The sequence below is a fragment of the Bufo bufo genome, chromosome 1, assembly GCF_905171765.1.
Source record: "Bufo bufo chromosome 1, aBufBuf1.1, whole genome shotgun sequence".
NCBI classification, from domain to species: Eukaryota; Metazoa; Chordata; class Amphibia; order Anura; family Bufonidae; genus Bufo; species Bufo bufo.
This window is the reverse complement of record NC_053389.1, coordinates 791894506-792035778: the sequence shown is the minus strand read 5'-3', so window position 1 is coordinate 792035778 and position 141273 is coordinate 791894506. Positions and strand designations below refer to the sequence as shown.

At 44.7% G+C, this 141273-nt stretch overlaps 1 protein-coding gene across 1 annotated transcript; it reads left to right on the top strand.

Moving 5' to 3' along the window:
• Positions 1-73113: 73113 nt before the first annotated feature.
• On the top strand, positions 73114-129184 carry LYL1 (LYL1 basic helix-loop-helix family member). The gene is made up of 4 exons (XM_040415017.1): positions 73114-73273; positions 107777-108129; positions 121996-122087; positions 126696-129184. Exons 2-4 carry the CDS (start codon positions 107792-107794, stop codon positions 127175-127177), a joined length of 912 nt encoding a protein of 303 aa, XP_040270951.1. The 5' UTR covers positions 73114-73273; positions 107777-107791; the 3' UTR covers positions 127178-129184.
• Positions 129185-141273: the final 12089 nt, after the last annotated feature.

Sequence of the window (141273 nt, the reverse complement as noted above, 5' to 3'; positions counted from 1 at the left end):
CCGTGAACCGTTGTCCGTCAAAAAAATAGGACAGGTCATATTTTTTTGACGGACAGGAAACACGGATCACCCCCGCGGATGAACAACGGTGCATTTTCCGAGTTTTCAATGGACCGATTGAAAGTCAATGGGTCCGCAGAAAATCACGGAAAATGGAACAATGGCCACGGATGCACACAACGGTCGTGTGCATGAGGCCTAATGGTAAGGTCTGTACTTGTCGAAGGGATTTACATTAGAAAAAAAATATTTCAGCAAAGTGCACAGCATCTCAAGTCTCCATGGAATTGATTCTTTAAAGTAGGCAAGACAACTATCTTTTTAGATTTGCAGGCCACTTTATTCTGGTTTCTTAAAAGAGTTATCCAAGACTTTAGGACTGAGACCTATCCTCAGGATAGGTCATCGGTATCTGATCGGTGGGTGTATGACTTCCGCCGATCAGCTGCTTGAGAAGGCATCGGCACTCCTGTGATCGCCACGGCCTTCTCCGTGCTCACCAAGCACAGCGCCGTACATTGTATAGTGGCTGTGCTTGGTATCGCGCTCGGCCCCATTGACTTCTATGGGAATGAACTGCTCCTAGGCCACGTGACTGATGAACGCGTCATCACTCGGTCTAGGACAAGTTGAGAGAAGGACGTGGCGCTACTGTAAACGCCGCTGCCTTCTCGAACAGCTGATCGTCGGGGGCCCAGGGTGTCAGACCAAACCGATCAGATACTGATGACCTATACAGAGGATAGGTCATCAATTCTAAAGTCCCTTTAAGGATTTATAGGCTTTTTATGACGTTGCACTGCCTCCATGGTCAGCAGGGTGACGCCCTTTAAGACCAAACAATCAAAACAACCTATTGTGAAATGTCAGTTCAGCAAATGTCCTTGATGAACTCTATAGAAGTTATGTGTGTATGAAGGTAATAGGTCAGGAGGACATTACTCACATTACATTTGTTTGCTTACTCTGTATGGGTTAGATAAGGAGATGAGGGGTAGACGTGACTTGTGACTGCTTCATATCAACCACCAGGTCTAAAGAACCGCCAAATCATAGTTATCATTTTTAATCATTTTTCATAAGTAATATTTAAAGTGTCACGTATGTGTTGTTGGGTCTTTTACTGCTGGGAAATGCCAGCTAGATACCATATAACATTGCACTAATGGCGCATTCACATGACCATAGTGTTTTGCAGATCCGCAAAACACGAATACCGGCTGTGTGCATTCCGCATTTTGCGGAGAGTAAAATATCCTGTGTGCGCGGCCTGTACATAGCTGTCTAATTGTGAGGAAATAATGCAGACAGCCTGGGATGGCGTGTCACCTCTATGGGGAAGTCGTATACCTTGGGCCGGATGTGAGAGACAGTAGGACAATCTTGTGGCCACTTGTGTTATTGCTGTTGGAGATTATGCCACTAGTTGCACAAGAACTTTTTTTTACTCATGTGACTTAATATTTCAAGTTCTTAGGGCTCATGCACACGACCGTTGTTGTTTTGCGGTCCGTGTTTCACAGATCCGTTGTTTCGTATCTGAGGTTATTTTTTCTCTGATTTAAGTCCTCTTCCGTTCCGTTATTCCACAAAACATATCCATATGGTTTCCGTATGCGATCCGTTTTTTGCAGATCGGAAACAGTAACTTATAAAATCACCAAACACATGAGCAATATGGGCTGGGCATAGCATTTCTATAGTATGGATCCTCAAAATACGGATAACATATGGATGTGTTCCGTGTGCGTTCCGTATTTTTTGAGAACCCATTGACTTGAATGGGGCCTTGGACCGTGATTTGCGGACAATAATGGGACATGCACTAATTTTTTGCGGAATGGAAATACAGAAACAGAATGCACACCGTTGTTTTTGCGGACCCATTGAAGTGAATGGTTCCGCACACGGTTCACAAAAAAAATGGAGCGGAAGCGGAAAGAAAATACATTCGTGTGCAGGAGCCCTTAAGCTGTGGTGAGAGCCCATTGCTGAGACAAGATACATAAAAGTGCAGGAGCCAAAGGAGTGCCTGATTGTCACCTGGAAGAAGCTGCAACTAGTGGTGGAAGTGACACTAGCCATATAGGTGCCCCATCTGCACACCTCCTTAGATATCCCTCTTTTTGATCTGAAAGTATAGATTTGCATTATTACATCCACAATATTGACTCAGAAAGTGTTTGGTTCCTCTTTGTATATTCAAGCCCGTCTTAAAAATTATTTCTAGGGATGAGCGAATCGACTTCGGATAAAACATCCGAAGTCGATTTGCATAAAACTTTGTTTGAATACTAGACGAAGCAGGAGCTCCATACAGTATTAGTATGTATTGTCTCAGATGAGCTGAAGTTATTACTTCGCGGGAGACTTCGTGTAATAACTTCAAAAATTAATTTCTACTGTTAAAAACCTTTTCCCGAACTTTGGTTCGGTTCCTATTGGTACCTTGTAACCAAACCCGAATTCGGTACCAAGGTTTTTTACGGTAATAATTAATTCCCGAAGTTATCACACGAAGTCTTGCGCGACTTCGTGAAGTAATAACTTCGGCTCATCGGAGCCAATATATTCTAATACTGTACAGAGCGGGAACTCCGTAGAGTATTACAACAAGGTTTTTTGCGAATCGACTTCGGATGTAACATCCCAAGTTGATTCGCTCATCCCTAATTATATTATATGAACAAGTAGATGCAGTCCCTGATCGTACCACGTAAGAGGTCTGTATTATGGGGAACTGAAATATGCAAAAACAGATATAATTATCCAAAAACAACTGAATGTCACATAAGAGGAAAAAATAAGAACAAGAGGTCATACTATTTTCAATAAGTCACACTCTGCATTATTTCATGGTGATCAGTGTCAGTCCAGAATACATTTCACCAAGGAAAATATTAGGGATACCTAAATGTGATATCTGCTACACCTAGACGTTTTCTACATGATTGAGTTATTGACAGCTGCAGTCCATAGTTGCTTGCAACTTAAAGGGAACCTGTCCCCAGGAAATACGTTGGTAAGTCAGGCATTATACAGTTGTGTTCCAAATTATTCAACCCCCAATGCTGTAAAGGGTTTTAGGGAATTTAGTGTACATTTGTAATTGTGTTCAGAATGAAATCTTACAAGGACTTTTTAAAGAACCAAATGCAACTAAAATGACATCAATTGTTTTTGTAATACAGTATTTTTTTTGTGATTTCTTCATTGACACAATTATTCAACCCCTTAAAGACTACCACTCTTAAGAACAGAGGTTCATTCAAGTGTTTTCAATCAGGTATTAGGCGCACACTGCGTAATGAAGGCCTCCATGCCAGAACTCCCAGGCGCACCCCCTTGCTGTCTCCAAAGAATAAGAAGAGTCGACTGCAGTATGCCAAAAGTCATGTGGACAAACCACAAAAGTGTTCTGTGGACTGATGAAACAAAATTAGAACTGTTTGGGCCCATGGATCAACGCTATGTTTGGAGGAGGAAGAACAAGGCCTATGAAGAAAAGAACACCTTGCCTACTGTGAAGCATGGCGGGGGGTCAATCATGCTTTGGGGCTGTTTTGCTCCTACAGGTACAGGGAAGCTTCAGCGTGTGCAAGGTACCATGAATTCTCTTCAGTACCAGGAGATATTGGATGAAAATGTGATGCAGTCCGTCACAAACCTGAGGCTTGGGAGACGTTGGACCTTTCAACAGGACAATGATCCCAAGCATACCTCCAAGTCCACTAGAACATGGTTGCAGATTAAAGGCTGGAACATTTTGAAGTGGCCATCGCAGTCACCAGACTTAAATCCGATTGAGAACCTCTGGTGGGACTTAAAGAAAGCAGTTGCAGCGCGCAAGCCTAAGAATGTGACTGAACTGGAGGCTTTTGCCCATGAAGAATGGGCGAAGATACCCGTAGATCGCTGCAAGACACTTGTGTCAAGCTATGCTTCACGTTTAAAAGCTGTTATAACTGGAAAAGGATGTTGTACTAAGTACTAAGATTGAATGTCACTTGGGGGTTGAATAAAACTGATAATGATGTGAGCACAGAAAAGACATTTGTGGTTATTTCATTATAAATGTTATGTTATATTTGTCTAACTTACAAGTGCCTCTTTGATTTAATTGTAAACAAGATGACTGAAATGATCGAAATCAATGTCAAACTGGCCAAAACATTCAATTTCAGTGGCGGTTGAATAATTTTGAAAACAACTGTACCTTGTAAGGCTACCTAAGGCTAGTTTCACACTAGCGGCAGGGGAGTCCGACAGGCTGTTCTGGCAGGTGAATAGCCTGTCAGATCCGTCCTGCCGCTAGTTCACGTGTGCCTGCGGACTGCCGCTCCGTCCCCATTGACTATAAGCACGGCGAGAGGCAGCCGGACTAAAAGTACTGCATGTCGTAGTTTTAGTCCGGCTATCTCTCGCCGTGCGCTGCCGTGCTGAACTCCGCCCCACCCCCATTATAGTCAACAGGGGCAGAGCGGCAGTCCGGGGGCACACGTGAACTAGCGGCAGGACGGATCCGACAGGCTATTTACCCGCCGGACTCTCCTGCCACTAATTTGAAAGTACCCTTAAGCTGAATGTAATGATACCTTTAACTGTTGCTTTTTTCTTCCTTTCTTTATGCAAATGAGCCACTAAGTGCACTGAAGGCGGGCCCAAGATTCTCTGTGCACCCTGGCTACTCCTGCTTCTTCTGCAAGCATCTCCCTTACCCTATTGATTGACAGGGCCAGATGAGCTGACTATGCAGGAACCTGGTCATGTCAATCAAGAGGGAGAGGGTCTGGCAGAGGAAGCAGGAGGATGACGTTTTTTTTCCAAAATAGCACAGGCTATTAATAAAGCATAATCTTTAGGCGCATGTGTATGACCTGTTTTAGCTTTGGCGCCATTTTGGGGGCTGTCTGCCACCTTGATTCTTTCTTCCTGTCTGATGTTGTTTATCTAATGCAGCCTTCCCAGAATTTCCCATCTTGCCTCTGTCTTTGGAGACAAATAATGTCTAATAGGTTTTAAATGGAAGAAACAGACCCTAGTGGCAAGTGATTATCTCCAAAGGCAGACCCAAATGAGTTTTTCACCTAGACCTTTAGGACCCACTATCGCATCACAGGCTGAGCCCACCGGAGGATCCTTTGATATACTGGTGGGCCAGTCCAACCCTGAGTGTTTCCTATGTGATCCAGCTTCAGTCTACCTTCCCTGCCTTCTGCTTGTGATAGGTTGCACCCTGTTAGCTTATACAATCAGGAGTCAGGGGGAAGCATGGGGAAATTATACCTTCAAAATGTATGAATGCAGTTGTGCTGGAATCAAACAAATTACACTGCTATCATATTGTTTTGAGCAAGCATTATATATACAGGCTCGGACTGGCCCACAGGGGTACAGGGGAATCCCCGGGTGGGCCCCTAGACTCCCACCCGCTGCACAAGTGGCACATAATACAGTAGACCTACTGTACTACATACATATATTCAATATACAGCACCTTAACCAGCCTATGTTCATATAAATAACTTGTTAAATTCATTATTATATTTGGATGTATTTGTATGCTGGGCCCCCAAAATAAGTTTTACTGGTGGGTCCTAGGTACCCCAGTCCGACACTGTGTGTGTATATATATATATATATATATATATATATATATATATAATTTGAAAAAATGAGGAGGCAGCACACTGTGTAAACGCGGGGTGCACGTCCGGCGAATGTGGACTGGCACCTAGGTCCAATAAGCTAGAGAAAAAAATAGCCAGCAGCACTCCAGGAGATAAAGGCAAACGGTGGTTTATTGACCCAAAGTCAGACAAGCTTGACGTTTCGACAGCTTATTGCTGTCTTTGTCAAGCATAGTGCACATGTGACTCCAACAAAATATAAATAGGAGTGTCAATCCAAAAACTTATTAACATCAATCATAATTGTTATGGTATCAAAAGACATCTTACATTCTGAAGATGATTACACAATATACATGTATTGAAGTGCCAATATCCGGCAGACATAGTGCATACATAAAAATAAAATACAACTGTAATGTGTCCTGTAAAAAGTGAAGGAGAACATAATTAGTGCAGGTGGCAGTGTTGATTAAGTAAATTAAAAAACTCACTGTCCGGTGGGGAGCTGTATTGTGCATGGATCGTATGCAGTGGCGTCCCGATTCTCGAAATGCGCATGCGCGAGAGCGATAAATCTCGCGATAGCCGCGGTGGTCAAAGGCCGGGAGACAGCCTTTTCCAAAATGGCCACAGCGGTCTCGTATGGATGTGCGCATATCCGGTGTATGTTTGCTACCACCCAGGTAAATGCTGGGTACCACCCAGCAATCTCATAAAGATAAATAGCAAATGAATGATAAACGCTAACAGGGAATAAAGCGAACAGAGAAAGGAATCGGCGATACTGTCCAGAGGTCCACCAAAAAAAGTCAGTGTGATCACTGGGCAGATGCCGACCCATAATGCGTTCGCAAAAGATAGAGAGAATGTGTCCTCAAATAATGATGGATCATGGTGGGGGCCATCAGTATAGGGGAGAGAGATGAACGTCACTGGGTGATACCCACGGACTGTCATCTAACCCTCCTCAAGGGGCGCTATAATCTCTCAACAAAAAATATGATAAATATCACAAAAGTGAAAGATATAAATGTATTAACTGGGTGGATAGACTTCCAATACTCAATGTAAAACAATATGTCTAGGTGCTGTATAGAAAATAGATTACATTATATATAACAAAAAGTAGGCGGAACAGGGATGATCCATTGCACTGACGATACATGACGTGTCATACAGAACCCCAATCACGGCAGTGTAGTTAAAATGAACCTAAAAACAAAAAGAGAATATTTTAATATATATCTCATAGAGAAAAACTTGATTAAACATATGTATTAATATATACATGTGCATTAGACCCACAGTAGGAAAAAGGATTACAGCAATCTCAAGACGGAGACATTAATTGTGAACAGTGAAAAACCTGTCACACCTTAAAGTCCACATTAAGCCCATTGGGTCTCAACGTATTTAACGTATAAATCCAATATAATTCTCGTTTTTTAAGAAGGGCCTGTCGGTCTCCCCCCCGTCTCCCTAATTCAATTTGCTCCAAAATGCGGAACCTCAAATCATTCTGGGTATGTCCCGCTTCCTTAAAATGTTTGGACACGGGTAGATCTAATTTTTCTTTCCTAATGGAATAACGGTGTTGGTTTAGCCGTGTTTTTACATCCCACGTGGTCTCACCAACATACCACTTACCACAGGGGCAGGCAAGCTGGTAGACCACGTAGGATGAATCACAGGTCAAAAATTGCGTGATTTTCATCATCCTGTTAGAAGCCGGATTAAAAAATGTATCGCCCTTAAGCATCAATTTACAATTTATACAATGGTAACAAGGGTAGCAACCAGTTCGAGTGGAGCCACACATTGTCCTCACACTGGCCCTGGTGCTACCCACATCAGCCTTCACCAACCTATCCTTCAAATTCTTCCCTCTCCTGTAGGAAAATAAAGGGGGAGTCTGAAATTCAGCGACAGAGGGAAAACTATTCCCAATCAATTTCCAGTGTCTCCGAATGACGCCCGCTATTTGTGAGCTGTCAGTTGAAAAGCTGGAAATGAAAGGGATGCGAGGAGTTGGAGGCTCACTCTGGGGTTTATTGAGGGTAGATTGAGTTTCAACTTTTTTAATGCTGTCCCTAATCAGTTTCTTAGGGTATCCACGTATGGCAAATTTATTGCCCATTTCCTCAAATCTGGTGTGTCTCACCTGCTTGTCCTTCACTATCCGTTGTACTCGCAGGAATTGGCTGAATGGTAGAGACCGGATCATGGAACGAGGATGATGGCTGTCATACCGTAGTAAAGTATTCCTATCGGTAGGTTTCACAAATAAATCTGTGCTTAAACCTCGTCCCATGATCCGGACCTCCGTATCAAGGAACTGCAATTTATCATTGGACTGGACCATGGTGAATTTCACAGTGGGGTCAATCTGATTAAGAAATGCGTGGAACGCGACGAGGTCCAACGTGTCGCCCGTCCACACCAAGAAGATGTCATCAATATAGCGCCACCACCCCAGAACTTGTCTGAAGTGGTGGCTGCCATAGATGAATGACTCCTCAAGGTGGGCCATATAGATGTTTGCATAAGTGGGCGCCACGTTGGACCCCATCGCGGTTCCACGCATCTGAACAAAAAAATCATCCTGAAAAAGGAAATAGTTCTTAGTTAGAACAAATCTTAATAGTGCAAGAAGAAAAGTACGGCATCCCAGGGAGTATTCTGAGCTGGCAAGGCATTCCCCGACAGCTTGTAGACCGCGCTCGTGGTCGATCGACGTGTACAAACTGCACACGTCGAACGAAACCAGGATCGCGCCCCCAGGGATTTCAAGATTATCTATCTTGGATAAAAAATCCCCCGTATCTCTGATGAACGATTTAGTGGAAGAAGCAAAACGACTCAACATTTTGTCCAAAAATATAGCAACGTTGTAAAAGCTTGTCTGACTTTGGGTCAATAAACCACCGTTTGCCTTTATCTCCTGGAGTGCTGCTGGCTATTTTTTTCTCTATATATATATATATATATATATATAAAATGATGGAGTGCTTCTTAAGTAACTATGGTATATATTGAATTTTTAGCTCCATAATTTTTTCCCCCAGGGCGTCTTATGGAGTGAACACTCCACAGTCCTACTAGTATACAGTAGGGCCAGGGAGTGGTGAATACAGTGCTCCTGGTGTTGGTTGTGCTTACCACTCCCTGATCTTCTGCGGGAACCTCGCTGCACTGTCCTGACTGCATACAGTGTCAGGACATAATGCACGCACTTGACCTGAGGCTGTGCAATGTCAAGTCACAGTGCAGCGAAGCGTCTGGAGAAGACCAGGGAGCAGTAAGTGCAGGAAGAGCCACTGGATCTAGAGAGTGGCAGCGCTGTCCGGAGCAGAAGAGGTAAGTTCTTTTATTTATTTTATGTCTGATGGGGGTCTGATATGAAATCTTATGAGAAATGGGGTATGATCTGAGGTATAATGAGGAATGGGGGGTCTGATCTGATTTTTTTTTCTTATTTTCTTCCTCTAAATCCTAGGTGCGTCTTATGGAGCAGAAAATACAGTAGATATTGTGAGGATCAGCATTAGGAGAGGTAAGCAAAGTGGGTTTTACAATCGTAACACAGTGGAAAAAAAGCCCAATCATGGCTTGCCTGTATTTTTAATGCCCAGAGGCAACCAACACACAGCCTTTTACATTTCAGGCAATAACAAACAGAAAACAAAACCTGCTAGTCTGAACACTAACTCAGGACGTACAGTCTTGTACTATACCAGGTGCCTTCCTACCAGGCACTGGTGTTTTACTTACAGACAGCATGCAATGTCCACGGCTTAGATGTCAAACCAATGCATGTGTGCTCCATGTGCACTCTTTCTTGTGCACATGCAGCAAGTGCAGACCAGTCCTAATGGCAGATATGGACTATTGGAAGCCCACCCTACTTTTCCCAAGGCCCTTTTCTCGGTTTTTCATCTTTTATAGTTGATTTATTAAATGAAGGACTTGTTGCATATTTAATTTAATAAAAAATTTGGAAAGTTTGAACATTTTAATCATACAGATATATGATATGTTCTATTAAGCTAAGCCCCCTATTTATAAAAAATAAATAAAAAAATCGGGATAATTAGATCAGATTTCACGTCATCGATGAAGGAGGATTTTACTGAGGCTAGTTTCACACTAGTGCTTTTAGGTCCGGCAGTCCGCTACACCTGGGAACAGCCTGACGGATCTCTGCATTCTGGCATTGCCAGAAGCTACCGCATCGCCATCCGTCTCCATTCACTATAATAGGAACCGGCAGAGATCCGGCTGCAACCCGGCAAATATGGAGCAGTGGTTTTTATCCAATCAATTCTAAGCATGTTTGCTGGTTTGTGGCTGGATCGCCGCCGGTCCCCATTATAATCAATAGGAACAGCTTGCCGGAGATGTCTAACGCTAGTGTGAAACTATTTCTGAGAACGATTTAAAGCCTATTTGCAACTATTACGTGCATGATAGTATTTTTATTCAGGCTCTTTGCCATTGTTCCTAATGTTGTGCATATCTTGTTTATTAAAGTGATACACTCATTAATAAAAGAATCTGGCACCAAGAAGGAGTTGATGGAATAAAACTTGATATGTGCGAACGTAATGATGATATACGGAAGTGATTACAGTATTAGAGCAAAAGGAGACCTTTATTGGGAGAAAACTGTACAATTAAAGGGACCCTAGGACCCTGTTGTGCTGCCTCTAGACTGGATAAAAGATGGCATACGGCCTCTAGCCTGGATAGAAGATGAGATACGACCTCTAGTCTGGATAGAAGATGAGATACGACCTCTAGCCTGGATAGAAGATGAGATACGACCTCTAGCCTGGATAGAAGATGAAAAACGACCTCTATCCGGGAAGCAAGGTGAGATTTGGCATCTAGCCTCGATACAAGATGAGATACAGCCTCTAGCCTGGATACAAGATAGGATATGACCTCTAGCCTGGATACAAGATGATAGGGCCGTAGCTATAGGACAAGCGACTGCTTTGGGGCCCAAACTCTGAAGGGGCCCACGCAGAAGGAGGACTGAAAGATATTTTTGTCAGGGCCCCCTCAACAATATTATAAAATTACATTATATACAGAGACACTATAGGAAACCGAAGGAGCAGCTGCCGGGCCTCGTCTGAGAGAGCGATCTTGACTAGCCACAGAAGTGGGGTTTGCACGAGAGGAGCAGGTTGGGAATAAGTTACTAGGGGGTCCCTGTTCAAAAATTTGCTGTGAGGCCTAGTTATTTCTAGTTACGCCACTGCAAGATGAGATATGTCCTCTAGCATGGATATAAGATGAGATACGGCCTCTAGCCTGAATACAAGAGGAGATATGTTCTCTCGTTTGGATCCAAGATGAGATAGGGCCTCTAGCCTGGATACAAGATGAAATACGGCCTCTAGCCTGAATGCAAGATGAGATACTGCCTCAGGCCTGGAAACAAGATGAGATACGGCCTCTAGTCTGTATACAAGATGAGATACAGTCTATAGCCTGGATACAAGATGTGATACGTCCTCTAGTCTGGAAATAAGATGAGATACGGCATCTAGCCTGGATACTAGATGAAATACGGCCTCTACCCTGGATACAAATTGAAATACAGTCTCGAGCCTGGATACAAGATGAGCTATGGCCTGGAAACAAGATGAGATAAGGCCTCTAGCATGGATACACGATGAGATATGGTCAGTAGCCTGGATACAAGATGAAATACAGCCTCTAGCCTGGATACAAGATGAGATATGGCCTCTAGCCTGGATACAAGATGAGACACAGTTGGGCATGGAGGCATACAGGTTCAGTTTAGTATCTTGCAGCACATTTACCCACAGATGTTACAGCTGGGCCTGTAGATCCTGGACACTCGTAGGTTGCTGAAGCTGGCATTTGAGCTGGTCCCATAAATGCTTGATTGGTGATAAATCTGGTGACTGGGCAGGAGACATTCCTGGGAAACCCTTGGTGTGTGTGGGAAAGCATTATCCTGCTGAAAAATACCAATTGGAAGCTCAGCCATGAGAGGAGCATATGGGTCCACAGGATGTTCTGCAGTAGCAGTCCAGGCTTCTTGTTCATGACACCGCTGCAAATGAAGGTGACGGCAGCTGGCTGTCAATAGCAGGACACAGAATGCTCCCCATGACACCAAATCTTCTTCTGCTAAGTTCCTGGAAACAGTCTGGGCAGAGACTGCAGTGAGTAATGAAGGTGCCACCTGTATCTGGATGGTGGACAACAAAACTGTGGGAGCTACTCGTTCTTATCAGTGGATCAAACCATCATCTCTGTTGGTGTTCTGTGTGGGCGGTCCAGAACCTGTTCGCTGTGTAGAGAGGTACACTCCCCAAAAGTAGCCTCTGAGAGCCTTTTTATAGGGATGTGGGGGAAGCACCTTTACGCCCTCTTGTGGCAAGACCCAGTGTCTACTCAGACCACAGTTGCAATCATTAAAATATCTGCACGAGACATAACTGCATGCTGAGTTTCGCAGCAATCTAAATGTATTAATGTGCAAGAGACCTAGTAATTTTCAGATATAACAGATATAACTTACTCCAATTCCTGGCGTAAATCATAGGAAACCTTTTGGGTTCTGGGAGGTTGGACCAATCCTGATAAGCCCCGCCCATTTAAAAAAAATTGCCAGGAGTGTAAAAAGTTGCAAATTATTGTACAAATATGACATGCCTCCAAACTTTTTTTTACACTATTGTGGAGTAAAAGCTTGAATTAATGTGCCCTGTCATGTTTCTGTATACATGTTGCTTGCTATGCCTCCGTATCATGATTGCATAGTGCATTGTATATTTATAATCTGTAAAAGTTTTTTGTTCAGAAACTATATTCTAATAAATATATTTTATATTCTATAAAGTAGCTTCTTTACATGATGCTGATGGAAAGCCTGATGCAACCATTTTACTACAGTAAATCTGTTACTAATCATTATACAGTTACTAATCATTATACACCAGCCATTTATGTTGGAGTCAAAGCCTGGGGGGGGAGGAACAGGAATCAGTATCTGACTTCTTGACTCCACAACCCTGGTTATGTGTGGACTCTCTTTTCTCTGCTGACATCATCCTTTCCCTTGTCTAACTGTATTGGTTGTGTGCGTGCAAGAAAGGCTACCGTTGATGAGTTATTTTTAAAGGGCTAGGAGGTGTCAGCTTTTTTAGAAGAAGTTTGACCTGTTTTAACCGGACTATTCCAAGATAAACAGCAAACAGATAACAGTGAACTGAAGGCGGCGTGGTTAAATTACATCAATAGATGACTACATCACTTTGTTGACTACATACAGGAGTGAAACATTAAGCTCCTGGGCCTACTACAAAGTCTACTTTGTGTCATTTGTAATGTGGTCTTCTCTTATGTAGCAAAGGGCCTTCGGGCCCCTCTCAAGCACTAGGGCAGGCATGGCAGACCAGCTGTTGTAAAACTACAACTCCCACCATGCCCTGCTGTAGGCTGATAGCTAATAGACTGTCCGGGCATGATGGGAGTTGTAGTTTTGCAACAGCTGGAGAGCCTCAGGTTGGCCATCCCTGCACTAGGGCCTAGGTTCAACTGCTACCTCTACACCTCTGGTAGCTACGTCGGAAACTGTTCCAACAAAGCTAATTAGAAAACCTGCCGAACGCCACTCCTGCGGCCAAGGACCTGCGCTCCATTGCCCTTGACAAAAAGTGCCATAACCGCAGGAACCCGAAGCGTCCGTATAAAGCTCCAACGTTAGCAATGGGCGCCTCAATCCACACCGAACGGCCATTAAATTCCTGTAGAAAACAATCCCACATTTCCAAATCCACCCGCACTTCAGCCGACAGTCTAAAAAAATGTAATGGGGACTCCACCCCTGCTGTCGCCATGGCCAACCGATGACAAAAAACACGCCCTATTGGCAAAATGCGGTAAGCAAAATTTAACTTACCTAACACTGACTGCACTCGCCGTAGCTGCACCTTCTTAACCTTGAGCAAAAATGCCACCTCAGCACGCAAATCTGCTACCTTCTCCTCTGGCAATCTACATTTCATGGCAACACTGTCTATCACTATCCCCAAAAATTTAACCGACGTTGCCGGCCCCTAGGTCTTCTCCAAGGCCAAAGGAACCCCGAAGTTGGCCGCCACCCATTCCATCATATGCAGCAAAACTGAACATACTCGAGACCCCGCTGGCCCCAGAAACAAGAAATCATCAAGATAATGCAACACCGAATTCCAACAGGCCTCCTGTTTCACTACCCATTCAATAAAGGAGCTAAACGTCTCAAACAGCAAACACGAAATCGCACACCCCATTGGCTAACAACAATCTACATAAAACCGACCATCCCATTTAAAACCCAACAAATGGAAACTGGATGAATTGGCAATAAATGAAAAGCCGTTTCGATATCTGTTTTTGCCAACAGAGTTCCGTATCCAAAACGACGCACCCACCTAACCGCCACATCATGTATATGACACAGAACATAAATCCCTATCAATGCCCTCATTAACTAAACTCCCTACCGGAAACGAAAGGTGATGAATGAGCCGAAATTTATTCTGCTCCTTCTTCAGCACTAGCCCCAAACGGCGAAACCCTCAAACCCGGCAACGGACACTCCCCAAACGGGCCCACAACACGTCCCGCCTGTACTTCTTTAAAAATCTTCTACGAAACGACCTTTGGCCTCTGTAATGCAGAAATCAAAATGCGACCAACATCCCCAGAGCCTTCCGAGTTACAAGGAATCTTAAACCCGTCCCTAAAACCCACCAACAATAGCTCCGCTGCCTCCCTACTCCGATACCTCCTTAAAAATGGCTCCATCTCGTCCACCCTTACCTTGGTCACCCCAGTTCTGTGAAATCTCATGTCCCCTCCCTTTTCCCCGCTTAAAACAATGTGACAAGCTGTGGGCGCCACCACAGCCTGAGCACTCATGTTTGTATTGGCAATCTGAAAGGAACTTACAGTACCCTTCATTAAATTGCGAACAACAGCCCTTCCTGCTCCCACTACCTGATTCTGTTGCCGAGGGACCCCCGGCCGCCCCACAAAAGTACTTAGCCCCCCCTCTTGGTGCCGCCATCAAACGCATCCACAAACTGATGTCTTTGTGATCCCACCTAATATTAGGGCTAACCGCCTTTCTTTGCCAAAACTGTTTATCATATCTAAGCCAGGCAACACCCCCATATACCCGATAAGGCTCCCTGATGGCGTCCATATAACAAAATAAAGCCGCTCTTTTTCACCGACCACATGTGCTAAAATAGCAAACGCCTGCAACCAATTCATAAACGTACACGGAATAAGCCTATACTGCCGCTTCTCCTCTTCCATCTTTTTCTCTCATCCGGCTTAACCCTATCCAGATGGAACTTCTCTAACAGAAGCAATGATAATATCTCCATATATTCGTCCCTCCAAATCTTCTCCTTGACCTCCGGCTTCAAGTGCGCTCCTAAAGGGCCCTCAGAGCAAACATACACTTCTCCCCTTGCCACGTCAACAAGCCTGTCCTCTTCCCCGGCTGACCCTTTTCCCGCCACCACTAGCCGGCACCCCCACGACCGATGAACTCTGTACCTCAACGGCGCCCGCCATGGACGCACTTACCAGACCCAGCGAGTTAACCCGCTCCCCAGCCTTCGCCGCCATATTAGGGGCCCAAACAGCCGCTGGGGACCCTGCCGCACTCGATCCTAAAACGCAACAACAGTGTCAACATGCCAGTTAATTCCCGTGCCAAGACCACCTACCCACTAACGCCCCTCTGACCGCCAGAACTCCCTCCCCCCACAACAACCGCCTTGACTTGATGTCCTCTCACCTGGCTTTCCGTGGGATGTACTCCCAGCAGCCGCAGACCGCCGTAAAGATCCTCCTGGCAACATCCCAGCTGGTGTTCCTGTTGAAGGACAGACTTTGGTTGCATCCAAGCAGTATGCTCTGTCCGCCGCACTCCAAGACTCCTGGCTTAACTTCCACCAACTGGACCGCTGGCGACCCACCTCTAGGCTCCCAAGGAGTGGGGTGACTCCGTGAAGCTGAAGTAGACGCCTGACCACAGTAAGATTGCCACTGACCTCCTGATCCGCTTTCATTTTCAGGTGTGTCCATCCCAAGGCCCTCCAACTCCCTGACACCACTGTCAGGAGCTGTCACACCACAACTTCCTGCATCAATTGTCGGTAACTGACCAGTGGGCGTGACTAAACCTGTGTTAATCTCACTGGCAAGCTGCCGACCTCCTGAATGAGGTCGCAGCGCTACATTATTTATTCCTGCCTGCAAGGCCCCCTCCAGCCACTAGAGGGGCTGCTTCTACACCAAGATGCATGGCTTCCGTCTTGCAGTGGTCATCCTGCAAGGAGAACGCCGTCCTCCTACTCCCAAGTCATGCCCAGATGCATACCGCCCAACCGTCCCGGATTGCAGTGGCTGTCTTGCTGTCCCGGTATGGGGGAGGTATGTCCCGCTTTCTGGCAGCTGTCTCTGCTTCATCATCCCAACCCCCTGCCGGCTCTCCACTCCTCTGGTCTGTACAGGGGGTGGGGACGGCCGGCAGTCAGCTTCGGCCCCGCCTCCTTTACAGACTAGAGCAGCCCATGTCCTGCTGCTGCTAGGAACAAGGTAAGTATGTGGTGTTTATTTTTTTTACATTCTGTGAGGGGCACAATGTGGGCATATTACTAGGGGGCACAATGTGAGCATATTATTGGGGGGCACAATGTGGGCATATTACTGGGGGGCACAATGTGGGCATATTACTGGGGAAACACACAGTTGGGCCCTTGCTGGGACCCTCAGGGTAAATACTTACAAAATAACTAGCGGTCAAATGACTAAAAAATTCCTTTGGGGGTCCTAACTTTTATATATATATACAGTACAGACCAAAAGTTTGGACACACCTTCTCATTCAAAGAGTTTTCTTTATTTTCATGACTATGAAGGCATCAAAACTATGAATTAACACATGTGGAATTATATACATAACAAACAAGTGTGAAACAACTGAAAATATGTCATATTCTAGGTTCTTCAAAGTAGCCACCTTTTGCTTGGATTACTGCTTTGCACACTCTTGGCATTCTCTTGATGAGCTTCAAGAGGTAGTCCACTGAAATGGTTTTCCAACAGTCTTGAAGGAGTTCCCAGAGATGCTTAGCACTTGTTGGCCCTTTTGCCTTCACTCTGCGGTCCAGCTCACCCCAAACCATCTCGATTGGGTTCAGGTCTGGTGACTGTGGAGGCCAGGTCATCTGGCGCAGCACACCATCACGCTCCTTCATGGTCAAATAGCCCTTACTTTCAAAGTTTTTCCAATTTTTCGGCTGACTGACTGACCTTCATTTCTTAAAGTAATGATGGCCACTAGTTTTTCTTTACTTAGCTGCTTTTTTCTTGCCATAATACAAATTCTAACAGTCTATTCAGTAGGACTATCAGCTGTGTATCCACCTGACTTCTCCTCAACGCAACTGATGGTCCCAACTCCATTTATAAGGCAAGAAATCCCACTTATTAAACCTGACAGGGCACACCTGTGAAGTGAAAACCATTTCAGGGGACTACCTCTTGAAGCTCATCAAGAGAATGCCAAGAGTGTGCAAAGCAGTAATCAAAGCAAAGGTGGCTACTTTGAAGAACCCTGTTAATTCATAGTTTTGATGCCTTCATAGTCATGAAAATAAAGAAAACTCTTTGAATGAGAAGGTGTGTCCAAACTTTTGGTCTGTACTGTGTGTATATATATATATATATATACACAGTACAGACCAAAAGTTTGGACACACCTTCTCATTCAAAGAGTTTTCTTTATTTTCATGACTATGAAAATTGTAGATTCACACTGAAGGCATCAAAACTATGAATTAACACATGTGGAATTATATACATAACAAACAAGTGTCAAACAACTGAAAATATGTCATATTCTAGGTTCTTCAAAGTAGCCACCTTTTGCTTTGATTACTGCTTTGCACACTGTAGGCATTCTCTTGATGAGCTTCAAGAGGTAGTCCCCTGAAATGGTTTTCACTTCACAGGTGTGCCCTGTCAGGTTTAATAAGTGGGATTTCTTGACTTATAAATGGGGTTGGGACCATCAGTGGCGTTGAGAAGAAGTCAGGTGGATACACAGCTGATAGTCCTACTGAATAGACTGTTAGAATTTGTATTATGGCAAGAAAAAAGCAGCTAAGTAAAGAAAAACTAGTGGCCATCATTACTTTAAGAAATGAATGTCAGTCAGTCAGCCGAAAAATTGGGAAAACTTTGAAAGTAAGGGCTATTTGACCATGAAGGAGAGTGATGGGGTGCTGCGCCAGATGACCTCGCCTCCACAGTCACCGGACCTGAACCCAATCGAGATGATTTTGGGTGAGCTGGACCGCAGAGTGAAGGCAAAAGGGCCAACAAGTGCTAAGCATCTCTGGGAACTCCTTCAAGACTGTTGGAAGACCATTTCAGGGGACTACCTCTTGAAGCTCATCAAGAGAATGCCAAGAGTGTGCAAAGCAGTAATTAAAGCAAAAGGTGGCTACTTTGAAGAACCTAGAATATGACATATTTTCAGTTGTTTCACACTTGTTTGTTATGTATATAATTCCACATGTGTTAATTCATAGTTTTGATGCCTTCATAGTCATGAAAATAAAGAAAACTCTTTGAATGAGAAGGTGTGTCCAAACATTTGGTCTGTACTGTATATATATATATATATATATATAAAACTACATCTTTTATTGTATTCTATTTAAAACATAGAACATAGAACAGAAAAAAGTGTGTGATTAAAACTATCAGGACTTAACAGGGGACATTTATTGTTTTACTAATAATGGCAGCAATCAGATCAGTGCTTTATATTGTAGAGCTGTGTTGTTAATAAACGCTGCTTTTTTAAATGAGCTGTGTGTTGTTATTGTAATATATCAATGCCTCCAGTATTGACACCTTTTTGTAATATATTTGCTTTTGAGCACCATTTGATCTTACAATATGTAATATATTTTTATTGCTACTATCAGCAGCATTATACTATGAAGGCGAGAGCAGATAATCTAGTCCTACTTCACCGCTTTGTATACTATACTCTACTCGTCTTGATACACTATAGAAGGCTACGTGAATTGATACATCAACTTCTATAGTGTATCAAGACGAGTGGTAAAGTGGGGAGCAGGCGGCTTCAGGACTGCCCTGCCAGATTTGGGACGGTTGGGCGGTATATCATATGTATTATTCTATATAATATATATACTGTATATATATATATATAAATTAAATACCAACTATAACCTAAAATGTGCTGGGAGCAACACAAAAAAACTAGAGCATTATACGGCTATGACCGACCATGGGCAATAAATTAAAAAAAATGATGAGTTTCACACTACAATGAGACAATGTGCAATGAAGTGATTAAAGGAAAATTCCATGAAACCATGCACATTTATATCTCTGCCAATTACCCCTGGGCCTTGCAAAACCTATTCTAAAGGAGCTATGCAAGGTGAGGATACCTGGAATATGCTGAGCACAGGTGGCCTGCTCACTACTGGGTCCTGTCTGTGACAACTCATTGCTGGATGATGGCACCATAGATGATGCTCTAGTATTTTCTGTATTACCGGTATATTGTAATTTGTGGTCTGTATCTCCCTCTACTGGAGACATAGAGAATTACTAAGGACAGTATACTGGTTATTGAAGATTTATTTTGCTCTCCACGGTTTCATTTTTGTATATTTCATATTGATTATTTACAGAACATTTCTGTGTGAATCCAGTAAAATTTTGAATAAATTAATTCAAGTCAATGGGAAGTCAACTCTGCTCTGCCGCTATTAAATAATGGTGTGCAGTCAGACGTAACCAACAAATAGCTGATCACTGAGGGTGCTGAGAGTTGGACCACCACATCCAGATTTGATTAGAAAATCCTCATCAAACCCATTCACAATCCGGCTTCAAGTGAATGGGCCTTTTGTTACCCTGTTCATATGCAGCTGTGAAAATCAGTTCAGATTGTTGGCCACAGAGGAAAAAACATCATGTTCATTATTTCTGCATATTCCACAGCGCAAGCACATACACAGCAGAAAGCATGTCAGCCTTATGATACATCTGTAGTGTCCCACTAGGTAAAGGTGGGCACTACAAAAGGGATAATATGACCATTGTAATGTATATGATGTTTGGTGTGCATTTTCCTGTTTATCTGTGTATCAGGCCTGTTAGGGTGTAGTTCCTCCTCCTAGACCAGGGGTCTGCAACCTTTAAGACATAAAGAGCCACTTGGACCTGTTTCCGAAGGGGAAAAAAAACTGGGAGCCGCAAAACCATTGCGACATTTAAAACAAATATAACACTGCATATATTGTTTCTTACCTTAATGCTATATACAGGATCGTGTAGTCAGCTGTCAAACTGAAGAAAAAAAGGACTTTTTCACTTAACAATGTAAAATATATTTTTGCAAATTAATAACTAATTAAAATATTTAATTTACCTTTACCAGGCCCCCCCAATCATGTGCCAGTAATACCAGACCCCCCCAATCATGTGCCAGTAATACCAGACCCCCCCAATCATGTGCCAGTAATACCAGACCCCCCTCCAATCATGTGCCAGTAATACCAGACCCCCCTCCAATCATGTGCCAGTAATACCAGACCCCCCTCCAATCATGTGCCAGTAATACCAGACCCCCCAATCATGTGCCAGTAGTAATACCAGCCCCCCCAATCATGTGCCAGTAGTAATACCAGACCCCCCAACCATGTGCCAGTAGTAATACCAGACCCCCAATCATGTGCCAGTAGTAATATCAGACCCCCCCACAATCATGTGCCAGTAGTAATACAAGACCCCCCCAATCATGTGCCAGTAGTAATACCAGACCCCCCCAATCATGTGCCAGTAGTAATACCAGACCCCCCCCCAATCATGTGCCAGTAGTAATACCAGACCCCCCCCCAATCATGTGCTAGTAATTCCAGGGCCCCCCCAAATTCCCCAATCATGTGCCAGTATAATACCAGGACCCCCCCATTATGTGCCAGTTAAAAAAATAAAATAATTAACACTTATACTTACCTCTTTGGAGCGATGCGATGCAGGCCTCTTCCGGTCTGTGTCCCGACACCAGCGCTGTACGCGCAGCCTACGCCAGCCTCTGATAGGCTGCCGGCCTAGTAGTGCCGGCAGCCTATCAGAGGAACAGGAAAGGGACACACCTCCCTGCCCTGCTCCTCCGCACAGCCTTCTGTTTGTATCACTGTCCTGAGGACGGCGATACAAACAGATCACTATGGAGATGAGCGCTTCGCTTCCACAATGGAAGCGCTCATCTCAGTGCCTGCCCAGCCGCCGCCGCACAGTGCCTGCCCCGCCGCCGGAGCCGCGGCAAATGTTCAAAAGAGCCGCATGCGGCTCCGGAGCCGCGGGTTACTGACACCTGTCCTAGACAGTAGAGGGAGCTAGGGAACCCCTAATATATATAGGTAGGCTCAGGCAGGAAAAGAGTAGTGTAGTCCAGGAGGCTAGTGAGTGCAGTCTAGCCTGCCTGAGGTTCTTGAGCCAGAGTTAGCTCAGAAGTTGTTACCAGGGGAAGAGTTACCTCCTGAGAATCCTGCAGTTCCTACCAAGTACAGTACAGAGCAGAAGTGTTTCCAGCCAGACAAGTGAGCTGAAGGGCAGAAGGATCTATCTAATGCAAGGAGACATATACCTGAGGAAGTTTCTTTACCAAGGATAAAGCCACCAATAGGGCATACGGGCCTTGGGATCCAGACAGACAGGAGTTCTGAGGAATAGTGCACAGGATTTCTGAGGAAAAGGTGCAGCCTGATCTGTGAGTGTATTTAACCCTCTGAGTATCTTGCAAGAACATTGTTGCCTGCCATTATTGAAAAAGCCTGCTTGAAAGTGCTTCTGTCACATGGAACTGAACCTAAAGAACTGTATATAGTTAACTGTTCCAGTAAAGAAAGTTTTGGTTCAATAAAAACTGTGTTCCTCACTTATTACTGCTATCAATCGGTGTGCCACCGTTACAGGCACTGGCGTCACGAATATTAAAGGGATATTGCCACAGGCACATTAAACCTGCAACACCCGGGGCACCTCACCTACCACCGGCCTGGTCCCTATATACAGAGAGTGCCCCAGAGGACTACTGTGCCAGCCTCTCCATCACTGCTGTACGCCTGGCCAGGGTCATCCTAAAAACTGTGATAAACCCAGAGCAACCCTCGTTTGCCTAGTAACCGTAACCTCACTATCGCAATACCCTGCAGGGTTGCGTACTGCACATCCATCACATGAGAATATACTGTTGCCTACCCTCCAAGAATGTCTAGGAAACTTTAAGAAAAAGGAGTAGGGGGGCTCCTGGAGGTCTGGTTCTGGTACGTTTTCTCACTTTGTAGCATGGGCAGTCAGAGAAGGCAATCAGCCAAAGATTGTACTGCTAAGCCATGAGTGACCAGGGTCTGCTGAAGTCTAGTTTATCGGGGTCAGTTGATGTCTGGGTTCTAGGGCCTGGTGAAGTCTAGACTCTCTTTGAGGTCTAATAAAGTTTTCGTACTGGGGTCTGCTGAAGGGTCTGTGTTTTGGTCTGGTGAAGTGCAGTTTCTCAGGGTCTGGGGAAATTTTTGGGTGCTGAAGTCTAGTTTAAAGGGGACTAGTGATGTCTGTGTCCTACGATTGATTCTTGAAATCTGGTACAGTCATAGTACTGGGGTCTGGTGAAGCCTATGCTGAAGTGTGGTAAAGTCTAGTTTCCCATCTAGTGAAGTCTCTCTGGATCTTGTAAAGGCTGGATGCATGGGTTTCTTGGTGGGATGGTGAAGTCTGGCTAAAGGCTTGGTGCTTAGGTCTGTGGAGGTCTGTGTATATTATAATAAAATCTAGTTTCCTGTGGTCTCTTAAAGTCTGGGTGCTGGTGAACTCTAGTTTCCCAGAGTCTGGTGAAGTCTAGTTTTCCGGTGTCAGTCAGAGTCTCTGAGCTCTGGTTTCATGATGTCTACTTTCCCAGAGCCTGATGAAGTCTGGTTTTCCAGCTTCTGGTGAAGCCTGGGTGCTGGAGACTAGTAAAGTCTTCTTTCCTGGATTATGGTGAAGTCTGGGTGCTGAGGTTTGGTGAGATCTAGTTTCCCAGATTCTGGAAAAGCCTGGGTGCTGGGATCTGGTCTAGTCTACTTTCCTGGGTTCTGGTGAAGTCTAGGTCCTGGGGGTCTGTGAAGTCTAGTTTAGTTTTGCAGGGCATGTTAAAGTGCTGAGGTCTGGTGAAGTCCAGTTTTCCAGAGTGTGGTGAAGTGTGAGTTCTGGTGGTCTAGTTTTCCAGGGTCTGTAAGAGTCTGGGTGCTGGGGTCTGGTGTATTGTCCCAGACCCAGAGGAAACACTTCAAAGGGTTAATTTAAAGGGATTATCCAACCCCTGAACTGCTCCCCCATATGCCTGGGCCCCTCACACTGATTATACTTACCTGGCTCCCCGGCACCCCCGTTGCTTCTGAAGCCTGCACGACCACCACTGCTTCTCCCTGTGCGCGGATGGGGGGGAAGCCAATAGCAGGTGGTGACGGGGACGAGCCTCCGTTACATCACCCGCGTTACTAGGGAGGCTCGTCCCCGTCACTGCCTGCCATTGGCTGCTCCCCCCGAAAACAGATGTTTTTATCCGCAAATGGGGACAAGCAGTGATGTCCGTGCGGGCTTCAGAAGTGACGCAGGTGCCAGGGAGCCAGGTAAGTACGTTGTGTGCGAGGGGCCCAGGCATATGGGGGAGCATTTCAGGGGTTGGATAACCCCTTTAACATTATTGAGTTAAATGTTGTGATTTACTGTTAAAACATGTATTTCTTTGTGCACTTAATGGCACGGGTGCGCCCTCCATTCATTATGCATGACCCAGGGAGCGCCAAAGGGAAGATTGCAACCATGAACATTGAGTACTACTATCACCATGATAGCCACCACCACTAGTTTAGTTCTCCAGAGTCATGGTGAAGTGTGGGAGCTGGGATCTGGTGAAGTGTAGGTTCTTGGTCTGGCTGAAAACATGAGTCTGCTGAAGTGTAGCTTCTTAGAGAGTGTTGAATTTTGGGTACTGGGATCTGCTAAAGGGTTGGTTCTGTAGCATGTTGAAGTAAAGTTTCTGTGTCTAATGAAGGATGGAGGTTTAGGTCCAGAGAGGTCTGGAGACACATAGTTTTTAGAGAAATGTGGATGCTGGGGTTTAGTGAAGTCTAGTTTCCCAGGGTATGGTATACTCTGAGTTTAGTTTTCAGGATCTAATATCGTAGGTTTTGTGCCATGTATAACTACAGCATCTTTCCATACATTTCATGTGGACTATTCATGCATGATGGTTGGAATGGTGGTGTCACACTCTTGTGTGGGAGGAAAACACCACACCGAGCATAGGAGGGAAAAGAGGACACCAGAATAAGGCCTGGAAACTAGGGAAGGAAAATGGACACCTCCTAGAGAAAACCCTAACTCCAGTAGACAATCACAGTCTGCTTAAACTAATAACACACAAAGAATTAAATGTTACCATGTTTTTATTGAACACACCATGTAAACATTCACAGTGCAGGTGGAAAAAGTATGCGAACCCTTGGATTTAATAACTGGTTGAACCTCCTTTGGCAGCAACGGTCAGGAGTAATTCTTGACCATTCCTCTTTACAGAACTGTTTCAGTTCAACAATATTCTTGGGATGTCTGGTGTGAATCGCTTTCTTGAGGTCATGCCACAGCATCTCAATCGGGTTGAGGTCAGGACTCTGACTGGGCCACTCCAGAAGGCGTATTTTCTTCTGTTTAAGCCATTCTGTTGTTAATTTACTTCTATGCTTTGCAGGGCCGTAGATAATTTTTTTTCCTGGAGGGAGTTCAGCTTTCTTAAATTATAAGAGTCATCATCCACATCCACAGATCTCCCCCCCCCCCCCCCCATAACAGTGTCCCTGACAGTGTCCCTATTGTAAGACGGACCCGCCGTTCCTTATGTAAGTGACTAAGTGAGCTACTTGTTCAAAGTATATGTACTACTACTATCTAATAATCTATCACTAACTTATTGGGACTGGGACTGTCAGGACTCCATATAGTATTCACAATTACATCAGTTTTTCTTTTTCATAGACAGTGCACAAAAGACATCACATCACCTCCATTCACTGCCTGGGAATGGGCAGTTGGGCTGCTTGGGCACTGGGCGAGTGGGCGGGCAGGTAGGCTGGCTCCCGCTCCTCAAACACTAAAACTAGGCGGCCGGCGGCAGCGTAACGTGACGTCACTCACTACGTCACGCCGCAGGCGCATGCTCCTCCCACTTTATTAATGAAGGCGGAGCAGGCGCGTGACGTCGGAGTGAGTGACGTTACGTGGCCGGCCGCCGGGAGACGGAGTCACGGAGGTGGAGCACAGGAGCAGTGGGGGTCAGTGGCGTCTCTAGCTTTCAAATTTTGGGGGGGCACACTGGGGGCCAGGACAAAAGTAGGGGGGGCAGCTATAACAACGATACATTTACACAAGTACGCTTAGAAATGCTGCAATACTTTACCCAATACCTAAAACCGCAACAGGGAAGAAAAGTCCTGCTGTCTGTGGATGACACTTTTATAGAGAGGGGGATCTGTGGATGACACTGCTATGGGGGAAATCTGTGGATGCCACATACCGTATATAGCATCTTATGCTATATGTGTCATCCACAGATCCACCCCATAACAGTGTCATCCACAGATCTCCCTCCCCGCCTCTCACAGGAGTGTACATATATAAAATAAACATATTTCACATGAACACTTACAGTTACTTGGCTTGGCCCTTGGGGATCTCGGACGCCACTTCAACACTTTGGCCGGGGGCTCGGCGGAGCTGATGTTGTGTTTTATCCTAATGAGAAAGATTTCATAATAAGGATTTGGAGAAGGGGCAGAGGTATAGCAGAGCAGGGAGAGGCTGGTGCTGCTACTAGGGGGTCATTCCATGGGGGAGTAATAAAACCCACCATAATGCCCCCCAGTAGAAATAATTCTCCTTATAATGTGCAAAACATACCCCCTTATGCCCCCAGTTGAGCTAATGTCCCTCATAATGTGCCAGTATAAAATACCCCTATATAGTGCCCCAGTAAATGCCTCCATAGTGCTCCTCTCCCCCCTCCCTGCTAGTGCCCCCATAATGTACCAGTATAAAATGCCCCATATATCATGCCCCAGTAGATGCCCTCAGTGTCCCCCATAATTTGCAAGTATAAAATACCCCTTCTTAGTGCCCCCCGTAGATGACTCCATAGTACTCCTGTCTCCCCTTCTCCATAGTACCCACCATAATGTGTCCCAGTATAAAATGCTACTGTACAGTGCCCCCCATATAAAACACCCCTTCTTTGTGGCCTCAGTAGATGCCCCTATAGTGCCCACCAATAATGTGCCAGTAATAAGTGCCCTCAATAACGTGCCACTGCCAGTAACAAGAGCCCCCTAATGTGCCAGTAATAAGCCCCCATCAAGTGCCAGTAACAAGAGCTCCCATCACGTGCCAGTAATAAGCCCCCTATCACGTGCCAGTAATAAGCCCCCCATCACGTGCCAGTAACAAGAGCCCCCATCACGTGCCAGTAATAAGCCCCCCATCACGTGCCAGTAATTAGCCCCCCATCACGTTCCAGTAATAAGCCCCCCCATCACGTGCCAGTAATAAGCCCCCCATCACGTGCCAGTAATAAGCCCCCCCATCACGTGCCAGTAATAAGCCCCCCCATTACGTGCTAGTAATAAGCCCCCCCATTACATGCCAGTAATAAGCCCCCCCATTACGTGCCAGTATTAAGCCCCCCCATTACGTGCCAGTATTAAGCCCCCCCATCATGTGCCAGGATTAAGCCCCCCATGTTCCAGTATTAAGCCCCCCCATCATGTGCCAGTATTAAGCCCCCATTGTGCCAGTTATAAGCCCCCCATCATGTGCCAGTATTAAGCTCCCCATCATGTGCCAGTATTAAGTCCCCCCCATCATGTGCCAGTATTAAGTCCCCCCATCATCATGTGCCAGTATTAAGTCCCCCCCATCATGTGCCAGTATTAAGTCCCCCCCATCATGTGCCAGTATTAAGTCCCCCCATCATCATGTGCCAGTATTAAGTCCCCCCATCATCATGTGCCAGTATTAAGTCCCCCCCATCATCATGTGCCAGTATTAAGTCCCCCCCATCATGTGCCAGTATTAAATCCCCCCCATCATCATGTGCCAGTATTAAGTCCCCCCATCATCATGTGCCAGTATTAAGTCCCCCCCATCATCATGTGCCAGTATTAAGTCCCCCCATCATCATGTGCCAGTATTAAGTCCCCCCCATCATCATGTGCCAGTTTTAAGTCGTCCCCCCATCATGTGCCAGTTTTAAGTCGTCCCCATTGTAATAAGCCCCCCAATGTGCCAGTAACACTATTGTAAAAACAAAAACAAAAAAAAAACACTTATACTTACCTCAGCGTCAGCGATGCGATGCAGACTCTTCCTGTGTCCCGCGCTGTAAGGCTCAGGCGGCGCGATGACGTCATCGCTCCGCCTGCGCCGGCCTCTGATAGGCTGCCGGCCTAGTGCCTGCAGCCTATCAGAGGAAGGGGAAGGGACACGCCTCTCCCTCCCCTGCACCTCCGCTGGCACAGGCAAGTTACAATAGAGATGAGCGCAATGGAAGCGCTCATCTCCCGGTGCCTGGCGGCGGCGGCTCACTTAGGGGGGGGGGCATTTTAGTTGGGGGGCATATGGGGGGGCACAGCATGATGTAGGGGGGGCCGTGGCCCCCTCTGGCCCCCCCTGGCGACGCCACTGGTGGGGGTGGACTGAATACACTGTCTACAGTATGTGTCTTTGTGTCATAGTTACCATCTGTGCGGTCGCCGGTCGGACACTAGTGCGGGGCTGGCAGGCGGCAGTGCAGGAGGCGGAGCACAGGGGTGTGATTATGGTGTGCCCAGGCCTACCCGGCACACCCTGTGCGCACGCCTATGCTGCCCGCACTGCAGCCTCCATCACCTCTCTGTGTGCCGCACTGCCCGCGCTGCTATTGCAGGCAGCGGCATGCCCGGGCCGTTCTCTGGCAGGTTAGGAGGACAGACACTCTGGGGGGGGGGGGGTTTGAACCCCTCTATCCCCCCCCTTATCTACGCCCCTGATGCTTTGGGTCGTTGTCCTGTTGCAACACCCATCTTCTGTTGAGCTTCAGCTGGTGGACAGATGGCCTTAAGTTCTCCTGCAAAATGTCTTGATAAACCTGGGAATTCATTTTTCCTTCGATGATATCCGTCCAGGCCCTGACGCAGCAAAGCAGCCCCAAACCATGATGCCCCCACCACCATACTTCACAGTTGGGATGAGGTTTTGATGGTGTGCTGTGCCTCTTTTTCTCCACACATAGTGTTGTGTGTTTTTTTCCAAGCAACTCAACTTTGGTTTCATCTGTCCACAGAATATTTTGCCATTACTGCTGTGGAATATCCAGGTGCTCTTGTGCAAACTGTAAACGTGCAGCAATGTTTTTTTTGGACAGCAGTGGCTTTCTCTGTGGTATCCTCCCATGAAATCCATTCTTGTTTAGTGTTTTACGTATTGTAGATTCGCTAACAGGGATTTTAGCATATGCCAGAGACTTTTGTAAGTCTTTAGCTGACACTCTAGGATTCTTGTTCACCTCATTGAGCAGTCTGCGCTGTGCTGTTGCAGTCATCTTTACAGGACGGCCACTCCTAGGGAGAGTAGCAGCAGTGCTGAACTTTCTCTATTTATAGACAATTTGTCTTACCGTGGACTGATGAACAGCAAGGCTTTTGGAGATACTTTTATAACCCTTTCCAGCTTTATGCAAGTCAACAATTCTTAATCGTAGGTCTTCTGAGAGCTCTTTTGTGCGAGGCATCATTCACATCAGTCAATGCTTCTTGTGAAAAGCAAACCCAGAACTGGTGTGTGTTTTTTATAGGGCAGGGCAGCTATAACCAACACCTCCAATCTCATCTCATTGATTGGACTCCAGTTGGCTGACACCTCACTCCAATTAGCTCTTGGAGATGTCATCAGTCTAGGGGTTCACATACTTTTTCCACCTGCACTGTGAATGTTCACATGGTGTGTTCAATAAAAACATGGTAACATTTAATTCTTTGTGTGTTATTAGTTTAAGCAGACTGTGATTGTCTATTGTTGTGATTTAGATCAAGATCAGATCTAATTTTATGACCAATTTGTGCAGAAATCCATATCATTCCAAAGGGTTCACATACTTTTTCTTGCAACTGTATAAACAAAATACAAAAGGGAAAGGAAACACTTATCTTCAATTAAGCTTCGGTAACACGAGGAACTCTGCCGAGAACCAAACACAGGCTGACCACAAGTCCAATAGAAGCTATAAACCGCAAAGCATAGTGGGAGAAACAACAATAAATAGAGAAGTTAAAATGACCACAATAGCCACACCTGGGGAAAGAAGGTGTGGCAAGCACCAGAAACAACACAGATGTCATTTGATCCAAAAGGAAAACATGTCAGATCAAACCACGTGTTGCCAGTCTCACAGAACTCTTGCCACCTGTCGCAGGAAAATCTGTATGTCTCGGTATGTCCGTGACAGTACCCCCCTTTCTATGGGTGACCTCCGGGCACCCAGGACCAACCTTATCCGGATGAGACCTGTGAAAGGCTTTCACCAAAAGACTGGCATTCACGTTAGATGCCGGTATCCACATCCTCTCCTCTGGTCCATAACCCGTCCAGTGAACAAGATACTGCAGAGATCTACGAAGAACTCGAGAGTCAATAATCTTGGCGATCTGGAATTCCAAACTGCCGTCCACCATGACAGGAGCGGGTGGCAAGGGGGACGACTCCAAAGGTTCAACATATCTCTTCAACAAAGATTTGTGAAATACATTATGAATTTTTAGAGCCTGGGGAAGTTTAAGACGAAAAGCTACAGGTTTAATATTGGCAGTGATCTTATATTTACCAATAAACCTGGGACCCAACTTCCAAGAAGGAATCTTCAACTTAATGTTTCTTGTGGACAGCCACACAAAATTACCCACACTTAGGTCCGGACCATTCATACGTCTCCTGTCAACCACACGTTTATACTTGTTGCCCATATTCATCAAGTTATTTTGAATTTTCCGCCATATAGAAGACAATGATGACGAAAAACGTTAATCCTCAGGGATACCGGAAGTATCCAAACCAGAGAATTTGCCAAATTGCTGGTGAAATCCATATGCCCCAAAAAATGGCCACTTACCAGTGGACTCCTGTCTTAGATTGTTCATGGCAAACTCTGCCAAAGACAAATACGAGGACCACTCCTCCTGGTTCTCAGAGACAAAACATCTTAAGTAAGTCTCTAGACTCTGATTATTGCGCTTCGTCTGTCCATTCGTCTGAGGATGAAAAGCAGAAGAAAAAGACAGTTGTACCCCAGCCGAGTACAGAACGCCTTCCAGAACCTGGACACAAACTAAGTCCCACGATCCGAGACCACGTCAGAGGGAATGCCATGAAGTTTCACAATGTTGTCAACAAACACTTGCGCAAGTATTTTAGCATTAGGTAGGCCACGCAATGCTATAAAGTGCACCATTTTACTAAAACGATCAACTACCACCAGAATAACTGGATTTCCAGACGAATTAGGCGTGAATCTACGAGAGATGAGGTCGGCAGTGGATCATCTCCCACGGTGTCCCATAAGAACCGCACAGTGATGTTCCTCAAACACCTTATGACACAATTCTGATGGAACAAACAATTTCCCAGAGGGGCAAGACACCAGTGCGTCTCCCTGAGCCTGTAACACCTTCACCTCTAGGTCAGGGTATAGAGCAGATATCACCACTCTCTCCGACAGTATCGAACTCTGATTTTCAAAATCACCATCTCCAGGAAAACTACGTGACAAGGCATCTGCCTTGATGTTCTTAACCCCAGGTCGATAAGTGACAATGAAATTGAATCTGGTGAAAAACAAAGACCATCTGGCCTGCCTCGGGTTCAGTCATTTAGCCGACTCCAGGTAAGCCAGATTTTTGTGATCTGTGAACACCGTGATCAGATGAATCGCCCCTTCCAACCAATGATGCAACTCCTCAAAAGCCAACTTAATGGCCAGCAACTCTCTGTTACCCACATTGTAATTTCTCTCTGCGGCAGAGTTTTTTTTAGAGAAAAAGGCACATGGGGGCCAGGTGATGGGCCCTGCGATAAAACTGCTCCTACCCCCACCTCGGATGCGTCAACTTCCACAATGAAAGGTTGTGATACATCACGCTCCACTAATATAGGGACAGAAGAGAAGCACTCCTTAACCACAGAAAAGGCTCGCTATGCCAAATTAGACCACATTGAGACATCCATCCCTTTCCTATTCATGTCAGTTAAGGCTTTCACCACTGTTGCATAGTTCTGAATACATTTTCGGTAATAGTTAGTGAACCCCAAAAACCACATAAGAGCCTTCAGATTTTAGGGTCGATCCCAGTCTCTTAGGATCTGTAACACCTGTCTAACGTGATCCTGATGGGACTCCACATCTGGAGAATAAATTAGTATGTCATCCAAATACACGGCAACAAACCTCCCCATATGGGTCATAAAGAATGTTATTCACAAAATGCTGGAAAAGCGCAGGAGCATTGGTCAACCTAAAAGGCATGACCAGGTTCTCAAAGTGCCCATCAGGAGTATTAAAAGCCATGTTCCATTCATCCCCTTCCTTGATCCTGACCAGATTATATGTCCCCCTTAAGTCCAACTTGGAGAACACCTTGGCATCAACAATCTGGTTAAACAAATCAGGAATCAAAGGAAGGGGGTAAGGATCACAGACAGTAATCCGATTGAGCTCACGGAAATCCAGACATGGCCTAAGAGTTCCGTCCTTTTTTTTAACAAAGAAAAACCCTGCTGCCACTGGAGATTTGGAAGGTCTTATGTGTCCTTTAGACAAACTCTCGGTAATATACTCTCTCATGGCCGTTCTTTCAGATCCAGAAAGGTTATACAACCTAGATTTGGGAAATTTAGCTCTGGGAATAAGGTTGATAGGACAATTATATTCCCGATGCGGGGGTAAATCCTGGCATCCACTTTCAGAAAATACATCAGCAAAATCAGATATAAAAGAGGGTTTTAGTGGTTAAAGCAGAAAAATATTTATTCAGACAGTTGTCAACGCAATAATCGCCCCAATCCAGAATCTGTCTAGCTTGCCAATAGATGGTTGGATTGTGCCTGCTTAACTATGGTAAACCCAGAACCAACGGAGCAGGGAGACCCTCCAACAAAAATCACGAGATGAATTCCTAATGAAAGTCTCCCACTCTTAATTGGATGTCATGCACCATCTGAGATGAACACTTCTGAGTTAGAGGGGGAGAATCAATAGCAAAAATGGAAATGTTTTTCTCTAATGCACTTGGAGACAACCCGTGCATACAGACGAACTGAGCATCAATCAGGTTCACCCCTACCCCACTGTCGATAAATACCTCAATCCCAACAGTCTTGGACTCTAGCACCACCTCAGCAGTCAGGAGAAATCGGGTACTACCAGGCAAAGACAAATGCACATTTTCTGACTCTCCTCCCACCCCTCCAAGAGTCAGATTTTTTTTTTTCTTTTTGAGTCTGAATGCATGGACATACATCAATAAAATGTTCTTTCTGTCCGCAGAAAAAACACACTCCATTCCTACGACCAAAATGCTTAAAAGTGGATCCGGGAGTAGCTCCCCCTAACTGCATGGGTTCGTCCCCAGATATAAACCCAGGAGTATCATCACCCAAAGTCTCAGAAGAAGATGATACGTTATGTGATAGTACGTCCTGAGAGTGGGGGCCCCTAGATCTCTCTTTCAGGCGTCTATCAATGCATACTGCAAGAGACATAGCGGCTTCCAGAGACTCAGGATTCCCATGAAAGGCCAAGGCGTCCTTCAGCCTCTCTGATAATACCTGAAAAAACTGACTATGGAGAGTCGGATCGTTCCACTCAGTATCCGTAGCCCACCTCCTAAACTCAGAGCAATAGATCTCAGCAGAACGCTCTCTCTGACGAAGGCCACATAGCTTGGTCTCGGCCAGGGAGGTCTAATCCGGGTCATCATAGATGAGACCCAGAGCTTTGAAAAATTCATCCACCGACTAAAGATAATGTGATCTGGTCGGCAGAGAAAAAGCCCATGACTAAGCATCCCCCTTAAGCAACAAAATAACCATACCAACTCTCTGATTCTCATCCCCAGATGAGTGTGGACGTAGCCTAAAATACAATTTGCACGCCTCCCTTAACAAAATGAAATTTTCACTTCCCCCAGAGAATCTGTCCGGGAGGGCAACTTTAGGCTTGAAACAGGCCTGGTAACCACCACCACTAGGACCAGCAGCCTGTGGTCTCTGGATCTGCGAGATGGTCGTGCGGACGTCAGCTACCTCCAAAGACAGCCCCTGCAGCTGTCCGGCCAGTGCAGCAATAGGATCCATGGCTGTACTGAAACAAGCAAAAATCACGGTTTTGGCTGATTATAATGTCACGCTCATGTGTGGGAAGAAAACACCACACTGAGCATAGGATAGAAAAGGGGACACCAGAATAAGGCCTGGAAACTAGGGAAGGAAAATGGACACCTCCTAGAGAAAACCTTAACTCCAGTCCTGACAGACTACTAGTATGAACAGGCCCCAAAGGTAGGCAAGTTCATACACCGGATACCTAGAATCCTATCTCGCCATTAGGACCCTGGAACTAATGTCAGGACGGAGTCTACCTATTCCTCGAAAGGGAAGAACGAACAGGAGTCTCCCTCAGGCATAATGAAAAACAACAGGGAAATGCAACACACATACAGTATATAGTAACATACATAGTATATAAGGCCGAAAAAAGACATTTGTCCATCTAGTTTGGTCTGTTATCCTGCCAGTTGATCCAGAGGAAGGCAAAAAAAAAACTGTGAGGTAGAAGCCAATTTTCCCCACTTAAGGGGAAAAAAATTCCTTCCTGACTCCAATCAGGCAATCAGAATAACTTCCTGGATCAACGACCCATCTCTAGTAGCTATAGCCTGTAATATTATTACACTCCAGAAATACATTGAGGCCCCTCTTGAACTCTTTTAGTGAACTCACCATCACCACCTCCTCAGGCAGAGAGTTCCATAGTCTCACTGCTCTTACCATAAAGAATCTACTTCTATGTTTGTGTGCAAACCTTCTTTCCTCTAGACATCCTCTTGTCACAGTCACAGTCCTGGGGATAAATAGATGATGGGAGAGATCTCTGTACTGACCCCTGATATATTTATACATAGTAATTAGATCTCCCCTCAGTCGTCTTTTTTCTAAAGTGAATAACCCTAATGTTGATAATCTTTCAGGGTATTGTAGTCACCCCATTCCAGTTATTACTTTAGTTGCCCTCCTCTGTACCCTCTCCAGCTCTGCTATGTCTGCCTTGTTCACAGGAGCCCAGAACTGTACACAGTACTCCATGTGTGGTCTGACTAGTGATTTGTAAAGTGGTAGGACTATGTTCTCATCACGAGCATCTATGCCCCTTTTGATGCAACCCATTATCTTATTGGCCTTGGCAGCAGCTGCCTGACACTGGTTTTTACAGCTTAGTTTGCTGTTCACTAAAATTCCTAGATCCTTTTCCATGTCAGTGTTACCCAGTGTTTTACCATTTAGTATGTACGGTTGACTTGCAATATTCCTTCCCATGTGCATAATCTTACATAACCTCATCTGCCACTTAGCTGCCCAAGCCTCCAATCTATCCAGATCCATGTGTAGCAGTATACTGTCCTCTTCTGTGTCAATTACTTTACACAGTTTAGTGTCATCTGCAAAAATTTATATTTTACTGTGCAAGCCTTCTACAAGATCATTAATAAATATATTGAAGAGAATAGGGCCCAGTACTGACCCCTGAGGTACTCCACTAGTGACCGTGACCCAATCTGAGTGTGTACCATTAATAACCACCCTCTGTTTTCTATCACTGAGCCAGTTACTTACCCACATACAGACATTTTCTCCCAGTCCAAGCATTCTCATTTTATATACTAACCTTTTATGCGGTACAGTGCTTTGGAGAAGTCCAGATATACGACATCCATTGATTTGCCGCTGTCAAGTCTAGAACTTACCTCCTCATAGATTAAATTAGTTTGACATGACCGATCCCTCATAAAGCCATGCTGATATGGCGTTATTTGCTTATTTTCCTTGAGGTACTCCAAGATAGCATTTCTTAGAAAACCTTCAAACAGTTTACCTACGACAGATGTTAAACTTACCGGCTTTTTTTGGACCCTTTTTGAATATTGGCACTACATTTGCTATGCGCCAATCCTGTGAAACACTCCCTGTCAGTAAAGAGTCCTTAAATATCAGAAATAAGGGTATGGCTATGATATTACTTAATTCTCTTAGGATACGGAGGTGTATGCCATCTGGTCCTGGCGATTCATCTATTTTAATCTTTTTAAGGCGCCACTGTACTTCTTCCTGGGTCAGACAGGGCACTTTTAATGGGGAATTATCTTTTACATTCTGCATTTCATCTGCCAGTTTATTTTCTTCAGTGAATACAGTGGAGAAAAAAATATGTAACAGCTTTGCTTTCTCCTCATCGCTCTCTGCAACTCCCCCCTCATTACTCTGTAGAGGGCCGACACCTTCAGATTTATACTTTTTACCATTTATATAATTGAAAAACATTTTAGGGTTAGTTTTGCTCTCTTTGGCAATTATTCTCTCAGTCTCTAGTTTGGCTGCTTTTATTAGTTTTTTTCCTTATAGTTTTCAGTCTTCCTCGCTACTCTCCTGTTTTAGTGATTTAAATGCTTTCTATAAATAAAATACAAAAGGGAAAGGAAACACTTACCTTCAATGAAGTTTTGGTAGCACCAGGAACTCAGCCGAGAACCAAACACAGGCTAACCACGAGTCCAACAGAAGCTATAAACCGCAAAGCATAGTGGAGAAACAACAATAAATAGAGAAAGTAACATGACCACAATAGCCACACCTAGGGAAAGAAGGTGTGGCAAGCACCAGAAACAACAGACGTTATTTGATCCAAAAGGAAAACATGTCAGATCAAACCACATGTTGCCAGTCTCACAGCTCTCTTGCCACCTGTCCCGGGAATGTCCGTATGTCTTGGTACGCCTGTGACAGGTGGTTAGGGAAATTTTGGGGCATTTGGGATTCTCACTGAAGACATTTATAGTTTTACTTTAAGGATATCATATATTTCCAGGTCATCCAGTTAACCCTAACCATAAAAAAGTAGAAAACGTGCTCAAGTAAATGCAAGCGCACACTGAAAGCAGCACAATGCTTCCTGCAATATATTGCTTAGTGCTGAATAAAGAAAATAGTAAAGGAAGAGGAAGTTTGAATTAAAGCGGACCTGTCAGGAGGAGGGATTGATAATTAATAGCTGATTTCCCAACAGCAGTATATCACAGTTATTCACCACACTAATATCTTATGTTTGTCACAATATAGGGAGTAGTAAAAACTTAGATGATTTCAGCAACTCTGTGGTGGTCAGCATATTGTATTCTGTTCTATCTTTCTTGTAAAAAATAGAAGAAAAAAAATAGACTGCTTGTAAGTCAGTGAGATGCATCAGGATTTATTAGAAGGCGTTACAATGGATCCATTATAATCACCATGGCTCCTGTAATAACTGAAGCCATGACACCAGTGTGATCTGCATCGTTTTTGGTGCAGAATAATTGAAATATCGCAAAGCAGAAATGTGTCATATGCCAGCATGCCCCACATCTATTTTATGAAAACCTTTTACAGTGTATGGGAGGTCTTTTGGCAGGCCAACATTATTTGGAGTAGGCAATTGGTACAAGCCCTATAAGTGAGCCTCGTGTCTTTACCATTTCCAATTTATATACAGTACATATGGCTCAATTTTTTACACTTTTACTCCAAACTATTGGCTGCACCAGTTTGTAGTTAATTCCCACAATGTATACATTCATATACCGAGTGGAACTTAACAGCTATGGACACCTTTGGGGGCTTTTATTTATTTATTATCGTGTTTTTTATTTTGGTCTTTATTAAACATTTGCAGCAGTTTTTCTTCCACGGCTTTCAGTTTCAGAGCATTTTCAGACTAGCGGGCTCTCTGTTTCATACTGAATCCATCAGAGAGCCGCTCTGTTGGCTGAGCTGCAGTCCTTATCTGTAATTTCCAAGCAGCTCATAAACACTCATTCCGTTCACTCCCGAAATTTGGCCGAAGAATTTTGGCACAGACTGTGTGACAGCACCAAGAAGAAACATGACCCTTCTTGGCGCGGTGTCAGGACGGATGCCACTTCAAGCCACACCATGTAAAGTGAACAACTGTGGCGGTTTCCGCTGTGAAGTACGTGGTGGATTTTGACTGCATCAAAATCCGCTGTGTGAACATACCCTTCTGACAGAGCATTTCTCTGCTGAATAGAAAGTGAAGCAAAGAGCCTGCTAGTCTGCAAGTACACTGAAACTGCAAGTTGTAGAAGAAACACTGTTGAAAACTTTTAATAAAGATCAATTGAATATATGATTTTAGCACAAAATGAGTAGAATGCATTAAAAAACAATTGCCTCCAGCGGTGTCTATAGCATGGAACTACAGGATTAATTTATGAAAGGCCATATGCCAGGTTTGTTTTTTTAACTTTTTGTGTGACTCTCAGCACCCTTTTGCAAAGTGGTTGGGGCTTGGTGGAGGGGCATGGCCTCCAACGACCCATAAGGTTTACTGATATTTACAATAGAAACTGGCATAAATTATAATATATTTTCCTTTTTGGTGTACAGACTGCTAGAAGGAGCGCCTGCACCTTTTATATAAATTTGGTGCTTCTTACTCCAGTGTATTTCTGATTAAACAGGCGAATGACATGCCAGTCTTAATAGATTCCCAATATTTTTGTATTTTTCAGCTCTTTTGGCTCATTAGGGTCATCCCCATGGAGCAGATGTAAGCACTGCAGGGGGCTAAGCCTTTGAGTATTTAAAAATGGGGCACGCTTTTCTGTGTGTCTCCCTTTCTGTCTTTTTCTGCCTTCCTTTTACTTATAGGATACACCTGGCCCCAGTAATAGTAGTGAAAGCTGCTACATCTGTTTCCTCCTTGTCTTCCTGCATACGGCAAACAGGAAGCATAGAACTGGGCAGGTGGTGTGGACAGATCAGTCCATGACATTTCAGGATCCATGCAAAAATAGCAGTAACATAGCCGAGTGGAGAGGAGAATCAGCGGGACTGTAAGAGAAGTGGGGATGGATGGAGAGGGTCAGTGTAAGGACGAGCTCTCACAGCGCGCTATTGCATTTTATAGGGAAGCGGGAAGAAGTCTAAACAGAGGAGTAAGATGACATTTTCCTTTACCCTTTTCCTCTTGGAGAGCTCAATTGGCTTAATTCCCTACAAAAAAAAAAAAAAAGATCAAATGAGTGATTTCAACCTAAGGACTCCAGGGAAAGAATGTGTGCAATCCATGTCGGAAAGCAGTGACACTGCAGAGCGGAACGATGTGTAATATAAGTATGAGAAAGATCAAAATGGAATTTACTGTCATGTAGGTTTTGTAAAATGAACCAGGTCAACAGAGATATCAGAAGGTTAAAGTGAATATCCATCCTTAAACACCATGTCATCTAAATAGGCCCAAAACGGTGTGCTTATGTATTCCTTAATATATCTTTAAAGAGGTCAGTGCTCACTTTTACTGACACAGAAACCAAAATCCCCTTAGACCTAATCATGCAATTCTGCCAACCTGAGGTCAGCACTAGAGGGAGCTCCCTGCATACTTTCAATACATACAACAGTGTGGAGTAAGCTCTTATGCACCCTCTAGTGGTGGCATCAGACACAGAATTTTATAATAAAGGGATTTATCATAAATAAAACGGCCCTGATCACGGCCCTGATAATGGCGAATCGGCCGTTTTGATACTTTTTTCTGTTATGCCATTCACCGTATTGGAAAAATATTTATATATTTTCATAGTACGGGCATTTTTGGATGCGGTGATGTCTATAATGTTTATATTTTTATTATGTATGTACTTATTTTTTATTCTAAGGAAAGGGGGGATTTATATGTTCATATTTTTTAACATTTTTTTTAACATTTTTTAAAAAAAACACCTTTAGGAGGCTGCAATGTCCACTACTTTGTTATTTAGAGAATACTACTGTACTCCCATAAGGAGTATAGTAATTCTCTAATTGCTGATCTCCTATGTTGGCCTGCCACCTGCTGGCCAACATAGGAACTGCAGCTCTAATACACCTGGTCTCTTCAGAGAGAACCAGCCTATTAGAAATAATAATGGCATCCCCGATCGCTGCACAGTGTTGCCGGTCTTAACTTGGAAGCGCGTGCTTCCGGGTTTTTCACCCTTTAGATGCCGTGATCACACTGCATCCAAAGGCTGTAATATCTGCAATCGGCATTATTGCCAGTCGCGGACATTAGCCATGGGCCTCTGCTGTTTCAAATAGCAGAGACCCGTCGGCTATGGCGCCTGTTGCACGTGCGAGAGGGCGCCATGTTTAAAGACCCCATCCGCACTGTACATGTACGGCAGTGGTAGAGAAGGTTTTCCGGGATTCTGATGGTTTTAAACAGATATGCTCATGTAGTTGCTGGCCAAATGTACATCTTCCCCATATTTTTTATTTTTCAGTATGGACTCTGCTGACCCATTTTCACCATGTGGCTAGCGTCGGCACGTCCCGCAGAGACATGCCCCTGCACACCGTTCCCCTAGCTTGTGGTAAACTAGACTGACTCTAACTGGTTCTCACCCCGGAGAGGGGGGGGGGGGGTTAGAATGGAATGGAAAGCTCCATTCTACCTAAGTACAGCTCTGCCATGTTTTCTGCCATCTGCTGGTGAACCAGCAGGTGAAGGAATAATTGAGTCCAGACTTGTAGTAATGTTGAACACAGTTTTACTTGGCATATACGGTAATCCAAACAGTTTCCAACCTTTATCTTGGTCATCAGCAGGTATTAGCTTAACTTCTGGCAGGCAAACACTTATCTGCAATAATCTCAGCTCTGCTATGCTTGGCTGGGTAAATAGGAACTTCTCCTCTTCTGCTGGAACTTAGGTTAGCTGTAGTCTCTTTATCTTTAATCCTAGGAACTTCTTGTCCTGGCTTTGAGTACCTTAAGCTCTAGCTTCAGCTTGGATGAAGGCAATTTAAGCCCGGTAGGGGACAAGTAACCATGTAGGCTTCAGAGGCAGGGCCTCTGGGCGCAGCAGAGCAGGTAGAGCTCTGCTGGCCTGACACACAACCTCTCCCTGAGGAGGGTAGGCTAGTTTGCTCACTAACTAAACTCCTCCCTCTCTAAAGAGGGCTGGAATGGAACTAGAAGTTCCTCTCCAGAGAAACTAACTCTCTGCCAATGCTGCTGCCACCTGCTGGTGAACCAGGCACATTACATGTTAACATTGTTTTACAAGGAAATGAATACATTGCAAGAAATGGCGATAAATATCTGAGATGACACAGGATCGCACAATGCAGATAGTGGGGGGTACAAAAGGAGGTGGTAATGCCACTCTGGGGTTTTACATTCGGCAATGGGCACCACGGACAGTTCATAGTATATACCCATAGAAATGGCCATTTTATATGCACTGATCGCAATCATTCTCATGTCAGGCTGCTACTTTTTTATTACTGCGGGAAACATGAAATAACTGCAGCCTAAGATGATTATCATAGATCATGACTTCAAGGAAGTCTCAATGGCTAATTTCCTCTTTGTGTCTCTGTGTCACGTTGCTTCCCGTACCAGCACAGTAACAGCCCCCACCCCATCTGCAGACTAGACATCAAGGAATCACCAATGACAAAAGACTCAGCTTGTATCCAAAACTTTAAGAACATTTTGCAAAAATGATTTTCTTCTCAGTAATTTTTATTTTTGTAGGCTTTAGGCCCCATGCACATGACCGTTGTTTTGGTTCGCATTCGAGCCGCCGTATTTGCGGCTTGAATGCGGACCCATTCACTTCAATGGGGCCGCAAAAGATGCGGACAGCACTCTGTGTGCTGTCCGCATCCGTTGCTCCATTTCGTGGTCCGCAAAAAAAATATAACTTGTCCTATTCTTGTCCATTTTGCGGGCAAGAATAGGCAGTTATATTAATGGCTGTTCACGCCGTTCCGCAAATTGCGGAACGTACACGGATGCCATCCGTGTTTTGCAGATCCGCAATTTGCGGACCTCAAAACACACAACGGTCGTGTGCATGAGGCCTTACATTGTTGATTTACCGTATGGAGATATCAGATCTGTCAGAAGAACAGAAAAATAACAAAAGAAAATCCTTTATTTTCAGCATCCGTCGTACTAATTTTTTCTGTTTTGGGAGAAAAGGTCCTCCACAAGTCAGAAATAGAAGAGATGAGTTGCACTCATGGGCAGGGAAAGGTGCTTGATGAAGGGTTAAAAACCCATGTATAGACATAGAAGGAAACACAGCACTCTCCAATATCAATCAAAAATCAATGTTGATTATTGTGGCGGTCAATATATACATTGTCTTAGAGCTGTATTATTGCCAATTATACACTGCTCAAAAAAATAAAGGGAACACTTAAACAACACAATGTAACTCCAAGTCAATCTCACTTCTGTGAAATCAAACTGTCCACTTAGGAAGCAACACTGAGTGACAATCAATTTCACATGCTGTTGTGCAAATGGGATAGACAACAGGTGGAAATTATAGGCAATTAGCAAGACACCCCCAATAAAGGAGTGGTTCTGCAGGTGGTGACCACAGACCACTTCTCAGTTCCTATGCTTCCTGGCTGATGTTTTGGTCACTTTTGAATGCTGGCGGTGCTTTCACTCTAGTGGTAGCATGAGATGGAGTCTACAACCCACACAAGTGGCTCAGGTAGTGCAGCTTATCCAGGATGGCACATCAATGCGAGCTGTGGCAAGAAGGTTTGCTGTGTCTGTAAGCGTAGTGTCCAGAGCATGGAGGCGCTACCAGGAGACAGGCCAGTACATCAGGAGACGTGGAGGAGGCCATAGGAGGGCAACAACCCAGCAACAGGACTGCTACCTCCGCCTTTGTGCAAGGAGGAACAGAAGGAGCACTGCCAGAGCCCTGCAAAATGACCTCCAGCAGGCCACAAATGTGCATGTGTCTGCTCAAACGGTCAGAAACAGACTCCATGAGGGTGATATGAGGGCCCGACGTCCACAGGTGGGGGTTGTGCTTACAGCCCAACACTGTGCAGGACGTTTGGCATTTGCCAGAGAACACCAAGATTGGCAAATTCGCCACTGGCGCCCTGTGCTCTTCACAGATGAAAGCAGGTTCACACTGAGCACATGTGACATATGTGACAGTCTGGAGACGCCGTGGAGAACGTTCTGCTGCCTGCAACATCCTCCAGCATGATCGGTTTGGCATTGGGTCAGTAATGGTGTGGGGTGGCATTTCTTTGGAGGGCCGCACAGCCCTCCATGTGCTCGCCAGAGGTAGCCTGACTGCCATTAGGTACCGAGATGAGATCCTCAGACCCCTTGTGAGACCATATGCTGGTGCGGTTGGCCCTGGGTTCCTCCTAATGCAAGACAATGCTAGACCTCATGTGGCTGGAGTGTGTCAGCAGTTCCTGCAAGACGAAGGCATTGATGCTATGGACTGGCCCGCCCGTTCCCCAGACCTGAATCCAATTGAGCACATCTGGGACATCATGTCTCGCTCTATCCACCAACGTCACGTTGCACCACAGACTGTCCAGGAGTTGGCAGATGCTTTAGTCCAGGTCTGGGCGGAGATCCCTCAGGAGACCGTCCGCCACCTCATCAGGAGCATGCACAGGCGTTGTAGGGAGGTTCTACAGGCACGTGGAGGCCACACACACTACTGAGCCTCATTTTGACTTGTTTTAAGGACATTACATCAAAGTTGGATCAGCCTGTAGTGTGTTTTTCCACTTTAATTTTGAGGGTGACTCCAAATCCAGACCTCCATGGGTTGAAAAATTTGATTTACATTTTTTAATTTTTGTGTGATTTTGTTATCAGCACATTCAACTATATAAAGAACAAAGTATTTCAGAAAAATATTTAATTAATTCAGATCTAGGATGTGTTATTTTTGTGTTCCCTTTATTTTTTTGAGCAGTGTAGGTGAAGAAATTATGTAGATTTCCTAGAACAGAAGTGCCGCTGATCTCTTTATTTGACATTTCTGTCCATCCCGGAACCCCGTGCGACTCTGTTTACTCTGGTGGTTTTCTTCCCGATATTTGTGGTTCATAAACATGTCCTCACAAGTGAATGGAGCGGGAAATGACATAAGCACTTTATCACATTCAGAGAGGGGACTCAGGAGACCCTCATTAACAGACTTGCTGGGGGTCCGAGTGTTTGGACCCCCACCATGATCCAGTACTTACCACCTGTCCTGTGGAAAGATCCCTCTTCAAAGGATAACCACTTTAATCAAGAGTTAGAAAAATCATTACTACTTAGGGCTCATGCACACAACCGTATGTATTTTGTGGTCCGCAAAACACAGCCCTGCAAAAAATACGGATGACGTCCGTGTGCATTCTGTATTTTGCGGAACGGAACAGCTGGCCCCTAATAGAACAGTCCTATTCTTGTCCATTATGTTCTATTTTTTGCTAAACTGCCATGTGCACATACGCAGGCTCGGACTGGCCCACCGGGAAGGCGGGGGATTCCTCTGGAGGCCCCCAGTCTCCGGCGCCCGGAGATAAGACGAAGGAGTAATTATTTCTCTTGTTTCTCAGGAGAGATAATTATTGTAGCCACTAGGTGGCAGAATCGCACAGTGATGCAGCCTCCTACTGGTGTAAATTGTATTGGAGGCCCCACAGTATCTTCAAAACTTCCCGGGCTGCTGGCAATGAAGGAGGAGAGAACATGTCTGGCCATCCTCCTGCCCTCCCTGCTGTCAGAAAACTGTGGTTGCTGCAGAGAAGGACTCCTCTGCGGTGCTGGGCTGATTTCTCAGATGTGGGAAAATAGTGAGCCGTAGGAGACTGTAAGGGGGAAATAGGGGATTTGTTTATAGTAGACTCAGATCTGTGTATGTGTGCTGCTCTCTTCAGAGTTCAGAGTGGCATTGAGGGACTCTGCCCTAGGTCCCCCCAATGCCTCTGCTTTAGGTGCACCCCCATAAGTACCCCAGCTCCAGAGGCCCACACTCTAAATGCACCACTAATATTGCCTCTTCTCCAGTTACCCGTGCTCCAGGATCCCCACTATTACCCTGCCTCAGGTGACTCTATTGCCTCTGCTTCAGTTATGACCCTTTGTTTGTGCCCTTTGCTCACGTTGCTTCTCTAGCACCTTTGCTTGGGCTTTGTTAAAGGTCATGACCTGCAAAGGGGGTTGGACTTATGACTGAAAAATTCTGCACGGTGCGTCACATGGCGGCAGTGAGGATATTCTGTATTTACAGGCATTACTGTTGCCCAGCGTCTGACTGGGGTACCTAGGGCCCACCAGTAAAATGTATTTTGGGGGCCCACCGTATGGATACATTCAAATATAATAAATAAAGTTTTGGATACATTCAAATATAATATATAAAGTTTTTTATATGAACATAGGTGTCACGGATGGTGTACAGGAAACAAGACAATACCATATAAACAATGTCTCTCTGGATCCACAACTAAGGAACAAAGGGAGACCCCTGCAATAGACCTGCCGCTCTCCCTCACTGCTCAGCCTATGCGAACACCCCAAAGGTGGATGGCCGCATATCCACGTTCCTCGGCTATCTATTACCTGAAGACCCTACAATAGTGAAGGGACACGACCACCGGCTCCCTACACTGACACGGAGGGAGTCAGGGTCACCTGGATCCAGAAAAGACAAAATCATAAATACATAAACAGCACTATCTTGCAGACGACTGACGACTGAGGACTGGGAACTGGGAACTGGGAACAGCATGCACACACACTCCAGGAAGTTGTATCAGCCGCACACTACTGCATTATGGGGAGGAACTTAAAGGGTAGCAATCAGTCCAACTGCATGACAGCTGAGATGGACTAACGAGATGAGAAACTAAACCAAAACAAAGAAATTCAAGGAGGAGGATCTGAGAAGCTCCTGTGAGCGCTTCTCAGCTGTCTGGCTGTGACAATAGGCTGGTTGAGGTGCTGTACATTGAATATATGTATGCAGTGCAGTAAGTCTACTGTGTTATCTGCCACTTGTGCAGGGGGTGGGAGACTAGGGGCCCACCTTGCTCAGGGGCCCACCGGGGGATTCCCCTGTACCCCTGTGGGCCAGTCCGAGCCTGCTGTTGCCATGTAAAGAGATACTGGTGGTGGAGGATTTAAAGGGGTTGTCCAGGTTTTCAAGTTATCCTCTCCATATTATAGGGCATAACTATATAATTAGTGGGGTCCGATTCTGCGACCCCCACTGATCTCAGGAATAGGTCCTGTTGCCCCTTTTTGATGGTGTGGCAGGCCACACATATGCCCTGCTGCTCCAATCATTCTCTTTGGGACCACTGGAAATACCTAGCGCTGTACTCCGCCATCACCTAAATCTTTGGTGTCTAGCGAATCCAAAGTTTTATCAGGGAAGATAAAGGAGGATCAGATGACCCCATTGTGGCAGACTTGCCCATATACCTTGCAGTCAACCTCAGCTGTGATGCCAGCGGACGTGTCATAGGCACCATATAAGATCCCAGCCAGGACCTGCTTGTGTTTTCTAGGCTTATATATTAGAGAGACATGACCTCTGTTAAATGGAGGAAAGAGATCTTAAAACACAGACTACAGCTAGTTTAATGTCAGAGACTTTCTTTCACAGTGAGAAGACAATATCTAGTTAGATTTACAATTATTTCACAGAGAGGTTTTAGAGATAAGAGTCAAATTGTGTAACTTATTCAGGTGGCATCAGGGAGGCTGATAGTGGCAGCTGTTTTAGACTGCTTGTGTGCAGTATTTAAAGCTATGAAACTCAATTGACTATTATTGACATCATTCACAATCACAATAATTCTTTCAAATATTAAAGGGGTTAAAATCATACATCTGTTAGTATAACTCACAAGAGATGTGTACTAGGCATGAGATGTTTGTTTTAATGCCATCTTAGATACTCATTAGCTGTTCACATACCAGCTGAGACAAGGAAAGACTTCGAGAAAGGGGGGGACCTGAGAGGCAGTAGGTTGAGGGAATATTTTCCCATCCATCACACGTGTCCACCAACGCATTGAAATATTATAGATTATTACAATGATGGCTACGATTAAGGTATGCTCCTTTAATGTATGTGATATGAACGCATCTGCTAAGAGGAGTCAAATATGCAATATGCTAAACAAACAGAAGGTGGACATCTTGTTCCTACAGGAGACCCACTTTCGGGCAAAACACGTTCCACGTCTGGGTCATCTTATCAAATCCAGACTCAGCATCAAAAGGTGTTAGCATTGCGATTCATAGAAAGCTCCCTTGGACAGTGCATTCAACACTTGTGGATGAGTAAGGCAGATATATTTTCATCAAAGGGACTGTGGGAACCCAAATATACACATTTAGCAATATATACACGCCTAACTCTTCGCAAGCAACATTAGATGCATTCCACAGATTTGCAGAAGGATTAACTGTACTGTCAGGAAACCTAAACGTAGCACTTTTCCCTGACATCGACGGTCACCTCCTCCCAACCACAAACTGCACTTAGACATATCCGTAATAGTATCGCTGGAGCTGGCTTAGTGGACAGTTGGAGAACACTACACCCAGGCGAGAAAGACTTCACTTTTTACTCACCAGCACATTCCTCGTATCAGGGATTATATCTTCGTGTCCCCCTCACTCTTACCACATTGTAGAAAAGCGTCAATTGGATCAATGATACTATCAGACCATGCCCCGTTTACCTACAATTCTCTCTAGCGACTGTCCCCAAAAGGGAAATGGTATGGACTGGAGACTAAATGAGATACTCCTACACAATCCTGAAAATGTAAAGCATATAGAGAAATTAATAGAAGAATATTTCGCAATTAATGAATCTCATAGCATTTCTCCAAATGTGGTATGGGAGGCACATAAAGCAGTAGTAAGGGAACATTTCATATCACTAGGAGAATATAACAAAAAGAGAAGAGAAGCAGAAGTCTTAAATCTGCGAACCCAGATACAAAGGCTGGAATCTATACACAAAAGACAACTCACGCCAGTAATATTAAGTCAGTTAGACCTCCTTAGATCCCAGTTAAAAAACATACTCAACGAAAAAACAGCTAAATTCCACTACTACGCGCATGGTGACAGAGATTCCAAATTTATGCTCTCACAACTGAAAAAGAGAAAGGTCCATTCATATATACATAATATTCAATCATCCACAGCGCAACCACTCCTTCATACTGAACAAATAGCCAGTAGGTTCGCTGAATATTACTCACAACATTAGGCTCTCGCCAAACGAGCAAGAGAAGAAGGTTAGAATAACGAAAATAGACACATGGCTAAACTCCCTTAACCTACCAAAATTATGCAAAGAACAATCAGAGATACTGACTAGACCATTCATGCTAGCAGAATTTAAAAAGGCATTTAAATCAACACCATTACATAAGAGCCCAGGCCCAGATGGTCTATCTATGAAATACTACGATACCTTTCAAAATTGACTATTGCCCAAGTTATTACAAATATGTAACATAATCAGAGAAGGGAAACCACTACAAAGCGGCTCAAATCACTATCATACCAAAAGAGGGCAAGGACCAGTCCTTATGCTCCAATTATCGGCCAATTTCATTACTTAATAATGATTTTAAACTGTTAGCAAAAGTACTAGTCCTGAGGATACAACCTCTCCTTCCCAGGCTGATAAATGCAGAGCAGGTAGGATTCATAAGTGGTCGGGAGGGTAGGATGAACACGAGTAGGATTATTAAGAGACGTTTTTCTCAGGCTTTGAGCTGAGCGCTGCGATTGACTAGCGCTACAGCCTGGCAGAAGAAGACGTCGGCAGGCTACACCCAGTTGAGCCGAACATATGAAGATACCGGAGCATATACCTGGAGAACGGAGCGGCGCCCAGGGATAATAGTAAGTGCAGGGAGATCCCTAGGCGAATCTCTCCATGTCTGTATACTTAGTTTACATTTTTTATTTTAGTGAAAGGTCCTCTTTAAGCAATAAAAAAAATAAACATCATGGGCATCGCCGCATGCAAAAATGCCCATACTATTAAAATATAACTATATTAATGGCATACTGGAAATGGTGTAGCGGGTAAAAAAATAAAAACAGCCAATTTGCCATTTTTTGTCACTTCAGCTACCCAATAATTTTTTTATAAAAAGTGATCAAAAAGTCACGCACACTTAAAATTGGTATCACTGAAAAGAACAGATCTTGACCTGGAGAATGAAGATAACAGGTCAATTTTACCACATAGTGTACAGTGTAAAAAAATAAAAATAAAAACCTTTATCAGAATTGCATTTTTTTTCCCAATTCTACCCCATTTGGAATTTTTTTCCCGCTCCCTACTACATGGTATGCAATTAGAAAGTACAACTTATCCCGCAAAAAATAAGCCCTCATAAGGCTATGTAAATGGAAAAATAAAAAAGTTAGGACTATGAGAAGGCGAGGAGTGAAAAACGAAGACGCAAAATTGGAAAATCCCAGGGTCTTTAAGGGGTTAAGTATACAATAATAGAATTCAGACCTGACTAGTCTACATTCCTCTTATACTCAACTGAAGAAATAGTTACTGCTAAATTGTTTAGTAACATTCACTGAAGCAAATACTCAAGAAAGTTTGATACAAAAATAGCAAATTGCTGTATTTAATTGTACAACACAGAATTGAAACGTATGTCAACATATATGTCACAAACATGTAATGTATGACCAATTTCTGTCTCTAGACGATATAAGCTCTGTTACTGTATAACTGTGAATTTTTATTTATTTTGTGCTGTCAATCTGGGAAAATCAATAAAATATTTTTAAAAATAAAATAAATATTAAAGGGGTTGTTACATGAAAACTTATCCCCTATCCACAGGGGGTGCGACCACTGGGCCCTCTCCAATCACTAGAATGGGGGCCTAAGTTTCTCATTTGAATGGAGCGCCTCTGTGTCCACTTCTCCATTCAACTCTTTGGAGCAGCCAAAAAGAGTCAAGCACTTTGTACTAGACTATCTCCGGCTTGGGAAAACCCGTTTAATCATGGTGTTGATAGTCTGCTGCCTGATGTGCATCAGAGTTACTGACTGTAAATTGTAGTTGACTCTAGAAAAATATCTCAAGGTTCATTAAAAAATTCAATTGATCATAGACTAGTGTACCTGTACATCTCCTTCTTTGTCCATCATGTTCCATATGGTGCTGCTGCAGCTACTACTAACCCCGCAAAGCCGCACATCTCCTGCCTTGTCCATCACGTTCCATACTGTGCTGCTGCCGCTACCACTATCCCTAACCCTAGACAGCAGCACATAGTCTGCCTTGTCCATCAGGTTCCATTCTGTGCTTCTGCTCTACCACTACCCCAACACAGATGCACATCTCATGCTTTGTCCATTATGTTCCATACTGTGCTGCTACCACTACCCCTACACAGCCACACGTCTCATGCCTTGTCCATTATGTTCCACAATGTACTGCTCCTACCACTACACAACCACACATCTCATACCTTGTCCATTATGTTCCACACTGTACTGCTCCTACCACTACCCCTACACAACCACACATCTCATGCTTTGTCCATTATGTTCCACAATGTACTGCTCCTACCACTACACAACCACACATCTCATACCTTGTCCATTATGTTCCACACTGTACTGCTCCTACCACTACCCCTACACAACCACACATCTCATGCTTTGTCCATTATGTTCCACACTGTACTGCTCCTACCACTACCCCTACACAGCCACACATCTCATGCTTTGTACATTATATTCCATACTGTACTGCTCCTACCACTACCCCTACACAACCCCACATCTCATGCTTTGTCCATTATGGTCCGCACTGTACTGCTCCTACCACTACTCCTACACAACCCCACATCTCATGCTTTGTCCATTATGTTCCACACTGTACTGCTCCTACCACTACCCCTACACAACCCCACATCTCATGCTTTGTCCATTATGTTCCGCAATGTACTGCTCCTACCACTACTCCTACACAACCCCACATCTCATGCTTTGTCCATTATATTCCATACTGTACTGCTCCTACCACTACCCCTACACAGCCGCACATCTCATGCTTTGTCCATTATGTTCCGCAATGTACTGCTCCTACCACTACTCCTACACAACCCCACATCTCATGCTTTGTCCATTATGTTCCGCACTGTACTGCTCCTACCACTACTCCTACACAACCCCACATCTCATGCTTTGTCCATTATGTTCCACACTGGACTGCTCCTTCCAATATCCCTACACAGCCACACATCTCATGCCTTGTCCATTCCATTCCATACTGTGCTGCTCCTACCACTACCCCTACACAGCCACACATTTCATGCCTTATCCATTATATTCCATACTGTGCTGCTCCTACCACTACCCCTACACAGCCACACATCTCATGCTTTGTCCATTATATTCCATACTGTACTGCTCCTACCACTACCACTACACAGCCGCACATCTCATGCTTTGTCCATTATATTCCATACTGTACTGCTCCTACCACTACCCCTACACAGCCACACATCTCATGCTTTGTCCATTATGTTCCGCAATGTACTGCTCCTACCACTACTCCTACACAACCCCACATCTCATGCTTTGTCCATTATATTCCATACTGTACTGCTCCTACCACTACCCCTACACAGCCACACATCTCATGCTTTGTCCATTATGTTCCGCAATGTACTGCTCCTACCACTACTCCTACACAACCCCACATCTCATGCTTTGTCCATTATGTTCCGCACTGTACTGCTCCTACCACTACCCCTACACAACCACACATCTCATGCCTTATCCATTATATTCCATACTGTGCTGCTCCTACCACTACCACTACACAGCCGCACATCTCATGCCTTGTCCATTCCATTCCATACTGTGCTGCTCCTACCACTACCCCTACACAGCCACACAGGGCCGCTGATAGAAATCATGGGGCCCCGTACAGCATACATGACGGGGCCCCCTTCAGCTCCACCCCCTGATCCCTCCTTCAGCCACACCCCTGGCCCCGCCCTTGGCCCCTCCCCAGACGCCGCCTTCTGTAAGCCCTGTAAGGCTTCATTCAGACGTCCGGATGCGTTTTGCGGATCCGATCCATCTATCAGTGGATCCGTAAAAATCATGCGGACGTCTGAATGGAGCTTTACAGGGGGTTGATCAATGACAGGGGGGTAATCAATGACAGGGGGGTGATCAGGGAGTCTATATGGGGTGATCACCACAGTCATTGATCACGCCCCTGTAAGGCTTCATTCAGACGTCCGGATGCGTTTTGCGGATCCGATCCATCTATCAGTGGATCCGTAAAAATCATGCGGACATCTGAATGGAGCTTTACAGGGGGGTGATCAATGACAGGGGGGTAATCAATGACAGGGGGGTGATCAGGGAGTCTATATGGGGTGATCAGGGGTGATCAGGGGCTAATAAGGGGTTAATAAGTGACGGGGGGGGGGGGGGGGTGTAGTGTAGTGTAGTGGTGCTTGGTGCTACTTTACAGAGCTACCTGTGTCCTCTGGTGGTCGATCCAAACAAAGGGGACCACCAGAGGACCAGGTAGCAGGTATATTAGACGCTGTTATCAAAACAGCGTCTAATATACCTGTTAGGGGTTAAAAAAAACACATCTCCAGCCTGCCAGCGAACGATCGCCGCTGGCAGGCTGGAGATCAACTCTCTTACCTTCCGTTCCTGTGAGTGCGCGCGCCTGTGTGCGCGCGTTCACAGGAAATCCCGGCTCACGCGAGATGACGCGTATATGCGCCGCTGAGCGCAGGGCTGCCACCTCCGGAACGCGAATCTGCGTACAGCGGTCCGGAGGTGGTTTGGTTATGTCGAGGCTGCCCGGGCCCCCCTGCCAGCCGGGCCCGGTACAACTGGGCCAGCTGTACTGGCCTATCAGCGGCCCTGCAGCCACACATCTCATGCTTTGTCCATTATATTCCATACTGTACTGCTCCTACCACTACCCCTACACAGCCGCACATCTCATGCTTTGTCCATTATGTTCCACACTGTACTGCTCCTACCACTACCCCTACACAGCCGCACATCTCATGCTTTGTCCATTATATTCCATACTGTACTGCTCCTACCACTACCCCTACACAGCCACACATCTCATGCTTTGTCCATTATATTCCATACTGTACTGCTCCTACCACTACACAGCCGCACATCTCATGCCTTGTCCATTCCATTCCATACTGTGCTGCTCCTACCACTACCCCTACACAGCCACACATCTCATGCTTTGTCCATTATATTCCATACTGTACTGCTCCTACCACTACCCCTACACAACCGCACATCTCATGCTTTGTCCATTATATTCCATACTGTACTGCTCCTACCACTACCCCTACACAGCCACACATCTCATGCTTTGTCCATTATGTTCCACACTGTACTGCTCCTACCACTACTCCTACACAACCCCACATCTCATGCTTTGTCCATTATGTTCCGCAATGTACTGCTCCTACCACTACTCCTACACAACCCCACATCTCATGCTTTGTCCATTATATTCCATACTGTACTGCTCCTACCACTACCCCTACACAGCCACACATCTCATGCTTTGTCCATTATGTTCCGCAATGTACTGCTCCTACCACTACTCCTACACAACCCCACATCTCATGCTTTGTCCATTATGTTCCGCACTGTACTGCTCCTACCACTACCCCTACACAACCACACATCTCATGCCTTATCCATTATATTCCATACTGTACTGCTCCTACCACTACCCCTACACAGCCACACATCTCATGCTTTGTCCATTATGTTCCACACTGTACTGCTCCTACCACTACTCCTACACAACCACACATCTCATGCTTTGTCCATTATATTCCACACTGTACTGCTCCTACCACTACCACTACACAGCCGCACATCTCATGCTTTGTCCATTATATTCCATACTGTACTGCTCCTACCACTACCACTACACAGCCACACATCTCATGCTTTGTCCATTATGTTCCACACTGTACTGCTCCTACCACTACTCCTACACAACCCCACATCTCATGCTTTGTCCATTATGTTCCGCAATGTACTGCTCCTACCACTACTCCTACACAACCCCACATCTCATGCTTTGTCCATTATGTTCCGCACTGTACTGCTCCTACCACTACCCCTACACAACCACACATCTCATGCCTTATCCATTATATTCCATACTGTACTGCTCCTACCACTACCCCTACACAGCCACACATCTCATGCTTTGTCCATTATGTTCCACACTGTACTGCTCCTACCACTACTCCTACACAACCACACATCTCATGCTTTGTCCATTATATTCCACACTGTACTGCTCCTACCACTACCACTACACAGCCGCACATCTCATGCTTTGTCCATTATATTCCATACTGTACTGCTCCTACCACTACCACTACACAGCCACACATCTCATGCTTTGTCCATTATGTTCCACACTGTACTGCTCCTACCACTACTCCTACACAACCCCACATCTCATGCTTTGTCCATTATGTTCCGCAATGTACTGCTCCTACCACTACTCCTACACAACCCCACATCTCATGCTTTGTCCATTATATTCCATACTGTACTGCTCCTACCACTACCCCTACACAGCCACACATCTCATGCTTTGTCCATTATGTTCCGCAATGTACTGCTCCTACCACTACTCCTACACAACCCCACATCTCATGCCTTATCCATTATATTCCATACTGTACTGCTCCTACCACTACCCCTACACAACCATACATCTCATGCTTTGTCCATTATATTCCATACTGTGCTGCTCCTACCACTACCACTACACAGCCGCACATCTCATGCCTTGTCCATTCCATTCCATACTGTGCTGCTCCTACCACTACCCCTACACAGCCACACATTTCATGCCTTATCCATTATATTCCATACTGTGCTGCTCCTACCACTACCCCTACACAGCCACACATCTCATGCTTTGTCCATTATATTCCATACTGTACTGCTCCTACCACTACCCCTACACAACCCCACATCTCATGCTTTGTCCATTATGTTCCGCAATGTACTGCTCCTACCACTACCCCTACACAACCCCACATCTCATGCTTTGTCCATTATATTCCATACTGTACTGCTCCTACCACTACCCCTACACAACCCCACATCTCATGCTTTGTCCATTATATTCCATACTGTACTGCTCCTACCACTACCCCTACACAACCGCACATCTCATGCTTTGTCCATTATGTTCCGCAATGTACTGCTCCTTCCAATATCCCTACACAGCCACACATCTCATGCTTTGTCCATTATATTCCATACTGTACTGCTCCTACCACTACCCCTACACAGCCGCACATCTCATGCTTTGTCCATTATATTCCATACTGTACTGCTCCTACCACTACACAGCCACACATCTCATGCTTTGTCTATTATATTCCATACTGTGCTGCTCCTACCACTACCCCTACACAACCACACATCTCATGCTTTGTCCATTATATTCCATACTGTGCTGCTCCTACCACTACTCCTACACAACCATACATCTCATGCTTTGTCCATTATATTCCATACTGTACTGCTCCTACCACTACCACTACACAGCCCCACATCTCATGCTTTGTCCATTATATTCCATACTGTACTGCTCCTACCACTACCCCTACACAGCCGCACATCTCATGCTTTGTCCATTATGTTCCACACTGTACTGCTCCTACCACTACCCCTACACAACCACACATCTCATGCTTTGTCCATTATATTCCATACTGTGCTGCTCCTACCACTACCCCTACACAGCCGCACATCTCATGCTTTGTCCATTATGTTCCACACTGTACTGCTCCTACCACTACCCCTACACAACCCCACATCTCATGCTTTGTCCATTATATTCCATACTGTACTGCTCCTACCACTACCCCTACACAGCCGCACATCTCATGCCTTGTCCATTCCATTCCATACTGTGCTGCTCCTACCACTACCCCTACACAGCCACACATTTCATGCCTTATCCATTATATTCCATACTGTGCTGCTCCTACCACTACCCCTACACAGCCACACATCTCATGCTTTGTCCATTATATTCCATACTGTACTGCTCCTACCACTACCCCTACACAACCCCACATCTCATGCTTTGTCCATTATGTTCCGCACTGTACTGCTCCTACCACTACTCCTACACAACCCCACATCTCATGCTTTGTCCATTATGTTCCGCACTGTACTGCTCCTACCACTACTCCTACACAACCCCACATCTCATGCTTTGTCCATTATGTTCCGCACTGTACTGCTCCTACCACTACCCCTACACAACCATACATCTCATGCTTTGTCCATTATATTCCATACTGTACTGCTGCTGCCGCTATCACTACCCATGCACAGCCACACATCTCATGCCTTGTCTATCATGTTTCATGCAGTACTAAAGCTGCTAGGAATCCTACCCTGCACAATATAACAAAGCTGAAACTGCTCCCAAAAAAGGCATCATTTTTGGACGGTTTTTGTAAAAAGCAATTGCTTCTTCACTTTCAGACAATATGTATTTTCTTGAAAATAACACCAAACTTGTTATTACTTTCCAAAAATGGCTCTTTGTAAGTGTAATTACAGCTTCCTCTCCCATTCACGTGAATGGATAAAAACATTTGTTTAATTCTTACCAACTTTGGCTACTGTTGGAGTGACATTTTACAGTCTGTTCATGCTTTGGACTGGAATACATAGTGGAATATTTTGGCACAATGGGCAGTTTTACATCATGGTAGGAAATCTTGTGATTATGTGTTCCCTGCAACAGGAAAGGAAGGATTGGACCCTAGCTGATTTTGTGGCAACATCAGTTCTGGTGGGGTCTGATAGCTGTTGAGATTCTAAAAGTTGTAAAAAGATACTACCATAAAAAATATATTTTTTAAAACTACATATTTACAGCCTACATGCGAATATCATATATAATATTTTTTTTTAAACAGCAGGTAAATGGTTTCCTGGATATAATTTTTTGAGATAACTCTATGTATTCTACTTGCTGTCCTGGCTCTTTAATGTCCCCTTTGTTTGGACTTTTCGCAGGGCCACTGACGGATGCAGACAGTGCTGTTTCATGCAATAAAGGTATACAAATGTGTACCAAGAGCATTTTTTAGCATCTTATTGGTTAAATGGTTGGTTTAAAATGCACACTGGGAGCTTCCCTGGCACATATGGCAAGAGAAAACTGCAAAATGCAGTGTGAAATCACTCTAAGCTATTCATTTTGTGTTCCATTCTTCTCCATCCCACAGTTTCCGCGGCAAGAAATTGCTATGTGACAGATATGTCAGCCATATTGGGTCGCATGGGGCTGATTTTTCTGTTAACTCGTCATGCAGAAGATCCTCTACCTCACCTCCATTCAGTCACAAACTAAATATTTCACATTTTGACTCATCGGTCCAGTGGTCCAGAATTGCTGCCAAAAAGCCATTCCTTTGATGCGGTAACAAGGCCAAGAAACTTAGGCTTGTAACACATTTGCGGTAAGCAGATCTGGCAGGCTGTTCTGGCCGGGAACCACCTGCCAGATCCGTGAATACCATTCTGAGATACTGTCCGGCCCCATTCACTATAATGGGAACTGGCGGAGATCCGGTTGCAACCTGGCAAATATGCAGAGGAGTGGCCCGAACAAATACCGCTTGCGGCCAGATCTCCGCCAGTCCCCATTATAGTGAATGGGGCCAGACGTTATCTCAGCAGTGCATGGCAGCGCCCATTATTCACAGATTCGGCAGGCTGTTCCCGGCCAGAACCACAAATGTGAAACAGGCCTTAACTATGCACGAAAACTGGGATGTAGAAAAACGACAGTATATGCTCTGGATTGATGGTACAAAACATGAAATTTCTGGCTGTAACAGAAGGCAGTTTGGTCACTAAAGGGCTGGAGAGCTGGAGTGTCTGCAGAAATTTGGAGGTTCCTTGCAAGTTTGAGGCTGCATTTTAGGAAATGGAGTTGGGGAATGGTGTCCTGAGAAAGACAGGCAGATACTTATCCATTATGCAGCAGGACAACAACCCACAAACATACAGCCAATGTCATTAAGAACTATCTTCAGGGTAAAGAAGAACCAGGAGTCCTGGAACATTCACATGGCAATCTTTACACTGATGCTCCTTAGGGCCAGGACAGTGATTGGAGGGTGCACTGTTTTTTCCCTTGGGGCACACCCTAATGTTGGGGCTCCTGTCTGACGGTGGTTTGGGTGCCCTTGGTGTTATGAGTGTTGCATGGGTGCAGGGCCGCTGATAGGCCAGTACAGCTGGCCCAGTTGTACCGGGCCCGGCTGGCAGGGGGGCCCGGGCAGCCTCGACATAACCAAACCACCTCCGGACCGCTGTACGCAGATTCGCGTTCCGGAGGTGGCAGCCCTGCGCTCAGCGACGCATATACGCGTCATCTCGCGTGAGCCGGGATTTCCTGTGAACGCGCGCACACAGGCGCGCGCGCTCACAGGAACGGAAGGTAAGAGAGTTGATCTCCAGCCTGCCAGCGGCGATCGTTCGCTGGCAGGCTGGAGATGTGTTTTTTTTAACCCCTAACAGGTATATTAGACGCTGTTTTGATAACAGCGTCTAATATACCTGCTACCTGGTCCTCTGGTGGTCCCCTTTGTTTGGATCGACCACCAGAGGACACAGGTAGCTCAGTAAAGTAGCACCAAGCACCACTACACTACACTACACCCCCCCCGTCACTTATTAACCCCTTATTAGCCCCTGATCACCCCTGATCACCCCATATAGACTCCCTGATCACCCCCCTGTCATTGATTACCCCCCTGTCATTGATCAACCCCCTGTAAAGCTCCATTCAGATGTCCGCATGATTTTTACGGATCCACTGATAGATGGATCGGATCCGCAAAACGCATCCGGACGTCTGAATGAAGCCTTACAGGGGCGTGATCAATGACTGTGGTGATCACCCCATATAGACTCCCTGATCACCCCCCTGTCATTGATTACCCCCCTGTCATTGATCAACCCCCTGTAAAGCTCCATTCAGACGTCCGCATGATTTTTACGGATCCACTGATAGATGGATCGGATCCGCAAAACGCATCCGGACGTCTGAATGAAGCCTTACAGGGGCGTGATCAATGACTGTGGTGATCACCCCATATAGACTCCCTGATCACCCCCCTGTCATTGATTACCCCCCTGTCATTGATCAACCCCCTGTAAAGCTCCATTCAGACGTCCGCATGATTTTTACGGATCCACTGATAGATGGATCGGATCCGCAAAACGCATCCGGACGTCTGAATGAAGCCTTACAGGGGCGTGATCAATGACTGTGGTGATCACCCCATATAGACTCCCTGATCACCCCCCTGTCATTGATTACCCCCCTGTCATTGATCAACCCCCTGTAAAGCTCCATTCAGACGTCCGCATGATTTTTACGGATCCACTGATAGATGGATCGGATCCGCAAAACGCATCCGGACGTCTGAATGAAGCCTTACAGGGGCGTGATCAATGACTGTGGTGATCACCCCATATAGACTCCCTGATCACCCCCCTGTCATTGATTACCCCCCTGTCATTGATCAACCCCCTGTAAAGCTCCATTCAGACGTCCGCATGATTTTTACGGATCCACTGATAGATGGATCGGATCCGCAAAACGCATCCGGACGTCTGAATGAAGCCTTACAGGGCTTACAGAAGGCGGCGTCTGGGGAGGGGCCAAGGGCGGGGCCAGGGGTGTGGCTGAAGGAGGGATCAGGGGGTGGAGCTGAAGGGGGCCCCGTCATGTATGCTGTACGGGGCCCCATGATTTCTATCAGCGGCCCTGCATGGGTGCAAGGCAAGAGATTAGGTTCTGTGGATGGTGAATGGTGCTGGAGTCAGTAATCAGGCCAATTGTAGAAAATAAACAAGTCTCTCTTTACTAAAGTGCAGAATGGGAGTTGTAGTACATCCAATGATATGAAGGCACTGTTCCAAGGCAACTCATAATGCAGTCTCTTCCCAATAGCTGTATTTTGGCAAATGGCAACAATGATGATAATAGGAGTAGTTGTAGTATCTGAGCTCCTTTGCAACCTTTTCAAGATGATCACGGGCATGCAAAATTCTCAAAAATGTAGGCGTCCCAGACTACAAACCATCCACACACATAGCAAGAAAATATGGTAGGAGCCAGAGACTACAAACCATCCACATGCAAAAAGTTTCACAATCTGCTCTCCAATTTCTGACTGAGGAATGCAGATCTCCTTAGGCCGGCCAAACTGTTTGAAAATTGAAAGGTGTGTGAAAGGTGCCGTTAACTGTTATTCCTTCATATGCCATCGAATATCTTTCTAGCACGCATGGCCTTGTGAACCTGGACAGTCTATGAAATTCTTCTCCAGCTTTCTCTCACAGCTTGGTTTCTCAACAGAAATTATGTTACTCCTGGAGCTAAATTAGAATCTGCCCTGAACAGCAGGCAGAAAACTCTGCAGTGGCTAATGCCATAATGACTATAAAGCTCCTCCCTTAGAGGAGAAAGCTAATTCCCTCTGCTGAGTCAGGGCATAATTAACTAAATTGCCACCTACAGACAACTTTTAGGAATACATACAAAGCACGATACAAAGCATAAACAGATTAAGAAACATTAAATTAAAAACAAGTTTGCAAGTACCCTGTTATGGGGTACTGCAGATCCACAGAAGATATGTGGTTACTTCTCCAAGATGTTTGGAGCAACCTCCCTCCCAAGTCCTATTAAAACTGTGTGTAAGTGTACCTAGAAGAACTGATGCTGTTTTGAATGCAAAGGGTGGTCACATCAAATATTGATTGGATTTAGATTTCTGTTGTTCATTCACTTTGCATTCTGTTAACTGATAAAACTATGCTACCAGCTGTTTTTTTAATGTCTGAAAGTAATATGTGATTTTAGCATATACTTTCTATGACACAAATATGTGCTTTACGTGTCCTTCTTGGATGTTCTCCGATTTGGCTGCTCCATTCTAGTGACTGACAGAAATAATACTGCCTACTGAGTTCAATACATTTTCTCCATGTATCTGTCTGTATTGGTCTTTCTGCACTGGTATCACGTACTACCAGCAGGGGACCTGTGAGAGGTTCAAGGAGAGGGGGTGCTACGTGCTATAGTCTAATTACCCCATTTGGCTATTCTTACTTATGTGACAGAAGAGAGAGAGAGTGGCACAGATTAAAAATCACACCTGTACTAGATACAGACCCAACTATATTAACACTTAAAATGCTGGTGAAACATACAGTGAGTCAGTGGCACAGATGGTTAGACTTTAACTTAAATCATATTTTATTAATGATGTAGTAGTTTTATAGTAGATTCTTCCTCAGAAAAATTCTTAATATATTTGCGATAATAATTTGCAAATCCCCAAAAACGTTGCAACGCTTTTAGGGAACAGGGTCGAACCCAATTTATACCATCCTGTATCTTGTTGGAATTCATTTTAAAAGCCTGAGGAGTGAGGATGTACCCAAGACAGATAGCTCTTGAACGCCAAAGAGATACTTCTCCCCATTCACATACAAATAATTTTCACAGAGCATTTGTAGGACTGTTCTAACATGGGTAACAGGAGTAAACTACAAAAAATTTCCCAATAATCTCCCTGAAGATGTCATTCACCAGATTCTGGAATAGTCCATGAGCATTGCTCAAGGCGAATTGCATTACCCATAGGGCTGTTAAATACCATCTTCCACTAATCCCTCTCTTTAATACAGATGATATTATATGCCCCCTGAGGTCAAGTTTAGTGAACCACTGAGCTCCCAGTATTTGATTGAATAGATCTGGAATCAATGGCAACAGATATTGATTTTTGACTGAGATCATATTCAATTATGTATAGTTGATACGGTCTCTCAGAACCCCATCTGTCTTACCAACAAAGAAAAAAATCCACCCCCATAAGGTTACAGATTTTCTCAAGCTTTCCTATATATACTCTCTCATGGACTGATGTTTGGGGCCAGACAGGTTATCAATTCATCCTTTAGGATTCTTCATTACAAATAATGAACACATCTCAGTGTGTTTTACACCAATAGTCATGGAAATGCTAGGTGCACAGAATTCCACTATATTTTCAACCAGGTGAGTGGAATCTACTGCCATGACATGTATAGGTTTCCAGAGGGTACATAAGGGAATACCCAATGACAAGGCAAAATCGTAATCAATAAAATTATCAGCCTACCCGGAATCCACAAATGCCACCCCGACCTCTTTGACAATTCAAATGCAATACACACAGGGAGCAAGATTTTCTTTGAAATCGTAGGGATTAATCACTTAGGTGCCGAAGCTTTTCGGTTGCCTGACGTTTTGGACAGACCTTCTGCAGTAGAAACAGGATCCCTTCTTCCGTCTCATGTTTGAGTGGACATAGTAGCGCCAAGATGAATGGGTTCCTCGGGGGAAACCATAGCCCTAGATCCTGTGGGAAAGGAATCAGAGTTTGGAACCGTCATAGGTGTGGACGGCCATTCCCTCCGTCTTTCCCTAAGTCATCTGTTCCAGCGTACAGTTAGGGTCATCAGTTTGTCTAGGGAGTCAGGTGAAGGGTAATTCACCAGCATGTCTTTCAGAGGGTCAGAAAGTCCCTGCCGAAACTGACATCTCAAAGCAGGGTCATTCTACCCTGAAGCTTCACACTATTTGCGCGAACCTGCATTGTATTCTTCTACTGGTCTATGACACTGCCACTATCACTAGGGTATTCCCCCAGTGTTTGATAGGTGCGGGTTTCACCTCTGGGACCTGCATCTATCTCTAGAATGGAGCCCACAAAGTTAAGGAGAGAGGACCGCGCATACGCAGCCGCCCTATTATTTCATTTCTATGGGACTGCTGAAAATAGTAAAGCACTAGCTCAGCTAGCTCTGTCTGCCCCATAGAAGTAAATTGAGTGGTAGCCATGCTTGCGTGCTGCATTTCCTATTCATTTGTATGGGACTTCCGAAAATAGCCGAGCACATCGGTCGGGTATTTTTATCAGTCCCATAGAAATGAATGTAGGGCAGCCATACATGCGCGGTCCACTTTCGTTCTCTTTGCAGGCTCCGTTCTAGATATAGGTGTGAGTCTCAGAGGTGGTACCCGCACCTATCAGACATTAGTGGCATATCATAGCGATATGCCACCAATGTGTGAGATGGGTCAACCCCATTAAAGAATACCTACTTTCAGGGGCAGATTGGGAACTTAAAAGTCTATGGAATTTTTTTTATCATTACATTTTACTCATTTTGGGATAAACACTGATAAGGACATGACTAAAATAAGTGTTTATGAGCTGGCAGGAGTTCAGATACAGGGCTACATATTAAGCCTTCAGAGCAGCTTCCTGATGGATTCAGTGTGAATAAGCAAAAGGAAAAGAACAACCGAGAACCCAGCCACAATGAGGGCGCCAATCACCTGAGTAAAGTGGAGTGCGGTATAAGGAAGGCCGAATAAATATTATATATTAATACTTATAGTAGGTCCTTAGGATATAGGTGATCCGTGCACAACTGGACGGCCGTGTACTATATAAAGGAGCAATCTGTATGTATCGACATAAAGATTATACAGTGTTTTCAGACCTCAGTATATAGCAGCATATAAAGGCATAATAAAACCACAAACCGGTATATTAAAATGTTGATAAAATAAGTAAACATATACATATAGGTAACTCACTTCACAGGGGGAGATAGTCTAAGGGATAAGCATAAGACACCCATACGCTAAACTCCCCCGGACAGGATTGCTTGTAGAATCACAGGAACAAACCGCAGTCACCACAGGAGGAATTTCTGGAATATTCCTTTTATTAGAATCAAGGCTCAACGCGTTTCGGGGGCTAAGCAGATACCCCCTTCTTCAGGAGCAATTAATATGCACAAGTAATAAAAACATAAAACATATAGTGATGTCTATGGGCTATTTATACCCCTCTATGTTGTGTATCACTTAGGAACGCATGTGTAGGAGCGGAATCAGGAAGTGATTTCACTTCTGGTTCCCGTGGGACATGCGTTCCACCGTGGAACGCAAGTCCATTCTGTGATAGTTCATGTTGGAAAGAGAAAGAATATGTTCTTAGTAGAGAATAATGCAAATATACTCGGTCGACGTGCACAGACATGTCAAGAATAGCATTGCACCATCTTGCCCAAAACTTTTACCAACCACAAAAAAGTTCATAACCCTCCCGAATAAGAAGGGTAACCCCGTCAAGATAGGGTCATGCAGATGCAATATAAAGAGGTGCATGTGCTGTTTAACTATAACACATAATACAAAAGAAGTTGCCAGAACCTCATCAGAATTTTTTTTCCAACTGAAACAAGAAATGAACTGCGGGTCTAGCAATATGATCTATCTTCTCCAATGCCCATGTAACTTACAATATGTCGGTAGGACAACTCGGACACTGCGCGAAAGAATGAATGAGCACCGCTCAAATATTAGACGCAAAATTCTTACGCACAGTGTCTCACGACATTTCTCTATCTGCCATGATGGTAATCCATCTGTCCTTAAAATGACCCTCCTTGAGTGGATCCCAAATTCATACCAAACGCTCTGCAGAAAAGAGATGTATTGGAATTACCGGCTTAACACTCTCTCTCCGTTTGGACTAAATGAGTCCTTGGAATACATCAATTATTAGACACATATTCCAGATGCCACCAAGATTATACATTTCTTCTACAGATAAATGTCATATTGCATGCCTTCCACCACATGAAGTAGGCATACTTTTCAATAGATCAGTTCAGAATTTACTCAGTGCTATGACCCCCATCCTCACGGCACACTTTTCGATACAAAAGTACATTTGTGGACACTATTATACGTAGGAACCCTTATGGATCCATCTATCCATTTTTCTATTTATGTATTTATTTGCCCATCGGGGTACAAGTGCACCTGACGCTTTTTATGCTGTCTTGGGGTATATGTATATATATATTTTATTTTTGCATGAACGTGTATATATATGTTCATACATGCATGGGTCGACTTGAGTCCATGATCCCATAAATTCCATGACTACGTTTTTTAATTATATTCCAGACCCAGATATTTTCTTTGAGAATTTATCTATGCAGAGTCTATGTAATATACCTGTCACGGATGAGAGTGGGGGAAACCCTCATCCGTGCGATGTTAAGGATAAGGAAGCTGCTAGGCCCGGACAACAGAATTAGGGAGCAGGTCACCTCCTAAAGCGTCCCTAACTCTGACCCTGACTCCTAACTGTATGAGCCAACCCAGATGGTAGGAGGGCTCATACTCAGGAACCTCGAGTCCCTACTAGCCCTCAGGAAATCCCTGGACTAGGAGCAGGGTAAGGCGACCTGTTCCTCCTAGACACGGACGAACAGGAGTCTAAACTGGCCAAGCTGCAAGGAAAGGGAAACATCAACAGCATATGGATATGGCAGGCGAGTGAAACCACTTCCACACCTACCTGCCACAGACACACTGACTGGAACCCGTGCTCAATAGCTGTTATCCACACCAAACACAAAAGGACACAGCACACAACATAACTCACACAGGAAACCAGATCCATAACTGCAATAAGGTGAGACTCCACACAAACATAAGCATAACATCAATACATTAGTTTTATGACCACAAGGGTGGCCCTCACTGGATAGATGGCATCAGGATACCAGGAGGATGAATCCAGCATAACATGCCTGGAGTACCCCTCAGCTACAGGCTTCCAGCAGAGGCTAAATAGCCCAAGTAGCCACACCCACACAGACATACTAGGAAAGGAATTAACCCTTCCAACACCAGAGAAGGTAAGTGTAACTTAAAGGGGAAATGCACACATAACTTAAATCCTGTGCACACCAAACATACAAAGTGCACACCTACAAAGACAGGTTGCCAGGTGCAACCGCATGCACTTGACAGCATGCTGCCTAGCAACCAGCTCATTCTGCTATACTGTCAAATAACATCATGTTGCCAGCGGCAACCACACGTGAGGCATCATACTAACAGCCCTCACCTGTGAAGACCAGACCGCGGGCAACTGCATGCGGCTCAAGGAGTCACGACCATGACCATGGTCGTGACAATACCATTTATTATGCCATACACTCTTACTTTGTTTTATGTATATAGGAGTATTTTTATAATAATAATTTTATAGTAGTATCCCTTTTGGGTCAAAGCCTAGATATATTCCTCATATCCTTAGATCCCTACCCTTATTGGTAAATATATCCCCTAGAGGGACGATCTCCACTGGCCCCATCATCCAACATTATACTATATTACATATATTTTAATACATATGTACTTTTTATATATGTATATATGTTTGTTATATATATATACAGTGGATATAAAAAGTCTACACACCCCTGTTAAAATGTCAGGTTTCTGTGCTGTAAAAAACAAGACAAAGATAAATCATTTTAGAACTTTTTCCACCTCTAATGTGACCTATAAACTGTACAACTCAATTGAAAAACAGTAATAGGAAAATGAGCGAGCACTCATACACTTGGCAACCAGATTGAAATATGCAGAAAATATTTATTAAATCCCCATAAAATACAGGTAATAAAATTTATAAGAACAATGTAGCAATAATATACAACATTAGGCCTCATTCACACGACCGTTGTGTGCATCCGCGGCCATTGTTCCGTTTTCCGTTTTTTTTCGCGGACCCATTGACTTTCAATGGGTCCGTGGAAAAATCGGAAAATGCACCGTTTGGCTTCCGTGTCCGTGATCCGTTTTTCCAGTCAGTGAAAAAAATAGGACCTGTCCTATTTTTTTCACGGACAACGGTTCACGGACCCATTCAAGTCAATGGGTCCGTGAAAAATCACGGATGCACACAAGATAGTCATCCGTGTCCGTGATCCGTGTCCGTTTTTCCTATCATTTTCAATGGAAACTTGACTTAGTTTTTTTTTTCACTTTTCATGTCCGTGGATCCTCCAAAAATCAAGGAAGACCCACGGAAGAAAAAACGGTCACGGATCACGGAACAACGGAAATCCGTTTTGCGGACCGCAAAAAAAAACGGTCGTGTGCATGAAGCCTTACAGTCACATATATTGTGGTAGATATGATCGATACTATATTCAATAAAAATATATTCGATAGAAATATTCGATAAATTGAATGGTAGAAAATTCAATGTTGAAATATTCGATAGAATATTCGATACCACTCAATAGTGTCGATAAATTCAATAATATATATCAAACCAAAAAACTTCAAGTATATGCTGTTATTTGGGAAAGAGGGGGTATTATCTTCTAGCGCTCTATCCCAATTTGGGAAACTGAATGTCACTGAAAATGTTGTAGGTGTGATCACTGGGAGCGCAATATGTTCATAAAGTGTCCACAGGAATCCTGATGATGTGAAAAGTCTCTTATAGCTGATCCTTTTAAGGTCGATATGAGCTTTGAATTGAAGAAAACTTTAAATCGATATTTGGCTTACCGTCTAGCGTCTGTTGTCTCCCTATTGCTTCAATGGAGCTTTAAATATTTGCCGGCTTATTCAGTCGCTCCATACAGCAAGCTGGTTTAAATTTCGCGAGAGTTCCAAAGATCGCAGGAGTTACCACTCTGTTCCGCAATTTCCTTTGGTGCAGCTTTCGACGATAAGAACCACTGGGGTACCACTGAGGAAGGGAGAGTGAATCTACCAGTAATGCGTATGGTGAAACAAGTGATGTACCTGCATTGAAAAGCCTCCGATAATACTGTATGGCCATACAGAAGAAAATCTCTACAGTAAAGGATTAACTATTCTTATCGCCGAAAGCTGCACCAAAGGAAATTGCGGAACAGAGTGGCAACTCCCGCGATCTTTGGAACTCCCGCAAAATTTAAACCAGCTTGCTGTATGGAGCGACTGAATAAGCCGGCAAATATTTAAAGCTCCATTGAAGCAATAGGGAGACAACAGACGCTAGACGGTAAGCCAAATATCGATTTAAAGTTTTCTTCAATTCAAAGCTCATATCGAGCCTAAAAGGATATGCTATAAGAGACTTTTCACATTATCAGGATTCCTGTGGACACTTTATGAACATATTGCGCTCCCAGTGATCACACCTACAACATTTTCAGTGACATTCAGTTTCCCAAATTGGGATAGAGCGCTAGAAGATAATACCCCCTCTTCCCAAATAACAGCATATACTTGAAGTTTTTTGGTGTGATATATATTATTGAATTTATCGACACTATTGAGTGGTATCGAATATTCTATCGAATATTTCAACATTTAATTTTCTACCATTCAATTTATCGAATATTTCTATTGAATATATTTTTTATTGAATATAGTATCGATCATATCTACCACAATATATGTGACTGTAATGTTGTATATTATTGCTACATTGTTCTTATAAATTTTATTACTTGTATTTTATGGGGATTTAATAAATATTTTCTGCACATGTCAATCTGGTTGCCAAGTGTATAAGTGCTCGCTCATTTTCCTATTACTACATTTGCCTTTTAAGAGAGGGTGGGGTGATTCCCTCTATATGAGCTTGCAGCACCATACATTAAAGGGTTTCTACCACTTCGTTTCACATATTTAGCTGTCAGACACTAGCGATCCGCTAGTGTCTGCTCTAACAAACCATCCTAATATAATAGGTTTTGGGGCAGCCGTTTCGCTAAAAAAAAGAACTTCCCTCCAGCCCGCCCATCTCCTCCGGAATGCGATCCTCCCTGTGAGCGTATGTATTCGGCGCATGCGCAGTGAATGTCTGACCGCTTCCCTGCACAGACATCTCCACTGCGCCTGTTCCTCGGAGCACTATGACGTCATCGGCGCAGGCGCAGTGGAGATGTCTGAGCAGGGAAGCGGTCAGACATTCACTGCGCATGCGCCGAATACATACGCTCACAGGGAGGATCGCATTCCGGAGGAGATGGGCGGGCTGGAGGGACGCGCTGGGCGGCGGCATTTTGTGAAGGTAGACCGAGCCTCTAGGTGCTAATGCCGCCCCCATAGCACCTAGAGGCTCATTAGCATATCGATATAAGTTCTTTTTTTAGCGAAACGGCTGCCCCAAAACCTATTATATTAGGATGGTTTGTTAGAGCAGACACTAGCGGATCGCTAATGTCTGACAGCTAAATATGTGAAACGAAGTGGTAGAAACCCTTTAACTACTTGCTAGTGAGCCACCACAACCTACCACTATCAATTGAAAAACAAACTGAAATCTTTTAGGTAGAGGGAAGAAAAAATATAAAAATAAAATAATATGGTTGCATAAGTGTGCACACCCTTAAACTAATACTTTGTCGAAGCACCTTTTGATTTTATTACAGCACTTAGTCTTTTTGGGTACGAGTCTATGAGCATGGCACATTTTGACTTGGCAAGATTTGCCCCTCTTCTTTGCAAAAACACTCCAAATCTGTCAGATTGTGAGGGCATCTCCTGGGCACAGCCCTCTTCAGATCAACCCACAGATTTTCAATCGGATTCAGGTCTGGGCTCTGGCTGGGCAATTCCAAAACTTTAACCTTCTTCTGGTGAAGCCATTCCTTGGTTGATTTGGATGTATGCTTTGGGTCGTTGCCATGCTGAAAGATGAAGTTCCTCTTCATGTTCAGCTTTCTAGCAGAAGCCTGAAGGTTTTGTGCCAATATTGACTAGTATTTGGAACTGTTCACAATTCCCTCTAGCTTCACTAAGGCCCCAGTTCCAGCTGAAGAAAAACAGCCCCTTGGCATGATGCTGCCACCACCATGCTTCACTGTGGGGATGGGGTTCTTTTGGTGATGGGCAGTGTTGTTTTAGCGCCAAACATATCTTTTGGAATTATGGCCAAAAAGTTCAACCTTGGTTTCATCAGACCATAACACCTTTTCCCACATTCTTTTGGGAGACTTCAGATGTGTTTTTGCAAAATGTAGCCTGGCTTGGATGTTTTTCTTAGTAAGAAAAGGCTTTCGGCTTGCCACTCTACCCCATAGCCCAGACATATGAAGAATACGGGAGATTGTTGTCACATGTACCACACAGCCAGTATTTGCCAGATATTCCTGCAGCTCCTTTAATGTTGCTGTAGGCCTCTTGGTAGCCTCCCAGACCAGTTTTCTTCTCGTCTTTTCATCAATTTTGGAAGGATGTCCAGTTCTTGGTAATGTCACTGTTGTGCCATATTTTCTCCACTTGATGATGACTGTCTTCACTGTGTTCCATGGTATATCTAATGCCTTGGAAATTCTTTTGTACCCTTCTCCTGACTGATACCTTTTAACAATGAGATCCATCTGATGCTTTGGAAACTCTCTGTGGACAATGGCTTTTGCTGTGGGATGCGACTAAGAAAATTTCAGGAAAGACCAACTAGAGCAGCTGAACTTTATTTGGGGTTAATCAGAGGCACTTTAAATGATGGCAGGTGTATGCTGACTCCTATTTAACAGGATTTTGAATGTAATTGCTTAATTCTGAACACATCTACATCCCCAGTTATAAGAGGGTGTGCACCAAGTATATTTGCATTATTCTCTACTAAGAACATATTCTTTCTCTTTCCAACATGAACTATCACAGAATGGACTTGCGTTCCACAGTGGAACGCATGTCCCACGGGAACAGGAAGTGACATCACTACACATGCGCTCCTACACATGCGTTCCTAAGTGATACACAACATAGAGGGGTATAAATAGCCCATAGATATCACTATATGTTTTATGTTTTTATTACTTGTGCATATTAATTTCTCCTGAAGAAGGGGGTATCTGCTTAGCCTCCAAAACGCGTTGAGCCTTGATTCTAATAAAAGGAATATTCAAGAAGTTCCTCCTGTGGTGACTGCGTTTGTTCCTGTGATTCTACAAGCAATCCTGTCCAGGGGAGTTTAGCCTATGGGTGTTTTATGCTTATACCTTAGACTATCTCCCCTGTGAAGTGAGTTACCTATATGTATATGTTTACTTATTTTATCTACATTTTAATATACCGGTTTGTGGTTTTATTATGCCTTTATATGCTGCTATATACTGAGGTCTGAACACACTGTATAATCTTTATGTTGATACATACAGATTCTCCTTTATATAGTACACGGCCGTCCGGTTGTGCACGGATCACCTATATCCTAAGGACCTACTATAAGCATTAATATATAATATTTATTTGGCCTTCCTTATACCGCACTCCACTTTACTCAGGTGATTGGCGCCCTCATTGTGGTTGGGTTCTCGGTTGTTCTTTTCCTTTTGCTTATTTATTGCTGTATACAGCCACTATTGCTGTATATTCAGCCACTCCTGGCAGTCTCTCACCACCTACTAAGGCTACTTTCACACTTGCGTTCAGAGCGGGTCCGTCTGATGTCTGCTCAGACGGATCCGCTCCTATAATGCAGACGTTTGTATCCGTTCAGAACGGATCCGTCTGCATTATAGTTTGAAAAAAATTCTAAGTGTGAAAGTAGCTTCAGACGGATCCGTCCAGACTTTACATTGAAAGTCAATGGGGGACGGATCCGTTTGAAGATTGAGCCATATTGTGTCATCTTCAAACGGATCCGTCCCCATTGACTTACATTGTAAATCTGGACGGATCCGCTTGCCTCCGCACGGCCAGGCGGACACCCGAACGCTGCAAGCAGCGTTCAGGTGTCCGCCTGCTGAGCGGAGCGGAGGCTGAACGCTGCCAGACTGATGCATTCTGAGCGGATCCGCGTCCACTCAGAATACATTAGAGCTGGACGGATGCGTTCGGGGCCGCTCGTGAGCCCCTTCAAACGGAGCTCACGAGCGGACACCCGAACGCTAGTGTGAAAGTAGCCTTACTTATTCACTAGTGGTCTCTCTCTCCTCCCTGGTGGCGCCCGGTTGTTTTTCTAAAGACCACCTTTGGATATATCGTCCAAGGGAAGTCTAAGACTAATGCTCTTTTTTGGAATTTGTTCTCCCCTCTCTTTTTTCTACAGGATTCAGTGTGAGGCAGAGAGCAGTATAGATATAGTGAAAGCGTTAGAGTTAAAACTGTTGAAAATTTTAAAGATAGCCCAATTAAAAAAAAATCCTATTTCCCCCAGAAATACCCCTACAGTGCCCCAGTGATAATAATGTTCCCTATAGTGTCCCCAGTAATAACAATGCCCCTATAGTGCCCCCAGTATTAATTATTCCCATTATAGTGTCTCCAGTAATAATAATGCACCTATATAATCCCCAGTATTAATAATGCCCACCTGTATTGCCTCTAGCAATAATAATATAACTATTTAGCGAACCCTGTGTTAATAATGCCCCTATAGTGCCTCCGGGAACAAGGATGCCCCATTTAGTGCCCCCAATATTAATAATGCCCTCATATATTGTGCCCTTAGTGGTTATAATGCCTCCCATTGTACCACCAGTAACAATGCCCACCACAGTGCTCCTGTATTTAAAATGCCCCTATTGTGTCCCTAGTAATATTACTAATGCCCCATATAGTGCCTCCACTAATGGCCCCTATAGTGCCTCCAGTGGTATGCTTCCCAAGTGCCTCACTTCCGTTCCATCCCACCGTTTGCGGTGCAGGCCACAGGCCTCTTCCAGCCTGTGGCCTGAGATGCCTGTTTCCTGGCGATGTCATTTCTTCACGACCACCTGCAGTGTACACACACCACCTCATAGGATTCAAGCATAGTGGGCTATGAAGGTAAACAATGGGGCAGGAAGCCATTGACTCCTGTGCTGCAGTATTCAACTGTATAGCTGTCATGAGAATGGTGATGCAGTTAAATTCAGAGTGGCACCTGTGGCAGCCAAACAGGTACATTAATACCTAACGTACCCAGCTTTATTTAACGTGTCAGGTCATTATGTACCCACCTGTTAAGGAGTTCTGGGTTATTAGAGGGTGCCGCTCTGTTCTGGATGCCATGTTTTGACTCTCTCCAGGGCTGGATCGGCTATAGACCTTACAGGGAAATTTCCCAGTGGGCCGATGCCCTAGGGGGCCACTTAAGCCCTCCTCTCTGCAGATGACCGGGTACATAATGAGCTCTCAGTGGTAATTAATGCTGTGAGAATCAGGTACCCATGTACCCAGCCAGCAACCGCACATGCCCTCCTGAATTTAACTGCTGTGGCCGACATCTTACAGTACATCCTAAGCCTCCTGCTCCATTGACAACTGAAGGAGGAGGACACAAGATGGAAGCTGTTGATGGCCACCACAGAGGGCCAGAGTTTGGGGCAGTATATTGTGCTACACCGTGTTATTTGGTTCTGCTGGGATGGTATTTTGCACCATGGTATAGTTGCCCCCCGTGTTGCCCCACCTTCAGTTAATTTGGATCTGTCTACAAAACAGGGCCACTTTTAGTTTTTTTTTCAGGGCCACTTTAAGTTCTCAGTCCACCCCTGGCTCTGTCTCTGGAGGACCCGTCCTCCTGCACAATACTGAACATGGCCACTGTGTAATGCCTCATTTCACCAGTGTTGGTGCTGCAGGGAAATTGCTTACCTACTGTCAGTTTTAGCCAAAGATTACAAGTGATCGCTGGGATTCCCAGCAAGGTGGCATGTGGTGATCACCTCATTCTCAGGGAACTTTTCTAACATGCAGGGACGGTCCAAAGCAGAGTACCCCTTTACCAAACAATGCACAGGACTGCTGTAACATCATCTCATGTATGGATGCCTTTAGATCGTAAGCTCTCTGATGTTTTCCAGTCAGCAAATATGAATAAATAACACAAGGTTCTGGCCTTGGAAGGTGCACAACTGAATGTGATGAGAGAAATCTCAATATCTGCAAATAAAGTGTAAAGCAAGACACATGTAAAAAAATTCACCAGTTGTTATGGAATGGAGGGAGGGATTTGAAGGATTGTTCTTATCAGTCTGGACAGACCGGACCCCTGTCTCTTATCTATAGACCCAGACTTCCTCTGACCAAGAAGAGAAGGAAACCCCCCCTCTCCCCATGTACTGGTATCCCCTAGCCTTCCCTCCCCTTACTGTAGACTGACTCCACCTTTCCAGTTGCAAAGTGGATTGTATACTTACATAGACCATGAGGAAACATTCAGCTGGACCCCCATAAATTTGCTATAGAAGACACCCCACCCACCCGATTTATTGGAGACGATGACTTTTAGTTCCCAACTATGAGAGAAAGGAGGATTTCTGCCAGGTGTCTATCGTGACACGGGTAAGTCTGTGCCGTCTCTCCACGTGTTATATGTGTCTAAATATTTTCTCCAGCTTTATATCCCTCCGTCTATCTATCTCATATCTATCTATCTCGTATCTCTCTATCTTGTATCTATCTATCTCTCTCATATCTATCTATCTCTTATTATCTATAAATCTTTCAATCTATTTAATATCTATCTAATAATATCTATTTATCTATCCCATATCTATCTATCTATTTATCTATCTATCTATCTATCTATTCTATCTCATGTTTATTTTATTCTATCATCTATCTATAGTATCTATATATGTACAGTATCTATCAATCTATTTCATATCTAATAATATCTATTTATCTATCTCATATCTATCTACTCTATCTCATGTCTATTGTATTCTATCATATCTATCTCCTATCTATCTATCTATCTATCTATCTATCTATCTATCTATCTATCTATCTATCTATCTATCTCCTATTATCTATATATCTATCAATCTATTTCATATCTAATAATATCTATCTCATATCTATTTATCTATCTCATGTCTATCTATTTTATCATATCTATCCATCTATCTATTTTATCATATCTATCTATCTATCTATCTATCTATCTATCTATCTATCTATCTATCTATCTATCTATCTATCTATCTATCTATCTATCCGTCTATCTGTTTCTCTGTCAGCCCCTGTCCCATGATGATCTTTGTATATCACCTATATGCAGTGGATGTAGTTGTGTTCTCTGGTGTGTAATCGCATTTTGCACACCCCGCACACTTGCTATTACACTCCGGGTTACATGTCTGTGTGCTGGATATTGAAATCAGAATATCAGAAAGATTGCAGCGTGTGTCAACCTCCCCGAATCTATTCTTAGTGGAAAGGAGAACTGTCAGAGAGGAAGTTCGATGTGTGCAGAGAATTAACCACTTCACACACCCTCCAGACTGCCACTATACACAAACATGTAGTGCACCCCACCACTGCCGATGCTGACGCACATAGGATTCGCCATGTTGTATATGTATATATAGCTGCAGGTTAATATTCATATTTATTTACCTATATACAGGGCTATAAAATCAAGGGGAAAATTTAGTAAAAATCCTTTAATCCGCCGTTGCTCTATAGGTATACTGTAGATATAGACTGAAAGATAAATCTGATCAGAACAGGGGCAGGGGGTAACATAGGTAGAATTAGATTTTGGCCTTAATTTGCTATACATTTCTGTTACTGGCCAATAATCCGGAATGTTTGATAACCCGACACCTAGCAGATAATGTTTATATGGGATTAAGGGAATTTTACTGTAGTATTAAATCTGACGAGTTCTACACAGGCATAGTACAGCAAAGGCATAGCGTGGGGTCCTGGTCCTTGGAGGAGACGCAGGAATGGGACAATAGGTGGAAGTGCTGGTCACCAGTCACACGTGGGCAGAGAGGAGATAAAAAGGCTCCCCTGTCCTAGTAGAAAACAAGACCTGAAGTGTGAGGGGCTAGGCCTGGAGCAACTTGAGCAAAAAATGAAAATTCAAAAGCATAAAATCTTTATTTAAGTTCAATAATATCATAAAATACAATTTACAGGGGCCATCCCAAGGGTTACAACCTTGGTGACCAGCCTGTTATGGGCCTTACTGACCAAGCAATTATTTTTTTTAAAAATTATTTTATTGTGGCTTTCCAAGAGCTATACCTTTTTTATTTTTCCATCTATGTAGTCGTATAAGGGTTTGTTTTTTGTGGGACAAGTTGTAGTTTTTAATGGTACCATTGTGAGGTACACATAACTTACTGATTAACTTTCATCAACACTTTCTGGGAGGGGGAGGGGGGAAAAAGAGCAATACTGCCAAAGAGTTTTTATGTTATAAATTTTGCTGTGTTCATTTCTCGACATTAATAGTATAATAACTTTATTCTGTGGGTCAGTACGATTACAGCGATACCAAATACATATAGTTTTTTATGTTTTACTATTTTTGCGCAATAAAAACCTTTTTTAAAAAGAAGACAATGTTTTTTCATCGCTGGATCCCAAGACCCATAACTTTTTTATATTTATTTCTATGGAGCTGTTTGGTTGCTTTTTATTCTGGCTTTTTTTTGTGACGAATAAGCAAAAAGCAGCAATTCTGGGATTTTTTTTATCACGGCCTTCACCATATGGGATAAATGACATGATATTTATAGTACATTTCTAATAGGTATAGGGGGCACACTGCCAATAGTGAGGAGTGCAAAACGGTTCGAATACAATACTAAACAACCAAAAAGCCAAAGAGTTTAGAAAACCGTAATAAAATGAAGATCCAACAATTTATAAAATCAGTAAAGCAATTTTATTAGACAGGACAATTCAATACCAAAAAAAGAGAAAAAGTAATATATAAATGATAATGTAGCATCAAGAAATATAGAACAATACCTGAAGAGGATAAATTGCAATAGTGTAAACCCTGGACATGTATGTGGGCCTATGTAAAAAAGAAACCGCCCCACGCGTATCGCTGGTAAAACCCAGCTTCCAGTGTTTGTATGTTTGTTCTGTCTAATAAAATTATTTGTAGTACAGTTTGCTATGGACGTGGTGATACCATGTATGCAGAGGAGATTTTATTTTGTCAATTTTTTCAATTGAAAAGCATTTTTTTAAATGAAAAAGAAGCATATTTTTTATTTAGAATTTTTTATTTATTACATATTCTTAACTTTTTTAACCATGTAATAGTTAGATGCCCACTCCTCGCTTGTGAAGAGCGGAAGCTGACTGGAAAGGTGATGACCATGTTGCAGCTGGTATTCCACTATTGCCCTCTGCTGCTCAAAAAGCCTGGCCAACATGTGGAACATCGAGTTCCAGCGCGTGCTCATGTCGCACAACAGTCGGCGAGCTGGAAATTGTAAGTGCTGCTGCAGCGTTGACAAACCAGTGAAAGCTGTCGATGACTTGCGGAAATGGGCACACAAGCGGCGCACCTTCACCAGTAGCTCAGGCAAATTGGGGTAGGTTTTGAGAAACTGCTGAACCACTAAGTTGAAGACGTGTGCTAGGCATGGGATGTGTGTGAGCTTGCCGAGCTCCAAAGCCGCCACCAAGTTACGGCCATTATCAGACACAACCATGCCTGGTTCTAGGTTGAGTGGCGAGAGCCACAGCTCAGTCTGGTCTCTTATCCCCTGCCACAGCTCTGCGGCGGTGTGCTGTTTGTCACCTAAGCAGATCAGCTTAATCACGGCCTATTGACGCTTCCCCACTGCAGTGCTACACCGCTTCCAGCTACCGACTGATGGCTGACTGGTGCTGCAAGAAGATAATTCTGAGGTGGTAGTGGAGGAGGAGGCGGAGGAGGAGAATTGGGGGTTGGAGCCACTAAGGTAGGTGGTGGCGAAAACCCTGATGGAATTAGGGCCCGCAATCCTTTGGCGTCGGTAGCGCCTGTGCGATCCCAGGGTACGACTCACTCCCGGCCTCCACAATGTTCACCCAGTGTGCTGTCAGGAGGAATGTAGCGTCCCTGGCCGAAAGCACTTGTCCATGTGTCAGTGGTTAAGTGGACCTTCCCAGTAACTGCGTTGGTCAGGGCACGGGTGATGTTACGGGACACATGCTAGTGTAAGGAGGGAACTGCTCACCGTGAAAATAGAGGCGCCTGGGGACTGCGTAACGAAGGACGGCCGCCACCAGGCTGCAGAAGGCCTCAGTGTCCACAAGCCTACATTTTTGGAGATTTCCGCAAGGGTGTGCTCTGGGGAACAGTTGCGGGCCTGTTTGGAGTGGCCCGCCTTCTCCCTTTTGCCACCCCACTGCCTCTTCCAGCCTGTTGCGGGGCTGCGAATCCCTCCCCCTCTGTACTGCTGTCCTCGCTCGGCTTGCCACCTTTCCAGGTTGGGTCGGTGACTTCATCGTCCACCACCTCCTCTTCCACTTCCTCACTCTGCTCATCCTCCTGAATTGTTGACCTAACAACCTCAGTTATTGAAAAACTGTGTCTCATCCTCATCATCAACCTCTTGAGACACTAATTGCGGTTGACTTATTGGCAACTGTGTCTAATCATCATCATCCACCTCGTGAAACACTAATTGCCGTTCGCCACCGTCATCTTCTTGTGACTGTGGATGCTCAAGAGTTTGGGAATCGGGGCACAAGATCTCATGCCCCTCTTCAAGCGGGCTTGTCGAGAGGCCCAAATGAAGGAATGGCGCTAAAAAGAGCTCCTCGAAATATGCGAGTGTGGGATCACATGTTTGGCAAGACTCTCCATGGTGGGAGGAAGGAGGATCAGGGTGAGGATTGTGTTGACCAGACTCTTGGTTACTGGACTTGGTGGAAGACAGGGTGGTGCTTAACCGACTGGAAGCATTATCTGCTGCAATCCAACCGACCATCTGGTCGCACTGGTCTGACTTCGAGAGCCTTCGAGAGCGTTGCCCTGCGCCGCCCTGCAAACTGGGACATGAAACTAGGTATCGTGGATGATTGTTTTTCTTGTGCTCTGGCAGCAGGCACAGTTTCAATGCACCCAGGGCCACAGCCTCTGCGTGCACCATCAGCATCACAGCCACTTCCCTGTCCCTTACTGCTCGCCTTCTTCATATTAAATGTTGAAATTATGTCACACGTACAGTAGCGTAGGATTTGTAAGTGTATGCGCCAAAAAATTTAAAAAGGTATTTGGGATGTGGAAACGTCACACAGGAGAAATACCCCAGATAATGTTGCTGATGTGACCAGCGGCTAATAAAAAATTACAGGGAATGTCACAGGTATTTGGGATGTGGAAACGTTACACAGGAGATGTAGCGCAGCTAATGTCACTGTCCGCAGCGGACACCGTCTACGGAAAAAGTACACTGGATGTCACAGATATTTTTGGGATGCGCACACGTTACACAGGAGAGTAGCGCAGATAATGTCGCTGTCTGCAGCGGCCTAACTATTGCATGCTATTTAGCGCAGGATGCGCTAAAAATGGATATTGCTGCCACACACAATAGTCCTTAAAAGGACTTTTGGGTCAGTAAAGTTTTAGCAATTTAGCAAAGGTTGCGCTAAAAATATATATTGCTGCTGCCACACACAACAATAGTCCTTAAAAGGACTTTTGGGTCTCTGACAATTTTTTTTTTATGAAAATTTCACTCCCTACACTATCTTTCGCTTCTTCAGCACAGCTCTCCATGACTAACACTAAGCCGAACACGTGTCATCGGGTGCTATATAGCACCCGATGACGCGTTCCGGCCAGCCAATCACTGTAATGCCAGTAACCAACATGGCTACGGCATTACAGTCAAGGGCAGCACTTACCTGCATGTTTATTGGCTGCGTAGCAGCCAACAAACGTGCGGGGAGGAGACTCAAGCATTGCCCTCGAGCACATGCGGTATTCGGCCGAATACTGCCATGTGCCGAGCATCGAGATGGTTGAGCAAAACTGGTGTTCGGCCGAGCATGCTCAATTAACACTAGTAATAGTCCCACAAGGGGACTATAATAGGCAATCTTTTTATCGCTTCTAAAATACAATATACGATTTCTCTAGTGCATTGTATTTTAATGCCAGTGCTATACTGACATTAACTAATAGGCTGCTCCAGAGAGGCAAGGCCTGCAGGGACAGCATAGAAGCAGGACTGGGGTCTTCACTAGACCAGAGCCTGTGTGAATACATATTGGCACGCCATGACCTCATTTGTGGGGTGCCGATGGGAGACAGAGGGAGTCTGCTCCCTCTGTGACCACTTACAGGCAGCGGGCACTATTGCCCATGGCATATAAAGAGTTAAACAGCCCAGATCAGCACTCCTGCCAGTTCGGGCCATTAGAGCAGGAGTGCGGCTCTCATGGGAGAGCCAAGACCCCGCTCCCTGCTGCTCGGGGGACCCATGCAGTGTTTAGACTAGGGTGTAAAAATCAAAAATGCAAAAAGGGGAAAATCGCAGGGTCCTACTATGGAATCTGTCACTGGAAAATGACCTATTGTTTAAATCAATTTGTTTTATGTTAAACATATTTTTACATAATTTTTAGTGATGTTATATTTAATTTTCCAAGTCACTATCTATATTTTAAAAAAAAAAATCCTAAAATCCTGCAATTTTCGAACTGGCCACTAAGGGCTCATGCACACGACAGCGATCCACAAAACACGGATCTGCAAAAAATACGGATGACGTCCCTGTGCGTTCTGTATTTTGCGGAACAGAACAGCTGGCCCCTAACAGAACAGTCCTATCCTTGTACGTAATGCGGACAATAATAGGACATGTTACATTTTTTTTGCGGAACAGACAGAAAAACAGGAAACAGAATGCACACTAAGCAACTTCCATTTTTTTGGGGGGACCCATTGAAATGAATGGTTCCGCATACGGTCCGCAATTTTTTTTTAACGGACATGGAAAGAAAATACGTTCGTATGCATGAGACCTAAAGCTAACAATAGGCTCCACTTTTTGGTCTGTACAGGTCACTGTTCAGCAGTCATCTCATTATCACAGGCAGGATTGGAATGACAGATATCACAGATTAAATAGATAGAGTAGATAGACAGATAGGCATAGCTTATCTACTACCCCTCCCTACACATGTATGTCACAGAGCATACCTAGAAAACTCTCCCATACAAATCAGAGTCCCCTCCAGACTAGTGATGAGTGACCCAGGTTTGTCCTGCTTTGATAAACCAAGTTCGTTCATCTACATAACTGATAATTATGCTGATTCCTAGCTCTGTACATTGCTTAAAATGTATTGCCTCTGATGAGGCTCTTTAAATATGGCGGCGGGTAACGTGGGACTTCAGTAGTCTCGTGCACACATACATTAATGTACAGATAGCCAACCTAAACTTGATGGTTAACGCGTTAAGTAAAGAATGTGTTATCAGAGTCAAGTTTAGCTCGGCTACATCTGTATTACATTACGAATCCGAACTCGTGTTCGTGGCATGCGCCACGATCATTAACAAACCCAGGTTTGCATTCGAAATGTAATACATCAATGCATGCGGTGATACGGTAACTGCGCGTGCACGAGACTACTGAAGTCCCAAGTTTCCTGCCGCCATATTGAAAGAGCCTCATCAAAGGCAATACATTTTAAGCATGTAGGGAGCTAGGGATCGAGAGTTACGTAGATGAATGAACCAGGTTTGTCAAAGCAGGACAAACCCGCTTCACTCATCGCTTCTCAAGGTTACTGTGTTTATGGCCGGTGGTGGCTGCTGTAAAGCATATCTCTAACTCCTGAACAACTCAGGCAAGATGGCCGCCCCCGTAATCATATCCAGGAAATACAATAAAAAATCAGCAATAAAAAAATAAAAGCAGATTAGAAAAAAAAGGAGATGTGTCACTAAAAAAATGATAGAAGAACGAAGAAGAGGCAGCACTCCGGATAAAGTCAAAGTCAATGGCGGTGGACCCACTTTTATTTCTCCAAATGCAATGTTTTAGCCCAACTCACTGAGGCCTTGCAGTTGGGGATATAAAAGTGGGTCCACCACCTTTCACGTTATCCGGAGTGCTGCCTCATCTTCCTTCTGTTGATTATTGGACGTAGAGCCTACGACGGTCTGGGAGGATTTGCAACCATTACATTAGAACAGTTCTGCTGTCCTTTTTCGTTCTCTAAAAAATTATAGGTGACGCAATCCCTTTAACACTAAGTGAGTTTTGGTCAAGTTTCTCAGTGTGAGAGAAGCCTAACACAACGTGGTGGTCGTATCATTATACCCCTTTCCTACAGTATTCTCACATGGGTTTGTGTATATACCGTACACCTTGCAGTATCTTTTGGTAAAAATTAGCATTTCCAGCAATGTTAGCATTTTCCATATGGGTTTTTATGTGTCAGAGTCAAGGTAGTAACTACAAGGATGCAGCTACTATGGGGTCCCAATCCCACTGCTGTGTGGATGATAAGGTGGGTAGTCTCAGTATGTACACATGTAAGAGCATCAAGATCGTGATAATCAGAATCTTTCTATTTACTGAATGCACTTGCTCGACCCTATTCAGAATTTGCTATCCCAGGGCTTTACCCCTGGTGACTTGTTGGCCAGAGTTTCCAGATTTGATGGATTTGTTGCAGAGAAGTAAAGTACAATACACATGAATGAGGTTTTCAATACCCCAATCACATGTAGTGAATTTTCACAGCGTATTTGAGGGCATACCTGAGGGAATTTTTAGCCCTTCGCCTGTGGCTGTCCTAAAATTATCTCTGTTAGGTTATTATATGGTATTTTATAAACTTGACAAAAACACAGAAATATAGTGGCAATTCTGGAGGAGCTGCTCAGCCCCTAACACTGTAGCTTGTTTTTCATTGGGGGAGCAGCCCCACCGCATGTGGACCGCAGCAAACGACTATCCCCAGCAAAAAATGCATACGGTGGGGGATGTCGGCGCGGTCCACATGCACCACAAAGGCATCCTACACAAAACAGAGCATTGTGAGGATGAAAATATAATCATATAAATCACAGAAAAAATGCACCAAACGGATATGCCACTGACTATACTGGCTAGTCATAAATGCAGATATTAAAAGCTGAGACTTTCGCCAATATATTCCTGTCAGGAAAACATCGGAGCCCATCATGCACCACGTCACGGTCACTCAGCATGGCAAAGGGTCCTACCACTACGCTAACTATGGTGTGAACAAGGTCTGAAGGTGATGTAATCTAGCTCACAGCCAAACTTCCACACAAACGCCTAGCAGGACAACTAGTGCAATGTGAACAAAGCCAGACTGTAAGCCACACCCATATCAGACCATGTGATGGAGGTTACCAGGTGCAAAAGAGTGTTTGAATGCCAGGTAAAGGCACATGCACTACATATAAAACAAGACAAAAACACAGAAATATAGTGGCAATTCTGGAGGAGCTGCTCAGCCCCTAACACTGTAGCGTGTTTTTCATTGTAGCATGTGGACCGCAGCAAACGACTATCCCCATACATGTATTTTTTGCTGGGGATAGTCGTTCGCTGCGATCCACATGCGGTCGGGCTGCTCCCCCAATGAAAAACACGCTACAGTGTTAGGGGTTGAGCAGCTCCTCCAGAATTGCCACTATATTTCTGTGTTTTTGTCTTGTTTTATATGTAGTGTATGTGCCTTTACCTGGCATTCAAACACTCTTTTGCACCTGGTAACCTCCATCACATGGTCTGATATGGGTGTGGCTTACAGCCAGTGGAAGCCTGGCTGTGAGCTGGATTACATCACCTTCAGACCTTGTTCACACCATAGTTAGCGTAGTGGTAGGACCCTTTGCCATGCTGAGTGACCGTGACGTGGTGCATGATGGGCTCCGATATTTTCCTGACAGGAATATATTGGCGAAAGTCTCAGCTTTTAATATCTGCATTTATGACTAGCCAGTATAGTCAGTGGCATATCCGTTTGGTGCATTTTTTCTGTGATTTATATTTTATAAACTTGGGCTAAAATACAGTGAATCACACAATCGCATAATAATAGAAAATAATGATTTAACCCCTTAGTGACCAAGCCTGTTTGGGCCTTTATGACCAAGCGTTTTTCTTTCTTTTTTTATGGTCTCGTTCCAAGAGCTATAACTTTTTTATTTTTTTATCTATATAGCTTTATGAGGGCTTGTTTTTTACGGGACAAGTTGTAGTTTTTAATGGCGCCATTTTGGGGTACACATAACTTTCTGATTAACTTTTATTAACTCTTTCTGGGAGGGAGATGGGAAAAATAGCAATACTGCCACTGCGTTTTTACATTATACATTTTTTGGCGTTCATTTTTCGGTACAAATAACATAATATCTTTATTCTCTGGGTCAGTACGATTACAGTGATACTAAATACTTATAATTTTGTTTACGTTTTACTACTTTTTTTGCAATAAAACACCTTTTATTAACCCCAAAAATTATTTTGCATTGCCACTTCACAAGACCCATAACTTTTTTTTATTTTTTTATATGGAATTGTGTGAGGGCTTGATTTTTGAAAGACTACTTGTATTTTTCATTGGTATGATTTTGGAGTAAATTCCGCTTTTTGATCGCTTGTTATTACGTTTTTTTTCGGTGGAAACTAAGAATAAATTCGAAATTCTGTCTTTTTTATTTTTTATTTTTTACGGCGTTCACCATAGGGGATAATTTATGTAATATTTATGTAGTCCCGGTCGTTACGGACGCGGCAATACCAAACATATGGGGGATATTTTCTTTTTGCAATTTTTTTCATTGAAAAGCGTATTTTCAATGGAAAAAAATGCCTATTTTTTTTATTTTATGGAATTTTTTTTATTTAATAAATGTGTATTTTTTTTCTATTTTTTTTACTACTTAATGGTCCCACAAGGGGACTATAATATACAGTATTTTGATTGCTTTTAAAATGTAATGCATTATCTCTATAATGCATTGCATTTCAATAGCAATGCTATTCGAACATTGACCAGCAGGCTGCGCCAGAGAGGCACAGCCTGCTGGAAGTAACTGAAGACAGGCTCGGGGCCCTGATCGGAAGTAGGGTAAGCTTCCCAGTACATCAGCACCCCGCGATCGCATTTTCGGGGTGCTGATGGGAGACAGAGGGAGTCCGCTCCCTCTGTCACCACTTTACATGCGGCGGGCGCCATTGCGCCCGGCATGTAAAGGGTTAAACAGCCCGGATCGGCACTCCTGCCGTCCCGGGCTGTTAGAGCAGGGACCCGGCTCTCATGTGAGAGCCAGATCCGCGCTCCCCGCTGCACGGGGGAGCCGTGCAGCGCTTAGACTGGGCCGCCGTAAAAATGCGGCGGCCCAGCCTAAGGCCCCTTAGTGACCGCCGTAAAAACACGTATGGGTGGTCACTAAGGGGTTAAAGTATTTTTTATGAGACCTTTCAAAGACAACAAAAAAAGATTAAGTAAAAATTTAATTAAAATGTCAATACTACAAAAAATTGCAAACGTTTTAAAAACAAAACGTAATTGTAATCCTATAACAACCTGTGAACCAAAAATAACAAATGCACAAGAACAACACCCAGTATCCCAGCGCCGGCCTGCCCTTAAAGAGATTTTACGGCATTGTAGCTCAGTTATTTGAGCAGTGAAGACATTAGTGTGCATTCCCTAATTTTTACCTAAATTCTATTAACTTCCCTGGCGGTATGATTATGTCAGGAATTTTGTACCAAAAATGGTGCTTTTGTTGATGCCATGTTATAAATATTTTATGGGCACAAATGACAGTAAAATGGCAGGCAAGGGGCACTGTACAGTGATCAAGTGTTAGATCTGAGGTGATACAGTGTAATCCTCTCAGAATACAATGTATCACCTCTTTTATGTGTGTGTTTCACTTTTATGTTTACACTTTTGAATTTCCCGCCCAGTTCCGCTCCCATGCGCCGCTGCTGCTCGCAGGGAACGGAACCAGGAAGTCAGGTGCCGACCGGCGCTCCTGCCGGCGATCACAGCGGATGACATCGCTGGATCGCCTGGAGAAGGTAAGGACTCCGCTGACAGCTCTGCAATGTTACCCCGAGCGTGACTCGGGGTTACTGCTCCTGGCAGTGAAAATTAACCCCCGAGTCATGCTCGGGAATACCGCCAGGGAGGTTAAAGGTTGCCAACAGAAAATCCACTGGTACACCCGGCACAGTGCCATGCAGGACATGGTCCCATTGATGTCTATGCAGAATGCAATCCGTTTTTTTGCAAACATGCAATTGTCCGCAAAAAACAACAACCCACAGATCTGCATTTTTGTGGACAGTATACGGCCATCTGAATGAGCCCTAAAGGAAATGTGTCACTTAAAATTTTATCTGCCAGTTAAAATCAGAAATTAACACATATCTTTTCTAATCTGTTTTTATTTTCTGATTGTAGATTTTTTAATTCTATTTCCTGAACATTATTATAGGGGCAGACATCTTGTCTGAGCTGTTCTTAACAGCATTTAGAAAGCATTAAGAAAATTGCTCTACGGCAGCCTCATGGGCCATAGACACAATGGTCGAGGGGACCTCGTTGACTTCTATGGGAGAGTTTTCTAGCCATGCTCTGTGACCTGTGCAGAGGTCATTGTACAAGGGAAGAATAGATAAGCTATTGCAAAAGGTGGATCCTGTGTTATCTATACACAGAGGTGATATCATTACAGGCAGGGTTAGAACGGCAGATAAGCAAGTAACTGCAGTAAAGTGATCTGTACAGAGCAAGAAGTGGTGCCAATTATAAGACATAGTGGCCAGTGCGAAAACTACAGGATTTTCTCTTTTTTTGTTTAAATATATAAAATACATGAAAAATTAAAAACATATTCAAAAATTCTTGTTAAACATAAAAAAGTGATTTAAAAGCTATGTACACCTTTGGGGGCATTTTTTTTTTAAATTATTGCATTATTTTTTCATTTGGTCTTTATAAAAAATATGGAATCCTTTTCTCTGTACAGAGCTGAGATGCTCTACTAGCAGAATCTGAATTTTCTCTCTCTTCCGTTAGACAGCTAGCTGACGGCTCCTTATCTCTGCTCTCCAACATTATAAACACTCATTATAGCTCAGGTCTTATCTTACTGATAAGAATGTGGCTTCAATAAGTGTTTCTGACCTCTCAGTAAATTAGAGATAAGGGTAATTAGATGACCGGCAGAAAGTGAAAGTGAAAGTAGGATTCACACAGCTAGAAAAACAATTAACCCTTTGTGACAGAACGGCTCAATATTTTTAATAAAGACCAACTGAAAAAATTATTTTTAGCCTAAAATGAGTAAAATGCAATTTTCTGAAGACACATTCCTTTTAAAAGGGTTGTCTCACTTCAGCAAATCATGTAGAGAAAGTTAATAGAAGGCACTTACTAATGTATTATGATTGTCCATTTTGCCTCCTTTGCTGGTTTGCTTCATTTTTCATTATGCACTGCTCGTACCTAGGGGTTGTGACCACCCTGTAATCCAGGCAGTGGTGTACATAGAGAAGTAAGAGCCCCATAGCAAGGATCAAACCAGGCCCCCCACACAGAACAGAAGGGTTTCTGCCTAAACCCTTTTCAATGACCCTTGCGCCATTTTTCCCACTGCCTCATTTGCTAAAAGTTGTTCCTTTAGAGCAGGGTTTTTCAACTCCAGTCCTCAGGACCCACCTACCAATCATGATTTCAGGATTTACTCAGTATTGAGCCGGTGATATAATTAGTGTCCATGCATCAGGACTTACCACAGGTATTTATTCTGTGGGATATTCTCAAATCCTGATCGGTAGCTGGTTCCTGAGGACCGGAGTTGAGAAACCCTGCTTTTGAGGGTAGAGTCCTGACCAAGTTTTAACTCCCAGTAGAAGAGGAGATGATCCCAACTGGGCCCCCTCTTGCCCTGGGCCCCATAGCAGTCGCATGGACTGCCACTATGGTAGTTATGCCCCTGAATCCAGGGGTGGTGGTCGTGCTTGCACACTATAGGAAAAGGTGCCAGTCTCTTTGGTGGCTGGGGCCGTGGGAGCGCACATAGGCCGTTACTTTTTCCCATAATGTGCAAGCACGACCACCACAGCTGGATGGTTGTAATCCCTGGAAACGAGCAGTGTATAATGTGAGAGAAAACTGAATCCAGCCAGCAAAAGAGACAATATAGACAATAACAATACATTAGTAAATGCCTCGTATTAACTTTCTCTACATGATAAATGCAATTTGCTGAAATGAGACAACCCCTTTAAGTTGGTCACAAATATTTCATGTTGGCTGAAGGATCAAACTTTCAGTATATTGATCTATAGACATGTATTACTTATAACCGTTATCATTTATTATGGTTTTCCAATTTGTCTGTAAAAAATGTTGGATGTCCGTGATTTTGGAATAAATTGTCCAGAAAAATTCTGGTTGGCAACCCTAGCCGTGTAGTGTAGATACAGATGCAATGGCCGGCGAATGGTGCAGGAGTCAGTGACCAGACCAGTTGGTACAAATAAATTTGTCTCTCTTTACTAAAGTGCAGAACAGGAGTAGTAGTTATTCCAACAGTATCAACGCACAAGGGTGTAGTAGGCTGAGTTTTCACCCCAGGGAAGGGTGTAGAGGGAGTTTACATTTCTGGCTGATGTTGCAGCACACAGCACTACAGGAAGTGTTGTGGCTGTGGCTCATCTACTCCCACAACCTGGAAGTTCTGGTCATAAACCAGGGAGCGTGGTGGGAGCATGGAGAATGAAGTGAAAACATAGGAAAAGTTGACAAGTACACTATTATGCATGTAGGAGACTAGATGGAGTTTGCACAATTAAATTACATTTTTTAGTATCGTGTATAACTCTTCTTCTCTTCTTCTCTCTGGAGCACTTTGGATGTTGGTTTTCCGAAACTCGAGGACAGGGGAACAAGCAGACATGTGTCTTCTCCTTAACACACCTAGGTTCATCTCCTAGCAACCTAAAGGGGCTAATTTAGCTAGCGTAGCTTGCAGAAGTATCGCCCGGCTAGCCCTACAAGACATTAACGTTATATGCTGCATGATAGAAACATCCATGCTTGTACATACCGCTACTTTTAAGTCTCCTGTGGAAACTGGTCCAGCTGAAATGCATAGAAACCTCAGTTTATTGAATCATTTTCCCGAGGGCTTCCCTATTATATTAGTTTATTAGGATTGGTACCACCTGCTTAGGGTCGCATCTAGGGTATATAGGGATGGTTCAGGGGGGCTGCTCTGTTCAGCATGGATGCTACACTTACCTGGATGCAAATACTAAGCCAAGCCAAGAAGGGTCAGAATACGGAATCTGGCCTTGACCTGTTCTGGAGTCATATTTGTTCCATCTAGTGCTTGATCTACTGGTTATTTTACTTCAAACTTATCATCTTGTACAATAAGGATACACTTACACTTTACATTTTGAGGCTGTTCTACGTAAGTGTAGATGGGTCTATACTTATTATTGATTTATGTTGGATTTTTCATATTTGAGTATTTTTTTAACTGGTATTAAATAAAAATTAAGTTTTAGTGGCTTCATTGTTCATCTTCTAGGAGTAATCAGCTCCAGTTCTACAAGCATCCTGTGGTGACCACTATATACTGTGGTTTCTGTGTGATACTAAGCGCAACAACTATACAATGTACGGCGCTGTCAGGGCCGGCTCCAGGTTCATGTGGGCCCTTGGCCGATAAATTCTCAGTGGGCCCCCTTACACAGTGATAACTCTCTGAGTACATGTAATATAGTAGATATCACCTGCAGTCCTATGTAATGACACAGATAACACAGTGTTGGCTATCTTAGTACATAAAATGTAGCAGTGCTACCTGCAGTCCAGGGATGGACTGGGACAATAAAGTGGCCCTGGACTTCAGCCAGACCGGCCCACTTTATTTTTCCCAAACACACTAAAAAAAAAAAACATGTGAATGGCGCTGTTATGGAGGGGATCTGTGAATGGCACTGTTATGGAGGGGATCTGTGAATGGCAGTTTTATGGAGGGGATCTGTGGATGGCACTGTTATGGAGGGGATCTGTGGATGGCACTGTTATGGAGGGGATCTGTGGATGGCACTGTTATGGAGGGGATCTGTGGATGGCACTGTTATGTAGAGGATCTGTGGATGGCACTGTTATGGAGGGGATCTGTGGATGGCACTGTTATGGGGGGATCTGTGGATGGCACTGTTATAGAGGGGGATCTGTGGATGACACATACCGTATATAGCATCTTATGCTATGTGTCATCCACAGATACCCCTCCATAACAGTGCCATTCACAGATACCCTCCATAACAGTGCCATCCACAGATCCCCCCCATAACAGTCATCCACAGATCCCCCCATAATAGTGTCATCCACAGATCCCCCCATAACAGTGTCATCCACAGATCCCCTCCATAACAGTGTCATCCACAGATCCCCCATAACAGTGTCATCCACAGATCCCCCCATAACAGTGTCATCCACAGATCCCCCCCATAACAGTGTCATCCACAGATCCCCCCCCATAATAGTGTCATCCACAGATCCCCCCCATAATAGTGTCATCCACAGAACACTGTTATGGAGGGGGATCTGTGGATGACATTGTCATGGGGTGGATCTGTGGATGACACATATAGCATAAGATGTTATATACGGTATGTATCATCCACAGATTCCCCATAACGGTGCCATCCACAGATCCCCCTCCATAACGGTGCCATCCACAGATCCCCTTCCATAACGGTGCCATCCACAGATCCCCCTCCATAACAGTGTCATCCACAGATCCCCCTCCATAAGTGTCATCCACAGATCCCCCTCCATAACAGTGTCATCCACAGATCCCCCTCAATAATGGTGCCATCCACAGATCCCCCCCATAAGTGTCATCCACAGACCCCCCCCCCATAAGTGTCATCCACATGACAGACCCCCCCCCATAACAGTGCCATCCACGGATCCCCCTCCCTATAACAGTGCCGTCATCCATAGATCCCCCTCCCCGCCACTCACAGTAGTATACATTAATAAATCGGTATCCTGCAGGCTGCAGACAGTAACTTTAATTTTAACACAGCGCTCATCTCTTTACTACCTTACATTCAGCTCCCTCCAGCCTCCAGTAACAAGTGCGGGCGGCAGCGCTCACTCACTGACGTCACGCGCCTGCGCCGCCTAGTGGGAGGAGCAGGCGTGTGACGTCAGTGAGTGAGCGCCGCCCCCACACTGCCTGCTGTTACTGGAGCTGAGTCAGTGTAAGATAGTAAAGAGATGAGCGCTGATTTTAAAGTTAACACACTGACAGCAAAAAAATTAAAATGGCTCGGGACCGGCCGGGCCCCCCCGGGGTCCGGGCCCCTTACTGGGGTATCGGCTTTACCCCCCTGATGGCGGCCCTGGCCGGCCCATAATTCGATCGGCCCACCGGGATTCTCCCGGTACTCCCGATGGCCAGTCCATCGCTGCTGCAGTCCTATGTAAAACCACAGATAACACTAGTGCTAATAATATGTTAGAGTTACCTGCAGTCCTATGTAAAACCACAGATAACACTTGTGCTAATAATGTGTCTTTTCCAGCATAGAGTTCCGTCCTAGGGGCTATATACCGGAAAATAACTGATCAGTTTTATGCTCTATACCGGAAAATAATTGATCAGTTTTATCCCCATGCATTCTGAATGGAGAGTATTCCGTTCAGGATGCATCAGGATGTCTTCAGTTCAGTCTTTTTGACTGTTCTGGATGGAGATAATACCACAGCATGCTACGGTTTTAACTCCGGACAAAAAAACTGAACACTTGCCTGAATGCATTTTTTTCCATAGGAATGTATTAGTGCCGGATCCGGCATTCAAAATACCGCAATGCTGGATCCGCCCTTCTGGTCTGCGCATGCGCCAAAAAATGTGAAAAAAATAAATGCCGGATCTGTTTTTCCGGATGACACCGGAAAGACGGATCCGGCATTTCAATGCATTTGTAAAGCGGATCAGGATCCTGATCAGTCTTACAAATGCCATCAGTTGGCATACGTTTTGGCGGATACGGAACTGCCTGCCGGATTCCTCTGCCGCAAGTGTGAAACTACCCTTAGTGTTACCTGCAGTCCTATGTAAAACCACAGATAACACTATTGCTGATAATGTGGTAGTGTTACCTGCAGTCCTATGTAAAACTACAGATAACACTAGTGTAGATCATGTGGTAGTGTTACCTACGTCCCTAGTGTGTCTCCCTGTGTCTCTCCCACGGACTCCATGATGGAGTCACTGCCTCCTCTTCCTTCTTCTTCTTGCCCCGCACAGAATGTCCTGATGCAGCTGCATCAAGACATAGTAACACTGTGGGCATGGTAATGGTGACAGACACACACACAGGGACAGACACACATACACAGGGACAGACACACAAGGACACACACACTGGGACGGTCAAATACACACAGGGACAGACACACACACACAGGGACACACACACAGGGATGGTCCAATACAGTCAAATACACACAGGGACAGATACACACACACAGGGACAGATACACACACACAGGGACACACACAGGCACAGATACAGACACACACACACAGGCACAGATACAGACACACACAGGGACAGACACACTGACACAGGGACAGATACACACACACACACAGGGACAGATACACACACACACACACACACAGGGACAGATACACACACACACACACACAGGGACAGATACACACATACACACACACAGGGACAGATACACACACACACACACACACACAGGGACAGATACACACACACACACAGACAGGGACAGATACACACACACACACACACACACACAGGGGCAGATACACACACACAGGGACAGATACACACATACACACACACAGGGACAGATACACACACACACACAGGGACAGATACACACACACACACACACAGGGACACACACACACAGGGATACACACACACACACACAGGGACAGACACACACACACACACACACACACGGACGGACACAAACACAGGGACACACACACACAGGGGCACACACACACAGGGACAGGCACACACACAGGGACACACGCACACACAGGGACAGACACACGCACACACAGGGACAGACACACACAGGGGCACACACACACACAGCTAAGCCTGGCTCTTCTCCCTACACACAGGAACACACATACACAAAGTGACACACACACACACAGGGACAGATACACACACAGGGACAGACACACACACAGGGACAGACACACACACAGGGACACACGCACACAGGGACAGACACACACACAGGGACACACGCACACACAGGAACAGACACATACACAGGGACAGACACACACACACAGGGGCACACACACACACACAGCTAAGCCTGGCTCTTCTCCCTACATAAACATAGTTCTCTGCTCCTCCCCCACTGGTCACATGGGCGGATGACATCAGGAAGGTCCTTTAGTCCAGTAGGAAACTCCATCTACCCTGTTCTGAGTCCTGAGGCCGCCCACCCCAGCAGTGCACATGGCAAAAATTGTCTGCATTGCTGGGGTAAGCTGCCCTGGAATTCAGAACAGGCAGCTTAATGAAGACCAGGACACAGCTGCAGGAGTAAGCGGGCACAGTGGGCCGGGTGCTGATGCAGGCCCTGGGCACTGTGCTTAGTGAGCGGACAGGAGGCCGCGGCGCTACTGCAAGCGCCGGTGCCTTCTCAAACAGCTGATCGACGGGGGTCCCGGATGTCAGACCCCCACCGATACTGATGACCTATCTAGAGTATAGCTCATCAGTATTTAAATCTCGGAAAACCCGTTTAAGGTCATTTAACACAGTCCAATCATCAGACCAATTATCGGGGGTGAGCATTTTTAAAAACGCTCCTTCCTGATAACTAGCCCTTTTAAAAATGTCAGTAAATGCGCATTCATTGGGTGATCGTGTCTTTCAACCAGTGGTGTAAACAGGCATATGCTGCCAAGAAACAATTATCCTCTATGGGAACAAGTGATTACTGTAGATATTGCTCGTTCCCATACAAAGGAGTTGATTGTAGCATGTTGATGATGAGGCAATTATTGGGAATGTTTGGTTTGTTCCCAATAATTGCCTTAAATATCAGTCCATGAAAGGGTAGGTTCACACCTTTGTTTAACTAATCTGGCAGGGTTTTCCGACAGAGAACAGCCTGTTGGAGTTCACCAGATCCAGCCTAGTTGGATACCATTGTACCCCATTAACTCTAATAGGATCTAGTGGGCGTCAGTGTGGATCAATAGGACCCCAGCCCATATGTGCTGGTTCTGACTCTAACTTTGTTCTGGACTACTATCATAGTAACATAATGACACCTGTCCATCCAGCCTGGGGAAGTCACAACTCTACCTATATCACTTTCTCCTGAACTTACAATCTTATAGGTCTCTCTGAAGTCCCCTCACCTGGTTGATGGGTGGTAGCGTATAAAACTATACCTTCGAGTCAAATTTTAATAAGATGTGCCTAATGCCCTTATAAAAGTTTTTCTAATATACTTTATTAATAGATTTAGTATTTTTCATACACTCCCCCCCCCCTCTAAAGTGCAACATTCCCTGTGCGCTTAAAACTGAAATGTCTGTACACCGCTGACTCCTTGACGTCTCCAGCATCGTTGGCGGACATCATTTCTACTCAGCGTGAATCGACTTTCATCAGTGAACAGCAGCGAGGCTCCCTGGCCAATGCGAAACAATGATGCCTGTGGTCAGGTTAGGGTTAAGCGATATACAAGTATCCACGATATACCGCAATATAAAAAAAACTGTGATATGGCAATATCACCATTTTCTTATAACCGCAATATTTAATGACGTCACAGGAGTGGTGGCATGTGTGCTGACCGCTTCTAAAATGTCCGCTTCCTGCCACCTGCTTATGTTCCCGAGTCACTGGCCTCTGCCTCCTGCATTACTACTAGCGCGCAGAGGGCTGGACACAGCTGCAAGTGCACTGGAGGGAGGGGGTGAGCAGGCTTTTTTTACATTAAACTTTATATAAACCTGTCATAAACTGCTGCGCAAGTCTGGTGCTTCGCCGCCGCCTCTTGTCAGTGCAGTAGTTTGAATGACATGTGACTAGACCTCCGTGGGATCTAACAAATAGATTTTTCTCTGATCCATGTGGCAGCTAACATATAAAGCACTAAGTGATCTTGCTGCCATCTGCTGCAACATTACCAAGACTTTGTACAAACATTAATATGTGTCACCAACATGTGTCTTCACTCCAGTGTCACAGGTTGTCCACCTGTGATGTGATACGCATATAAATAGAGACGTCACTGTGCAATGGGCGCCTCCCCCCAGGGCCCTTCTATAACGTGCGACCCAGGTGTAGGAATGCCGAATGGTATAGTGCAACCTAAAATGTCTCTTTATGTGTGTCATGGTGCTCCTACCTGGATACCGCTGGACCCCAGGCTTTGGCTCCGAAGCAATAAATAAGGGGAATAATCGAGGGATTTGAAAGGAATATTGAGTCCAGACCTTGTAGGTGCAGCTTTACTTTGCATAAACATTCTCCAAAACGATTTACAGGCTTTGTCTTGGTTCCAGCAGGCTTTAGCATTAAAACTGGCAAGCAAACTCCACTCTGCTATATCTTTCTCTCTGACTCTGCTGTACTGACAGGCAGGCTGTATAACTCAGCTTCTTCTGCATGCTGCACTTCACTTTGTAGTTGGACATATGGTTATGCCACAGAACTTTCCTCCTGGCTCCTGAGGCTTCAAGCCTTGACCTCCATGGCCAGCAGAGTTTAAGGTGCTCTGGCTGGCTTGGGCACATCCCCTGCATGCCCCTGCACACCCTTCCCCTAGCAGGGGGTAAGCTAGACTGGAACTAACTGGTCCCCACCCTTCCTGCAGGAAATAGGACTAGTCCACTTCTCTCCAGAGGAAGGGTTAGAATGGAATGGCAAGTTCCATTCTCTCTAACTATAACTCTGCCATTTTTGCTGCCACATGCTGGTGAACCAGGCATATTACATGAACAGTTACATAACATTAGAAATGGACAGTGTGGAGGACCTGGAATAAAGCAGAAGTGGTAAAACCACTCTCGGGTGTTATATACCCCCTTACTTAAAACCAAGCCGCCCTCGGCTTGTGCTTCAGATATGCTCTAATGGTGTCCAAAGAAGGTTAGAGTGCTGCATAAGACTATAGACTATTAGATACATAGACTGACGTAGAAACAGCTACCACTAGGTTCCTGCCCGTATGAGTAGGGTGTCTATTCAGTTTGCCCTCTTGGTATAACCAGTGAACCAAAAAAGATACTGCACTAAGCGCTCAAATACTCCACACGGGACAGGGCCAGAGTTGTATATGGAGCGTGGGGAGGTCATGTACTGTAATCCCTCCACGATACTATGAGATGCCCGCAAATGGAAGGGTGGCTTCATCCTGTAATCCCTTCCTAGCACCAAGGTCTATATAAAGCTTTTCGCACGGTCACCTTGATGACAAAACAGGTAGCTAAACATACATATCCATAAGGCTGCGCACTAAGCCTTAGGACACACCAAAGTAGGGGGAGGAGCCAGTTCTCTCCCAGAACTCCCACGAGGGTTAATCCCTCAAAACACATTTTTAGCAGCGGGGTTACCCTTGACAAAGTTAGACCTGCTTGTGACGTATATTAACGTCCTCAGAGACAGTCCATATGAGCAATAAAGCAAGGATGCTACCTATCTGGCTAACAATATAAAGTCCAGAGTCCATTTGTAGTGCATAGGATTACATTGCGGTACCCAAAATAGAGTTCAGACAATGGGCTAAATACTTGAACGTTACTGAACCTGTAAAACAGGAGTGCAAAAATACTGCAAATATATAATGCAATAACATAGTGCAATCACATTCACATTGGAGTCTTTTCCTTTAATGCTGGCGGATCAAGTGAAACAAACTGGAACAAGTAGTGCCAAAGTCCTTTGTAATCCACATGAGGCGGTAATATCAATATTTATAATCCACATGGCTATAATGGAAAATAGCAGCACTGGTAAGGAGAACCCTTTGAGCAAAAGGGGCTCCCACTTAACCTAAGAAGGGGGGAAAAGGAATTGGGTGCTGACGTGCGCAACTTGGAGAAATTTTCTGCAGATGGGGGGAGTCCTTACAAACATGTCCATCTGTATGAGGGCCAAACCATGGGCAACAAACAAAATAGCCAACACGTCCTCACCCATCAGGAGTAGTCCAAGATGTGGCTCCCATTAGTCCATCATCATTCTAGCTTGATCTTCATAGGAAAGGAGCTCCTTAGAGGAGGTTCCTGAAGTCTTCCTCGCTGCTGCTGCTGAAGGACATGAGACGGTGCTCCTGCCTCTTGTATGCAAGACTGGTTGCTGTGGTGGAGCTCTACTAACCTCTGGTGGAGGACTCTGGTAATGACCGGTTGGTCACACTGGCTATAGCTGCGGCAATTTGTTGCTCAACGGGGCCGGAAACTCCTGTCGGGGTAGGGAAGCTCAGACTCTCCGGCTGTAGGGGCTGTGGCCAAGGTATCTCCAGTGGTGATGATGGAGCCCTGGAACCTCTTGCTGCAGCAGACACCGTCTTCCACGGGAGCTGGTAGTTGACCACCGTCGGGTTGTAGGAAAACAAAGTAGTGGACAGGCATCCCAGCTGGACAGGGGCAAACCCGGATCAGAAGCTCCGGCTGAGGCTTCTCTCGGAAGCGGCGGACTCCCTCCGCGATCTCCTGGAGGCAGCACACGTGGCCTGGGGCGGCTGGATCCTCCTGCCAGAACTCAGCTACTGACAACGGGACAAGGTGTTTGGATAGGAGGGTCACCCCGGTGGCGAACAGTCCCTTGACGGAGCCCACTTCTCCCAAGAGGAAGGGGGGGGTTAGAATGGAATGGCAAGTTCCATTCTCTCTAACTATAGCTCTGCTGTGTTTGCTGCCACCTGCTGGTGAATCAGGCACATTACATGAACAGTTACATAACATTAGAAATGGACAGTGTGGAGGAGCTGGAATAAATGCATAAGATGACATGAGGGTAGACCATTAGAGATAGTAGCAGGGTGCAGAAGTGGTAACACCACTCTGGTGTGTTACAACTGTGTACATACAGTACAGACCAAAAGTTTGGACACACCTTCTCATTCAAAGAGTTTTCTTTATTTTCATGACTATGAAGGCATCAAAACTATGGATTAACACATGTGGAATTATATACATAACAAACAAGTGTGAAACAACTGAAAATATGTCATATTCTAGGTTCTTCAAAGTAGCCACCTTTTGCTTTGATTACTGCTTTGCACACTCTTGGCATTCTCTTGATGAGCTTCAAGAGGTAGTCCTCTGAAATGGTCTTCCAACAGTCTTGAAGGAGTTCCCAGAGATGCTTAGCACTTGTTGGCCCTTTTGCCTTCATTCTGCGGACCAGCTCACCCCAAACCATCTCGATTGGGTTCAGGTCCGGTGACTGTGGAGGCCAGGTCATCTGGCACAGCACCCCATCACTCTCCTTCATGGTCAAATAGCCCTTACTTTCAAAGTTTTCCCAATTTTTCGGCTGACTGACTGACCTTCATTTCTTAAAGTAATGATGGCCGCTCGTTTTTCTTTACTTAGCTGCTTTTTTCTTGCCATAATACAAATTCTAACAGTCTATTCAGTAGGACTATCAGCTGTGTATCCACCTGACTTCTCCTCAACGCAACTGATGGTCCCAACCCCATTTATAAGGCAAGAAATCCCACTTATTAAACCTGACAGGGCACACCTGTGAAGTGAAAACCATTTCAGGGGACTACCTCTTGAAGCTCATCAAGAGAATGCCAAGAGTGTGCAAAGCAGTAATCAAAGCAAAAGGTGGCTACTTTGAAGAACCTAGAATATTACATATTTTCAGTTGTTTCACATTTGTTTGTTATGTATATAATTCCACATGTGTTAATTCATAGTTTTGATGCCTTCAGTGTGAATCTACAATTTTCATAGTCATGAAAATAAAGAAAACTCTTTGAATGAGAAGGTGTGTTCAAACTTTTGGTCTGTACTATACATGACGTGTATATTTGTATATATATAGTGTATACTGGGCTCCGGTAGACTGATGGTTTACATTGATGGCGTTTTCAGCTGCGTCTCCCTTTGTGACCGACACTACTGACAGCTAACATAACCCCTGGCTATTTCACTACTCCTTCAGGTAATGACTGCAGTCACTGTCCATGGGGGTGATTTATAGGGGTAGGATCCCTTTAGATTTGAAGTCCGCTTTATCATGTACTGCTATTTTGAGGGTGGAGAGCGACAGCACCACAGAATGACCACCCCCACCCCATACCAGTTGTGACTTCTAGCCCATGTGGAGCCCTGTCCTCTTCTTTAAAATCTCCCAAAGGAGAATTCCTCCACAAATTACCCGAATAGGATCTTACCCCATTTGCGTGAATAGTAAGAGGCGTCCCTACACTACCACACAGTGCCCCATACAGTATAATGTCTCCTTGTGGCCGTCCCATACAGTATAACGTCTCCCTGCGGTCGCCCCATACAGTTTAACGTGTCCTTGTGGCTGCCCCATACAGTATAACGTGTCCTTGTGGCCGCCCCGTACAGTATAATGTGTCCTTGTGGCTGCCCCCATACAGTATAACATCTCCTTGTGGCCGCCCCATACAATATAATGTCTCCTTGTGGCCGTCCTATACAGTATAACGTGTCCTTGTGGCTGCCCCACACAGTATAATGTGTCTTTGTGGCCGCCCCATACAGTATACCGTCTCCTTGTGGCTGCCCCATACAGTATACCGTCTCCTTGTGGCTGCCCCATACAGAATAACGTGTCCTTGTGGCCACCCCATACAGCAGGGGTGCACAACCTGCGGCCCGGGGGCCACATGCGGCCCTTGATACCATTCTGTGCGGCCCCCAACCATCTGGTAACAGACATGTATGCCTATGTCTTGTGGCTGCTCACATGCATTTTTCATGTATTCTCCCATTAGATGGGAGTCCTGGAACTGGAACTAGACATTAATGGTATATAATGTGTGTACAATACGCAATAAATACAGTATTTCACTTGTTAATACCCCTTTAACTTTTATTTTCGGCCCTTGTTATGCCTTCAGTCTGACAATGTGGCCCCCACCCAGAAAACGTTGTGCACCCCTGCCATACAGTATAAGTTGTGGCCGCCCCATACAGCATAACATATCCGTCTCCTTGTGGCCACCCCATACAGTATAACATGTCCTTTTGGCTGCCACATACAGTATAACATGTCCTCCTGGCCACCCCATACAATATAATGTCTCCTTGTGGCTGCCCCAGTGCCCCATACAGTATAACGTCTCCTTGTGGCTGCCCCATACAGTATAATGTCTCCTTGTGGCCTCCCCATACAGTATAACGTCTCCTTGTGGCTGCCCCATACAGTATAATGTCTCCTTGTAACTGCCCCATACAGTATAACGTCTCCTTGTGGCCCCAAGTGTTTTTTTTTCTTCTAAATGGGTATTTAGTGCGATATATATGGTTATCGCAATAAATTTCTTAATATCGTTATCGTGGGAATATTTTTGATATCGCCCAACCATACTTCAGGTACCCTTGCAGGTCGTCTAGCACGCAGACCACACTGATGTAAATGGTTTCGGTTGGAGTGACGTGACACTTGGGTGCATCTCACCTCCTGTAAATGTGCCTGGAGTTGTGTGGCATTCATCATCTGATTCCGCAGGGCATTGTTCACAATGAAGTGATCATCAGGATGTCCACTTCTATGCCTTTCTGTGACTCTTCCAGTCTCTCTGTATCTCTGATACAACCTGCTAATGGCACTCTGTAACACTTTAAGCTCAGTGACCACTTCTGTCTGAGAACATCCTGCTTAAAGCCTTGCAATGGTGAGGTACTGTCGATCCATTGTTAGGTGTCGTCTTGGTCTCATGATGTCAAAATGTGAACAGCATGATGAGGAGGACTGTTTAAATACCAATTCTAATTAAACCATGAAATTTATTGGGCGATTCATGGATCAAACACCTGTTGTAAATTTTTTACCGGCAATTTTGTTAGAGAACAGCAAGTTGTGCAAATACGCAATACGGGGCAACGGCCGTGTGCATGAGCCCTAACACCATTGACATCTACTGGTAAAACCCCTACATGTAAGCTGTGGAATTGCAGAAACAATTGACATGTTGTGGATTTAACCACCTCAGCCCCCAGTGCTTAAACACCCTGAAAGACCAGGCCACTTTTTACACTTCTGACCTACACTACTTTCACCGTTTATTGCTCGGTCATGCAACTTACCACCCAAATGAATTTTACCTCCTTTTCTTCTCACTAATAGAGCTTTCATTTGGTGGTATTTCATTGCTGCTGACATTTTTACTTTTTTTGTTATTAATCGAAATTTAACGATTTTTTTGCAAAAAAATTTCATTTTTCACTTTCAGTTGTAAAATTTTGCAAAAAAAACGAGATCCATATATAAATATTGCTCTAAATTTATTGTTCTACATGTCTTTGATAAAAAAAAAATGTTTGGGTAAAAAAAAAATGGTTTGGGTAAAAGTTTACAAACTATGGTACAAAAATGTGAATTTCCGCTTTTTGAAGCAGCTCTGACTTTCTGAGCACCTGTCATGTTTCCTGAGGTTCTACAATGCCCAGACAGTACAAACACCCCACAAATGACCCCATTTCGGAAAGTACACACCCTAAGGTATTCGCTGATGGGCATAGTGAGTTAATAGAACTTTTTATTTTTTGTCACAAGTTAGCGGAAAATGATGATTTTTTTTTTTTTTTTTTTACAAAGTCTCATATTCCACTAACTTGTGACAAAAAATAAAAACTTCCATGAACTCACTATGCCCATCAGCGAATACCTTGGGGTCTCTTCTTTCCAAAATGGGGCTGCAAAAAAGTGTCACACATCTGGTATCTCTGTATTCAGGAGAAGTTGAGGAATGTGTTTTGGGGTGTCTTTTTACATATACCCATGCTGGGTGAGATAAATATCTTGGTCAAATGCCAACTTTGTATAAAAAAATGGGAAAAGTTGTCTTTTGCCAAGATATTTCTCTCACCCAGCATGGGTATATGTAAAATGACACCCCAAAACACATTCCCCAACTTCTCCTGAGTACGGAGATACCAGATGTGTGACACTTTTTTGCAGCCTAGGTGGGCAAAGGGGCCCATATTCCAAAGAGCACCTTTCGGATTTCACTGGTCAGTTTTTACAGAATTTGATTTCAAACTCCTTACCACACATTTGGGCCCCTAGAATGCCAGGACAGTATAACTACCCCACAAGTGACCCCATTTTGGAAAGAAGAGACCCCAAGGTATTCGCTGATGGGCATAGTGAGTTCATGGAAGTTTTTATTTTTTGTCACAAGTTAGTGGAATATGAGACTTTGTATGAAAAAAAAATCAAAAAAAAAAATCATAATTTTCCACTAACTTGTGACAAAAAATAAAAAATTCTAGGAACTCGCCATGCCCCTCACGGAATACCTTGGGGTGTCTTCTTTCCAAAATGGGGTCACTTGTGGGGTAGTTATACTGCCCTGGCATTCTAGGGGCCCAAATGTGTGGTAAGGAGTTTGAAATCAAATTCTGTAAAAACTGACCAGTGAAATCCGAAAGGTGCTCTTTGGAATATGGGCCCCTTTGCCCACCTAGGCTGCAAAAAAGTGTCACACATCTGGTATCTCCGTACTCAGGAGAAGTTGGGGAATGTGTTTTGGGGTGTCATTTTACATATACCCATGCTGGGTGAGAGAAATATCTTGGCAAAAGACAACTTTTCCCATTTTTTTTATACAAAGTTGGCATTTGACCAAGATATTTATCTCACCCAGCATGGGTATATGTAAAAAGACACCCCAAAACACATTCCTCAACTTCTCCTGAATACAGAGATACCAGATGTGTGACACTTTTTTGCAGCCTAGGTGGGCAAAGGGGCCCATATTCCAAAGAGCACCTTTCGGATTTCACAGGCCATTATTTACAGAATTTGATTTCAAACTCCTTACCACACATTTGGGCCCCTAGAATGCCAGGGCAGTATAACTACCCCACAAGTGACCCCATTTTGGAAAGAAGAGACCCCAAGGTATTCGCTGATGGGCATAGTGAGTTCATGGAAGTTTTTATTTTTTGTCACAAGTTAGTGGAATATGAGACTTTGTATGAAAAAAAAAAAAATCATCATTTTCCACTAACTTGTGACAAAAAATAAAAAATTCTAGGAACTCGCCATGCCCCTCACGGAATACCTTGGGGTGTCTTCTTTCCAAAATGGGGTCACTTGTGGGGTAGTTATACTGCCCTGGCATTTTCCAGGGGCCCTAATGTGTGGTAAGTAGGTAAATGACCTGTGAAATCCGAAAGGTGCTCTTTGGAATGTGGGCCCCTTTGCCCACCTAGGCTGCAAAAAAGTGTCACACATGTGGTATCGCCGTATTCAGGAGAAGTTGGGGAAAGTGTTTTGTGGTGTCATTTTACATATACCCATGCTGGGTGAGAGAAATATCTTGGCAAAAGACAACTTTTCCCATTTTTTTATACAAAGTTGGCATTTGACCAAGATATTTATCTCACCCAGCATGGGTATATGTAAAATGACACCCCAAAACACATTCCCCAACTTCTCTTGAATACGGAGATACCACATGTGTGACACTTTTTTGCAGCCTAGGTGGGCAAAGGTGCCCAAATTCCTTTTAGGAGGGCATTTTTAGACATTTGGATACCAGACTTCTTCTCACGCTTTGGGGCCCCTAAAATGCCAGGGCAGTATAAATACCCCACATGTGACCCCATTTTGGAAAGAAGACACCCCAAGGTATTCAATGAGGGGCATGGCGAGTTCATAGAAAAAAAAAAATTTGGCACAAGTTAGCGGAAATTGATTTTTTTGATTTTGTTCTCACAAGGTCTCCCTTTCTGCTAACTTGGGACAAAAATTTCAATCTTTCATGGACTCAATATGCCCCTCAGCGAATACCTTGGGGTGTCTTCTTTCCAAAATGGTGTTATTTGTGGGGTGTTTGTACTACCCTGGCATTTGAGGGTCTCCGCAATCATTACATGTATGCCCAGCATTAGGAGTTTCTGCTATTCTCCTTATATTGAGCATACAGGTAATGAGATTTTTTTTTTCCGTTCAGCCTCTGGGCTGAAAGAAAAAAATGAACGGCACAGATTTCTTCATTCGCATCGATCAATGTGGATGAAAAAATCTCTGCCAAAAAAAGAAAAAGGAGGGGAAAGGCGTCTGCCAGGACATAGGAGCTCCGCCCAACATCCATACCCACTTAGCTCGTATGCCCTGGCAAACCAGATTTCTCCATTCACATCAATCGATGTGGATGAATAAATCATTGCCGGGATTTTTTTTTTTATATATACAAAGTGTTTGCCAAAGTATATGAACACCGCCACCTCCTCAGCTCATATGCCTCGGCAAACGTATCTTTTACTGCAGAGGAGAAATCTCGTCTTGCAGCGCCGCATACACCGACTTGCGTGTAATCTGACAGCAGCACAATGCTTCTGTCCGAATGCACATCAGTGCTGCAGCTAGTCGATCGGTTGGTCCACCTGGAAGGTAAAAAAAACAAAACAAAAAAGAAAAAACCAGGCCGCAAAGCAATAACTTTATTAACTTTAGAACAGAACATATTAACTTTTTTTAACTTTTTTAACTTTTTTACTTACCGGTAATTTTTTTTTTGTTTAGTTTTTTTTACCTTTATAGAACAAACCTCTCCTTCCCCATGGGACAATGTGCAAAGCGCAAATCGCCCAAAGATGTGGCAAAGTACGTTATGCACTTTATCCCAGGTGAAAGGAGAGGTTTGCAGCAGCTGTGAGTAAAAGGGCCCTAATAGCCCTGTGTGCCTGTCCTGTGAGATGCAATCCCTATGCTAAGTGTACCTGTGTGTGGTACTTCCGGAAACACTCTCCATTGCATAGGGCAGGGTGGTCAGCACAGTCAGGACAGAATTAGCGGGTGTCACGCCTTATTCCACTCCTGCTACAGACACGACATCTTTTTCGGGGTGACGGTTGGGTTGAGGTACCAGGAACGACACTGGGGAAATGTCGCTCGTGTAGACGGCTAACTACACTGGTGGATGGGGCCACGGAACCTCCTGGGTAAAGGAGGTTCTCGATGATCTCTTCCTGGAATTTGAGGAAAGATCCCGTTCTCCCAGCCTTACTGTAGAAAACAAAACTATTGTACAGCGCCAATTGAATTAAATATACAGACACCTTCTTATACCAGCGTCTGGTTCTGCTGGAAACTAAATACGGAGACAACATCTGGTCATTGAAGTCCACCCCTCCCATGAGCGCATTATAGTCGTGGACACAGAGGGGCTTTTCAATGACACGGGTTGCTCGCTCAATTTGGATTGTCGTGTCTGCGTGAATGGAGGAGAGCATGTATACGTCACGCTTGTCTCTCCATTTCACCGCGAGCAGTTCTTCGTTACACAAGGCAGCCCTCTCCCCCCTTGCAAGACGGGTGGTTACAAGCCGTTGGGGGAAGCCCACGCGACTAGTTCGCGCAGTGCCACAGGCGCAAATCCGTTCTAGAAACAAATGCCTAAAGAGGGCCACACTTGTGTAGAAATTGTCCACATAAAGATGGTACCCCTTGCCGAATAAGGGTGACACCAAGTCCCAGACTGTCTTCCCACTGCTCCCCAGGTAGTCAGGGCAACCGACCGGCTCCAGGGTCTGATCTTTTCCCTCATAGATCCGAAATTTGTGGGTATAGCCTGTGGCCCTTTCACAGAGCTTATACAATTTGACCCCATACCGGGCACGCTTGCTTGGGATGTATTGTTTGAAGCCAAGGCGCCCGGTAAAATGTATTAGGGACTCGTCTACGCAGATGTTTTGCTCAGGGGTATACAAATCTGCAAATTTCTGGTTGAAATGGTCTATGAGGGGCTGAATTTTGTGGAGCCGGTCAAAAGCAGGGTGGCCTCTGGGACGGGAGGTGGTGTTGTCGCTAAAATGCAGAAAACGCAGGATGGTCTCAAATCGTGTCCTGGACATAGCAGCAGAGAACATGGGCATGTGATGAATCGGGTGCGTGGACCAATATGACCGCAATTCATGCTTTTTTGTCAGGCCCATGTTGAGGAGAAGGCCCAGAAAAATTTTAAGTTCGGAAACTTGGACTGGTTTCCACCGGAAAGGCTGGGCATAATAGCTTCCCGGGTTTGCGGTTATAAATTGTGTGGCATACCGGTTTGTCTCTGCCACGACTAAGTCCAAGAGCTCCGCAGTCAAGAACAGCTCAAAAAATCCCAGGGCCGAACCGATTTGAGCCGTCTCAACCCGAACTCCAGACTGGGCGGTGAAAGGGGGAACTACTGGTGCGGCTGAAGTTGGTGACTGCCAATCAGGGTTTTCCAGCACCTCAGGGATAACTATTGCCCGTGCCACCGTACCAGCTTCAACTGCCCTTCTGGTGCTCGCTACTTCACCAGGTTGTACGGCAGTGCTGGTACTAGGTCCAGGGAGGGCTGCGCTGCTGGTGTATGCCTCACCACGTGATCCGGCAGCGACAGCCCCACTCTGCTGCTCTTGAAGCGGATCCTGCGCAACCTGTGGTCTAGCGACACGGGGCCGGGTACGCCTGGTGCTGCCAGGGACCTCCACCTCCTCGTCCGAACTTTGGGTCAGAGAGCCACTGCTTTCCACAGGTTCATATTCTGACCCGCTAGATTCGTCAGATGAGGGTTCCCACTCCTCATCCGACTGGGTCAGAATCCTGTAGGCCTCTTCAGAAGAATACCCCCTGTTTGACATTTTGGACTACTAAATTTAGGGGTATTCCCTGAGACTACCCAAGAAAAAAAGCAAGCCTGTCTTACAAAGGGGAGGCTAGCGAAGTACCGGAGGCCGCTGCGGTTGATAAAAAATATCAAAACTGATTTTTTTATCGCCGCAGTGTGTGTAAAGTGAATGTGCAGTGATCAAAAATATATATTTTTTTGTCACTGCGGTGGGGCGGGTGTGGGTGAACGCACGTGTGGGCGACCGATCAGGCCTGATCGGGCAAACAATGCGTTTTGAGTGGAGGGCGAGCTAAGGTGACACTAATACAATTATAGATCTGACCGTGATCAGTTTTGATCACTTACAGATACTATAAAAGTACAAATGCTGATTAGCGATACGCTAATCAGCGAATAAAAGTGACTGCGGTGCGGTGGGGTGGGCGCTAACTGACGCTAACTACCTAACCAAGGGGCCTAAACTATCCCTAAAACCTAACAGCCAATACTAGTGAAAAAAAAAAGTGACAGTTTACACTGATCACTTTTTGTCTTTCACTAGTGATTGACAGGGGCGATCAAAGGGGTGATCAAAGGGTTAATTGGGGTGCAGGGGGGTGATCTGGGGCTACAGTGAAGTGTTTGGTGTACTCAGAGTTCAGTCTGCTCCTCTGCTGGATCCAACCGACGAAAAGGACCAGCAGAGGAGCAGAGAAGCCATATAACAGATCATATTTACTAATATGATCTGTTATATGGCTTGTGATTGGATTTTTTGAAAATCGCCAGCCTGCCAGCCAATGATCGTTGCTGGCAGGCTGGTGACGAACTTGTTCTTTAACTTTTGCCGGCCCGCGATGCGCATGCGCGGGCCGGCTTTGAGCGAAATCTCGCGTCTCGCGAGATGACGCGTATATGCGTGACTCTGCGCAGCGCTGCCACCTCCGGAACGCGATCCTGCGTTAGGCGGTCCGGAGGTGGTTAAAAATCTGCACTGCAGGCCAATTTCTGCACGGAAAATATATGCAAAGTGTACATGAGGTTTGTAAAATGTCATACACTTCAAAAAAAAACTTTTGATATGTAATAGAGACATATCAATAGATTAGATCGTGGGGGTCTGAGTGCTGAGACCCCAACCGATTACTATAACAATGACAGAAGTGCTCTTGCTGCAGGTGATGGAAGTGAGACGGACCCATAGACTTTCTACTGAGACTGTCTTGCTTCATCTCCTCCAGTTAGAGAGAAAACGCTATGAGAGCATTGATTTAGGAATCAATGGGGGTCTCAGCGTTTAGACCCTCACTGATCAAAACTTTTGATATGTCTCTATGACATTCCAAAAGGTTTTTTTCTTAAAGTGCAGTAACACTTAAATTTTCTCTCCTTTTATGACCCTTTCCTGATTTTGTCTTTAAAAACTACATCAAAACAACCTGCATGTATGGCAAAACGAAAGAGTAATCTTAAAATCATAATTGAGAGGATGAGAAGAAGAAGTTTGAAGATCTTAAAAAAAATAAAGAGGATAGAGAGGAGCTTGTTTAGGCTGGGGCTACACCTAGACTTTTTGAGGGACTTTTGATTGACAGCTGCTGTAACAAGCTTGCATACAAGTCAGTTTACTGCTTTGGACTACAGCTGTCACTCAAGTTAAAATCAATCAAAAGTCCTTCAAAAAGTCCAGGTGTAGCCCCAGCCTAAACAAGCCCCTCTCTATCCTCCTTTTTATTTTTTTTTAGATCTTCAAACTTCTTCTCATCTTCTCTGTGATTTTCATTTTTCCTGTTTATTTTACTCAATTATGATTTTAAGGTTTCTCTTTCATTTTTTTTTATTAATAATTTTTGTAACTCCTCTCCTTATATACCTGTCTTTTGGAAACATTTTTTACTTATTGATTTTTAACAGTGTTTTTGTCTTTTATGCCAGAAAAAAGCACCAGTGTGGTGTCATACTGTGTAGCTTATTTGTATTTTTTTTAATATTAGTTGAAAAACCTCACTTTTGACCCCAACCTGTCTGGCATACACCCTACACTTTTTTTTTTTTTTACAATTTTTAAGGTTACAGAGAAAAGTTTTGGCAATAGTTAACAGGACAATGTTGTTCAGAGGCACCATCCCTTCTCATTTCTGAACTGTGATATCTGTGGCAAGCGGTATGTGTTCTCACACCTGCACCCTTGTTTTTCTTTAGGTATTCTATGTTCCCATGTGTCCTTCTGATGATAAAGGGGTACCTAGTGACGGCACATATGCAACAATGGAGGATGACGGAAGCTCTCCTGACAGGCAGCCAAACACCGCTGAAACTCTACAAGCCAGCTCACCAACCTCACCCACTGAACCCCTCACGGATAAAAAGCGGGCACCTGTGGGGACAGATGGACTGCCCACCCATGTTCCAGTTATCAGCCTGGGACACAGCAGAGTGGCTCTGCGTCCTGAACTCACCACTTTACGCCCTGTACCCTCCTTGATGCTGGCACTGCCAGGGATACGGGGGCCGTTATTTCCACCTCAGTTTCATGCTCACCCTTTTCTTCCCAGGTAAGAATTATAAATCTTGGCTTTACATATTAGATTAATTTAGGACAAACCATACAATTTTAGCGGGACTGGCCAATCATCTAATATGTATGGGAGCCTTCCAACTCTGCCACAATAGCAGATGTAGGGGGAGAGAAGGATCGGGCAACTGGATTTCAAAATGCCCGATCCTTTTGTTCTCACTGAGATACGTCAACATCAGCATGCATTTGTATGGTGAGGTTGGGATAAATAGCTGTTGGAGATAGCAATTTGCTTCTGAACTGCAAGATGAGAAGAAGAAAGAAAACTTGGTAGGACTTGGAAAGTTGTCTGCCCAATTTGATTCTTAATGCTACATTAAAAGGGTTTTTCCGATACCCGCCAATCAGCTGTTTGAGAACACACCGGCACGCCTGTGAGCACCGCGGCCTTCTCTGTGCTTACCAAGCACAGCGATGTACATAGCAGAGCGCCGTACATAGTACAGCGGCTATGCTTGGTATCACAGCTCAGCCTCATTCACTTCTGAGCTGATCATAGGCCATGTGACCAATGAATGTGTCGCCACTGGCCTAGGAAAAGCTAAGAGAAGCCCATGGGGCTCAAAGGAGCGCTGCTGCCTTCTCAAATAGCAGATTGGTGGGCAGGGCCGGCTCCAGGTTTATCTGGGACGATAAAGTCTCAGTGGGCCCCATTACACAGTGATAACTCTCTGGGTACAGATAATATAGTAGATATCACCTGTAGTCCTATGTAACAGCACAGATAACACAGTCATGGCTATCTGAGTACAGAAAATGTAGTAGTGTTACCTGCAGTCCTATGTAAAACCACAGATGACACTAGTGCTAATAATGTGGTAGTGTTACCTGCAGTCCTATGTAAAACCACAGATGACACTAGTGCTAATAATGTGGTTGCGTTACCTGCAGTCCTATGTAAAACCACAGATGACAGTAGTGCTGATAATGTAGTAGTGTTACCTGCATTCCTATGTAAAACCACAGATAACACTAGTGTGGATCATGTGGTAGTCTTACCTACGTCCTTAGTGTGCCTCCCTGTGTCTTTCCCACGGACTCCTCTTCCTTCTTCTTCTTGCCCTGCACAGAACGTCCTGATGCAGCTGCGTCAAGACATAGGAACACTGTGGGCATGGTGATGGTGACACACAGAGAGACACACACACAGAGGGAGAGGGAGGGAGAGAGAGAGAGACACACACACACACACACACACAGAGGGAGAGAGACAGACAGACACACACAGAGGGAGAGACACACACACAGAGGAAGAGAGACACACACACAGAGGGAGAGACACACACACAGAGGGAGAGAGACAGACAGACACACACACACACACACACACAGGGAGAGACACACAGAGGGAGAGAGACACACAGAGGGAGAGAGACATACACACAAGGACACACACACTGGGATGGTCAAATACACACAGGGACAGACACACACGGACACATACATATGGACAGACACCTGTGCGATCATCAACCAACTTCTATCTAATGTGTGGCCACCTTTAGGGGACATTAAAATGGAATTCCACCTTTAGTTATGCTTCAACCTTTTGTTACCTTCTAATATGACTCCCACTGATTCCCAGTACTGAGGGGACATGGACTGGAGTTTAAAAGGGAATTATCAACATGTACCAGAAGGTGGTCTACACTGTAACCCATTAGGCACTGGCTAGACTGTGGGATGGAGTCTAAACAATGCCTTAGGCCTCATGCACATGGCCGTTGTGCGTCCGTTCTGTGCATTGGGGACTGCAATTTGTGGTCCCCAATGGACGGGCAACGTCCGTGCGGCGGCCGGGACGTATTGAGCCCATTCAACTTGAATGGGTCCGTGATCCGTCCGCCCCGCAAAAAAATAGAACATATTCAATTTTTTTTTTGCGTGAGGCACTCCGTAGTGCTTCCCACCCGTGCTTCCGCACCGCATCTCCGTGATTGCGGACCCATTCAAGTGCCCCGCCGTATGCGGGTGCACAACGGCCATGTGCATGAGGCCTTAGACACACACAGGGGCACACACACACAGGGACAGACAGACACACACATCATGGCCCTCAGAATACACCCAGATCTGTACTGTAAACCCCCTTAATTGCACCAGATTCCACTCCACCTGAACCCCACTGCCACTGAGTGGTCCACCTGCCCCCTCATATATGAGCTCCATATGCTGCCCCTCACCTGCTCCCCATGAAGCTCTGTGTACTCACAGCCCCTCCTCCTTCCACAAGCTGCTGCAGTCGGGGTTTGTCAGCACTTCCCACATTTTGTCATGTGACCATGAAGGAGCATGTGACTAGTGACATCACAGACCTCCTTCTAACAACTCCATTCCAGCAAAGCATCTACCGAAACTCCATCTACCTTGTTCTGAGTCTTGGGCCACCCACCCCAGCAGTGCACATGGGAAAAATTGTCTGCATAGCTGGGGTAAGCTGCCCTAGAATTCAGAACAGGCAGGACACAGCTGCAGGAGTAAGTGGGCACAGTGGGCCCCGGCACTTGTCCAGGTGTGCCGGGTGCTGACGCCGACCCTGTCGGTGGGAGTCCCAGGTGTCGTTCCCCCACTGATCAGATACTGATGGCCTATCCAGAGGATAGCTCATCATTATAAAAATCTTGGAAAACCCCTTTAATTCTCTGTTACCACTATCATAATGTGTTCTTGTAAATGTGATGAAAATAGTATACACAAAGAGTTAAAAGATACCATTCTAGCAGTTTACAGACACCACTAGAGGGAGCTTACTGCATACTGTCTTATTGTAGAGTATAAGGTATCAACAGTATGCAGTGAGCTCCTAATCTCCTTCTATTGGTAACTGTAAAGATTATTGAATTAGTCAGCAATGAGTTGCGGGCCTTATATTACAGACAAAACTGTGGTGTTCAATCAGATATTCAGTGTTCCATCTGGACATTCATTGCATACATAGTTCTGGGACCTGCTCCTATCTCAAGAACGGGTCCCCATCATATGCTGCAGGGACAGCTATGGGCACTGCTAACTGAACTAATAACAAACACATGTAACCTTCCATTTTTTTATGGAGTACTTTGAGTAAACATCCACAGTACAGGGAGAAAAAAATAAGGGCATTTCTGGACTTCTCCAAGAGCTAATTGGCAAAAGGTGTTTTAACTAAGGAGATGAGATTGGAAATGTGGGTTTGCTTCCCCATGAAATAAAGGTACACAAAGCATGGTTACTGACAAATCTGTTCTGTGGAAGATAGACTGGTTAGTGTGAGGTATGCCTTCAGAAGACCTTCAATGACATATTTACATAGTTAATACGGTTGAAAAATGACATTCATCCATCAAGTTCAACCAAGGGATAGGTGGGGATGCGATTCCCAAAAGGAATTGAGACCCAGATTTCTACACGTTTTCACATGCATTAATGTTTTTTTTACTTTTTTAAGAATTTGTCTAAACCCTTTTTGAAACTGTCCACTGTTCCTGCTGTGACCACGTTCTGAAGAAGTCTATTTCACAGATTCACAGTTCTTACAGTAAGGCCTCATGCACACGGCCGTTGTTTTGGTCCGCATCCGAGCCGCCGTTTTGGCGGCTCAGATGCGGACCCATTCACTTCAATGGGGCCGCAAAAGATGCGGATAGCACTCTGTGTGCTGTCGGCATCCGTTGCTCCGTTCCGTGGCCCCTCTAAAAAAATATAACATGTCCTATTCTTGTCCGCGCTTTGCGGACAAGAATATACATTTATATTAAAGGCTGTCCGTGCCGTTGTGCGCACGGACGCCATCCGTATTTTGCTGATCAGCGATGTGCGGACCGCAAAACACGCCACGGTCGTGTGCATGAGGCCTTAAGAAGCTCTGACGCTTCCGGAGACTGAACTTTTTCTTCTCCAGTCGGAGGCAGTGCCCCCTTGTCTTTTGAGCGCATTTTACATGGAACAGCTTTTCACCGTATTTTTTGTATGGCCCATTTATATATTTGTATAGGTTAATCATGCCCCCCCTTAGATGTCTCTTCTCAAGGCTAAATAAATTCAGTTATTTTAATCTTTCTTCATAACTAAGACCCTCCAGGCCCCTTATCAGTTTAGTCGCTCTCCTCTGTACTTTTTCCAGCTGCAGTGCGTCCTTTCTATGTACTGGTGCCCAGAACTGGACTGCATATTCCAGATGAGGCCGCACCAAAGCTTTGTAAAGTGGTAATATTACATCCCTGCCCCGCGAGTCCATGCCTCGTTTAATGCATGACAATATCCTGGTGGCCTTAGAAGCAGCTGATTGACATTGTATGCTGTAATTTAATCTACCATCCACAAGGACACCCAAATCCTTCTCTATAAGTGACTCTCCCAGTACTACTTCACCTAGGACATAGCACAGAGATCATTACTACCAAGATGCAGAACTTGACATTTGTCCACATTGAACCTCATTTGCCAAGTTGATGCCAAATCACTCAGAGTGTTAAAGTCAGCTTGTAGTTTATGGACATCTTCCATAGACTGTACAGTTCTACACAGCTTAGTGTCATCTGCAAAAATAGAAATGGTGCTATTAATCCCCTCCTCAATATCATTAATAAATAAATAAAATAATAAAGGACCCAGCACTGAACCTTGGGGTACACCACTTATAACCTAGGACCATTCTGAATAGGAATCATTGATCACAACTCTCTGGACACGGTCCTTCAGCCAGTTTTCAATCCAATTACAAACTATACTTTCCAAGCCTATAGACCTTACTTTACCTATTAATCGTCTAGGAGGGACAGTATCAAAAGCCTTTGCAAGATCCAGAAACACTACATCCACAGACGCCCCTCTGTCCAAGCTACTACTCACCTCTTCATAAAAACAGATCGGGTTAGTCTGACAACTTCTGTCCTTGGTAAACCCATGCTGGTTATCACTTATAATATAATTTATAGTCATATACTCCAGTATATAGTCACTTAAGAGTCCTTCAAATATTTTTCCCACAACAGAAGTTAAACTAACTGGTCTATAATTACCTGTGGAGGACATGGATCCTTTTTTGAATATGGGCACCACGTTTGACTTGCGCCAATCACTTGGCACTGTACAAGTACCTAGATAATCTTTAAAAATTAAAAAACAGAGGCACAGCAATGACTGAACTGTGCTCTTTAAGCACTCTTGGGTGTAATCCATCTGGACCCGGAGTCTTGTTCACATTTACCCTATTTAACTTCTCTTGGACCATATCTACAATTAGCCAATTGAGTATATCACTGGATGTACTAACAGCCCCGGCGCCACAGATAACAGCTCATTTCTCTTCTTTTGTATATACAGAGCTAAAAAAAACATTGAGTAACTCTGCCTTTTCCTTATCTTCTGTGACTACCCCCCCTTTACCATTATTTAGGAGACCTACCTGCTCAGACCTAGGTTTTTTAGCATTTATATATTTAAAGAATTTTTGGGGATTTGTTTTGCTCTCTTTTGCTACCTGCTGTTCGTTTTGTATTTTTGCTAATTTTATCTCCTTTTTACAGATTTTATTAAGCCCTTTATAATCTTCAAACGCTACAGCTGACCTCTCAGATTTGTATTTTTTAAATGCTCTCTTTTTGTCTTTTATTGCCCTTTTTACAGTAGCTGTAAGCCATAATTTTAGCTGTTTATACATGTTACCTAAAGGGATAAATTTTTTAGTGCAATTACTCAATGTGGATTTGAAGCTCTACCATTTATCCTCAGTATTATTATGTGACAGTAGCTGCTCCCAGTCTATGCCCTGAAATGCTGCCCTCAACCCAGGGAAATTAGCCTTTTTGAAATTCAGTGCCTTTGCTCTGCCTGACAGAGTTTGCTTTTTATAGTTTAGGGGGAATATAATTATATTGTGGTCACTATTACCTAGTGTTTTTAAAACAAGCAACAAGCTCTGTATCATTAGAAATTACCAGATCCAACAGAGCATCGCCCCTAGTGGAAGCTTCTACAAACTGGCCCATAAAGTGGTCCTGCAGTAAGTTGATGAATTTTCTCCCCTTTGCGGTTGAGGCAGAACCATGACCCCAGTCAATGCCTGGGAAGTTAAAATCTCCCATTATGACCACTGTACCAGCCTGTGCCGCCCGCTCTATTTGGTTTTACAGTCGCGTTTTTTATCTCTTCTGTGATGTTAGGGGGTCTATAGATTACACCAAGTATTATTTTTTCTGTGTTTATATCCCTTTGAACTTCCACCTATTAGGTTTTCACATCCTCACCATCCTCACCCACAATTGCCTCTTTCACACTTGTCTTCAGATCACTCCTCACACCACCACCTTTTCTATTGACCCGGTCTTTTCTAAATAGCGTAAAACCCCCAACCATGTCTCAGCCACACCAACTACATCTATGTGTTCTTCTAGTACCATTGCCTCCAGCTCCCCCATTTTTCTAGCTATTTTTTGGGCATTTGTGAAAATACATTTTAAATTACTATTACCTGTAAAGTGAATATCCGGGATACCTTGGTTGATTTTTGTATGTAACAGGTTCTTGTTACCAGCAGTTCTATTTTTCAAAACTGTATAGTTATGCCCAGTCTTCTCCCTATTTTCCTCGCTAACCCCAGCCCCCACTAAATCCCCACTGTCCCCTTCTATAACCCACTCTCTATCGACACTATCTACCCCCTTATTAGTGTGACCCCCAGATCCTAGTTTAAAAGCTCCACCAGCCGTCTAACCATTTTTTCCCCCATGGCAGTTGCACCCTCCCCATTAAGTTGCAGCCCGTCCCTACTGTAGAGCCTGTAACCAACCGAGAAGTTGGCCCAGTTCTCCATGAACCCAAACCCTTCCTTCCTGCACCAGCTTCTGTGCCACTTATTTAAATTCCCTAAGTTCCCGTTGTCTCTCTGGTGACGCTTGTGGCACTGGTAGTATTTCTGAAAACACTACCTTGGAGGTCCTGGACTTGAGCTAACATGTAACAGAGATGCATGAAACTAGAAAGCACCACAAAATCATTGTTAAATACCTGGATACATAGAAATCTATGGTTACACAAATTATCGACAAACAGAGAAAACTCAAGACTGTTTCTACTCTCACTAGGAGTAGATGTTCTGTTAAGATCACTCCAAGAGATCCATGGGCAATCCTAAAAAATGGTGACTCAGAATACAATGGTAACAGCAAAAGACCTGCAGAAGACTCTACAAGCTGCAAAATAGAAAATAAAAAATAGAAATGCACTTAAAGGGAACCTGTCACCGGGATTTTGGGTATAGAGCTGAGGACATGGGTTGCTAGATGGCCACTGGCACATCCGCAATACCCTGTCGCCATAGCTCTGTGTGCTTTTATTGTGTAAAAAAACCGATTTGATACATATGCAAATTTACCTGAGATGAGTCAGAGCTTGAAAATATGACTCTTCTTTGGTCACACAAGTAAGATATGACTCTTTTTTGTTAATTTGCATATGTATCAAATCGTTTTTTAAAACAATAAAAGCACAGAGAGCTATGGGGACTGGATATTGCGGATGTGCTAGCGGCCCTCTAGCAACCCATGTCCTCAGCTCTATACCTAAATTCCCGGTGACAGGTTCCCTTTAACAGAAATTATATTCATAGAAGAACACCACAAAGGAAGTGCTGCTGTCCATAAAAACACTGCACCCCATCTCAAGTTTGCCCGAGACCACATGAATGTTCTACAATACTTCTCAGAATGTTTTATTAAAAAGAAAAGAGACAAAAGTAGAACCTTTTTGAACTAATGTGCAATGCTATGTTTAGAGGAAAAAGAACACTGCACACAAATACTAAAACCCTGTCCCAACTGTGAGGCATGGTGGAGGGATCATCAAGGTTTGGGGGTTGCTTTGCTGCATTAGGGCCTCTGACCTTTGTAATCATTAAGGGAACAATTATTTTAATGTAAATTTATTTTTTATGTAAATATTTTACAGGAGAATGTAAGGGCAGCAATCCATGACATCAAGCTGAATACAATAGGTGATGTAACAAGAACTAACGCATAGCAAACAAGTAAATCAACTAATGAATGGTTCAAAAAGAAAAATTGTATTTTGGAATGGCCAAGTCAGAGATTTGACCTTAGCCCTATTGAGATGCTGTGGTATGACCTAAGGAAGCTGTGCACTCAAGGCACCCCAGAAATATTGAAAAAGTGAAACACATTTGGTCCAACCATTTGGTGGAGCAGATTGCTGCTAAAGGAGGATCAACAGGTTATTAACCCTGGGTTTTTTGTGGGACAAGTTGTACTTTTGAAAGGCACAATTTAACATTGCATACAATGTAGTGGGAAGCTGGAAAAAAAAATCCAAATTTTCCAAGGTTGGAATTGGGAATAAATGCAATTTCGTCACAGTTTTATTGGTTTTGTTTTTACACCATTCTTTGTGTGGTAAAACTGACTTGTTACCTTCATTCTCTGGGGCAGCATGATTACAATGACACCACATTTATAGTTTTTCTTGTGTCTTGATACTGAAAAAAAGAACTTTTCATTAAGATTAATGATCCAAAGAACTTTTTTATAGTTACGTTTATGGAGCTGTGTGAGCACTCATTTTTTGCGGGATCATCAGTAGTATGATACCATTTTTGAGTGTGTATGACTTTTTGATCACTTTTTATAAAAAAAAATTCAGAGGTGAAGCAATGAAAAAATAGCGAATCAGCCATTTAGATTTTTTTTTTAAAATAAATACATTTCTATTTTAATAGTTTGGGCATTTTTGGAAACTGTCAATTCCCATGAAATTTTTTACTATTTGAATTGGGTGATTTGAATTTTTAAAAACTTTTTTCGTAAACATGCATGGGCCTGAACATGCGATCTTCTTATTGCCTCTCCCTTACATTACAATGCATTACTATTGCAATTTATTGTAGCTTCGCTATGTTCCTATGGAGCCCTGCCACCTGCAGGCCTCAAACTACAGCTGAAATAGCATGGGTTTCTTCAGAGAGACCCAGGCTATTTGCAGACAATGAACGGCTCCCTCAATCTTCACGGGGGGAGTTGTTCAGGGAAAGATGCCTCAGATGCCATGATTACAATTGACCGCTGCATCTGAGAGGTTAAATGTCTGTGATCAGCATTGTCACCGATTGCAAACTTTAGCCCCGAGTGTCTTCTGTTTAAAGACCCAACTTGCACCATATGGTTGGCCTCGATTGATGTTAACGCCCTCTACACATCCAATTCCATACCAAATGGGACTAAAGGCTACTAAGTATTTCCTCGATACCAAAAGCAATTACTATCAGGGCCATAATAGTTTTGTTCTTCGTTTGCTAGAATTCATCTTGACTCATAACTATTTTGTATTTGACTCTAAGTACTACCACCAGTTCAGGGGCACCGCTATGGGAAGTCCTTGTGCCCCAACTTATGCTAACTTGCTCCTGGGCTGGTGGGAGGCTACAATATTTTTTTCTCACCAATATGCCAGCTGGGTCTCACATATTTTATTGTGGGTAAGATATATCAATGATATTTTGATACTGTGGTCAGGTGAGAAACGAGATTTTCAGTTATTTGTTGAGCCACTGAATCAGAACAAAATTGGGTTATTTTTTACCCATGAGATACAGAAAGATTCTATTGCTTTTCGAGATATTCGGCTGTGGAAAAATGATAATATGATTCAGACATCCCTACATCATAAAGATACCTCTACTAACAGTTTTTTTTGCAGTGAGGGAGTTTTCATCCTATTCCACTAAAGAAGGGAATCCTAAAGGGAGAGTTCCTCAGAATACGGAGGAACTGTACAAGGGATGAGGATTTTGAAAAAGAGAGTACCAATCTCTATCAGAGATTTCGAGAAAAAGGATACCCGAGAAAAGTGTTAAATCAGGCATTGGAATTTGCACGGATATGCGATAGAACTAAATTATTAACCCCCAAAAGCAGACAACAAGAGGATAAAACTATACATATTATCGGAACTTCTGATTCCTTGGTACAGGAAGTGAGAAATGTACTTGGTAAATATTGGTCAGTCCTGAAAACCGATCGGGGTATTTCTGGATTTATTCCAGATGCTTCAGCAATTACGTATAGTCGTGGTCGCAATTTAAGAGATACCTTAGTTTACAGCCATTTTGAGACTGTTAAAAAAGAGACATGGCTAACCAATAGACAGACTGGTAACTTTCATTGCGGCCACTGTAAAGCTTGTCAATTCATCGTTAGAGGGTCTCAATTCTCAGATTCTGGTGGACACAGGGTATACTATACCCGCTCCTTCGCTAACTACAATACTGAGGGTGTGATATATCTATGTAAATGCACGTGCAATTTGATGATTGTAGGTAAAACGTGCCGTGCATTCAAACAACGGATTTTGGAACATGTGGGGGATGTCAGAAACAAACATGATAAACCTATATCCAGACAGGTGATATCAGAGTTCTGACCTTTTGTATGCTAGAGACGATCAGGACAGGCATTAGAGATGGAGATCTTGACACCATTTTGAAACAGAAAGAAGCTAGATGGACATATAGGTTGAACACCATTACCTCTTGTGGTCTTAATGAATATAATGATTTTGCGTGCTTTATTTAAATAATTACGTGTTTGGACGTGTCCGTCCATTGTTATTATTTGTATCTATGGGTGAGGTTGGGTGGGTGCTATTTATAATTTTAATTTTGCACCTAATATTCATCTTATAATATGAGGGATAGTAACCTCCCTCTCATTTTTCCTCCCCATCCCCCGTCCACTAAGCTGACATGAAGTGACAATGATATATGGCAAAATACTAATTTTCAATAGTCAAATGATCTTCTTGTAGTGATAGGGTATAGTGGCTGCTCATCTGTACAATTATTTTTATGCCCAGTAGTTCCTTTGCCCTTTTTTCTGTATTATCAGTAATAGCTGCAATTTACTTCCTGTATTTGCGTTCCACCATGCGTTCCACCGCCGACTTCCAGTCATGTGACTTCTGGTTTTCGGCGAGCGGGTATTTAGAGCGACGCTGATTGCATGCTGACATGGACAGAGACCAGACTTTCCATCAAGATGGCCACCACTGCACCACCAATGCTCCTGTGCTGACCCAGACTGATCCCTTATCGTACCCTCTCCAGGCATGAAATCTCATCTGGGATTTACGGAAGTTTAATCATATCCTCCCCTTTATGTCATAGCGACTGTGAGTTTATTGGCCTATCCTGCTGCAATTTCGATTTTATTGAAAGCCATACTTTGACAATCAATATTTAAATGGTGTGTGGTAGAATTTTAAAAGGGTCTCAGTAGTAGCAGCACTGTGGACATTCGGTATGTGATACAGATGCATTATATTTGGTCCCAAATATGTGGGAATTGTCTTTCTTCATGGCCATGGATTTACCATTATCATTTGGTATTACTACAAAAAATATAATCAGATTCACACACATATTATTGCCTCCTTTTCTGTATTGTTTGTTTTTTGGAGTCTTTTTGTTATATGTGGTCCCCTGATGAACTGACCCCAGAGAACGGTTCAGAGAAACGTGTCGGGACAAAGTTTGCATTCCTGGGACATATGGTATGTGCTCCTTTTTTTCCACTGGTGATCAAAACCTGGATGCCATTGGTTTACTTGGGAGCATATATGTATTATGTGCGATCATTTTTGTTGTAACTATTATTTTCTGATACATGCATTGACTTATGACATTACTATTGGACTGTAGTCATACTAGATCTCTTCTCGGGTGGCGGTATCTATCCCTTGTCAGGGACATATAGGGACTATCAGAAGGTTCCTGACACGGGATCGCCCCTATCGGGGCGGCCATTCCGTTTTGCTAGGCAGGGCCTATAGTTTGATAGGGCAAGTGTGAGGGTGAGTCAATTTTCCTTTCCTTGTCCTGCCCAGCCTCATTGTTAATTGCTTTTCAAGGGCACAAATTGGGTGATTTTTAATGATCATCAGTAAAGGTTACGTTTAACACTGGTGAAGGTACTCTGTGATTACATTATAATTAAGCTACACTAGTGACTACCTGACATCTGATGTCTATATCTACCAGAACTGTGAAAAAAAAATTGTAAGGTTCATTTACTTTTTCCTGGAAGTGTACATCACAAGCGTAATATAAACATGGCCTGTGACTATTAAAGATAATGTCTATTCTGGTATTTAAGAAACCATAGTTAGAAAAACAGATCCATCTACAGCAGGAAACCTGCAAATTTCCATGTAGCAAAAAGATTTCTTTAGACAACAGCTCATCATGGGGAAACCTGGAGGGGCCAAACCCCTTCACCGAGGATCAGTGTTTGGTAAACCTTCAAATGGATAAGGGTTGTCTGAATCGGACAACCCTATTAATTATATATTTTATTTGCTGGCTAAGGAGTTTAGCTATAGAGGATACAGTTGCACAAGATGGACCTAAGAAGGACCAAAGGTCCCTCTGCCACCATAAATTATTAGTATTATAAATGGAACATGGTAGGTGGAGGGCTCTGTTCCAAATTTTTGCATCTCGGTCCTGAAGCTTCAAGTTATGCATCTGATTGAAGGTGCTGTAGTAGATATGTCTTCTCCTATGTAGTTCTTTACTGGAGAACACAAGTCTTCTAGTAGCTTCTTCATCGAGTATCTTTGAATGGAATCTTCTCTTTTATGAATCGTCTCTTGCTTGTTATAGAAAAACCAACTGTGGCACCTGCTTTACATTTCTACACTTATGTTTCTTTGACTTTTTTTTTAAACGTGTTGTGTCACTTCAGCAAATGGCATTTATCATGTAGACAAGTTTAATACAAGCCACTTACTGATGTATTATGATTGTCCATATCTACGACAAAAAAAAAAGCTCCTAAATGGAGTGTGATTTCGGGTGCATCCTCACGTGGCAGATTCGCTGTGGATTTTTCACCAAGGAACTGCAGGCAGAAAATCTGCTGCAAAGTAGATATGATTTAACCAAAGGCATTCACACAGTGCCTTAAAAAAATCTAGAACTGGAAACTTCACCTTCCGTGCAGATTTTATATCTGTAGCAGGTAAATTCATGCTGTGAATTTTCAACCCAGATTTCACCCTTGCAATGACAAGCGTGAAATCCGGAGCAAAGCTACAGCAAAATCCCCATATAACTCATGGATTTTGTTCTAGGTTTGTTTCAGATTTTGCACTGGATCTGCAGAAAAATTTGCCACAGATTTTGCCCTGCTTTTTATGTCCCATGTGGATGTATCCCTTAGGGCTCATGCACATGAACTTATTTTCTTTCCGCTTCCGTTCCGTTTTTTTTTGCGGAACCATTCACTTCAATGGGTCTGCAAAAACAACTCCGTGTGCATTCTGTTTCAGTATTTCCCTTCTGCAAAAAAGTAGTGCATGTCCTATTATTGTCCGCAAATCACGGTCCGAGGCCCCATTCAAGTCAATGGGTTGAATGGGTCAGCAAAAAATATGGAACGCATACGAAACACATACGTATTTTGCGGATCATACTGTAGAAATGCTATGCCCAGCCGATATTGCTCATGTGTTTGGTGATTAATAAGTTACTGTTTCCTTTTTCGATCTGCAAAAAATGGATCACATACGGAAACCATACGGATATGTTTTGTGGAATTACAGAACGGAAGAGGACTTAAATCAGAGAAAAAAAAACTCAGATACGGAACAACGGATCCGTGAAAAATGGACCGCAAAACAATAACGGTCGTGTGCATGAGCCCTTACACTTACATTTGATGGGGCAGCGGACAATTCCTGTAATAATGATGTAGGGGATTTTGTATTCTGCTGTGGGAACAGGTTTTTGCCATATGTGATGTTCCTTGATTGATACACTTCAGATCAGACTAATTTTTTTTCCATCTTTTTCTAGTCCCTACCTACGTGCCTCTAACCTGATCCCAATCTTTTCTGGGAGGTTTAAGAGAAGAAGCCATTCTGACATCATGGAAGCGCCCTTCATAGGTATAACATGACATAACATTATATATGCAACAAATCCACACTCACCTACAGCCTAGTTTCTCCTATAAAGTTCATATTTCCAAGAGTAATATGGTGTATCATCTTGCTTCATCCCCAGGGCGGCTGCATTTTCTTGCACTGTCAGTGCTCATGCAAAGAGGTCTATTATGGCATCAAGCAACTTGTACAGAGCCACAATATGGCACCTCTAGAAGTCTATAGGGCTTAACTGTATCACCATAGGGCCTCAGGCACACGGCCGTTGCCTTGCACTTGAATGGGTCAGCAATCCGGAAGGTCAGTGGAGGCACAGAACCCTACAGAAGCACCACAGAGTGCTTCCGTGGGGTTTCTGTCCATGCTTCCGCACCGCAAAAAAGTAGTGCATGCACTACTTTTTTGCGGTGTGGACCGTCGGATGCAGATTGCTGACCCTATTCAAGTGAATGTGTCCGCGTCCGCATGCAGCGGCCCTACGGTCGGTGCTCGTGCCGGCACACATCCGTGTGCATGGGGCCTATTACCGTATACCTCTGGTCTCATATAAAAGTATGCATATATGTATCTGGCAGAAAAAGATCTGTGGCATGTTCCCTCACATATCATATTATATAAGTATATATGCTACTAGGGGGCAAATATGGAGGAAACACAGCAGCACACTATGGCCCTGTGCATGAGGCCTAATGGTAATCATTGCCTTTTAATGTACCCTTACTAATGCTATGACCTATTATCCTTTACCTCTCAGGAATTTTATGAGAATACATTTTTAAGGATTTACTTACCACTTCATTTTTACATTAGTTTGGGAGGTAACTGGAGAGCCACACAGACAAGGGAATAGCATATAAACTCCATGAAGATGTTCCCCTTGGTCAGAATTGATCTCAAGACCCTAGAGCTGCATGGCGACTGTGCTAACTACCTGAAGATATTAAAAAACTTCAAAATAACAAACATAATATAGTTAATCACAAAATAGGCTACTTTCACACTCGCATTTGGTGCAGATCCGTTCAGATGATACAACCGTCTTCATCCGTTCAGAACGGATCCGTTTGTATTATCTTTAACATAGCCAAGACGGATCCGTCTTGAACATCATTGAAAGTCAATGGAGGACTGATCCGTTTTTATATTGTGCCAGATTGTGTCAGTGAAAACGGATCCATCCCCATTAACTTACATTGTGTGCCAGGACGGATCAGTTTGGCTCAGTTTCATCAGACGGACACCAAAATGCTGCAAACAGCGTTTTGGTGTCCGCCTCCAAAGCGGAATGGAGGCAAACTGATGCATTCTGAGCGGATCCTTTTCCATTTAGAATACAATAGGGCAAAACTGATCCGTTTTGGACCAAATGTGAGAGCCCTGAACGGATCTCACAAACGGAAAGCCAAAATGCCAGTGTGAAAGTAGCCACAGCAAACAATATTACAAAAAGAAAAAAGAAAAATAAGATATGATCATTTCTTTGTTATCCTCAAAGCAACCCCAGACCTAACTGGAACTATTAAGAGGTTAGGCCCTACATGATGAGTATCTGACCATACAGGATAGATATACCAAATATTTTGTCTGTTGCTCATTTCTTATTTATTCCCAGGCAATATATTAAAATAGACTTTTTAATAAATGAGCATCCTATATACAGGTGAAACTCGAAAAATTTGAATATTGTGCATATAATGCAATTGAAATACTGAGACAATGTAAAGGCTCAGGTACCCTTTGCTCAGGGGGTATGGACTAATTAGCTGACTAGACTGTGACACTTGGAGCCTAGAATATTGAACCTTTTCACAGTATTCTCGTTTTCTGAAATTGTGACTTTGGGGTTTCATAAGCTGTAAGCCATAATCATCCAAATTGAGACAAATAAAGGCTTGAACTATCTCGCTTTGCATGTAATGAGTCTATCTCATATATTAGTTTCACCTTTTAAGTTGCATTACTGAAATAAATGAACTTTGCACGATATTCAAATTTTTTCGAGTTTCACCTGTATGTTGTGTACTGCTCGTGCATCTCTCTGTAGCTGTGAATGTCGATATCACAGACAATAGGAACTGAGTGTGTGCTGGCGGTTGGATCGAGGAAGATGTGGTCTGGTGGGTTTGCAGATTCTGTTATCTATCAATCTTGCCTTCCGCTAGAAAACCTCTAAAGTGAAACACATGAAAGAAAAAGGGTTGATGAAAGGACTGATAGGGAGGGGCAGACTCTAGACATTATGTATTAGTACACCAGTACTTAGAGTATAATACAGTATTCACTCCCATTCCCCCTTATCTTTACTATGAACCAGAACCTTGCATTGCATGGAGAGCCATTCATCTGAAGGGCCGTTATGTAAGACTACATTTCCCCAGCTGAAGAAAGGTCTGGCTGCCCATGTCTTCATCAGTCGGACCTATCTAAGAGGGGTTTTTCAGAGGTATTTTTACAAGTGTAGGCTGTCAGCTCTGTTATATCTAAACCATATAATGAACAGTGATGGCCAGTTCGCATTGTTCGCCCGCGAACACATGCGGGCTGCCATCTTTTCTCACAAGTCCGGCAAGGCACAGGTAAGCCCTTACCTGTGCCGTGAGCCGGTCTGAAACAAATGCAGTCAGCGGGAGCAGGCAGTTCCGAGAACAGCCCGATGAAGGGTCTCTTAACAGCGGACGCCCATTCCTAGAAAAATTTACAATAAATAGTATTGGCGACTTTTAACATCTAGCAGTTGGATGCTTGAAACAACCCTTTTCCATATGTGAAGGGGGATCTGCCACCAAGTTATAGACCCTGAATACAGCGGGTTGTCAATTTCTTTTTTAAAGGGGTTGTCTCACTTCAGCAAATGGCATTTATCATGTAGGGAAATTGAATACAAGGCACCTAATAATAATGTATTGTGATTGTCCATATTGCCACCTTTGCTGGCTTCAGTAATTTTTCCATCGCACTATACATTGCTCATTTCCATGGATTACGATAACCCTGCAATCCAGCAGTGGTGGTCATGCTTGCACACTATATGAAAAAGCACCAAGCTGTCTGTTGGCCGGGATTGCAGCAGCTCCTGTCTAGCCCACCTTGTATGTGCGCTGCAGCAGTGGCCGTAATCCCTGGAAATGAGCAGTGTATAGTGCAATGGAAAAATTAAGAAAGACAGCAAAGGAGGCAATATGGACAATCACAACCTCTTTAAAGAGGACCTTTCATTACGATAAAAAATCTAAACTAAGTATGCTGACATGGAGAGCGGCGCCAAGGGATCTCCCTGCACTTACTATTATCCCTGGGCGCCGCTCCGTTCTCCCGGTATAGTCTCCGGTATCTTAGGATTTTCGGCTTAACCGGGAGGAGCCTGCTCTTGTTCTCCTGGGCGTCTCCTTCTCCCAGGCTGTAGCTCTGGCCAATCGCAGCGCTCAGCTCATAGCCTGAGAAGGAGACGCCCAGGAGAACAAGAGCAGGCTCCTCCCGGTTGAGCCGAAAATCCTAAGATACCGGAGACTATACCGGGAGAACGGAGCGGCGCCCAGGGATAATAGTAAGTGCAGGGAGATCCCTGGGCGCCGCTCTCCATGTCTGTATACTTAGTTTAGATTTTTTTATTGTAATGAAAGGTCCTCTTTAAGTAGTTCCCATAAAAGTACACTTCATTAGGAGCTGTGGGAGTGAGTCCTCATATTCATGAGTGTGAGAGTCCTCCCTTTGCAAATTGAAAGCTTTCTCCCTATCACTGAGCATTGGTAGAAGCTGTTTATCAGTGTCTGGTGGGCATGGGGAAACCTGTCACTCATGAATATGAGGTCTCCAGCGAGCATGGACTCCTGGCTCAGCTCATACTGCACCTAACAAAGCATGATTTTATGGAAACTACTGCAAGAAAAAAAGGGATAAACAAGGATGGTCTGGCTATAGACTCTACAGGGAAAATTTCCAGTGGGCCGATGCCCAATGGGCCACCGGAGCCGGGCCACTGGCCAGGTACATAATGATCTGGCGCCATCCTGAGAATTTCTGCTGCGGCAGTATATTGTGCTGCACTTTGCTATTTGGTTCTGCTGCATATACCAAAGTGTAGTACAATATACTGCCCCTCTATGGGTTTGCTAGCGCTGCTTACTTGAGCTGGCCCCACCTTGTGTCAGTTTGGACCCACCTACCACATGGGGCCACTTAAATTTTTTCCAGTGCCACTTTAAATTCCCACTATAATCAAGGTCCCTGTCACAACTTTTTACTCCACTAAAACAGGGCAGGGGATTTTTTCCCTTTAGGATCTTGGCTTGGAAAGTGAATTGCAGAAACCTATCATTCAGAACATCACATGGTGAAATTTTGAACTTAAAAACAATTTACTTAATCCTTGTTCTGTCACCATCATAAGACTTAATGGCATGTGTTAAATGTGACAGGAGTTGTGAATCTTGAGTCCATCAACATCATTTGGGCCCTACACACTATAAAATAAGTCCATTTGCATGATATTGCCGCACTGATTACCTTATGTACTCGTTGCTAACTTTTCGCACCTACGTGTATATTTTCTGTGTCTGTAATCAACATATTACTATAATTTCCTTATTTTAATGCTATACTTCCGTTCCACAGTACGACAGCCACAAAAAGTCGCCCGTCGGGTCTTCACTAACAGCCGGGAACGCTGGAGACAGCAGAATGTTAATGGTGCCTTTGCTGAGCTGAGAAAACTGATCCCCACCCATCCGCCTGACAAGAAGTTGAGCAAGAATGAAATCCTTCGTCTGGCTATGCGATACATTACTTTTCTGGTTGGCTTGTTGGGCGACCAACACAATTCCCCTCCTAAAACATCTCCCTCAAAGAGAAGATACACTCAGACTGTCCATACTTTGGCTCCCAAGGTCAAAGAGAGTCACAGCCCTTCTGCTGACCTGCCTGTTCTGGGAGATGAGGAAAAAAACAGACGCTTTGAGGGCACCATGTCCCCAATGTCTGGGAGCTGTGGGGACAGCATAGAGACTGAAGAAGAGGAAGGTGACAGAGAAAGCATTTCCTCTTCAACAAGCACAAAAATGACTCTGATCACATCAGAAGTAAGAGAAAGTCGGTGAGGACTGTGGACGGAAGGAGGTCTGGTAGCTTTTCTTGAGTTAGGCTGAACCTCCTTCACAACCTCACTTCATTGAATGGACCTTCTAAAATGAACATCACTTATCAGACTGTCAGATATTTTTTTTTTATTATAGTGTTGACTGCCCTGTGTAAACACAGATAAATAAACCTAAGGTTGACCATATGGGTTCAGCCAGCAGCTACTTTTCCTGACTCCTCATATACATACAAGTTTGGCTTGGCCAAACATGCATTTGTTCTCAAAAGGGAGAGGGGCAGTAACTGCTGACAGATACCTCTAGTGGCAGCCTCTGTCCCTTGAGAAAAAAAGGATTGGGCATGTTTCAATCAAACTGCCTTATCTTTCTTTCCCCCAACACCTTCCATTGGGGGAGAGTGTGGACACCATCATACACATTTGATGGTTGGCTGGTCCAGCCGAAATTGGAGAGTTGGGCCAACATCCTTCTAATGTGTATGACCACCTTAAGTCCAATTTCTTCAAAGGACATTATCACATGCAACTGTATGTTCCATGTGAGTGACTGACATTGGAATTTAAAGAGTAAAGGAGGAAAATGTATATGTTCCTATGTACTGCAACTAAACACTTCTGCCTTCTGACTGAATAAATGAGGGTTAGTACACAGCAGGCTCATTTACAAGTCATGCATAACACATTTTTCTCTGGGATAGTGTAGTAATATTGGCAACCTGCAGGTACTGTTGCTGTTCATATAAGGACAGGATTATGACAAAGTTATGGTAGTATCACTGAATTGGGAATAAGTCGAGTAAGGAGAACATCTTAGAAGTTTACCCTCTAAGAAATAAACCTACCAATGGTAGCCATTCTCTAAGGGTTTATGTAGTCTTCAATACTTGGACTGTCACGGAGAAAATATCAGTTGTGATCCCGTTTGGTTCTAATGGCATATAAGCCCTGGTTGGACATGTCATGATGACATGATAAATAACGGGTGCCTGAAGATATCTGCTTGTCATCAGGCTAATATGCTGTGACCATTAGTAATTCTGGGGGTTTGGCATCATTCACACTTGTGAATCTCTCCACTCCTGGTGTGAATGAGGTCTTACAGTGAAGGGCATATAAGGCTAGTTTTACAGTTGCGTTTATTGGATCCGGCAGGCTGTTCTGGCAGAGAATAGCCTGCCAGAGTTCACCAGGTTGTGGCAGCGGTAAACAGCAATATCCGGCTAGGCCAGATCCATTGAACTCTGGCAGGCTGTTCTCTGCCGGAACGTAAGCGAATGTAGCCTAAGCTATACCAGCATCCCAAACAGGGGGACCCAGTTTGGGTTAGCATGTAAGAAGGAAACAGCTATCGACTATGAGCTTCTACAATGGAGGGTAAAAAGATTTAGGCCCTTCTGTACTACATATGCCCTTCTCCACTCTATGTTCGTTACTGGTTACACTATTGTTTTCTTGCCTAGACATCACTGTACAATATGACTACTTGTAATATGAATGACTGAAAGCCTAATTTGTACTGGATTCCACTGGACGATATTTTTGGCTGCCTCGTATAACATGTTCATGGAATAGCTGCTGCACTATCACAGGATTACAGCTCTTGCTGCCAACAGTTGTGTAGTTTTGTTTTTCTAGAAATACTAATTCAGCAGCTGACAGAGCGGCCTGGGACCTGAGCTATTTAATAACCTGAACAAAAGAATGGACCACGTTCCACTGAGTGACCTTGTAGAAAACAATTACTGGAATGCAGCGCTGGAGCATGAACAATATGGGCTTCCCATGGAATGACACTATATAAACTGCAGAGCCCACAATCACTGCTTCCCATAATGCTTTGTGACAAAACAAGAAAAAGAAAGTGCAAACGATGACGTGTGTTTTTTTTTATTGACCAAGTGGCTTCCTAAAATGTCTTTCTGCATTAAATTTAGAATATAATTTTCTAGGAATTTAGAATCCTAATTACAAAAGTGGAATCTGTTACTTCATACACAGGGGCTTAAAGGGGCTGTTTCACAGATTAAATTCAATCATATTAATTGTACAATCATAAAAAAAAATCAAGTGAAGAGTTATGATGTTTTCTTACATAGTATAGAACCACCTGGTGACACACATGCTCAGTCACTCTCCCTACTACCAGGTCTCTGCATAGTGATCCTCTGTTCACTTCAGGGCAGCCAACAGAAATAGCTTTCTGCCCTGTTAAAGCAGTGGGTGTGAAAACACTGTGTCAACCAACAGATGTGACTTTGGGCTACACCTAAGGGTGTTATCCTGGCAATCCCTTGGCATTCACCCTTTAACCCCTGTACAGGTATCTAGACTTTGCTGCAGGGGAGCTACCAGGCCACTACCTACTGGTGTAGTCTCCCCACAGGGGTCAGAACAATGGTGCTGGGCACTGAGGGGTCAGGCAGAATTGTGTTCAGAGACAGGCCAACGTCAGGGAAGTACGTGCTTAATAGTAAAAGGTTCAAGGTCAGGGCAGGCAGCAGAGGGTCAATGCAGTGGTCAGGCACAGGCAGGGTCAGGCAGAGGAGGGTCAGAGTCCAATAAATGGGCAGAGGTCAGTACACAGGTAGACAATAGAAAAAGCACACCTTCGCAGGAAATAGCAAGACAAAGAACCTATATTGCTCAAGCACCCTCCCATAGAGGAAAGTGCCTTAAAGGGGTTATCTCACTTTAGCAAATGGCATTTATCATGTTGACAAAATTAATACAAAGCACTTACTAATGTATTGTGATTGTTCACATTCCCTTCTTCGCATTATACACTGCTCGTTTCCAGGGGTTGCTCCGCTGCAGTGCAGAAACAAGGTGGTCAGGACAAGAGTTGCTATGCCTGCTTGCTTAAGTGTGCTTCCACGGTGCCGGCTACCACAGAGGCAGGTCATTTTTTCCTATAGTGTGCAAGCACGGCCACTGCTGCTGGATTGTAGGATGGTCATAAACCCTGGAAACCAGCCGTGTATATTGTGGGGTTTCGCTCTGGTAGACAGGATTAGCGGACGCAGTATAGAGGCAACAACAAGTTCATTGGATCAAACAGTTCAGTGTTTTATTCACACTTCAAGCAAGTGACAAAACAAGCAGTCATAAACAAGCAAAAGGTCACCTTGCGGTAATTCACACCATGCAGCAATTCTGCCTTAAAGAGGACCTTTCACCGATTCTTACCCTTTGAACTAAGTATACAGACATGTGGAGCGGCGCCCGGGGATCTCTCTGCACTTACTATTATCCCCGGGCGCCGCTCCGTTCTCCTGCTATGCCCTCCGGTATCTCCGTTCCCTAAGTTATGGTAGGCGGAGTCTGCCCTAGCGCTGGCCAATCGCATTGCAGAGCTCACAGCCTGGGAGAAAATAACCTCCCAGGCTGTGAGCTCTGCGCTGCGATTGGCCAGCGCTAGGGCAGACTCCGCCTACCATAACTTAGGGACTGGTATCTCCGCCTACTATAACTTAGTGAGCGGAGATACCGGAGGGCATAGCAGGAGAACGGAGCGGCGCCCGGGGATAATAGTAAGTGCAGTGAGATCCCCGGGCGCCGCTCTACATATCTGTATAGTTAGTTCATAGGGTAAGAATCGGTGAAAGGTCCTCTTTAAATAGTCCTTGAGCATAGCAGCACCAACCTGTTTTCACGCCAAAAAGGTAGCAAGCCTTCATCCAGACACAAGGCTCCAAGATCCCAACACAGAGACCTCGCTTCTGAGCCCAGCTGCCTATTTAAGGACAGCCAGGTGCTGTCAACACTTAAAATCCGGTCCGGTATTTGACCTCACCTGGCTCAACAGCACATGCTGGGAGGAAAATACCTGTTTTCCCAGACCAAACCTCTCACTGTGTCACATACACCCCTCCCCCCTTTGTTCAACCCTGAGGGGGTGAACACACGCCAGACAGTGTACCCAGGACAGGGCATCCATGTTTCCCTGTAACCGGCCTGCCCTGTGTTCCACCGAAAACTTAACGTTTTGTAGGGAGAGAAACCATCAGGTGACTCAGGCATTTCTGTCCTTGGCCTGGCTCATCCACTTGAGAGGGGAGTGGTCAGTCACCAGGTGGAATTTTCTCCCCAATAAATAATAGCGGAGAGATTCTAGTGCCCACTTGATAGTCAGGCACTCTCTATCCACTAGACTATACCGGGTCTCGGCTGTGGTGAGCTTACGACTGAGGAAGACAACGGGATGCTCCTCCCCGTTGACTTCCTGAGACAGTACAGCACCGAGGCCTACTTTGGAGGCATCGGTCTGTATTTTTAACTCCCTTTTGAAGTCGGGTGTCAACAAAATCGGGGACCTGCACAGGGCCGACTTCAAAGCGGAGAAAACCTCTTCCGCCCGATCATCCCAGCGAACCATCGTTGACTTGTGTCCCTTCAAGAGTCCTGTCAAGGGCGTGGCTAGAGTAGCAAAGTGGAAAACAAACCTCATGTAATAGCCACCATTCCCAGGAATTACTTTATTTGCTTAGTGGTGACAGGTCGGGGCCAATTCCGTATTGCCTCTATTCTGCTCACTTGGGGTTTGATGACTCCGTGCCCAATGACATACGCCAGGTACTTAGTCTCTTCTAACCCTATCGCACATTTTTTGGGGTTAGCGGTTAGGCCAGCTTTCTGAAGGGAGTCCACTACAGCCTGCACTTTGGGTAGGTGACTTTGCGAGTTGGTACTGTGGATGACAATATCATCCAGGTAAGATGAAGCGTACTGATGATGTGGACAATGTAGTCGCTGAAAAGTGGCGGGGGCGCCATGCAAACCAAAGGGTAAGACCTTATATGGATACAGCCCCTCAGCCATGATGAAGGCAGTTTTCTCTTTGGCAGCCTCCGTTAAGGGCACCTGCCAGTACCCTTTCGTGAGGTCCAAAACAGAAAAATACCGGGCTTGTCCTAACCTCTCGCTGAACTTATCCACCCCGGGCATGGGATACGCATCGAACTTGGAAACCTCGTTAAGTTTTCGAAAGTCTTTGCAAAACCGCAACAGCTTGGGTATAAATACTATAGGACTGGCTCACTCACTTTTTGACTCCTCAATGACGTCTAGCTGCAACATTAGCTGCACTTCCTCCAATATGGCTTGTCGCCGAGCCTCGGGTACCCAGTATGGTTTTAATCAGACTTTTGCCTGAGGCTCAGTGTCATGCTGGATTATGGAAGTGCGTCCAGGGAGGCCCGAAAACACATCCGCGTTCCGACTAACGAACTCCCTGGCCTCCTCAGTCTGTTTAGAGGGGAGGCTGTCAGCAATTTTCTACTGTGGCAGCTTCCTCTCTTGCATCAGACAGAAGGGCCGGTACCTCTTCTCCTAGAAAACCCGGCCGCGGGCTGTCTTCTGTACAGGTTTCCCTATCTTTCCACGGTTTGAGTAAATTCACATTGTAAACCTGCTCTGGCTTTCACCCCCCTGGCTGGTGTACCTTGTAGTTTACATCTCCAATTTTCTCGAGTACCTCGTAGGGCTCCTGCCACCTAGTCAGGAACTTACTGTCCACGGTCGGCACCAGAGCCAAAACCCGATCACCCGGGTTAAAGATTCGGACCCGAGCCTGCCGATTATAGACCTGACTCTGGGCTCGCTGAACTGCCTCCATATGCTCCCTAACAAGAGGCAACACTGTCTCTATCCGATCTTGCATCTGGGTAACGTACTCAATTACACTTTTATGTGGAGTGAGTTGTTGTTCCCAAACCTCTTTGGTCACGTCCAAGAGACGGCGAGGGTGTCTGCCATATAGCAGTTCGAAGGGCGAGAACCCAGTAGAGACCTGGGGTACCTCTCGCACTGCAAACATGAGATAGGGCAGACACTACTTTTAGACACTACTTTTTTCAACATATTTTTTAATGTTTGGTTAAACCGTTCTACCAGACCGTCCGTTTGCGGATGGTAAACGGACAGGGCTGGCGCCAGCACCCGGCATACCCGGGCAAGTGCCAGGGCTCATTGCTCCTGGGGGGGGGCCCACTGAGCTGTTATGAGCACTTCCATCAATGACACTGCTGTCATTTCACTTATGCAGTACCCCTCTGGTGGGCCCTCTGATAGTCACATGAGGCCGGCTGCTGCAGAGCTTCAGGCACGCCCCCTCTACACAAGACGTGCTGCCTGAGGAGGGAGACTGCAGGGCTGGAGCAGAAGTGTGAACACAGTCTGTGAGTCTGCACTGTGACTGTCTCTTCACTGTGGGACAGGAGGGTGGGCAAGCTGAACTCTTCGAGTTGCTGCTGGATGCTGTATACCAGCGGCTTCATGCTATTTGGTTGTTTTACTGCCTCATTAAGCCGTTTGCCTCCATGACACCTGTCCCCCCCTTCATATCCTGTCCTATATCATCCTCATGGAGCCCCTGCTGTCTCCTTTCCTCCCTCATGTCCTATTTCTTGTATGAATCCCCCTCAGAGCCCCTTCCACCTACTTGCTGTGGCCACCACTCCTGTCCATCCAGGGCCCCGGATCCTTGTCTCACTCCTCTGCCTCTCCTTATGGTGGCATCTGAACCGCATTCACCATAAGGACCTTCTAACATCACAGGGTCATGTGACTGTGCCACCCCACCCTGTACTGTGCCCCCTTATACCCTGCATTGTGCCCTCTTACCACACCCTGTACAGTGCCCCTAGTTATTCCCTGTACTGTGTCCCCTTATACCCTTTTATCTGGTCACTGTATGGCGGTGTTATCCAGTCACTGTACAGAGGTGTGATCCTGTCACTGTATGGCGGTGGTATCCAATAACCGTATGGCCATAACTGTATCCCTTTCCCTGCCCACGCCACCTTTTTTAGACCTGGCATGAGTAGGGAAAAGTTGCAGATTGCGGTGCTAAGGACCTTTGCACCACAATCTGTGTCAGAAACATGCCTAATATAGACGTATTTCTATTTAATAAATGACCCCCTAATTGTATTATTATTCGGGGGTAGGGCTAATATCTTTATAGTATATAGATTCTAGTGTATTATACTGTGCCCTGTACTGTATTTCCTAATAGATAAATGATCCTTAGGAGACAGAGTCCTCACCCCTGACCACCAGGACCAGGCAGCACTGTGTCAGTACATGGCGGCCTCCCCTCTCCACCACGCTGCTCCGCTGTGTACTGCTTATTCTGACACTAAGGCTGGGTTCACATCACATTTTTGCGATCCATTTAATGTATACCAAAAACGTACATTAATAACAGATGCCTCAGACTGATGCCGTACAGTGGTGTCCGTTCACCATAGAGTTCCATTGTAAAAAAAACATATACGTTAACGTATGCATTTATAAACATAAAACTGATAGGAAAAACGTGATGTGAACCCACTGGGGGGCGGGGGGGACATACAAAAATTTGCTGTGGGGCCCAGTCAGTTCTAGCTACATCACTGCACAGCTCCTTCTCTTCTCCAGGCCCGGCCCAGCGGTGACGTCATGACGTGTGTCTCACTGCTGCAGCAGGCCGGAGTAGAGAAGGAGTGGAGGGAGCTGCGGTTAGTGAATGACAGGACCGCCGGCTCCCCTGCGCTCCAGCAATGAAAGGTATGTGAGGGGCCACAGGGGGGTTATTATACTGTGAGGGCCCCTTACACATTATAATGACCCCCAGTGCCCCCCCATTTAGTATAATGATCCCCAATGACCCTCCATTCAGTATAATGACCCCCAGAGCCCCCATTCAATATAATGACCCCCAGTGACCACCACACAGTATAATGACCCCAGTGCCCCCTCCATACAGTACAACCCCCAGTGTGGGGGCCACTGGGGGGTATTTATTCTGAATGGGGGGCAACAGGGGGTCATTATTCTGAATAGAGGGCCACTGTGTGGTCATTATACTATGTGTGGGGCCACTGGGGGTCATTATATTGTGTGGGCGGACTTCGGTACTGGGCCTATGAGGTCCATAGCTATTCGGTCAAACAGTACTTCAATAATCGGGAGAGGTACTAGGGGACTACGGAAATGTGGCTGGGGGCTAGTTATCTGGCAGGTAGGGCAAGACTTACAAAACTCTTCCACTTCTTTGAATATGCTGGGCCAGTAAAACCGCTGTAGAATACGATCCTGAGTTTTCTGCAGCCCCAGGTGACCCCGAGAACGTGTTAGTGGGCTAGATCTAACACAAGCTTGCGATAAGCCTTGGGGACCACCAACTGTTTAATAGGCTGACCCCGTAGTTGGTTTACCCAATAAAACATATCCTGATGAACCACAAAACGGGGAAACACTGACTCTACTGACTCTACTATTAACACATTTTCCCAGGCGCGGGATAGGGTTGGGTCCCGACGTTGGGTGGTACCAAAATTATCCCCGGAGACATTGAGGCCTGCCAATTCAGGGCCCGGCGGCAAGTCCTCCACTTCTCCCACCATCACAATTAGTGGGGATGTCTCCCCCTCTTCCACCAAAGTGGCGGTCGCCCCTACCGCTGGCCCTTCGGTCTCAGGTTCCCAGGGTTCTGGCCTCCCCCCTGAGTCTGGCCACTCTGCTAGGGTTACCCCTGTCTCATGGGTATCAGTCACTCTCATAGCAGGCCACAGTGCCGGGAAGTCTCTCCCTATTATGAGTTCATAATGTAGATTTGTGGCGACAGCCACCTCGTGGGTCCATCTACCAGCAACCGTGGTTAGAGACACCAGCGCGGTGGGGTAGTCTTTTAAGTCTCTGTGGATGCACATCACCCTAACTTTCCGGCCAGTATACTCAGTGGACCGCACCAGGGTAGCCCTTACTAGGGTCACCAGACTCCCTGAGTCCAGCAAAGCCTCCGCCGGAGTGTCTCCCACTTCCACCTGGCACAAGTGATCTAGAGACTTTGGGGTACCTGTTGCACACAGCTTCTTGGCATATAGAGACTGACGGTAGCCATAGTTAGTGTCCATGGGCTCAACCCGATGGGGACAGACAGCCATTACATGACCAGCAAACTATCGGAGCCAAGTCCGCCGTGGGTACATCCCGGGCGGGTTTTATCGGCTCAAATCTCAGATCCTGGTGTGGAGATTTCTGGGGTTTGCCGACCCCCCTCCCGACAGAACCCTCCTTTAGATTCCTGGTAGCTTCATAGCGTTCCACCAGGTCCACCATCTCAAGGGCATTGCCAGGAGACAACTGAACGATCCAGTGCTGGAGAGGGTATGGCAAAGCCCTCCAGAACATATCGGCTAACAAACGATCCAGCATAGCAGTGGGACTATCACGGTCGGCGTGGCTATCACATACGTGACACAGAGGGAGGGAACGAGGAAGGCCCTGCCCAAGTGAGAGGGAAGATGGTGACCCCCTGACTCACCTGGCGGCTGGCACCTGGCTGCCCTGACGTCCCTAGACGGGTTCCTCACCCGTACGCCGATCACGTGCCTAAAGCCCTGGCTTTCCCTGAGCTGAGCACTAGGTAGTGAACAGGGCGATGGGAACACTAGTCCGCACCACTAACTCTAAGGGAAAACACCAAGGGGAGGACAGACAACACAGACTCAACATATATTCCCAGGTGGGCGACAACAGGAGACAACAATAAGCCAAACAGGGATCCGGAGGGTAGCACACAGGAACGACAACCAGGATTAACCACTCCAGTGGGTCAGTATAGATGTCCAGGCAGGAAGCTCTATAACTGGCAACTAGAGAAGTGTGAGGGGAGAATATAAGGAGGTAGGGAGTGGCAGACAAGAAACAGCTGAGGAGGAGAAGCTACGGATCCCTGAGAGAGACAAAAGGGATAGCAAGGCAAACACAGAAAACAATCATTAAGAAACACCGTGATCTTTAGATATAGAGCGCGCAGCCACCCGCTGCGACTTCCTGACCCCGGGTATAACGAAGTCAGACGTGGCTCTTGATACCCTCGTGACAGTACCCCCCCTTTCACGAGGGGCCTCCGGACACTCAGGACCAGGTCTCTCCGGATGAGAGGCATGGAAAGTCTGAATTAACCTGTTGGCGTTTACCTCTGACGCTGGAACCCACATTCTTTCCTCGGGACCGTAACCCCTCCAATGCACCAGATACTGAAGAGAGCGGCGGACCCGACGAGAATCAACAATTCTGGCTATTTGAAACTCCAGATTACCATCCACAATAACAGGAGGAGGTGGCAGCGGCGATGGTTCAAGAGGTGGAACATACTTCTTGAGTAACGATTTATGGAAGACGTTATGGATCTTAAAAGTCTGAGGTAGCTCCAGGCGAAAAGCCACAGGGTTAATGACGGCTACTATTTTATAGGGACCAATGAACCTAGGACCCAGTTTCCAAGAAGGAACCTTCAACTTAATATTCCTAGTAGACAACCACACATAGTCATTCACTCCTAGGTCCGGACCTGGCGACCGTTTCTTATCGGCCATGCATTTATATTTACCACTCATCTTTTTCAAGTTAACTTGCACCTTCTGCCATACCAATGAAAGAGATGAAGAAAACCTTTCCTCTTCGGGAACCCCAGAAGACCCCCCCTCTTTGAAAGTACAAAATTGGGGATGAAAACCGTATGCACCAAGGAATGGTGACTTGCCAGTGGACTCCTGATAATGATTATTTATGGCAAACTCAGCTAACGGTATATATGATGACCACAACTCTTGGTTTTCAGACACAAAACACCTTAAATATGTTTCTAGGTTTTGGTTGGTACGCTCAGTCTGTCCATTCGACTGAGGATGGAAAGCTGAGGAAAAGGACAAGTGAACCCCTAAACGGGAACAAAAAGCTTTCCAAAACTTAGAAATAAACTGGGTTCCCCGATCCGAAACCACATCGGAAGGGACCCCGTGAAGCTTCACGATTTCACTGATAAACACTTGAGCGAGAGTTTTAGCATTAGGAAGTGCGGGTAGCGCAATAAAGTGTACCATTTTGCTAAACCTGTCTACTACTACCAAGATAACTGTTTTACCCGCCGACAACGGTAAGTCAGTGATGAAATCCATTGACAGATGTGTCCATGGCCTATTGGGGATGAAAAGTGGCAATAAAGACCCTGCTGGACGTGTATGAGAGACTTTCGCGCGTGCACAAGTAGAACAAGTAGACACGAAATCCATTACATCCTGACGCAACCTTGGCCACCAAAAACGACGAGATAAAAGCTCCAAGGTTGCTTTACTACCCGGGTGTCCAGCAAGTGCCGAATTATGATGTTCTTTTAATAATTCAAGACGCAGGTTTAACGGTACAAACAATTTCTCTGAGGGGCAAGAGGCCGGGGCGTCCCCCTGAGCCTCTAACACCTTTCCCTCTAGAACAGAGTGTACAGCAGAGACAACCACTCCTCTTTGTAAAATAGGTACCGGATCACAAACATTACCTCCTCCAGGGAAACTACGAGATAATGCGTCTGCCTTGGTATTTTTTGCCCCAGGACGATAGGTGATTACAAAGTTAAATCTGGTAAAGAATAGCGACCACCTAGCTTGTCTAGGGGTGAGACGCTTAGCCGATTCTAGGTACAGAAGGTTCTTGTGATCCGTAATCACCGTGACGGGGTGGATTGCTCCCTCTAAGAAGTGACGCCACTCTTCAAGCGCCAGTTTAATCGCCAACAGTTCCCTATTTCCAATATCATAATTCTTCTCCGCAGAAGATAATTTTTTGGAAAAGAAAGCGCAAGGACGCCATTTGCCAGGAGACGGACCCTGAGACAATACAGCTTCCACTCCCACCTCTGACGCATCTACCTCGACAATAAAAGGCTGGGAGACATCAGGTTGAATTAGAACAGGTGCCGAGGTAAACCTCTCCTTTAGAGAGGAAAATGCATCTTTAGCGGCGTCAGACCATTTGGAAAAATCCGTCCCCTTCCTAGTCATGTCGGTAAGGGGTTTAACGATCACTGAATAATTTTTAATAAACTTTCTATAGAAATTAGCGAAACCCAAAAACCGTTGTAGGGCTTTAAGGTTCTCAGGAAGATCCCAATCTAAAATTGCCTGGACCTTCCCAGGATCCATGCGGAAACCTGAAGCAGATAATAGATATCCCAGGAACTGTAATTCCTGAACAGCGAAGACACATTTTTCAATTTTCGCATATAATTTATTCGTCCGTAGGACCTGCAGTACTTGCCTGACATGCACCTCATGTGTTTTCAGATCAGCCGAATAAATTAAGATATCATCTAGGTATATGACTACAAACCTGCCGATGAGATGACTAAAAATATCATTAACGAAATGTTGGAAGACAGCAGGGGCATTGGTCAGACCGAAAGGCATAACTAGATTTTCATAATGCCCCTCAGGGGTGTTAAAAGCTGTCTTCCACTCATCCCCTTCCCTGATACGAATCAGATTGTAGGCCCCCCCTAAGATCAAGTTTGGAGAAAAACTTAGCACCCGCAATCTGATTAAAAAGGTCAGGAATGAGAGGAAGAGGGTATGGGTCACGGATGGTTATCTGGTTTAACTCACGGAAATCTAAGCAAGGACGCAGGCCCCCATCTTTCTTTTTAACAAAGAAAAACCCTGCAGCCACGGGTGAAGAAGAGGGTCTGATGTGTCCCTTAGCCAGACTCTCGGAGATATAATCTTTCATGGCTTGTCTCTCGGGACCCGAAAGATTATACAACCTGGACTTGGGTAATTTTGCCCCGGGAATCAGGTTAACCGGGCAATCATAAGGACGATGAGGTGGTAGTTTCTGACAACCCTTTTCAGAAAAAACGTCCTCAAAGTCCGAAATAAATGTAGGTAGGGAAGCTATGGAGGCGATTAAGCAATTGTTATTTAAGCAATTCTCTCTGCAATGCTCACTCCACTCCAATATCTCCCTGGCCTGCCAATCCACCACTGGATTGTGCGCTACCAACCAGGGAAGACCCAATACCACCGGAGAGGGAAGGCCCTCCAGAACGTAACATGAAAGACACTCATTATGGTGGTCCCCTACCCGAAGGTGTAAATTACGAACAATGTGGGTGAGGTTTCTCTGAGACAGAGGAGCAGAATCTATAGCGAATACGGGAATAGGTCTCTGCAGCGTTCAGAGAGACAAACCCATAGTGCGGGCAAAATGGGCATCAATTAAGTTTACCCCTGCTCCACTGTCTAGAAAAACAGAAATAGACTCCGTCTTAACACCAAAAACAATGACCGCTGACAACACAAATTGAGATGTTCGTATGGAGGAAACGTATACCCCCCGGCTGACATCCTCCGCACAGCCCTGGGTTAGTAGTTTTCCGACGGTCTTTTGTTTTTGAGAAAGGAGGGACAGACATTAAAGAAATGACCCCTCCCCCCACAGAAAAAACAAGCCCCCCCCCTACGGCGAACCTCGGGAGGACGGACCTGACGAGAAGTTCCGCCTAGCTGCATAGGCTCATCTAAGTCAGTACCGGCTGACTGTTGCTTGGGAGAGGTAACCAATTGCTCCGGAATTTTCGATCTCTCCCTAAGACGTCTATCTATTCTGATAGAGAGGGACATAACAGCATCAAGGGAAAGGGGGGTCTCATACAGCGCCAGTGCATCCTTAACCCTTTCAGATAACCCAGAGCAGAACTGACTCCTGAGAGCCGGGTCGTTCCACTGAGTATCCGTAGCCCACCTACGGAACTCTGAGCAATATTCCTCTGCTGACCGATCTCCCTGTAGGAGTCTCCGTAACTTCGACTCAGCCAGGGCGACTCGGTCAGGGTCATCATATATGAGACCCAAAGCCCCAAAAAATCCCTCCACTGACCGAAGAACCTGAGAACCAGGGGGTAACGAGAACGCCCAGGATTGCGGATCCCCCTGAAGCAGGGAAATGACAATCCCTACCCGCTGTTCTTCATGACCTGAGGAGTAAGGGCGCAACTTAAAATATAATTTGCAGGCCTCACGGAACGTCGCAAATTTGTCCCTCCCCCCAGAAAATCTGTCGGGAAGAGCAACCTTGGGTTCAGTGACAACCTGGTTACCCATAGCAACCGCTGGGGGTGCGGTCTGCTGCATTTGCTGCTGTTGTTGGAGAACAGACGCCTTCAATCCTGCCACCTCCAAAGACAGGCTTTGAAGCTGTTCTGCCAAGGCATCAATAGGATCCATATTGGATTCTAAGTAGAGAGAGAAAAAAAAACAACAAACAAAAAATTAAAAA

Coding starts and splice junctions, on each gene's coding strand:
- LYL1 (XM_040415017.1), top strand. CDS start 107,792: ATGTGTCCTTCTGATGATAAAGGGGTACCTAGTGACGGCACATATGCA. Junction 108,130..121,995: donor GCTCACCCTTTTCTTCCCAG/GTAAGAATTATA, acceptor ATCTTTTTCTAG/TCCCTACCTACGTGCCTCTA. Junction 122,088..126,695: donor CATGGAAGCGCCCTTCATAG/GTATAACATGAC, acceptor TCCGTTCCACAG/TACGACAGCCACAAAAAGTC.